The sequence below is a fragment of the Megalops cyprinoides genome, chromosome 2 (genome assembly GCF_013368585.1).
Source record: "Megalops cyprinoides isolate fMegCyp1 chromosome 2, fMegCyp1.pri, whole genome shotgun sequence".
Lineage (NCBI taxonomy): Eukaryota > Metazoa > Chordata > Actinopteri > Elopiformes > Megalopidae > Megalops > Megalops cyprinoides.
The window spans coordinates 18539472-18683650 of NC_050584.1; the positions used below are offsets into that span (position 1 = coordinate 18539472).

The 144179-nt window shown below is 38.1% G+C and overlaps 4 protein-coding genes across 6 annotated transcripts; 2 read left to right on the forward strand and 2 right to left on the reverse strand.

Moving 5' to 3' along the window:
- The first annotated feature begins 8495 nt into the window (after window positions 1-8495).
- Window positions 8496-82187, forward strand: tox (thymocyte selection-associated high mobility group box). Of its 3 annotated transcripts, none has more exons than XM_036521969.1 (10): window positions 8496-8952; window positions 48591-48656; window positions 51135-51242; window positions 61971-62222; window positions 70158-70412; window positions 71888-72118; window positions 74986-75066; window positions 76347-76721; window positions 81382-81533; window positions 81826-82187. In XM_036521969.1, exons 1-10 carry the CDS (start codon window positions 8851-8853, stop codon window positions 81860-81862), a joined length of 1659 nt encoding a protein of 552 aa, XP_036377862.1. In that variant the 5' UTR covers window positions 8496-8850; the 3' UTR covers window positions 81863-82187. The 3 variants fall into 3 exon arrangements, with proteins under 3 accessions (XP_036377862.1, XP_036377863.1, XP_036377864.1); XM_036521970.1 differs by having other exon boundaries at window positions 61977-62222; XM_036521971.1 differs by lacking the exon at window positions 51135-51242.
- Window positions 82188-100811: 18624 nt separating this feature from the next.
- nsmaf (neutral sphingomyelinase (N-SMase) activation associated factor) lies at window positions 100812-120741 on the forward strand. The gene is made up of 31 exons (XM_036522091.1): window positions 100812-101119; window positions 103073-103162; window positions 103759-103837; window positions 103934-103998; window positions 104100-104136; window positions 104648-104698; window positions 105898-105969; window positions 106310-106357; window positions 106485-106537; window positions 107045-107174; window positions 107417-107488; window positions 107670-107778; window positions 108465-108641; window positions 109185-109264; window positions 109752-109842; window positions 109959-110022; window positions 110298-110349; window positions 110767-110887; window positions 111319-111450; window positions 111992-112034; window positions 112293-112459; window positions 112582-112693; window positions 114077-114135; window positions 114331-114398; window positions 114662-114729; window positions 114920-115043; window positions 117515-117598; window positions 118149-118299; window positions 119979-120081; window positions 120172-120281; window positions 120442-120741. Exons 1-31 carry the CDS (start codon window positions 101082-101084, stop codon window positions 120534-120536), a joined length of 2745 nt encoding a protein of 914 aa, XP_036377984.1. The 5' UTR covers window positions 100812-101081; the 3' UTR covers window positions 120537-120741.
- A 1746-nt stretch (window positions 120742-122487) lies between these two features.
- LOC118772763 (syndecan binding protein (syntenin)) lies at window positions 122488-129353 on the reverse strand. Its single transcript, XM_036521354.1, has 9 exons — window positions 129116-129353; window positions 128141-128216; window positions 127816-127900; window positions 126773-126882; window positions 126011-126172; window positions 125465-125640; window positions 125192-125363; window positions 124670-124761; window positions 122488-123687 (listed from the first exon to the last, which is right to left on the reverse strand). The coding sequence occupies exons 2-9, from the start codon at window positions 128189-128191 to the stop codon at window positions 123633-123635; spliced, it is 903 nt and encodes a 300-aa protein (XP_036377247.1). The 5' UTR covers window positions 128192-128216; window positions 129116-129353; the 3' UTR covers window positions 122488-123632.
- Window positions 129354-130176: 823 nt separating this feature from the next.
- On the reverse strand, window positions 130177-135075 carry LOC118770442 (cytochrome P450 7A1). The gene is made up of 6 exons (XM_036518109.1): window positions 134996-135075; window positions 133901-134141; window positions 132671-133260; window positions 132154-132284; window positions 131271-131449; window positions 130177-131177 (listed from the first exon to the last, which is right to left on the reverse strand). Exons 1-6 carry the CDS (start codon window positions 135073-135075, stop codon window positions 130857-130859), a joined length of 1542 nt encoding a protein of 513 aa, XP_036374002.1. The 3' UTR covers window positions 130177-130856.
- Between the last annotated feature and the right edge of the window lie 9104 nt (window positions 135076-144179).

The window sequence follows — 144179 nt, forward strand, 5'->3', positions numbered from 1 at the left end:
GATGGGGACACAGCGCTGTAGGAAACGCAGTCTTTCATATAAAATGTTAAACCAAGGTTCTGCTATTAAAGATCCCATTACACTTCATCACACAGTGTTGATTTTCCCAAAATAATAGACCAAATCCCAGTCAGGCTGAATGCGTAAATGCTCTCTGAAGACAAATTAAAGCTAAAGCGAAAGACATATGCAAAATTCAGACTGATCAACTTTCACTGCAGTTGCATACCATTGTGACACTTAAAATATGCAAACGTGTGTGATAACATTCAAGCCTTTCTTAAATAGCTGATCAAAGCATTACAATCAAGAGCTTTATTATTTGATTGTATAGCATTCACTATTGAACAAATTCCACTAAATCTGTAAAGTCACATGTCATAACCTTATATTATCATTTTCATATTGGATTCATTATTATGTTGTTTCATGAACACAAGCGCAGCATTTTGTCAAACTTGATGCTCTTATTGTGTACACCCACATTTGAATAGTTACATTACTGTACCATTCAGTTCTTGCTGCTTGACTAGAAGGTCAGCTGGAATGCTGTTATGGAATGGGAGATGAAATAATATCTGAAACACATTTATCTGTATATTTACCAGAAAATATGTTTGTATCTGTTTATTGATTGACTGCATTTTGCAACATTACATGTTTTGTAGATGTAGACAGAATGTAGACAGAAAACTGGCAATTTAGAAAACATAAACATTTACTTAAAGGTAAATGCTTCAGCATTAAGATATCATTTATTCAATCCATGCTCATAACTATAGCAAATTTGAGCAAAAATTTCATTTTCTGTTTAAGAACAACAACATCAACAACAATAATAATAATAATAATAAGAGTGCTTATTTAAATTGGTTCACAAAATGTTACCCTATTTCAGATTACATTCTGACAGACATATATATAATATATAATATATATTATATATAATATATATAATATATAATCCTATGAACTATTCTGGAAAGGACTCAAAGAAGCATCTGAATTATACTCATTTCCTTTAAATTCTGATCCATCTCAGTTTCATGTCAAACATGACATGCTAGTGTTAAGGTTAATGTAACATTCAAAATCTAACTTTTTTATTCTCAGTACAAGGGATTCCAAACAACCAGTATATCTTAAGAATGCTGCGTGAATGTATCCTGTGCCATTCATGCCCCTAATGCAGGCCAGAGGCAGCTGAGGAGCGGTGGATATTGTTATCCTTGCTTTCCTGGTTTAAAGCACATTGAAGTCACAAAGCTCCTCCCCACCACTGCTGTTGTATGTTTGGGCTTGGTCTTATTATCTGTGAAGCTCTCACCATGTCAATATACACGGTATATTTTTACTATGTGTTCTGCTTTCCACAAATAACAGACAGGCCCAAATGTAGTTTTCCCTTGATGGGAAGTGACAGTATTTACAACAGGCAATTTAACAGCATGGATGGCTATTTGCCAGGAGAGTCATTTAAGTTTTCATTCTCTGAAAGCTACTGTATGACTGCCCCCAGTAATGAACCTCCACAACACTGCTGTGCTGAAACCTCACTTTCTGAATCTCCTTTTCCCCTCATTATTCATTAATACTGCTTCAAGCACTTTTGCACGATAGCCTGACTCACCTAAGAGCATAGCATATGAAACCCAGGCTTTGTAGTTTTATATTTACTTTTTGTGTTTTCTTTCTATACCAGAATGTACTCTTGTATCACTTTCACGGGCCACAGCCAAATGGAGCTTGGCTTGTTGAAGATGGTGGTTTTTCTTTTATTTAACTCTAATGCATACCTCACCCCAGACCCATTAAAACTAGAAATCAACTTCCCTAAGTCTCCCCATACATGCCAGTTGTTAACGAGGATAGAGAATATTTGCTGTTTTAAAACTGTCCATGTGGAGGCTAGCATGAACACCAAGAAAACATGGTAATGGAAGGTGATTGAATGTTTAGTATACTATTTGTCTTTGGAGTAATGTCTAAAAGCCAGATTGGTGTTTGATCTTCTATGTTTACTCCTAGGTGGGTAGTGCTAGCAAGCCATAGTCAAACTCTTCTTAATTCTAGTTTACTTTAACGTGAAGAAGTCAAATATAGCATAACAACAAGACACTTACCTGCACATATTTTAAAAAGTGCTTGTCTAAGAAAATGAAATGTTTAAGGCTAGGTAAGTAGCTACATCAACACAATGGTGGATTTATAAATAACAAATAAGAGTAATTGGTAATATTTATATTTCCTGTGGCTTTTGTCATATTTTGTTGTAATACAATAAAGTGTAAAAAATGTATTTATTTATTTATTTTTTTGCTGCACCACTTATTTATTTATGGTTGTTCTAGTGATCATGTGTGGCTACATATGTCTTGTACACACTGTGCAACAAAAAGTAAATGAAAACGTGAAATATTCCATAGCTCAACATACTGTATACTATCCAGTAATGCTAAAAAAGAGTCCCCACAATTCACGCAAAATCCATCTGCTCCTGTAGCTTATGGGATATATCCTTCCTATGACTGTGTTGTTTAAGCTTGAGGAAGATATTCACTTATTCACTTGTTTCCTCCTATTAGTAGGGTTTCTGTAAACAGAATAATTGATTAAATAAGCACTCCCAGTACCTGGCATCCTTATTTATGTGTGCAAAATTTTAATTAAAAGTAATTAATGTACTGGATTTCAGTCTTGAATACATCAAAAGGAAGCATGCTTTTTAAGTGCCAGAATGAATGTTTTAAAACTGCCAAAGTAAACATGCTGTCAGTCTTGCTTTTAATTTGCTGTATTTCATGTGCTGAGGTAATGGGGATACTGATTGTGTCAAGGCAGCTTAGTTCTTATTTGCCTCAAATGTGTGTGGTGAATCGTCACATCCTCTTAATGCAATTAGGAGATCATCAGTCATAATTATGTTAATTACCAAAGACAAGTATCAGTCCGTGTGAAAAGAGGATATGAAAGGTCATATGGGAGTAGGACTTGAACAAACTGTAAATGAATACATTTAAATACATAAAAATAAATATGGGTGAAACCTAGTGACACAAAGTGACATTCTATAAGATAACTTTGGACTGTGCTCAGTCATTATGCTATGTTAATAAGGCATTGAGTGTGAAAAAAGGTTTCTAGGAAGTGTTACATATGTATTCCTCTGCAAATTTTTATTTTTTTAGCTGGGGAAAAATCCAGCTGCGGTGACAGGTGCCATCGACTAAGCTACAGTTTAGTTGGGGGTAGACCCCATGCTCTACATTTCTGATATTAAGACCCTTTCAGGGATTCCTACAGAAATAACCATAATGACCATAACATCTGGGTCTCCATAAACATTTTAACATCTAACTTCATTTGAACAAACATAATTCAGACAGTTTCATACACCCACACATTAAATGACACTCTCCCTTATCTTCCTCTGTATTATCTTTTGTGTCTTTTGATTCCCCATCACTTAATTGCAACCTCTTTTGTGTCTTGTATATTCATCTAATAGCAAAAATCTGTTTATTATAGTCAACTGCATGTAAAAACAAAACACTCACACTATGCCACCAAATATCTCCAAGTGTACAATCAATAGGGATCATACCTGGTTCCAGATAATCAGACTCTTAAAAAATGGCCACTGTATTTATTTTGCATGCAAACTAGCTTGAACACTAACTAAACAAATAACCAAAAGAAAAGCAATATTGTAAATATGGCAATGTACACTGACTGTACATTACATTTCTTCAATGATTTTAATGTTATAAGTTTTAGCATCATGTTTTATATAAACATGCAACCATCTCAGATTTACGAGCCAGACAAACAGCTATCTACTAATGCAGCTAGCTGAAGGTTAAGGATAAATAGAGACTGAAATTGCTTGCTAACTAGCAACATTCTTTTTCAGATAACTAGCTAAATCATCAGCTCCTTTAGATAGCTATACTGCTGAGACATTAGTTGCTATGATCATGGCTAACTGCAATGCTAGATAGCTCAACAGTAAGTTTGCTAGTTTGCCAGCTATGTCACTAGCTAAACAGCTAATGCATTAGTTGTCCTAGTCTTAGTAAAAGCATTTTTGTTTTGTTTCATTTCTCAGTTTTATAATATACAGCTGTGCATGGAGTATGGGTGCATTTAGAAGCACCCACTTATACTTTTCTAATGTATGTTTTACATTTTGCAGTATGCACACATGGAAGAAGTGAACTCATACACACCCATGCGCCTACACAAAATAACTGATTGTAATTTTCCACACATTTTGATACTTGAGCTAAATGAATTCACTGAAGTGTGCATGATTTCTGTTTTTTTCTTGAGCCAAGAACACAGTTGCATATGGCTACAAGTTATGTTGTACCCCCTTAATCAAACTGATGTTTCAATGGGATTTACTGATAAATACACACAATGTGAGCCACTGATTTTAGGTTTTCAGATAAAAAACATTATCATCAATACATAGCTGTGCTCACCATGCTTGAAAAGGTAAAACATGATGTGTAGTAATGCTAAACATAACCCTGTTGTTATTGCTCATAAGAGCAATCCTGTAATGCTTATGGTGTAATAGAAGGACACATCAATTCGATTTGGGGTCATCTGTTGTGTGATGATTTTTGTCATTGAGTGGAACTAAACATGAAATTTCTGTTTCCTCATTGCTTTCCAAATGGTGGTGTGGAATGTAACTTCAACACATTTTTGTGATCATCAAGAAACAGAAAAAGGGAAAACAATAACATAAAAATGTTAATAAAGATAAGACAGTACTAAGATGAATTTTCTGCCAGGGTCATAGATCATGCTGGTTGTTGCACCCATTTGACTAGTTAATGATACAATATATGTGAAATACTGTGCCACTGCAAATGTGATATGCCAGGCTATAGATTTAATACTAAGTGAATCAAAGGGGATAGCTGCATTTTCCTAGTGAGTACAATGCAGACTCATATTAAAAGGTCACTTGGATCTAAGGAGAAATGTCAACCACAGTGACTGACCTATTCACAATGGAATACGCCAACAATAAAGCATCTGCATTTTGTGGGCCTCCGAAGCTTGCTATGTTATATGAAGTAAAGGTTTCCAATTTCAGTATAAATATGCAATCACCTTGAGGAAAAAAAGTTACATTATAGTGAAAGATTTAAAATTTAAAAGTTCCCAACTGAACCAAGTGAGTGGAGCATTTTGATGTTAATACACCAAATCATGCAAAGCTTTGGCTTTAGCTTCAAAATACAGCAGGCAGTATATGCATTGCGACCATTGTGCCTACATTCAGATATCCATTCACACTAATTTAAATGAATGTTTGTGTGGTAAATAAGGAGGACAGAAAACAATTTTCATTTGGGAGTTCATATCACAAAGCTCCCCAACAAGGTATTGAGTAATTAAGGAAATAATTGTCCATGAAATTCTGCTTTAACTTCCCACGGAGAGAAAGGCGGCAGGATGAGCAAGTGTTCAGAGCAGCATGTCACTGATTCCTCTTTCATTCAAGTTGCTTAATATGCGTGTTTACAGAAAAATTAGCATGCCGTTTCAGTTCTTGTAGCTTCTTGAAAACAGAATTTTTGGCCATTAGGGACACTGCCAAGCTCCTCTGCAAAATGAACTGCTGTCTTTTATTTTGAGAGGATCCAATTTAAAAAAAGTATGTAGATTGAAACCTGTTAAACACCACTTTTAACAAGAGCACATTGCTAATAACAAACGGCACACCACCTCAGACTGATTACCTGCAAGACATGATATAGAGGTGAAATCTATGAAACAAAAAGATATTGTTGTGACTCCATTTTTAATTTCAAATAAACCAATCAAATCAAACATGACATACCTTCGTGTTTGTTTTTCTTACCTCTTCCATCATCTCAATGTGTGCAACCTCTTTGGTGGTTAAAATGTATTTTTACCTTGACATTAATCTGCTGCAATCTGTTCTTGATGTGGTAGCAGAGAATGTTGCAGAGAATTACATATGAATAATATCAATTAAAGGAGCACAGGCACAAAAGCGGAAGAGGCATGAAAGGAACTGTTTTTTGGACATGGAGTGAAGGGGTTTCCAATGGATGGCTAATACATTTTAGCTGCTGTGAGACCAGATAATGCCTTATTTCTAATTGGCAGAGCCAGGCAGATAGACGGTCACTGACTCCAGGTCATTACGAGTAACAGTTCCTGGTTTTAATATATCAGACACATTGAGAGTCTTTGCATGCTGATATTACACTTGTTAACCTCACATGTGGGGAAGTAACTCCAGCTAGCTTGAAGCCATTGAGACCATTCAAGAGACCAGCATTATTTTTTTAATCATCAGAATGCTTAGCACCTCCGCTTCTGCCCTGCAGGAAGCGCTCTAACACCTTCCTCCTCCTGACCTAAGTTGTCCTTGCCAATCTTCACTACTTCATGGCAACACCTGGCCCTGTATCCTGTGTATCTATATGGGCCCAATGCACTGACTAATGACTTTGTGGGGCTGCTTACATGTGGCAAAGGCCTGTGTCAAAGGTCAACATCTTATGAGATTTCTCAGGTGCCAAGTTTAGTAAGCAGATGTGTATCATGTTCATTTGCTACATCTAAACTGCTGTAATGCACAGTGTTTACATATAGTAATTGACACATGTAAAAGGTCCACCAATAATCAGCTATTGTACCTTTGACGCCATATACAGATGCTGGTGTCAAAGACAGTATCTGATGGCTTTGGAAATATTTAGAGAGAAAATTTTGAAGCACAAGAGGGTAGAGTCAGTGAACAACTTTGTGAAAACATACATCAGACCCAGAAACATGATCTATATGTGAAATTCATGGAAGTCAGTTTTGGAGTGTTCAGAAAGAATACCGATTATCTGTGAGAATAATACAGGTTTCTACAGTTATCACTTAAAGCAGGAGTGAAAATGCTTAATGGCCACCACAACACAGTTGAGCTGTTTCATAAATGAAAGCTACTATCTAATATAACCCAATGTGTTGTTTAATAACAGTAAAAGTCATAGCCTGTCATACTTTAATTAAATAAATGATGTTACCATGGTGTACATGCCCAAATGCTACTTGTGACATGGACAGTGACATCTCACACCATATGACAACACACAGTATATGTGTGACAGCTTAGAGTCCTTAAGAAGGTGTTATGCAATTCTTATGGATTTATGTATTTCTCAAAGCATACAGTCCTTATGTAGAACCGTATTAAGTGTTGCCAAGATACCTGTATAAATTCAGATGTAACAGAGCTGAAACATAGATGGAAAAGATTTTTTTTTCTACAGTGTAACCTTAAATTTAGTTTTACGTTTTGAGACAAACCAACATAATTTGACTGTAAATCATTTAATATGTAATAGTCCTTCACTCTGCAACATGTCAATCTCCAAGCGTTCCAGCTGCTATGGTGGCCATTAAAACATAAATGTCAGGGAGAACAATTACTATAGCCAACTGATTGATAGGAGAGGCAAAGTAATTGGATAATTCAACCATCCAGGTAAAATATCTTCGATTTCGACATTTTCCATTACTCTTCTCTCAGTCATTATAGATGTGACACAGACAGCCAGAACACAATCTCCTCAACAGGAGCTGTGTTGGGCAACAACAAAAATGTGATCTCTGTAAATTTAGTCCAAATTAGCAAATAAATAAAATAAATCCTATTTACATACAGCCATCAAATATTTGTCAAGGAAGTTCAACATTTACCTGCCAGCAGCAGATTACACAGTTAAATATATCAGAATTAAATATACACCAGTGTTCTATGTAAATGCACTCTGCTTATAACACTTTCGCTAATAATAAAATAATTAACACCATAAAATTATACAAATCAACACAAAGGCATTTAAAGTTTTCTACTCATAAAAATCAGACACCTTTAACAGTGGATAGTGCAGTGGCACGAGGTAAAATGAGCTATTTTTATGATTTTGTTCCGTACATCAGCATAATTGGACAGTGGAAGGCATGTTTCATTTATTCTGCTGAACGTGAGAACGCTGCACTTTGCGGCTTAAGTCGTTCCCTGCATTTCTCAGCGAAGAAAGTGTTGTAATAACCTTTTATTTTATTAAAGAGCGTAACTCCAAAACTCCCCCCACGGTGTTATTAACTTAAACAGAACAGGTCCGGAAAAAAGAACCTGTTTTAATGATCGATTGCGGGGTTTCATTTCACACTCACATACAGCATCAATTTAGCTTCTCCTGTCTATTAAAATAACAGAAACATACATTGATGTAATTACCCGTCCTCAAATCAGCAAAAGTACTACTCAGAAAGCGTAAAAATCTGATTTTGCTGTAATGTGTATGTCGTCCCTGTAGCGCCCCCTGTACACAGCTCAGTAACACACACGCTGTAGCTCATGTTCTGTCGTGCGAGTCTTTTGTGTGAATTGTTAGAAGCTTATAAGCGGAGTACTGCTTCACCAAGTGCGCTGAGCGGATATTCGGACAAGGTTTTGGTGCGGTTTTACTCCCAAGGAAAAAAAATAACTCACGCAAACAAACAGTTGTTAAGAAGAACACAGAGATAAACGACAGTACTTGTCTTTCATTTATTGTCCTGAAAGCTTCTAACATTGGTCGAGTTTGAGTTTTTTTTCCTCCTCAAAACCGCAAACGGATGTGAGGCAAAGAGACGGTGGTTCTCCGCTGTATTTCAGCAGTACTAATACTCCAGTTTTTAACTTGCGCGCCGATTTTTCTAGTTACCTGCTACAACTTCGACTAGCTGTAGGATAACAGGAATCCGAGAGAGAGAGAGAGCGAGAGAAAACAGGTGATTGATGTTTCTTCTGAAATGGACGTAAGATTTTATCCTCCTCCACCTCAGCCTTCATCATCGACAGATCCTTCCTGCTTGGGACCCTCACATTGCCTGGACCCTTACTATTGCAATAAGGTGATGCACATTTCTTTTTCAGTTGCTCCTTTGCAGATCAGAAAAAGAATACGGTTGGAAATTAACTTGTTTCAGACCACCGTTGTATTAGAAATGGATAGCCACGTGAATTCGTTCTTGTAACTATTTTCTGTCGGTACCTAGGCAGTCTTCACTGAACCAAATTAATGACAGACAGCGAATTTGACGAAAGAAAGGGAAATAACGTAAACGTAAGCATATGAAATACGAAGTAATTTTCGCATATATGTAAATGATGTTGCGTATCATTAAAATTGCTAGCGGTGTGGTTCATAGACAATTGCTACAGTTTCAACCATACACTAGTGAAATTGGTTAGGAACGAAAGAACTCTTCATGCATTACCAAACATACCACATTTTTTGACTGCCTACATTTAGCGTTTTGGACTGTACGCTTAACGGCGAAAAGGGTTTCAGACTTTTTTTACCACCTCAAGAAGTCTTTTAATAACATCGTGGTACTGTTGGTTTGCTCCCGTAGCGGGCTGGAACGATAATTTTAGTTTAGCACATGCATTCTTTCGCTTTTTACAATCCATGTATTGATGTTAAATTGCGGGATATGCGAATATAAACATGATACAATAGGCTTCACACTGTTACACGGTGGCAGAGGAGTGTGATTTATGTTAGTCTAACATTCTGCGAGATAAATTGTAAAGTAAAGGGGCTGTCCTTTCTGTACACACTGTTTATAGCCCCAGAAAGCAAGGTTTTAACTCCGCAGCTTGCTACAGATGGAGCTGTGGTCTTGCACACTACACAGGGGTGTACTCATTTCCTCTCTTTCACTTGCTTTGAGCAAAATAAGGGAATAATGACACGGTGTATTCGCGTAGTTGTATGCTGTACACCTGCAATGCCTTGTTAGCAACGTTGAGACAAATTGTCTTCAGTCCTTCTGGTCACTCTTCAGGGGAACATAGCTAAGTTTTCTTGTACTTAGCTACATGGAAAGCATATTCCCCCTCTAAGATAATAATAAGAGACTTGTTCTGGAGGTTTGCGAGCGTGTATGTTTAAAGGGGGATGGGGATCGGGGGAGGGGGGAGATGGAATTGGGCGGGGGTTGGGGGGACCATAATGTTTCTCCAGATGCTTTCACAGTCCGTGCACAATATGCGTTACTTGTCACATTTTACTAAGATGTTGAGGCATGATTTTAGAGAAACAGAAAGTTACGTTTTGATCCATTGTATGTTTTAATAAACCCAGTTTCATGGTATGGCTTGCCTCTTTGCTGTTACTCACGTAGACATTCAGTATGTATAGCAATTTTGTTATGTGACTGTCCCCTTAATTGGATTGTCGTATGTGTTTACTGAAAGCGTCAGACCCAATACAATGGAGACTCTTTAATTTAGTCCTCCATCTCTCTCTACTCTTTCCAAACACTAACTTCTGTCTCCAAAGTAAGCACAGTTTTGACAAATATTTAATTATAAAGCTTTTATAAATCAAATCTCTCATTTTAGTTCCGTAATAGTAACAGGCTACTAAAATAAACAATCAACACACTAGTTTGCAAACAGCAAAGTCGCACTGTTAGCACTTTTAAAAACTGTAATCTGTTGACGCCTAATTTTTGGTATCTGAATTACTTGCGCACCCTGCGTTTCTTATTGTTTTTATGCAGCGAATGTCTTCTTTTAAAGCATGTATGGTTTTTTGTGGGGTTCATCTGCTGTGGCTGTCTGCTGAGTTTGCATGGTTTGTAGGTCATAACAGTGAGATTTCTGTTTGATAAGACTTCTCTGAAAACACAGAGAGAGAGAGAGAGAGAGAGAGAGCGAGAGCAGAGAGAGAGAAAGAGAGGGGGGGAGGCTGAAATGCAAACACTGGTGATTATGGCAACTGTGTGAGGCATCTCTTGAACAAATAGACATAAATTGATGGTATGCAGTACTGTATTTGGCATGGTATGAGGTAAGTCCATCTGGGTGGGATGCATATCTTTTAAACAGTAATGAAAAGAACCCAAGAAAGAAACTTGTATGTATAATGATGGCATTAACCATTGCTGTTTATTCCCCGCAAATAAATCCTAGGAGCAGGTAAACATAAGTTATAGTACTTACATCAGAGCTTCAGAACCCTGTTATGGAACAGAGATGGAGCGAGCTGCTGGGGTGGAGGTTTAGGTTGAAGGTTGTGAAATGCAGTAAGTAAGACCAACCTGTCAGTTTAAATAGTAATGCTCTTAGAGTTCATCCTAAAGTGTCCTTAACATTATTTTCTGTCACTTTCATTAATACTTTTCCCTCCTTTTTATTAATAATCCAACAGAAATAATTTAATTAGTAGTGTTTTTTAAATGTTGTGTCAACTAATATCAGTCCTAGAAATGAACATTTAACTTGTTTTTACAGGGAAATTTAGATTTTAGAAGCCTGCGCCTTCTAATAGTAAAGTATTTTCCACATGCCTCTGCAATTAGCAGCTGAAATTCTTGCATGAAATAACTTAATTGACAGCTTTATGATAAAGCCAAAAAATCCATGTCTCAGCATTATTCATGACAAGATATCAATGTCTGAGGTATGACTATCTTCTCTCAGCAATTATAAATCTGTGCGTCAATACAAGTAATGTCATACTGTAGTGATAATTTCAAAATCATGTTACATCAGAATTAGCATTTATCTCCAAGTAACATTTGGATATGGCTCAAAATAAATTTATTATTAATAAAAATAGGTCAATAGGTCACAGTATACCCTGGGTACATCGGGTTGATCCTTGGACTTGTGAACACTGACAACTCTTGTATGGTATGTAGTACAGTCACAGAACTTGGTACTCAGGTTCTTCTCCTGACGAGGAATATTTTGACCCCCCCCCCCCCCCCCCCCCCCCCCCCCCCCCCTTCTGGTGATGTATGAACTCCACCCTCCTAGTTTTTCTGACGTGGTGAATTCTGTGAAACTCTCTGGTCAGTTACATCAGTGAGGTAGGACTGTAGATGACTATAGGCAATAGCAATAGCAAACCATTTAACAGGCAGGACAGTGGGGTATGGTGCACTGGGAGAGCTAGCTTGCCCTGGGACAGAGACCAAATGACAGAAGGCGATGCCTTATTTCATTATCTGCAGACATCTCTGTGAATGTATTTGTGAATCATCCAGCCACATCTTGATTTGAGATGAGAGGGAGTATGTCATATGGCAATGCCATAGGCGGAAGGCAAGAGTATATGTCATCATGTTACAGTACAACCAATTCGTGGCACTGTACTCATGGTGGCAGATTGATACTGCAATTCTTAAAATATTCTGAGAGAGGTAGGAAAGCTAGCTGTCTGACAGATGCAGGAGTGCGGTCGCAAATTTATTATCAGTGACATTTTCCTGAAGGTCTTTTTGCAGAAACTGGAAATTGTCAATAAAGGCAGACCAAACGCCAAATCTCCCTTAAATTGGCCAGCAAGGGAAGAGGTTTGTTAGACATTTCCAGGCAACAAATTATGACAGATACCTACAGCTCACAGACAATATGTGTACAAAGAAATTGTACTGCTGGAGCAGTGTTTTCTGGAGACTGACAAGTCTTGTTCATACTTTAACACTCACGCATGCATTCATTATTCGAATTATCACCATCGGCATGTCATCAACAACAACATTCAGATGTAAATATATTGCAATTACTTTTGAGAGACCAGAGAATACCACATTTTACCATTGTTCATTATTATTTCTAATACTTCTGTTTTCTACAGATCAGTGACAATGCAACTCGTGCAACTTCATAGTATCTTTTAGATTGCTAACATTTTCTATGCAGCTGTTTGTCTAGTTATGTCTAGTTTTGTCAGCAGTATTACTTATTATCTTAGTTTTGACACACTTGACAGAAGTGACACAAAGATCTTTAAAAATATTTGGTACATGTAGACATTTATGGGAGACATAAAGCTAAGGCTAATGTGTTGGGTTTCTTGGGCTTGGGCAGATCTGAGAAAATACAGCTTGAGGGTGACGGTGTGCTATGAGCATTTGTGAAAACACACACACACATCTAACCACCCACCCGCCCACACACCAACCCACCCACCCACACACACACACACACACACACACACACACACACACACACACACACACACACACACACACACACACACACACACATTCAAATTTGCTGTGAGCAGTTTCACCTTTTTTGTACTTAGGTAATATTTTTACTTGTTACTGAGACAGTGTTACTGATGTGGCGCTTCATCTGCTGTGGTTTGATGTATCAGTGCTTGAAAACGGATACAAAAGAAACATTAAAGTGCAGTGAAAGAACTTATTTATATAATAAAGCACTTCACTGCTAAAAGAACTGGTGGTAGTGGTTTATCTATAATCTTAAACGAAACACAGATTTGAGCTTTTCATTTTCAAAATATATCAAAGAAGTTTTTCATCGTAGTATTGCAAAAAGCCAATAAATGTAACTGTACAAATTATGTTGTTGGATATCAAGGTCAGAAAAGGAAAAGGGATTTTAAAAAAGGATTTTTTAAACTTGTGCACTCTAAGCAACAAGTTCCAAAAAGTGAATAATTGGAAACAGAAACATGAATGGAAATTGAAGTACAGTAATAGACTCGCCACTGACAGATGTATTTTCCAGAACATTTGTTTTTAAGCAAATAGGCCACTGTGTACAGGGAGTCAGATTATGTAATCCATCTATTTGTTTATGATCCAGTGTGTGTGTGTGTGTGTGTGTTTAAAAGCTTATGTTTTTGAAAAAGGGAGAACGCAAACCAAAACTACTGTACAAATGCCCTCCGAATATAGAACAAATCTCATTTCTCCTGGGAGTGGTCCATTTTTTGTTTGGAACAGAAGAGCGGCAGGGCCGCCTTTGAGGAAAATGAAACACAGCACAGTGTTACATAGAAGCAGCGCAGGCCATTAATCTCCAACAAAACCTGTTTACTGTGGAGGGCCAATATCAAAGCTAATGATTTACCTCATGTTAATGACTTTCTTCTGGCACACAAGAAACACAGTCTTAATGGAGTTTCAAGGCTTTAAGTTATTAAAGCTAATGGGATAATACTCTGGTCACAGGAGCAAGCTGTTAAAACTAAGTATGCCTTTCAGTTTTGCAAGCTTGCCGTTTAAGTGGTTTTCAGGATCAGTAGGTTGAGGTCTGATACCAAGCGTCCCCAGGGTTCTCAGGTTCGAATTATGTCCTTGATTGATATTAGGAACTCACCTACACTTAGCAGCTGCAAGATAATTTCCCCTCTTAACTGACCATCTGCTTGCAGAGGTCTTTGACTTACTATGATGTCTTCAACATTTAATATTCATAATATCATGAAAATACATATATCAAGGTTGCATTACAGCTACATTCGTGTTCCATAGACTGTAGGTATTATTGTGATTTACAAGCAAAGAAAATGTATCTGCCAAAATAAAATTTTACAGGTAATGAAACAGATACCTTAAAGAGGTTTCAGTCTGTTAAATTACACTTGTGGATTGTTAATTCATGTTGATTGATAAGATCATCTGATAGCTCAGCCAGTTTCAATGTGTATTCATACAACAATTCTAGTGTTTAGTGTCTCTGACTGAATAGTCGATCCATTGATTGTATGGCCATAAGGAGACATCTGGTTTTCCATGATTATGATTGTTTAATTTGGCAGTCCAGATTTTGCATCTGCTATGGCCTTTTTAAGTACTACCAATTTTGGAAAAGGCCTATACTGAAATATGCTGGGAAAATCACCCTTGCAAATTGATTATCAAAACTTTTCTCATGCACATCCTGAATATCCACTGTGCTCCTGGCATACTGTCACCAAAAATATAAACTAAATAGGGCAAGACAGGAGTGACACAGAGTACATTACAGTGAGCTAATAGGTCCACAAATTACATGAAATCACCTGGGAAACCTTTATATCGAGGGGAAATTCTTGGCAAGCAGACACCACCCACAACATTCTGTTTAAAAAATTAGATGAAAAAGGTTTTCATATGTTTCAGAGGTTTCATACAGATTTATAGAAATTATTTGTACTGTTTTGATAACTTCAGGGATTTCCATGGGTCTTCAAAGGAGTGAAGTGGTATATGGCCAGGGGTAGGGGCCATTGTCAGGGAGGTCAAAGGTAGTATGTTGTGGGAGTTGTCAAACTAGACTTCTAACAAAGTTTAATTTAGTAATCATGATATGATTCATAAGTTATACTATTGTTGAATCTCTTTTCAGAGGTGATGGTTGTTTCTCAGGTATAAACATTAGTTGACCATAATTTGTGATATTTCAGAAAACATATTCAGGCTAGGATGTCTTTGGTAATTTTTTTAATCGTAATACTTAATTTTCTTAAATGTGTGCTACTATGTACGAGCTAGCTAAAGTAACCTACCTTAGCAGTGGTACTAGTAAGGGCTCCTCTTTGCCATCTTGCTTAAACTAAGGCGCAGTCCAGATATTTTGAGTGAAGTGTGTATGAAGAGGAGGTGCTAAGGTGCTCACAGACATGCTATGAAATACTGATGTGAACAGGTGATTATCAATCTCATATGTTAGAACATAGAACATTGAAAATATAAATTAGAATAGAAGAAAATGAGCAGAAGTGACATGTGTAAAATCTTCAATAGCTGTAAGCGTGTGTTCAGTTTCTGCAAATTTTGCTTATGCAAAAAAGATGTAGAAAGCATAAGAAATGCATTTACAGTAGAATTAAATTGGTTTGTCCTGTTACTTAATAACATACTGTTTCAGAATCAAATGTTTGTGTCTCAGACTCTGTTTAAAACAGCTAGCTAACTTGCGATGTAATAGCTTACAGAGGTTGTAGAATGTCGGTTAGCTAGTCTGCCAGCCAGGTAATTAAGGCATGTCAGTTCCCTAGAATGTATATCGTTTACTTTGCTGAGCATTCCTCTTTTGAAACACACAGTCAAGTCAAAGCCCATAAACACTGGCCTCAGATCAGCCATGTTGTTCTGTGGCTCATGTTAAGGTGAAGATTATGCAGAGAAATCTCATCCTAGTCCATTGGATGAGGACTGTGGTTAACATAGCGCCCATCTGGTCAGACATGCGTATTGCAGCAGAGATTTTTGTACAGCAATTATTTCATTAAGTTTAAAATAATTACTTAGAAATGGGATATAAGCAGCATGTTTGACAATGTCCCAACTAGGCAGTACGATACAACAGGCAGGTGGGCTGCCAAGTGTTAAGATAGGCAGGGAAAACCCTGTATTCTAATTTCTCTAGACACGTTTCTACCTCATGACTAAACAATAAAAAATGGTCATTACTGCCAAAACCTTCTATAGCTCATGCATGGCCATACAAAAGTATGGATGTAATGCAAAACACATGTTAAGCACTTCATATTGTTGACAGTGTGCTTTATATGCAATGGCTTTCAATGTATAACACTGTACACTTGGACTTGATACAGCATATAGGTTTATTGGTTTCTTTATGTTGACCTTTGCACACATATATTTTTGTTTCTATATTTTAAGATCTGCTTTACATATCCTGCCTCCTCACCAAATGTGGTAAGTGATCACTATGGTTATTCACCATGTTTTAGTGAATCAAATAATTGTCTGGAATCTGGGTGAGTTTCCTCACAGAGGATTAAAAATTATAATATTCATGAAGGGATTCTTTTCATAACAGAAAAAAAAAAAACATTTTCCCAGTGAAGTGGGTTGTCAGAGCCTTGGAGAATGATGGGTTTTGCAGCTGCTGATGACTACAAAGTGTTTATTTTTTTTTTTTTTAGAAAAGTAACCATGTAAATGTAAATTAATACATTGAAACTATATGTAAGAATGGCATAGACTTGACCTGACAAACTATCATTTTGTGGCATAGTGCAGATTTAATTCAATCCAAACAGATGATGCTTTATGTTTCTCAACACATGTAATTTAATTCTCTTGTTCTTTCATTGGAGTTAACATTGAACCATAGAGAGTAATGCCATCTGAATCCATTTAAATACTCTGTTCGTATAGGGTTCAATAAGTATGTGCAGGTATCAATGTTCTATGAACACAACCCTAAGAAGTTATCAAAATTATTACAATGAACATTATGATTAAGATATTATATAAAAATGGCAAAATTTTCAAATGACGGTTGTGTATTCTTAATTGCAACGGGTTATTTAAAAATAAAAATGGAAATCCATCTTTATTTTAATATGAGGGGTAATGTATTGTAGGGGTATTGTAATCTGTAATATATCATAGTGCACATCTTAGCCTGAGGCCTTTTCAATTAAACAGAAATTACTGAGGTCCTAGGTGGTCCTGAATGTCTGGGGAGTTCACAGATTTGGCCTTGTCATCGTATAGCTTAATGTCCATTTTGTTTATTATCCAAGTGAAAAGACTAATCCTGCCTCATGAGTGTTTATATAATACTAGATCGAACTCCCAGCTGTCTCATCACTGAGGTCTAGCAACATCAACAACAGCTAACGTCTCAGTGTTTTTGTGATTTACATTTTAATATTGTGTGAAAATTGTGGATGATCGAAGAAATGCGGGCAAATTTTGGAGCTCCTGCAAGGTTAGCGTACCCCAGACAAGATGTCAAGGATAAAAATATAAAGAGGTCAAAACTATGAATTATGAATCAGAAAAGAGACTAGATAAACAGCTTCACTTTATCAGGTCACAGTGTAACTCAGACTGACTGGAATAAGACAGCATTGCATATCCTCTGTGAATATAACTCCATAAGAAAATGAACATCTGACAGATACTTTTTTTTCTCATTACTTTCGCTGCCTGTAGATGTTGACTGATGTTTTGTCAAACTGTAGACTGAAGAGCAATAAGAGATGCATCAGGATGAAAGAGCACATTTTCTTCCCTTGTTGCAGATGACTGAGCACCACATTTTTTGGCTCTTATTTGTAATACACACAAATATCCACTGCCATTGTGATGTCCTTATGGTAAATTTGTGGGCCTCTGCTAGTCCTTCCTTCAGTCAGTTCATCAAGTTCATATTTTAGGCTGAATCGGTCGGGGTGGTTTGTCAAAGATGGAAATACTTGATCGTCCCATAATTTCTAGCAAGCTCTAATCACACTCATTTAAGTGTGGTAGAGTACAAGTAATCAATATACATGTGGTGCAAACCTTGGTGCCTGCATTTGAGGTAATTAATGCATCCAAATCTCTAAGAAATTGTTCATTGTGCATTGATTCAATGGCAAATCTGGTCTTTAATCCATGGTGAAAATGGTAAATAGTGGAAGTGCACACGGAGTAGACGCTGAAATATTTTTACACAAATGCTTGCCATAAAGGATGATCTACAGTGTTACTATATTTAGGAAAAAAAGATATCATTGATGTTTGTGCCAAAACTGTCAAGTGTTTGATAAAGCTTCTTAATATTTCAAAATCTTAATGAGTCTTGTATGATCGTCTGACATTCACATTGAAGTATTATTGATTAAAATGCATACAGTGAAGATTTCAGATGAAAAGATCATGCACAATTACGCTACAAATTGCACACCAAAGATTCTCAGCACACCAATTTCATATGAACCCAACCTAATTGCACCTAAATTCCCTCTTGCAGGCAACAAAAGCTGTTACTGTTTAGGTTCCTGTTCAGTGGTTAGTTGGTACGGTTCACTGGACACTGTCAAAAAGCCTTTTCTTCTGATTGACAACCCCGCAGGAATGTGAATGGTGATTTTAATTGCATATCATGTGTGCATATCAGAAGACATGGATTCAGTGCCTCTCCTAGCAATTCATGAATACTTTATTCCATTCCTCCACAGGTCAGCATGCAGGAACAACGCAGAATTTCACCCCACTTTTAGAGGGGTCTGAAGAATGTTGTTTAGAAAACCGTTTCTCTGTTTGAGGGACCCTGTAAAGAAATCTACAAGCATTCAAGATTTACAAATGCAGACAGAATATTTATGCATGATATGAAATTATATATACAGCTGCATTTTTAAACTGGAACTACTGTTAACCACATACATAGTGAACAAATTGGTCTTAAAACATTCTTCCAAGGAGATTTTACTATACGTATGTCACATCACACTGTGACACTGGAGTGCACCTTTACAATTGGCACATTGTTTGAAATGAAACATACTCTCTAGACTCCGATTACATATTACATACATCATGTGCACAGGGCCGATGATGGCTGTCAGCAAGCAGTTCACTGCACAATCCCTTATTCTTAGCAGCTTGTGTGACATATAATGTGGTGTAGAAAGTCTCCATTTTTAACACTAACACAAAATTACACATTTCCCTTGGAAAGCCACTGAAAAGCAAAAACTGAAGTTAGTTCAGTATATGTGTGTGTGTGTGTGTGTGTGTGTGTGTATATATATATATATATATATATATATATATATACATACACACACACACACATATATAGAGATAGCAAATAGCAAACAAGGTAAAATGTCTGATTCAAATGTGAATGATTTAAAAAGAAAATATAACAAATAAATGTTTAATGGGAAAATGTCCCTGTAATAAAAATGCTTTGAAGTTAGTTCAGTAGGAAAATGGGATTATTTGCTTTTTTGTCATTTGGACTTGTTCTAAACTCGCCGCATATGGTTTCACTTACAGATCCCACAAATGCAGGGATGGATTCTGGAGCATATTATTTTTATGCCTAATTTGTAGGCAGTTCATTTGATGTTTTGTAGCTCAGAGCACAACGTTGAGGTGTGGATTTCAAGTCACTGGTTTTTGCTTTTCAGTGGCTTCTGTGTATTAAAAAGGGAAAAAGGAATAAAAAGGCTCTTCTCTTAAGTGAAGGAAAATGGCACGCTGATAGGGTGAATTTACAAGAAATACCTTTACGTCTAAACAATTGGCCCGCTTTCAGAAATGTTTAAGTTTGATTGCAAGGAAATGTTTGGTGCTTCTTCAGCAAGCAAGAGTATGTTCACAAGGATCTTAAAATATACATCGGTAAAAACTGTATGAGCATACAGACATACATAATCTAGTAATATTCTTAGATTATACATTATTGGATGGATTCTGTTAACATCTGTCATTGTTAGTGTGGTGAATTAAAAATCTGGCATACAATTGCAGTCTGATTTGATCTAGAGCAAGATTGTCTCCACTACATAATTGGCGTTCTATCTGTGTCTCTGTGTCAGCTAATCTCGTCTTGTAGAAATGAAGCCAGAGATCAACTCATTAAGTATCTGAACATAATGATCATAAAATCTGTACATGTGTTTATGCCATTTTGGCTGAGGGAATGAGGCTATTTTCCCCCTGCAATAGTTTAGAAATGCTGGCACAGGTCTGTGATTGTGATTCATTCAAGGCATCTCATTCTGCTTTGCTTTCCCAGTGACAATCCAAACACGACTGTCTGATTAATCTTCTTTTTTGAAAAGAAAAAGAAAAAATTAGAAACATCCAAACAGATGGCAAAAGGAACATGAATTTAGAATTGCATAATTGTTTGGTTTAATCACAATACAAAACATATTGCAGTGATTTTCAGAAAAAAAGCCTTTTAAATGAGCAAGAAGGAAATTTTAGTGCAAGATGTCATGAGTTAGGCTTTTGTTTGGAGACGTACTAAACACCCACATACAGTATTCCTATTGTCAGTGGTATAACTATAGCACCTTTTTTTTTACAAGCAGGATTTTAAATTTGCGGGTCTGTTTGTCTATGCAAATTTGTATATAATTAAAACTGCATTTAAATGTTATTATATATTGTATGTATATAATATGGATACATTATATAATACACAAAATAGTTTTAGGATTTTTATAAATATATTTACTAAACAAGTGTAACACAGAACACATACGGTAGAAACATGAGGGTTAAAGTTACAATCTCATTGCAATGCATATGTATGTAAACCAGTGTAGGATTGTGAGCTTGGAAGAGAGGAGGCACAGATTTTACCTGTAAACAGGTCATTACTCTCATGTTGTTACCTTTGTTTTCTTCATATTACATATATATATATTCAATGTTATATGTAGCTGCAGAGTGATATGGACTATTCAGCTAATGAATCACTTGGTTGTTAATTAAATGAAAATGGGTTGAGAGAAATTATCAGTGTAAAGGTAAGAGTTGCACTTCTACTGCAAGTTCATGAGCTGCAATCCGCATCATCATCAAAAGACTTAGGCCTTAAAGTGCTTAACTGTCAAGCAGTTGAATCAGAGAGTACATCTTTATGATTTGAGGAGCAGCCTCACCTATTGACATCCAGACTCGCACAAAGAAGCAAACAGTGTATGCAGCGGTTGTGAACCATGGCAGAGCTCCCTTTTGTTGTCGTGTGTAGTTTCAATGCAAAAGGCCATCTGTAGGTGAATTAATAGCCCATTGCTTGTTCTTTTATTCCAAAGGCTCTTTGGTATTTAAGTGGCACCTGTCAGCCTATTGAAGCCTGCAGTCTCTTTATGGTGAGCGTGAAGTGAATTGTGTGGACTTGACCACTGTCCTGTGGTAATCGTGAGATTGGATTTCACCCTTATCTACCAGGTGGACCCCCACACCTTCTCTTGTGAAACACAATAATTTCTGATGTGGCAAAAATAAATGACCTAACTGATCATCAGTTGAAATCAAGAACCATAACCCTTGTTCCAATTTAACTGAAGACAGTGAAGGTTAGATTGTGGCGGCCAGTAATATACAACTCTCCCTTTCCCTTATTTAGTGTTTTGGAATATTGTGCATTATAAAGATAATAGTTTTAACATTTTGCAGTGTTAGAAAATACTGTTTTTCAGTGTTTTTTAATCTGACATACTGCATTTCCTGGTGCAAATTTACACATGTGAAGTCCCATCTTTATAATCACTTTAATTGTAACGAGTTGAGGGAAGGTGCCACATCTGCTTTTGCAGTTTATTGCTCAGATCTTGCATTTTCCTTTGAGTGTTTCTCTCAAACCTCTTTTTATTAGGTTAAAGATGAGGGTTTTGAACAGCTGTGCTTGAAATCAACCTAGAATAGCAGTCTTTTAAAAATGTAATTGCACACTTATATGTCTCCTGGAACTGCTCACAAGAAATCAAAAGCTCTCAATGCAATGACAACTTGCTTTGCTCTATACATGTTTAACTCTGATTATATAAATTCTGAAAATACTGCGAGTTCAACTCAATACTGCGAACTGAATTGTTTGCTTGATTCTACAAACTGTTTTTGGCGCAGCTCTGAGTACTGGTGAATGTGTAGCCAGAATGGACATGTGGACTTTTTAAAAGTCCATTTTCCCACAAAATAATTTCATTTTATTTTATTTCAATTTCAATTTAAACCTTGGCAAAGCATAGTACAAACATGTTGTTAAAACACAGCATGGTACAAATGTCTTTGTTCAAAGCAGGTAGGTGACAGATTTCATCTGATTGAAATATTCACTTTGCTGCATGCACAGGCGAGGTCCTATGAGGGACCGATTTACATAGCTGCGAACAGGTACTTATGTGAATTAAAGTTATGGTGAAAATGACAAAGTATTTAGCTTGTGTATTTTGTGGCTTAGCTACGTGACTGCATGACAAAATAAAAGGCGATTGTGGGTAGCTATATAGCAACACTGGAAGAATCTAGTTACCTCAGTTACCATCAACATCAGATATAATTGACCTTATAACTAGCTAGGCCTAACCAACTTCAGTGAATGCATGATTGGTAATACTTACAGATGTTTAGCTAGCTACCCAGCATGGTTCTGGTTTGCTTGTCAGCTAGTCATGTTTTAAAAGCATGTTTTTAAATCTCGATCAGCATGAGTCCAGTCTGGCAGGACTGTATTTACGCATCCATAACAATTACATCATGTAGGTTTGGAAACATTGAAAGGGTAAATTGGTATTTTTAATCTACTTCTACATTACTTTATATATTGTTGTCTTCCATTGATGAAACTTACTAGCTGCCAACATTTTATGTATTAGCTAGCTACTGGATGAGTTATCAACCAATATGAAAAACTAATAACCAGCTGTCAAACATAAGCAAGCTATTGAAAGTAAGCTCTTTGTTACACTGTGTTCAGCCAACACCTATTTTGCACTTTTTAGTCTCTCATTTAAGTTGTACATAGTTACCTGTAGGTGGCCTGCTAAACTCTCTAAAGTTGATCAAATTCTGAATTCACAGGATACACAAATCATAATATCATAAATCATAAATATTTATTGGCAGAAATATTTGTTGGCAGAAATATTTTTTTGCGGATTAAGTGTAAGGTCATACTTAAGTGACAAGTGTGTGATTTTTGGATATCAGGCTGAGAGTGGAACCTCCTTATAGCCCTGTACAAGTCACATGGCATCATGACTTCTCAATGGCTCCCTTTGTGTTTTCATATTGATTCTTGGGAGTCAGAATATTTAGATTTTTTTTTTTTTTTTCAAATGAATTGAATTGCTGTAGTTAAATTCAATAAGGCGCATACCTTCCTTCATAATGTACACAACCTTTTTCCTTTTATTCACAAAAAAGTCTGTATTATGCTGAAAAAAAGAAGCTCATGAAGCTTATTTGTAGCAAACCAGTTGAACAGGTCCCCTAACTGACTGAATTTAATTATTTTAAGGGGAGCCTATTTGCAATGTTCAGTGCAAAAGCTTTTCAAGCAAAAAATATTGTTTTAAATAGATGTACACATGAACATTTCATAGTTAGACGGCCTAGAGGTATGCAGTTTATTGAGTGAATATTTTCACCAATATTAAAGCAGACGTATCTCATGTGTTTATATTTCTAATTAGCATTAATGTTTGCTCAAGCTTGTAATAGTGACTTTTAGTACAATGACGATAATGATGTCTAACCAGGACTCTTATGTATTGAGCCCCTCCCTCAGAAACTGATAACCAGTGAATAATAAGCTGCCTGAGTGAGCTGCGAATCAATTGATGATAATGGTTCATGTCATGTTGGTACACTTTGCTCAGAGCAAACAGCAAACCAAGGAAGTAAAGAAGTTTAAATATATTACCCTTGTGCAAATGAGGAACAGCTGCACCACTGTCATTAACAGGGAAAAAAGCTTCACAAACAAATGAGGCTCACAGGCTTATAGCAAGTCCTGTGGCACAATACATGAATGATTGTTCACTAGCTTCAGTGTTGAGTAAAGGCTGTTTTTTAAAAGATGGCAGGGTTGTCAAACATGAAATTACATAATTGTAAATGTATAATAATAATAAAAATGTTTTTAATATTTTAAAGGTAGGATTTATATGTTCATTATGTTTCAGGTCTAGTGCTTTTACAAGCATCTATACTTTACCTTCGGGGGGTATTTTATTTGCTTTTCCCTTGTTTGTTGAAGATTTTATACCCTCAATCATTAGCTTTTAGCTTAATAAGCTCAACATTGTGCCATACGCTGAATTGAATATTCAGTTGTCATTGCTTCATTGCTGCCTGGAGGGCATGGGTGATTCAATCAGTTACATGCCAGCTTCATTATAAAACTATGGAACTGCTACCTTTTGTCTCAGCTTGCACAGCAAAATATTGTGTCAAGATGATATAAAAGACAAAATTTGTGTTTGTAACACTGTGCTAAATATGATATTGACAGACAAGGGTAACTATATTTTACCTAATCACTTCTCAGCCATTGTTATGTCCCCTCCCAGAAATGTACTTCCATAGCCTCATGCTTGCAGATTAAAAATAAGCAGGATGACAAGTGCTATACAGAACAAGAGGATCAGAGACCCATAAAAGGAAGGGCTGTATGTATTATTTACAACAAATATGACAATTAGCCCCTGTAATGTTTGGTATAGAAGTAAGCCACACTTTTATTTTGAACAATATAATGCAGCTTGTCTTTTAGCCCATTTTGCATTGCATAAATTTTATTCCTCAGAAATGTATAAGATATACTATACCTTTTTTAAAGTAATTATTACAAAGCAGCAACATTCTTCTTTTAGTTAGACAGACTGAAAGCCCCTCAAAGTGGGCCCCTTCTAGGAAGTTGGAATAGTATGCATGTTAGCTTGGTCCAAATTACCATTAGAATGGTCTTTTTATTCAACTTTATTTATACAGAGGCCTTTGTTTTTGTTAAAACTGGGACTACCGAGTAGAAAACATTTGGCAATAACTGCATGAGCAGAGTTGATTTTCATCTGTTCCCCCCAAAGTGTCTCAAGTGTATATTCAGGAATAATAATATACCATTAACATCAAATATAGTGAGACTGCTGGAATGTATTTGTATAAAGGGAAGGAATTAATGTCACTCACTCCTCTACCATTTATATTATGGCTCTTGTGCTGGTACCGCCACATTTATGTGGAGTTTATTTTATCTTGTTGCTTCTGTTATGAATACATCATGGTACATTTATCGTTGCTCCGTTAACTCGAGTTCCCCAACAACATATGAATATATCAAAGCTGCTGTTTGAAAACCCTCATTATTTTGATTATATTGAATTCTGGGTTTTGGGCATAATTTGAAATGATTGTCTGGTTTTAATGGCCATCTACATTTCTTGGAATGGTAACACATCCTGTGGGTTTAAATATGAGAAGCCAAGCCGCTGATGTTGGTGAGGCCTGTCCGTCTATAGTTACGCAGTAAATAGATTGCACAGAATAAAAGCGAATGGCTCCATACAGTTTCCCGCAATACCAAATAAACTACTACAAAAGAGTATAATTTTCCAATCGTTACCATGATAAAAATAGAGGGGGTAAAACGCAGTTTTAACCTAATCAGAAACCTGGGCTTTGATTTTCTTATGCTGTGTGTACTTAGATCCAGTGACCCAAATAAAGTCACACTGTAATCCCATTGCTTTCCTTTAAGAGGAATACTAAATATTTTAGAAGCTGAGCAGAAAAATGCATTCAGGTGAATTGCACTCTTCATAACACAAATTGCCTCTCTGTCATCACTGCAACAAAATGGAAAATGAGAGGTTATACTTTCTGTCTGAAAGTGTAACATAAACATAATGAATATAGACAGCTGGAGAGGGGCAGTAGTGAAATTTAGTACAGTCTAATGGAATTGATGATTTGTAATGGACTTTGTCATGATTCCAGCATTGTCCTTCTCAGCTGAAATCTTGAAAATGATCATTATTCACAGGGCTTTGTCAAACCCACAGAACACGTATTATTCTGGCTGCCATTTGTATTGAAAGGATTTTACATTCTGTGGCAGTTGTATGAATTTCTCCACGGTCATGAACAAGATTTTAGTTATTGCTAACCCTGCCGTGTGCAGGAAAGATTTCAAACTTCTCATTTATTTTTCATCCATTCATTTCTTTATATTTCTTCTTTGTGTATAAATTATTACATGGTACATGGGTTAAAAACACATTTGCAATAATATACAATCTAGCAGTAATTGATTTACTACACATAATCCAGAAGTGTTATCATTGTCAAAACAATTGCAATAGATCATTTTGGTTTTCTTATATGTATAACAAGAGTACTATTATTACTACTCCTACTGCAACAACTATTACCAGTAGTAGTGCTAATACTAATAGTATTTTTCTCAAGTGAAAGTCAAAGCACAGTTACCATTGAAGAGTCACTGAAATCCTTTACCACACTCCATCTTTCTTTAATGTTTCAAGTCAGACAACTCACAACTGCTTGCTTTTAGCACAAAAATTTTCATTTTGCAAAATGAATTTATTTCAGTCAAACCATGACTGTCAAACCAGTCAAACCATTGTCCCAAAAATTTGATATCTGTAATCCATTCTCTGTGCCCTGTTCTGTAACCTTGTAATCAAATTGCTTTTACTTTTATGCTTATGAGCGTGTTTGTTGGTTGTATGGCTATTTTGTATTAATTGGCTAACAAAGTATTACACTAGACTGCTCCATTTATATTTACAGTAATTTACAGCTGTTAAAAATCACATTTTCACTTAGGTGGAATATGTGGTTCTTCAGGGATCTTTCTGTAATGTGCCATCCTAGATAAGTTCTTTTTCTGAATGATTTTTTTGCTTTCACATTTGGAAACCGGGGCATAGTGTAAATGCAAGTTCCACTTGGTCTAAATGTCGTTTGCTTGCACATTTTCCATTTGACTGAAATTCAAACTGTCATTCTAAATGTATCTAACATGGTGGTATATTACCATCACCTTTCTGTATCATAGTTTCAATTATCACTTGATATTTTAATGGACCAAAAGTGAATTGAAAAGAACAATAGAGTGAAAAACATCTCTCTTGACAATGTCATTGTTAAAATATATGTATTATAAAATGTGCATTTCCTCTGGACATTTGTTTTATTAATGTTGACCAAGGACAAGAAAGTGAAAAAATGGCTTCCCTGTCAAGTGTAGTCATTTTAAATCCATTGTGAAGTTTTTTATGGCATTTCAAGAGCCATTCAAGTTACATATTCAGAAGTATTCAAACTTCATTTAATGTGTTCATTCAGAAGTAGATGGTATATTGATTATATAATGGAAATATTTTTTTTCCTGCACCCAAAGTGAATCAATCCAACTAAACAAAATTAAACACCCAAGTACTGTATGCCAACTGTTAAAGTAACAAATTTACCTTTGATTCATACTGTAGTCCATAAATTACCATAATGTATTCTAATCTTGATTGGCAGCTTTCATATAAATGAAACCAAGTTATAGTTGCCTAGCAACCCCCTTGGAAATTTCACATCAATTGGATATGTAGCTTTAATTATTATCCACTGCAAGAGTATGAATATGTAAAATAATAACATTCAACATTTTTTGTGACTAGTATGGTATATACATTAAGCTGGAGCTGGTTTGGACTAGAACAGGAGACATTTTTGAGTTCTTACGTTGAGACTCAAGTTCAAAGAATGTGGCTGTCCATATAAACACACCTATGAAATTACATGCATGAAACTATTTAGTGGCTTTCTAATGAAAACAAATACACTCAAATACATTTTCTTTGGATACGTTATGCAGCCAAGTTTGGATTTTACTGCAATAATGTTGGTCAAATCGTAGCTTTCTGGTGTTTCGGGAAGTATGAAGGAAAGGCACATTGACTTTTCAACTTTGAGAAAAACTCACATATTCTTTTCAATTTATGGTTAAGACACCCAGTTGTTTTATGTAACACTGATATACATTGCTATCTAGCATTATATTTTTGTGTTGCGCTCCCAGATATTGGGACACAGTGACATTAATTAATACACTATATGGCCAAAAGCATGTGGACACCTGACCATCACACACGAGCTTATTGGACATCCCATTCCAAAACCATGGGCATTAATATGGAGTTGCCCCCCCCCCCCCCCGAGGCTATAACAGCCTCCACTCTTCTGGGAAGGCTTTCCTCAAGATTTTGGAGTGTGTCAGTGGGAATATGTGCTTATTCAGCCAAAAGAACATTTGTGAGGTCAGGCACTGATGTTGGATGAGAAGGCCTGGCTCGCAGTCGGCGTTCTAATTCATCCCAAAGGTGTTCAGTGGGGTTGAGGTCAGGGCTCTGTGCAGGCCACTGGAGTTCCTCCACACCAAACTCATCAAACCATGTCTTTATGGACGTTGCTTTGTGCACGGGGGCACAGCCATGCTTGAACTGGAAAGGGCCTTCCCCAAACAGTTGCCACAAAGTTGGAAGCATACAATTGTCTAAAATGTCTTTGTATGCTGTAGCATTAATGTTCTCCTTCACTGGAACTAAAGGGCCTAGCCCCAACCCTGAAAAATAGCCTCAGACCATTATCCCTCCTCCACCAAACTTTACAGTAGGCACTGTGCATTCCAGTAGATAGCGCTCTCCTGGCATCTGCCAGCCCTAGATTCGTCCATCAGACTGCCAGATAGCGAAGCGTGATTCATCACTCCAGAGAACGCCTTTCCACTGCTCCAGAGTTCAGTGGTGGTGTGCTTTGCACCACTCCAGCTGTCGCTTGGCATTGCGCATAGTGATGTTGGGCTTGTGTGCAGCTGCTCAGCCATGGAAACCCATTTCATGAAGCTCCCGATGCACAGTTCTTGTGCTGATGTTGCAGCCAGAGACAGTTGGAACTCTGTAGTGAGTGATTCAACAAAGGATAGGCGAATTTTATGTGCTACGTGCTTCAGCACTCGGCGGCCCCGCTCTGCAAGTTTGTGTGGTCTACAGCTTCGTGGCTGTTGTTGTTCGTAGATGCTTCCACGTGACAATAGTAGCACTTACCGTTGATCGGGGCAGATCTAGCAGGGCAGAAATTTCATGAACTGACTTGTGGCAAAGATGGCATCCTATGATAGTGCCATGTTTAAAGTCACTGAGCTCTCCAGTATGACCCATTCTACTTCCAAGGTTTGTCTAGGGAGATTGCATGGCTATGTGCTTGATTTTATGCACCTGTTAACAATCGGTGTGGCTGAAACACCTGAACTCAATAATTAGGAGGGGTGTCCACATAGTTTTGGCCATATAGTGTATGTCCAGCATTCATATGATTAAATGCTGAATTATTTATAATATGATGAAAAAACAGATGTCAGTGATGTCAGTAAATTATTTGGATTTTATAGCAGCAAAGGTTTAGTGGCTCCTAGGAAACCAGTTTATGCAACTAAGCTGTCACAGGCATTGGATCCCATTAATCAGGGCAGATTTGTGTGTTTGTTCAGTATGTTGAAATCTCATGTGGAATGGAGTGCTAAAAAGCCTGCCATAGCAACAAGTTCAACATGTATCAATAAAGTCATCTCTTTTTCTTCCCAGCAGGGGACACCTGAATTCTAATGCTGTGGGTTATATTATGAGGCACTGAAGCTATGTTTGTTTTCCTTCATTTTTTTGACAGGAAGGGGGTTGAATAATGCACATTTATATCGGAGCATATTGCGCACTCTACCTAGAGGTTCATATTTTAATGAATAGTATTTCATTTGAAAACAGTGCCAGCAGTTTCATTGGTTCACTAAGCTGGCCAGGGGACAGGAGAGCATCAGTTTCAGATTCTTTGCATGGCACCTTAAGTCTGACATCAGATTATTAATGTTAGTCAGCTTTCTTCAAAGGAATGTAATCTGTGCTAAGGAGTTTTGTTGACTGAGGATTTGACTGCAGAAGAAGTACGTTAAAGGCATTTTCAGTGGTGGTTGCTATTTTGTGTCTTAAGAAATTTGCTAAATGTAGAATGTAAATTTATGCCTGAAAATGTGTAAATACACTACGGGTGTATTGTAACAGAGAAATGCTTTTGTAAATTATACTGTATGATTAAACTACAGAAAAGAAAATGAAAAAGAATAAATGAACAGACATAGCTCAATTTGTTTGTGGCTCCTCTGTAGATCGTTTTACCCCTGGGTGCCTCTAGTGGTTAACTGTGGGTACTGCGGTAGCTGTTCCCTGAGTGGATTAGTGAGTCAGTGAGTCAGTCAGTGAGGCATACTACTGTTTCTATGACTGCATTCTTCAGTCATAGGCAAACAAACCGACTGCAGTGAGGACTCATATGGTTTACATAGTAGAAATGTGTAAACAGTGTCAATATGGTTCACTTGCTTTAGGCTCTGCACTCATCTTATTCTAGTGAAAGAAAAAGGAAGAAAAATGCTAATTGGATACATTTTTTGTTTTTCTTCATAACTGTGCCAGTTTTACATACATTTCTGAAAGTAGTGATGTGGAAATTTCCATTCACCGGTAAATAGAATTTGTGTACTATTGATACAGTAGTCTTTCCATTAAGCGTCTTAGAAGATTCAGGAATCATAGAAGTGAAACATTCCAGTTTATATTACCCACTTAAGTAGGAAGTGCAGATAAATTGGCCAAGATAAGCAAATAATTTTGACGTGATATCTCAACACACAGCACATTGTGTGAACAGAGTTTACTGTAAGAAACTAGATGAGTCTGGTTTGGTCCAGGAACATCCAGGACCTTGCTAGGCAGATGTAGATGTGAGCATTGCCTTTTTCTCACAGATTACAGAAGTACTAATGAGCAAAATGTGTTCTCTCCCACTGAGATCATTTGTCAAACGAAGTAGTTTGCTCCGGGGTATCATTTTTTTTAAATACTGCTTTTGCTTTTGGAGTAACAGGGGGCTTTAATAATTAACACAGATCACATCATTTACATTCTTCATTTAATTAGATAGATGTAGACTGTGGATTATCATGTGTCAATATCACTTTGTACTAAATGATAGATTCAAGCTTTATTTTAAAAAAATGACTTAAGGAGACCCATGTGATAGTCAGTTTAGATACATAATAACTTTACATCATGCTATTTGGGGATTTTAACAGATGGCAACAGCTTCCCTTTTGATTATAACTCTGAGGCAGGCTTTACTAAATGGAAACAGCAGGGTTCATTAAGGCCCCATTTGATGTATCAGTATTATAAAAATACCATGTTAATTATGCTCAAACGCTGCAAGTTACCTCCATTTTTTGGCAATCAGATGTGGAGAGGAACCCTGTGAAGCAAATTAGTCCTAATTGAAAGAGGGCTGATTAATATTTAAATAAGGCATTGTGTTAGGGATTCTGCCATGAGAAAAATAAGCTGAACATCTGAATTAATTGCATTGCAGGTTAAATTAAATTTCCTATAATGGGTGCTGGCACAGGGCTTTTACAGTGGACACAATGGCTGAAATACCAGTCTTTTCTCCCCCGTTGGCTGGATTCCACTGAGATCCTTCTGGCTCTACCTCTTTGTTGTCTCCTTTTCACAGCAAACAAAGGTACTAACAGAAAACTGCATCCACATTTTCAAAAATGTTAATCATTTTAAGACATCACACCTGCTGACATTTCCAACACCCAAACTCCATCATCTGTTTTTTAGCTTGGTGAACATCAGTGGTGTTTTTTTTTTTCTGAGTGTTAAAAACATGAATGCAGTGGAAACGGTATTACTGCATAGCTATTGCACTCTTGTCAATTTCAATACACAGGAGCACACATGTAGAGTCTGTTTAAAGTGATTAGACGCCTTAAGAGCTCTTGTTTGAGAAATTCTTACCAACATAAATTACTTCGGCGCAATGAGACAGAATGTCGCATTGGAACTTGTTGGCAGGTTTCCAGTCAGGGGTAGGCAATTAAATTGTTGCTCTTGAAAATTGAAAACTGTACAAAATAATTATGAAGTAGCACAACAAAATATCATTAAATGTTTTGAAATAAGAAAAACAAATCTGTTCAACAAACCAAAAATACACCTTAAAGTGCAAGCAGATATGTAGCACTTTAAAAGGAATTGTCAGTAAATCTGCTTCTGTAAAAATGTAGACTTAATGTATGAATACTGAGTTGAAGTTAACTGTGAAAACAAGCCATCTGTTAGAACCTTCTGCAGTCAGTCCTTTTGATGTAATGATATAGCTGGAGAGATTAATAATTTCCCTTCACTGCTTTACCTGTGTGAGTGACAGGTCAGCAGTACATATTCTCATATTGCAATGCCTGGGACTTTTCTCAAACTATTGATGTGTCACAGTCTGGAAAAAAAGATGTTTTGATTGGAAAATTTTATGTAATAATTCAATTCATCTTGTATCAATTATAATACAAAAACCAATAAATCCTGCCTGCACATTTCATTTATGAAGACTTTATTTAATGCTGCCATTTTGATACATACTATAGATTTAACTAGCTAATAGACGGCTAGCATCTTGGAGCAACTTGCCATCACAACACTGTGTTGAACTCAATCAAGGAGAACTACTGATAGCTTGATAAGGAGGAAATTACATCAATCCAACTAGTTAACTGCAGAATGTAGCTGCAGATATTTAGCCTTCCTGCAATGGGTATAATATATTAACTCTTATTTTTTAAAACTTAGTGCCATGAATTTAACTAATGAACCTCATCTGAGTCATCTCTCGGTGCTTATGTTTGTTAGGCCTGGGACTTGGACAGTTGTCAAGCCACCAATGACTTCTGGTCTTTATTAGACCACAGAAAATCAACAATTATATGGGCACATTTTAATTAGCTAAACTATAATTAAACTAGCTTGCTGACTGTTAGATGCAGGGAATTCCATCAAGCTAGTTTGCTAGCTAGCTGGCAACTGAATTGACAAAACTACAGCTTTGAGCAGCTTTCACAGACAGGTTTGACTCATGAGATCGAGTTGCTAATCCAGAATTATTGTGGGTGGGGGAAGTGCCATTTCTTAAGCAGCCATTTGATTTCACATACAAAATGTTGCATGTACAAATTATACTCAAAAGGCTTTGCTGTACCACATTATGCACCGACATGAGGCTTGTTTTGATTTGGCAGAATTGTTGAGACCTGATGAACTGCTACAGAAGACAAAGTGATGCTGATAGCAAGTTGTCTGACACCAGCCAAAACAGGTGCTATCACTGAGTGTAGAAACCCTCACTTACCACTTAAAAGAAATAAATGAAGCACTCAGCTAAATCCTGTGATAAAAATAACTTGACCTATCTTTCACTTGCACACATGCTGTACCCTAGAAGCTGAATGTTGAAGTGGGTTGCACAATAAACCTCTCATGCTAAAAATAAAAGCTTTTTAAGTGTGCAAAAGAGATTACTGGACAGTTTTTGTGTGTGTATTCATCATTTCCAGGTGGAATTTTATGAAACAAATCTTAGCAACAAACCAACAAGTTATTTCAGGTCTTGTAGGTGAAGGGTATGTATTTATATTCCCGTTTGCTTAGCGTCATGTCACTCAGGGTTTGTATGACGGCTAAACGTTTCTTTTGGCATCAGGTTGATTACTTGATTGTTCATAACAGACCATGATACCCGTTCAATGGGTGACTTGAAGCCCTATATCACCTCATTAGTCAGAGAGGTGGTTGGGCACAAAGAGGCCATTTAACCTGTCGAACGTCATACCAGGTGAAAATCAAGAGAGAAAAACACAGAGGAACTGATTCGCTCTGCTTATCGAGAGAGCAGCACGTTGGTGTTATATGCTGAAAACTGGACTAAATCAGTGCAGGGTCGCTTGCCGCCAGGGGAGTTCTCAACCAGCGAATTGTAACCTGGCAAGACATAGCAGCCAAACAAAGTCCGTGAATGATGGACCATGATCTGGGAGACATCTTGCCAAGGTTTCAATGTAATCATGGTCTATTTTTGTGACTGTTTTTTTTAGCACTGCCTGTTCCACTGCATCAGAACAACCAAGTTCTTATGTCTGTAACACAATTGCCCTATGGTGATTTCTTCTGTGCATGTGGAATATTTGGCATTTCAGTACACTGTATTGTGTGGATCCATATTACAATTTAAAATACTAACAAATCATCCCTCAAAATCATCCCCCAAAATTTGAAATGAAGAGTCATGAACACAAGTACGTAGTTACTGCTGAACTACTGTATCTTTCTGCTAGTCCCTTCACTGTACAATGAAGAGATGAACTAAGTGATCGCATCACCAGCTATTGACTTAATTTAAAAAAGGCATTCTTAGTCATATACAATTATATTCTTATAACTGTTGGAACGCCCAAGGGAAGTAAAGTACCAGTATATATTGCATCTCACAGGAAAGCAACATAAAGCCAGTGTCCAGTGTCCATGTTAGCTACGTCTCTCTCTCTCTCTCTCTCTCTTTCCCTCTGTGATTCTGACTCTGTCTCACTCTCTTTTCAGGTCATTTGTGTTGTAGAGTGGAATGGGTTGTGTCCATTACAGTAGGAGGTTCATTCTGTATAAGGAACCGTAATGTATAGTCAGTGGGTTTGGCAAGAGTGAATCTATTCTTCGCTCGGGTAAAAGTATATGTTATGCCAAATACATGGGTTCTGTTCTAAATTGCTGTGCTGTGCTGTTATTGCACACAATTTTCCCTTTTTGCCTATCAGCCTGGTGGTAGCAGGTCCCTGCTTGGTTTAGAGGGAAGGGGGTTAGTTGATTTTGTTGTTATGCCTTTCCAGATCTGCTTGTAACACAGTAACCAACCTACATATGCATATTACATTACATTACTTCATTTAGCAGACACTCTTACCCAGAGCGACTTCCACACTAAAACTTGTGAAATTAAAGTAAGGTGTTAAAACTGCTGTTCTTCGCTTTGCTGGCTCGGTGTGATGTGACAGTTTGCTAGTTGTTTTGTTTTCATCATGTTTACAACAGAATAGATACCTGTATCTAAGGATGTGTGAGTGTGCGCACACTGTGTGTACATATCCTAGATATATCAAGTCATCATGTATAGTATCGTCAATATAATGAATCGGTACTTTACGACTGTACTGAGCACTAGAGCTTTCTGATTCTGATTTTCTGCTTTCTGTTTTTTAACCTCAACAGGTCTTATTATTGTGGCGTGTGTTGTGTGTTGGCAGATTTCAAATCACAGAAATGAGTGCTACTGCCCCCTGCTGACCTGGAGTGTGTTTTATTGCGCCCTCACGCTGGCAGAATGACAGAAACATTTCAGCCCGCAAAGCGTCAATTTAATGTGGCATAGCTTGTCGTGAAGAATTTTCTTAATTACATATTCTCATGATTTCCCCATGACTGACTAGCGTCATCGGATCTGCACAAGTACTCCTTGCTGCAAACTGGCCCTCTCTTTGGTCTGCATGGTACTTCAGTGCCTGGCAATAATTTTGTGACTAAGGTTTGTGGGAGAATAATGATGTGGAAAATAGTCAATGTGAAAAAGTAAGTATTTCATTAAGTGGGTTCATAGGCCTGGCGAGAATGTTTCTTGCCCTGGCAGCGTGCCAGGTTTGGAGACAGATAGGGGAAGTGCTGCTGCATCTATAGCAGGTGTTGGGCTATTGTGAAACAGGTGTTGAATCAGTTGAGAAAGTCCCTTCTGCAGCATTGTCAGGAGCAGAGGTGTTTGCCAGTGTGGTATCAAGGTGTGTCCATCCCAGGCGCAAAGACCTGCAAAACATTTTACTCCTCTGTGTGGGTGGCAGCGGAGCATAGTGGTAAGGAGCAGGGTTCATAACCAAAAGGTTTAATTCTCCACTGGGGCACTGCTGCTGTACCTTTGGACAAGGTACTTAGTCCAGAAGTACCTCAGTAAATATCCAGCTGTGTAAATGGATAAAATTACAACCTGTGTAAATCGCTCTGGGTAAGAGTGTCTGCTAAATGATAATAATGCGATGTAATGTTAACTTCAGCTGTGAAGAAAGTAAATATGGTACATTCATTTAGCATTGCAACACTTAAACCTTAATGCTTATTAATGATGCATTTGTATGCATAAACACGCAGTATATAAGAAATATGCATATTTTCCAATAATAGATCGACAACATGTAGATGTCTAGGCTCATAGGCTGACTTCTAAAACACTGTCACACAGTCCTGTTGACTGTTGAATGATTTTCCAGAGGAACAGCTGGTGTCTGAAAATGGATTTGTGTTTGAGGGCTTGCATTCGATATCAACACAGTCTGGGAGCTGTTTGAGCATATGAGAGCAGACCACCCTTTACCTCATTCTCAATACCACAGAGCTTTCATGCAGAATCCAGCATGAGATTATTAGTGTGTACAGAGGGATGGAAAAATGAAACTGTCATCTCTGATTGCAATTTCACAGTGATTATGAACCATATTCTTTGTATGCTTCACACTGCAGATAGGCTTACTGGTTCCACCCAGTCTTCTCATCTCTCACTGAAATACACATGGAGTATATTGTTCTTTTTTGTATTACAGTGTTTATGAGAAGGATTATGAATAGAAAGATGTCACAAGGATCTCCTATCCTGTAAAACACCTAGAATGCCATTGAAGTAGTGCAGTTACAATTAATGTTTCTTCTTTAGCTCTTTAAAGCTTATGCACTATGATCCTTTACCTTGCCATAGCAAGAGGGTTAGAGTCAGGCATTGTAAGCTACTCCTCTTGTTTTGTAACTGAGGCTTGAGTACGGGAAGGATATCCTACAGAATTTAATTCAAGGTTATTTTAAAGACCGCTAACTGATGGACATACTAATTTTAGATATTGTTCAAAGTGAAGAAAAGGTTGTTTAATCATTGGTGCATTGTGAATCTTACAGCACTGTCAAAAATATCGTTTGGAATTTCACTATCACTTCTTGGAGCCGATGCTGACTGCTGTGTAAAATAATACACAGAGCACAGTGATTCCACCTCAAAGGCAAATTATACAGATTTTTTTTTCTTATTTCCATTTGTCCCAATAATATCGGTGTGGTTTTGTTAGTAGACGTGAAAGTCATATTTCTGCCCAGTAATAAATTACTGTGATGGAACACCACTGAGTGCCGCTGGAGGCTTTCAGAAAATTGCAATTTAGAAATAAAATATCACTTTGCAGTAAATATCACAGTGTAGTTGTTCGTCAGAAGAATGATGTGGAGTCAAAAGATGACTGCCACTCTGATGTTGAATGTTATGGGTGGGGGGAGGGACACAGATCTATCCCTGACGACCCTGACCTACTTTTGTGGCTGCTTATTATTCAAGCTACAGTATACATTTAGAAAAAAAATGTGTGTAATACGGTTTGGCATCCACTCCTGCATGCTCAGCCCGGAGCAGTAGGTGCTCTGTAATATTAGTACTGTTCCCTGTTGAGTCATATGTAATATAAAAATGAGAATATACTCATAACTGGGGAAGAGGCTGTTAATTGTTATGAGCAAAGTGCTTGATTGTAGGCTACATGTCTCATCAAGAGCTGTGCCTGTTAGTAACCAATGCTGACATTTAGATTTCAGTTGAATGTAGTCCTAACGAAACCTCTTGGGGGGTGATCCTTGTAGATTTACAGGCTAATGAAATTAGTCAGAAATTGTTAAACACTGGGTTTTAAATACCTGAGCATGCTTGTGTTGGGGGATTTCAGGGAAAATTTTGAGGGGTGTATACGTGAAGCACGGAACTGTAACTTATTCTACCTTGTACAGTGTGTATTTTATATTTATATATATATATATATATATATATATATTTTTTTTTTTTTTTGCACATACATATATATATATATATATATTTCAGTTCAGGACTAATTGCAAGCGCATTACTTTACATTTTATTTTTCCACTCAAAACAACTCAAACAAAACACTCAAAACAAAGTATGATGACACCCCCCCCCCCCCCCCCCCCCCCACAAAAAAAAAAGAATAAATAAATAAATAAAAGTAAAACGGGGAAAAGATAGTGGTCGTTTTTCAAATCTGGTGTTGTCACCAGCACTTTCACATTAACAGGGGAAATAATGATGTAAAAATGTTTTCCTGTCTTTGTCAAGCATCATTTGCATGAATATTTTATTGGAACAATGTCATTGCTTTTTCATGTACCACGTGCCATAGGATGTATTTGATGTTTCATGCAACAAATAGGCTCCATGTGAAACAGCAGCCAGGACTCATAACATAAAAGTAAAAGAGAACAAGGTCTCTGGTGAGATGGAGAGGATATAAAAGCACCAGGTGTGGGAAGTTTTAAAGAAACACATTTTTTTCGTGATCTCACACGGGAACACATCGAGAAATGAAACCAGTTCCAGTCTCCTTATGATTGAGGACGTGCGAGTTAAAAACTTTGGAACAATTGTTGTTTGGTTCGAAAATGAGATTGCAGACACACATGTAACACGATGCGTGTGGAATGTGGAAAATATGCATCGGAGATGTGGTGCTTATGGTTCAACAAGCTTCTGCAACCTCTCCTCGTTCACATGAGAACATTGTTAATAAATAGAATCATGGCCTCCTTTTATAGCAAAGTAGGTAACACTATCCACATCAGTGTCATATAAAAGAATGAGTGTAATATGTCATGCATCAACAAACGAAGAGCTCAGGTGCACGGCAAGGAATAAGTATTATTGTGTTTGATGATGAATTGCTGTGCAGGGACAGTTTCTTTGACATATCACCTGAAGCCAGCAAAGCAAACACGGTTCAAGCCAATTTGACAGAAGTGCCATTATACAGTACAGTTTCTAATAAAAACAAAAGCCATAAACAAAATTTACTGAACACATGCGGTCAGGGTCCTGGTTTTTGCAGCTGTATGGGAGAGAGCACATCGAAAAATGAATTCTTTTCACCCCTTTCCACAGCATGACTATTGTTGCGTGGAGACACAGGATACATTGAGAAATAATTTATTTGTGTACGTGTCCTCAAGAAAGTCAGATCTACAAAATGAGTCAGGTGATTCAATAGTGGACTATATCATACCTGTACAATACAGCGTCTGTATTATAGATATGATGGTGTTTGTTCTCTAACCATAACAGGCTCTTGGCATCTCTCAGTGCAGAGAGATGTGCAGCCCTTGAAGATATGTTCTCGTCTGTTTTATTGTTAATCTAGCTAGGGAGTAAGGTAGGAAGCCAGCTGAATTGTACATTGGAAATATACATTCTTACTGGCTGTGTATTTTGAAATACTTGCAAGCAGTCGGGTGAATCAGTATTGTCTTTTTAATTAGCAGTTGTCCTCCCTGCAGTTAGATGTTGCTACTGGGTAATGCAGAAGAGAGCAAAAGTAAGTAAGATTGTTATTAGAGGTTGTTGGAGGTAATAGACAGTTTGTGATGATGTTAGATGACAGAAAATGTAATATGGAGGCATAAAAACAAAACAGAAGAAGAAAAAGATATGGAAGGGAATGCTAACTGGTCAAGGTCTGTCTGTATATGAAGTTGCATCTTAATTCTGGGTTTTCAAATGTGGTTAGATGGAACATAACTGAGACCTCAGGTTCATTGAGGTTATTGCTTTAGGAAACCTCAGATCCTAACTCTCAGTGCTGTGTATGTATGGCATATGCCCCCCCCAACAATAAATTTGTGGATGCCATGCCTGTCATCTCAATATCAACACAACAGACATGGACACTTACAAATTTAGATAACCATTTGCCATGTTGAAATTTACACATTTTATATCATTGTCAGATACAAAGGAATGATAAATGTTGCCTATAAGAGCACAGATTGCATTTCAGCAACAGAGGGACCCATGTGATTACTTCATGGTAAAAGTAGCAAAGCTTGCCAGTAGTTTTCCATGGGTGGAGAATCTCCTCCACAGCTTGTCTTTGATTTGCGTTAGAAAAATATTTGCATATTAATGCATACTGAGCTGCACTTTCCCAGTGTCAGTTGGTTGTTCTCATGTATCATGGTATGTGTGTATTCAGATTGTGATATTATCTATCTACATTACCAGCAATAGGATTACGTCTACCATCTTAACATTTCTTGATCTGTGATGTATCTAGTGTGACCATTTCATTAGTACAAAAGTTAAAATCTCACTGACATAATGCAAGTTTATACTGTCAGTGCATACTGACTGCTGTTTGCTGTCAGTATGCACTGACATACTGCAGCAAACAGCACATGTCATGACTCCAAGCTGATTATAAAGGGCTATGGACACAGGGTTTCAGGATGACACTGATTGGCTAATCAGCATTATAAGGGCAGCCAATGTAATGTTAATATATTGAAAAAGTACTCTTTGTGAAAACAATGTCCATCATCATTTTTTCTCAGTGAAAGCAATATTCAGTGAAAATCGTGACAGTCTTCCTGATTTGCATGTCATTGAAGTGATACATAAGCATGTGTGGTGATGACATTACCATTAATATGACACCTGGTCATGCCTGGTCTTAAACAGGTCAAGATTAAACTGATTGTCTGGTACATGTAGATATAATTTACTGTATGTGCCATATGGACTTGGTGTGCATTCAAGATAATGGTGGTCTCTGGAGAAATTTGGTATTGTGCCACAGTTTTGTGGTATCAGTTTGCCCTCAACTGACACTCGGCAGCTGATTACATAATATAGACATTTTGCTTTCAAAATGGACAGCAGGTTTATTCAAAAGCAGCATTTAGAGGCAGAAGCCACTACTGCTAGAGTACACTTAACTTCTGTTAAGATGAGACTTTTCACTATCGGTTTTGAGGCATGGGAATACACACTGTATGTTGATAATCAACTGAAATAATCTCACAATCTCCAAAATATGACACCACAGAATCATGCTGCCAGGCAAACCATAAAAAACACATCCTTTTAGTTTCCAACAGCTGCTGATGACTTGCTGATAAATTACCAGGCGTGGGTAGGAACTTGTGCAAAAACGTTACATTCCACAAAAATAGGTTGTTACACGTGAGTACTGAAATGCATTTATTGTTGCCCATCAGTTTCACCGGTTACTTTTATTTTTCATTCCTTTTAGAAAGTCGCTATTTCTAAAAATACATGTTATAACACATGAACGAATATATATAAATGTTACAGACTACAAAATACACACTTAGACTCCTCTGCCCTGACCCAGCCGTGTCACTGGGGCTCACGGCTTGCCTAAGCCAACGGTACACCACTACTCTGCTCTCACCCTTGTTGATGCGATAACCTTCAAGAGAAGAAATCTCATCTGTCAGGCTATTGGAGGCAATTGAAGAAATGTGTTTTTACAGTTGTGGTGGAAATCCTATTTCTCTGTTGTTGTGACCCACGGCTGCACCCTCTCTCTCATCTGGGATTAGCAATGTGATTCAGGGCAGTGCGTGTGCCAAAGTGGTGAAAACCTTATTGTTACAGTGCTCGCAATTTTGTTTCGTGGAAGCAGTTTGATATTGCCTGTGTTGCGTTGACGCTGGCGGGACCTAAATGACAGAATTAAATGCGTTACCGCAACTTGCACATCTCCAGAAATATGCGCAGGGTTGTTCTGTTTATAGTGTAATGTGAATAATTTCTACCTCAGTCAGCGATTCTTCATGGAAAAGAAAGCCCCTCCAAATCTATTGTTGGCTATTGGCCAGGGCAGAATGAAACAACCTCTGCCTGTACAAATCAGGGCATTATTTACCCCCCCCCACCCCCTCCCCCAACCAGAGCATTGCACTGTTCCCAGCACCTCCCACTGTGGCCCCTCACTCCCCACTTGCCAGTTCCAACCCCGGGCTTTATGTAACTTCCATTGCCGCGGAGAGGCAGCTCACTGCGCAGAGAGAGATAGCCCGAGGTGGTTGGTGAATTGTTTTCATTTTATCTGTGTACACAGCGCAGGGAGGGCTTGTCAGGGGCACAGTGTTTAACAGCAGCTCCCTTGCTTCTCCATCATGTAGCTAAACTCCTGCTGGCTTTTAAAGAGTCTATTCAGTGACGACGCGCTCATCGCCAGCGGAACGCAACTCATGTTTAGCATGCATTGCAACCCCACAGGCTCACGAGAACTATTGGGGGCATTTACAAACACCATTTAAAGACCCCCCAACTAAAACCGCCGATAGCTCCATTTAAAGGGTAACTAACATTTGTTTCTTTGTTCATGATGCTATGTTTTGCATACTGGTGTTGTCTTTCAGTTTCAAGTCCCTGATAATGTCTTACCATTCTTTAAAAATCTCATATTTGGGACAGAAAACATGACTCTTACTTTACTTTTGTAATGTTCATATGATCTAAGATGATTGGACTACTTTCATCAGAATGTGCTCTCTGCTGTTATTACTGATGTGTTCGTGGACAGAAGGAAACATATAAAACAAGGAAATGTACAGTATTCTTCAGCCAGTGTTGGTTTGGTTTTTAGTCTATGGCCTGTTTAAGTTTCCAGTGAGAGTGGGTGGTTTTCATCGTGCTGCTTGATTATGATTTAGACAGGCCTTTTGACATGCGTTCCCACTCCGTGTTAGCTTTGCATTGCCGTGACTGCTCGCTTCAGAATGTATATCAGTTATTAGTTAACAAGAAACCTGACAGGATGGACTCTTTGTTCCTAATTGTCAGTTGTTTATGCATTATTGATGTGCCGACAGAGCCTCGCTCAGCAGCAACGTTCAGCCTTTTCATGTTTGCTTTTGGTTTCACAGGCACTGCTGACTGCCATAAACTTTCCATCATCATTTTCATATGCAAATACTCAGCGCTGAAAAGAGGATGTGCGCAGGGGGAGTCATTTCATTGAGATGATTAGGAAAATAAGAGTAAATATATTTATTACATAAAAAAAAATCTACTGTTGTGTTCACCGGACTAATGCGAGCAGACGGTTAGCATACACTTCTTTGTTTGCATGGACAGCATGTTGGAAATAAACTACCGAAGAGCCTATATCCGACTCAAAGGAAAGCCATTGATCAGACGCATGATAATAAGAAGTGAAGCTCTCTCTGCCTCTCAGGTGCAAAGTCATGTGATCATGTGATTACCGCTGTCCCTGCAGAGAGGGTTGTAGTACTAGCACAAGGTCAAACTTCATGAAGCTAAGCTCCTTCTGCTCACTTCTGTGCACATTAGTCATGTGAGGTATCTTCTCTCCGTCATCACTACGAACGAACAAAGTGATGCAAAAAGCAAAAAAAAAAACAAGATACAGAAAACCAGCAATCACAGAGAGATCAGGGGCAGAGCTGTAGAGCTGAATGAAACTGAACTCAATTAAATTAAATGTGCTATTCCAGTTCTTAGAATCTTACCAGTCTCGCAACCAGTTCTTTAACAAGTACACTGTATGGGACTTTCATTTCAGCTTTTTAATTTGATTTACTCTTGAGTGAGTTCTCACCAATGAATATCACTAGTTTCCCTTTCTCTTGAACATATTAGGGCTGTCATGCATACCTCAGAACTCTCCTACTCACCTTTACATCCTCAAAATTTTAGGAGGTAAAGTGCTGCATATTTGCAAGTTCATTTCATTTCACATCCTCAGGCCAGGGATGAGTTGAGTAAAAATAAAAGAGTAAAAGTAAAAGACTGGAATTAGTAGTAAGAAAGTTTAGCTAAGGTCTATGTTAAAAAATTAGGTTTATGTACTTTTTAAACTAGTTGACATGGCAAGAGTGCAGGAAATCTAAATTTATTTAGCAATGTACATTAATGACTGTTTATTCTTATTGAACATGCTCCTGTAGTCATAGCCTTCCTGGAGTGTTGATCTTTCTGCTGTCAAAATGACAGTGTCTGAAAGCCTATTGTTTGGTTCTGTTTCCTGTTTTTCTTCCATGTAACAGTTGATGGTATCATCCAGTTTCGCAAAAAAAATTAATTTCACTTATTAGTCACAGTCCCCGGATGTTTGTTTAATACTTTGCGTTCCCCAGGTCCCAGGTCCCATTGTGGCTACCAAATGAACTTTTCACAGCATGCATTTCTTCTCACATTTAGCACATTTTTCTGACATGGGTTGTAAAACTATTGTCCTATATGGTCATGCCCTTTGCAGTTGCAGCCTGTAATTTATCAATACCTATGCATGTCTATGCATGCACATATACACAGTATTTGCATGCATTTCCATGCATGTTTAGGCACATAAGAGACCAAACATTATTCTCTATTTGGTACATTTGCATGTTTATATTGTTGAAATACCAGTTCCTTATGATGGTACAGAGAACAAAAAAATAAATAAATAAATAAAACTGTTGAGCTACAAGCAGCAATTTCTAGAGCCAAGCATAAATAGGAAGTGGCTTCTATACCATGTGACCTTCAGTGACCATATTCAGTCACACAGAACTGCCTACAGGTTTTATATAATATAGCTGATTCAAATTGCTTAGATAAAAACTATAGTATTAAAAGTTGTTTCAAAAGGCTAGATTTAAATTGACTGTTGACAGCCATTTCATTCAATGTAGAAACAATCTTGTCAGTACAGATCTTGGGTGAGGTGTCATTTATGCATTTTTTACATATTTTATATGTAAAATCAGTAATAATCACCAAAATAGGTGAAGTCCAGTGTCCTCTGAAAACCATGTTTTTAGCAAAAAACTTCAAACTTTAGAGACACGTTCAAATATGGAGTTAGGAGTAAAGTTTTTTTTAATATAAATCCAAAATAGCAGAAAATACAATATGGTGTATTACTCAAAATTACAAGAAATGTTTCATGTGATATATATTGCTGTGGAAGCATAAAGAAACAACGGCAGAATTAGAGCAAAAGCTCGAGTTGGATAGAAGCAGCAAACTGGGATCTTTTTGAGCTTTGAGAACACAGCAGTGTGTGACCCATCCACATGACCTAAACACCACAACAAATTAAAAAAGTGATAAGAGGAAAGAAGAAGACAAAGGCAGCTCGGTAGAAACAGTGTGCGATTTTTTTATCCCCTGGAGTAATGTTTTTACTTTAAGCCATCTAAGCAAGCTAAGCAAGAAAACAGCAAGATTGACAATACACATACAGGAGTAATGATCACAACTGCATTCCTGAGGTAGTGACATATAACCCAACTTCCAACACTCACAGAGTGAGCCATCTTGTAGACTCCACTGAATTCGCAGTAGGCCTATCTTACAATGTCAGGAGCGTCTCTGCACACTCGCAGTAGTGCTGGCCTCCGGACATAAGTCAAGGTTGCCGTCTCTATACAACCTTGGCTGAAACACTTGGAGCAAATGTTTTGTCTCTTGTGATATACATTATCGCTTCCTTGTTTTCCATTTTCGGAGATGCTGCCTCGAACTCAAATACAGAGGAATGTGCTCAGCTCTAGCAGAGGCTTGTCTGCTCTCTCTTTCATTTAAAATGGTTGGTGTGGTCAGGCCTGGCGAACATGTTAACACATTTGGTAAACAGTCATTCAGCAAATTTGCCATTTGCTTTTATTCAACCGTTTATAAACATGGATATGTCCCTCATTTGAAATAGAAATGAGATGTTGGTGCAGTGACAGATTTATGTCGACTGGTGTAGTAATCAAGTGAATGGATTTTTAAATCAATAAGGCACAGGGGATTAATAGACATTTCAATAAAACAAGGAGAAATTCCCTGTCCACTCTAATCAGAATTAAATGGAGCTATCCAATACCAGTGCAAAGTCACAGTAAACAGACCAAAGCACTTTGACACACAGTGGAATGAAAGGCAGTTTCAGAGCAGTCTGCGGTAGTAATGTAGGTCACTGTAGTTGTTAAATAAACCACAACAAATTGATCATATAATCAATAAGCTAGCATGAAATGAAATGTAGTATTTGTACAAAAACAAATCAGGCATCCAATGATAGAGTGGACACAAATGGCTAAAATGTGAAGGTATTTTTAGTCACAGAATTATCTGGTTTTATGATAAGATAATGTAATGTGAAGCTTCATTGAACCAAACACAAATATTTAGTGCGTGACAGCATTTTTTCCCACAGAGCTTCTTGCCTCCCTTTTCTTCGTAGCCTGTAAATTTGTACATTCCTCAGCTTCAGTCTGAGCTTTCTGTACAGATAATAGATCTGTAATCATCTGGGATTTTTAGAAGGGTCCAATCACACTCTGACAGGTTTCTAATGGAACTTTGATGGCGTGTCCCTCTTGTGGTGCTGAAATCATTACTGATTTCTTCTTTTGATATTAATCAGTCATCTTTCATTGCTTTTAATGGCAGGCCTTTGAAAATCCTGGTACAAAATGATTTGCCATCTGGTGAGATTGGATTTTTTTTCTTTATTGTCAGCTGAATTTTTCACCTTCTGAGACCAGTTTGAGTGATATGGCGAGCTGGTTAATTTCCCAGGTGTGTGACACAGCTGGATGCCCGCTGGCTCTCGGTCGTTACACATTTACCAGAACGGGACATTGCCCTAACTACAGCGTGATGATCAAACATACATTTTCATATTTAAAACTATGCAAATGTAACTAATTTAAATGATTAAATCTAAACCTTTAGAAAATTTCAACGTATTTCTTGCTGTACATTTGCATCAGAATATATTAATGGCAGCTTTAGTTAAAAAATCTAAAGCTGTGCAGACAGCTTATGAGAGGTTTTGTGCTGTATATATATAGTGATGGCACAGTGATGAAGGATTATAAGGTTGAATGAAGTCATGTTCAGGCTGAGGTAAGGATGAGCTGCTTGTCAAAGACTCCATACAACACCTCCACCAGAACAAAGACACTTACACTGTGTTCAGCAGAGGTGTCGGTGGTTGTTGACCATGTCAGCGACTGTCTTATGGACAGCATTTCAGAGCTGTCTGCTGTAACATCCCAACCCCCAGGGCAATACATTTTTCTTGTCATGTGTCCCAGCAACAACAATACACTAATGAGCCTAAACATTATGACCACCTGCCTAATATGCTGTTGGTCCTCCATGTGCCACCAAAACAGCGCCGACCCACTGAGGCATGGACTCTGCAAGACCCCTGAAGGTCTCCTGTGGTATCTGGCACCAAAACATTTGCAGCAGATCCTTCAAGTCCTGTAAGTTGCTAGGTGGAGTCGCCGTGGGTCGGACTTGTCGGTCCAGCACATCCCACATATGCTCAATCGGATTGAGATCTGGAGAATTTGGAGGCCAGCGCAACATCTTGAACACTTCATCATGTTCCTCAGACAATTCCCGAACAATGTGTTCAGTGTGGCAGGGCGCATTATCGTGCTGAAAGAGGCCACTGCCATCAGGGAATACCATTGCCATGAAGGGGTATACCTGGTCTGCAACGATGTTTAGGTAGGTGGCACGTGTCAAATTGACGTCCACATAAATGGCCGGACCCAGGGTTTCCCAGCAGAACATTGCCCAGAGCATCACGCTCCCTCCACCGGCTTGTTGTCTTCCCATAGTGCATCCCAATGCCATCAGTTCCCCTGGTAAACGGCGCTCATGTACACGGCCATCCACGTGATCTAAAAGAATACAGGACTCATCGGACCAGACGACCTTCTTCCACTGCTCCAAAGTCCAGTTCCAACGCTCGCGTGCCCATTGTAAGCACTTTCGATGGTGGACAGGGGTCATCATGAGCACTCTGACCGGTCTGCGGCTACGCAGCAGGGTGCGATGCACTGTGTGTTGTGACACATTCCTCCCGTAACCATCATTAAAATTTTCTGTGACCTGTGCCACAGTAGACCTTGTGTCAGTTCAGACCAGACGGGATAGCCTTCGTTGCCTTCGCGCATCGATGAGCCTTGGGCGCCCAACACCCTGTTGCCGGTTTGTGGTTTGTCCCTCCTCGGACCACTGTCGGTAGGTACTCACCACTGCTGACCAGGAGCATCCCACAAGCCTTGCCGTTTCAGAGATGCTCTGACTCATTCGTCTGGCCATAACAATTGGCCCTTGTCAAAGTCGCTCGGGTCTTTACTCCTGCCCATTTCTCCTGCATCCAACACGTTGACTACGAGAACTGATTGTTCACTTACCATCTACTCTACCCAGACCTTGACATGTGCCCTTGTTTGGAGATGATCAACTTTGTTCGGTTCACTTGTGAGTGGTCATAATGTTTTGGCTTGTCAGTGTATGTATGAGCACTGCCCAGACTGAGCCATTTTGTTTTGTACTACATTGCAGATGAAAGGAAACCATTATTTTCTTCTTTGCCTGCTGTAATTACGAGTGCACTAATTACCCCCAAATCACTGACATCCAGGGTCAATAAGAATGGAAACAGGCACATTAAGGACAATTCACACAAAACAAAGACAATCAACAATGCCCCCTGGAGAAAAAAAGAACAATGTTTGTTTGTTCCCCTCTCTCTCTCTCTCTGTCACTCTGTATACATGTATTAAAAAAGTGTCTGTGTGTATCTGTCTCCAGCTCTGTTTTTAGAAAGACTGCGCAGTAAACACTCTCTGAATTGTTTCTCGTTCTTCTGTTTACAGTTTGACAGTGAAAACATGTACATGAGCATGTCAGAGCCGAGCCAGGACTTTGTGCCAGCAAGCCAGGTGGGTTAATTAATCTTCACTGCCTCCTTTCAAGTCGTAATTAAACAAATTTAAAGGGATGCATTGCAAATTAGTGGCACTATCAGTAACTGCCATAATCAGGAGTAATTATAATTTACAAACAAAGCATTTAAGCCTTGCTTCAAGTTAATGAGATATAGCTGATAGCACCATGGTTTATGGGTTACTGAAGGAGGGTTTCTTTTTTCATCAATTCAAGTATAAGAACAGCTGCTAGACAATTCTGCTGCACCAGTATGGTTCTACTTACCTTTTGGAAAAGATAGTTTTCTAAACAAGTGCTGCTGAATAAATGGGTATTCTCCACTACCCAGCTCTACAGCTAGCTGGCTGTTTAGCAGGATAAGCCAGGTGTTGCATACAGTGTGTCTTTTTGTTCACACTATTGACACGATACTTTGCTATCAATCTGTGTTAATGCCGCTCAGATAAAGACAGATGTATTTAATGACAACGGGCCAGAGGCAGTGAATTCAATCAGTGCTTGAAAACATTATCAGTTGCCAGTGCAGTTGTTATGAATGCATTTCTGCATTTATTTTACTGATTATTATCATTGGGTAAAAAGAATTATAACAGCATTTACCACATTCCACTTGATACAGTGATAATGCTCTGTACATAAGTGGGCCGGGCCATTTTACTGAACAGCGCTGTAATTCAAAAGGGCGGGGGTAATGGTTTACAACTATAGTACGGTCATGTTCTGTCTGTGCACATTATATACAACTTAGTTTGTCACCGCTATTTTCCTACAGTGCAGAATGCTAACACAAGATAGGTAGCGTTGATGAGATATTTTCTTTATCCTTACTCTTGCACAAGTTATTACTCAGCTCTTCCTTCTAAAACAGCTTTGTATATTCTCTGCAATTTTCTGTGCTCCAGGTATTTAAAATAACACATTAGAGCATCAAGAATTTGGCCCAATGTTTTATTGCATTAGTGCAAATAAATCCAGGGATTTCCATCGCAATTAAACTGTGTAGTTCATTCCAGAGACTTTTAATGTGACCCAACATAAACTGTTTAGTCTGGTCTTTCCTGAATATTTTTCCTTACGTTGTTCTTCCGTTACAAGGTGTATGTCGACATTATGTGTTTAAACATGAGTTTCTGGCAAGAGTTGGTGAAAAGCAAATGCAATGAAATGAAAAAATAGGAAAATAAGATCAATAACCTTCAGATGAGTGTATAAAAATGTGAGTGGGTGGTATTTTTGTCGTAATGTTTCAGACAGCATCTCACTAGGGACAAATATGTGGCTGTACTTCTGAAAGGTGTGAAGCTGTAGGGCTTTGGCCATTCACACCTTTTGCATGCAAGTTCTTGAAGGAAATGCTACACACGCTAATTGTTAGCACATTCATGTGTGCACACAGTATACCTGAAACTGATGGTTTGCTTTGCTTTTGATATTTTCACTAAGATTGCGTCAAGGCCAAATATACATACAGTTGGCTTCAGATAAGCTAATCATGCATACTTTCTGAAGTTGTTACGAAATGTATTAGATTTTGATACACCTTAATGACTTACTGGTCAGTTGATTTTAAGTGATTTCCTATGTTTTGCATCTGTGTCTGTTTACTACAGGCACTTATTGTACCCATCAGGTTCACTCGTCATTTGCTTTAATTATAAACATAGCCAGAAAGTTAAGAACACATTCTGCATAATTTTCTTTAATGCAGCACAACACTGCATGATCTTGGCCAGGCTGATTAGCCTAATGTATCATACAGAGTCTTCACCCAGCCGAAACAGGACGCTTAATGAATTGGGTAAAAGAGAAATAAAAACATTGAATGTGAGTAATAAACTAGAATGTTTGGCAGGGTTTGTGTTTTAGAAATTGAAAATAACCCTGGTGTCTGAACAGAAAACAGGCATTAAAGCAGAAGCTTTTGCATTCTGAAAGGGGTAAGAGGTCCCCAAGCTCCTATCACCCACACAGTGATCTTAACACATTTAGCAGCTCAGCTAAGTTCTCTTTGAAACATGCAGTTGACGGATGAGTGCTGAGTGGTCCTGTGGTCTGTTCACCTCCTCTCCGCCACACAACTTCAGCTATTAGCCCAAGCCTAACATGAGATTTTGAATGCCTGTGCCAATGTGCTTGACTGCCAGAGACTCGAAGGCGTAAGGGAGGAAATGGTGTGGCCCTTGTTTTGTTTCACAAAGAAACAGGGGAGCAGGAGTCTGTTTGAAGTAACCTCTAGGCCAAACCATTTAACCACCTGACTCGAATGTTGCATTGGAGAACCAGGCATATCCATTACCCTGCCTGCTTTTTTTTTTTTTTTTCCTCCACATGGCTTTATCATGTTGAAGTATTGGCTGTGTGCTGCATGATGCTGCCTGTTCCACACTGACTCATGGTCAGATGTGAGACGGGGGGCAGCCTGCTAGATGTGACAGTCTCATTTGATCCATTCACCTTACATTTCACTTCAGTTCCGTGTGCCAGACAGCCCGAGCCAGCCGCAGCAAAACATGAAACAGACAGGACACCACTGGAAAAGAGAGGTGCCATCTCACATGGACTGTCCTCGACTACCCTGGGTAAATAACCTCCACACCAAAGAGCACACACGTGACCTCAGTAGGAGGGCCATTGCACTGTGCACAACACCTTGCAACACTAGTTCTGTGAATTTTCAGCAATGAAAAAAAAAACAAATGTGCCTTTTCCATTTTTTAAAAGTAACCTCTGGGATGGGATGCAACCAGCTTTGTTCACCGCTGTCAATGATATGTCCATATCCCTTATAATCATTTCCTGGTTTTCGATTTCTGAGAGTAAGAGCTGTAAGGAGTAGGACGTAAAATGTCAGCAAACTCAGTTTAAATGGAACAGTGAACAGAAATAGACCCAGCTGTGCAGCTCGTTATGTCTAGGTTTGAGGATATGTGCCTAGAGCATCTAGACAGACGTGAGATCTCAGTGATACACCATTAGCTCACAGGCTTTCAACAGGTCCTCTTAGGGTCGTAACTAGTGTGGACTAATTGCATTTATTTGATCCGGTGAACATGCAGATTGAATCAGTTATTTGTGCAGCTGGAATGCAGCTGCCAGAACTGCAGGAGAAGGAGCTACTGCCTGTGAGCTGTTACTGACAATTTTTAACAGATGATGATGCTGAATGAATCATAAGTACATACAATTACTATTAGATTTAATGTTCTGAGTGTTTTGGTTTTCACCTTGAAAGTGTGACACGTTTCCATTTTACTGTTTTGACACATGAAGTGAGGAAGAAAATCAATCTAGACTCTGGTGACAAAAATCGGTAAACATTTTACCATTTCTCATACCATACCAGTAACTTTAACAACATAATAAATTAATGAGTCAAAGAAATCAGCAAATAACTAGTTGTTCACATCCTTAAAATGTATTACCTGTTATAATTGTATTAAAATCCAAGCATGTCTCCTGTTAGAACATCTTTGTTTAATTTGTATGTCTGAAAAATGCAAATACTAAAAGATATCTTGGACAGGATTTATTTTTTTCCCCACAAATGACAGAAATAAACCACATTTCTCAAGTTTTACTAGTTTTTACCTCCTCTCTCCTCTTTTCATCATGCTTTCTCTCTCTTTGTGAGTCAATTAGTTTTATTGTTGGTTGAAATGTATGCACTGTGTAACCAGTGTTTAGATGAGAAGTAACAGTTTGTGGTACAAAAGTATCATGGAGTACATTCAGCCAGTGCAAAAAAAAAATGCTTTAGTTTTGTGAATGTTTTTTAGACTAAACCCACAGTATATGCAGTGAAATCATGTATTTTAGGGGGGATGAAAAATAAACATTAAGCAAACTCGAGTCTCATTTTTTGTAGGGCAGGAAGAAATTACATTTTGTAGCACCTGTTTCCTGCTTGCTCTTGTGCTGTTGCCTAATATAGTCACAGTTTCCAGCATCCTCTGGGTTCTTTTTGAGAAAAAGTGCATAGCCATTTGAGCTCAAACAAATGAGGCGTGCATGCGTAATCATACTGTAGGAAAAACATATCCTCCAATCTCCAGCCCCCACTGGTGTCCCTTATCCCCCAACCCCCCACCATCCCTGTTCCCTTAGGGAGATTCAGGTGATTGGGCATTAAGTGGAGTATGCTGGGTTGTACGTAAACCTGCATAGCCATATTGGGTCATCCCGTCTTAGAAAATCACAGGCTAACAGGTGTTCTCTCTGTTGGAGACTTGTGCTTAAATGGATGAGTGCACAGACTGAGAGCCCAGGTACAAATCAATGAGATAGAACACCTGCACCCCGGCAGAGCTGATGGTGAAGCGGATTCTGAAGCCACGGTCTTAGCCTGCCAGACTGGAGTCCGACTGGACGGGCGGAATTTGCTTTTGGGTTCACGCAGGTCTTGAAAGTTTGCAGAAATAAAAACAAATAATTTGTAGTGTTATTTTTTTAGCGCTGATGGCCGACAGGAGTGAACATGGTCTTAAAATCGAAGGAAGTACCAGCTCTCAGAAAGTCCCAAAAGCAGGCATTATTTATTGATGTACGTGCACACAAATATTATACACACTAATGCCCCCCTTCTTCCACTCCTAATAATCCAGTTGCATTTGTCCAAAAATATTAATTTTACCATGATATATCTGTCCTAATACTGTTTTAAAAAATTGAAAAAAACAAATCACAGCTGGACTGACTGTTCTCAGTCTAAAAAAAATAAATAAAAAATGTGCCCAGTGGGACCATTTGAAAATGATCTCTTTTTTCATATCAGTACATGCTTTAGGGCTTATAGACACAGCTAAGCAGTAACATATGGTGGGCTACTGCTCCTGAAATGGTGCTGTGAAGAAACAGTATAACTTGATTATGGTAATATGATCTGCAGTAATGATTTTTATATATGGCGTGTGCAGAGGGCCAGTTGTGCACTTCAGTAAGCTTAATGAGTGCCTTGACTCAATGATATTTTTGAATTGCATATTAATTTGTTTCCCCATTATATTTTCTCATTACTTGCACTCCACTGTCTACATACATGCATGTGCTACACTGAAAAAAAATGATCAAATGTTACCAAAAAAAAAAAAGGTCTGAGTCCATAGGCTGTGAAGTCTGAATTTCACATTGTAAACTGTAAAAGATATATACTCAAAACAAAAAAGATCCTATGGCCTCCTCTGGCTGAGCAGCCGTAATGTTAGAAATTGAAACAAAACATTACAGGAGGAATTGAAACATAAATGTCCCATTTGATAGTGGCAGAGATCTCAGCAGGCTTTGTTCCTAAGTGGAATAAAACAGTCATCCGTCAAGGGTGAAGGCATTACTTTATCTGTGTGATCCTTTTTTTCCCTCATCTTTCTCACCATGTGTCTCTTGGCTATTAAAGAAAGTGACCTTCTAAAGGGATATGTGGAGCACAATTTTTTTCCAGCAAGTGGTTCGGCTCAGTGCACAACTAGCATCTCAGTGATTTCTGGATAAGTCAAGATGGAGTCACATGTAGAATTCTAGCATGTACTCACTGTACTGCACACTATACCAATGGAATAACTTCACACAAAGTGATGATTTTTAGGGCCACGTCTACAGACCAGTTCCACATTGTTTTCAAGCTTGCGGAGTGGCAAAGGTGATGTTGCAGTCATACGTTAGCAAAGCTGCACTCACTGCTATTGAGTCTCCATGGCAGACTCCTGTGTTTGAATGATAAGGGCCCTCCCACATAATTTGTATCCTATTGAATGAATTCCCCTCCATTTGACAGTTTTTTTCTATATGACAGGTAATAAATGCCCCTTTTCCAATTTTTTTGGTTCAGTAGTTTTAGTAGTTCAGTAAAAAAAAATAACGTAAAATATAACATGAAAACACAAAATGTCTTCATTGTCTTTTAATGCTGAAAATGCCTAATGAGAAGCCTGCCAAGTTGAAAGGAATACTGGCTGTGGGGGGGAAATGTGAGAAAACTGTTGATAGTGAAAATCATTTTGTAGAAAGTGCTTTTCAGTGACACAGAATTCAAAGTATACTTTGGCAATGTATGTCTTTTTAAAAATCTAACTTCATAGATGATGGGGAAAAAATGACAGTGGTGATGAAACATGACAGCAAAATAATAAAGGCCCTTTGTTTTCAGTTTTATCTATGTACATGTCTCAAGGAAGCAACAACTAATATTGCGTAATAACTGGCATAAAAAATGCTATACGCTAAATGCTAAGCATTAGGTTTTGTTTTTGTTGGTGGAGAGACAGAAGACCTGAGGTAACTGAATAATCCTTTGTTGAAAGACATTCATCATGATTTGCTCTAGAGCTAAAAAAAAAATAAATAAAATACCTCATACAATAGTGGGCAGTGTACATGGAAAAATGAACAACCACGTGTTCTGAGTCTGATTTCATTTAAGAATGCAAACAGAATGTAATGTAAAGGGTACTGTAGGGTCCATACAGAGAAAAAAAAAACATAATAGGTTTACATTTTCTTCAGTATTTTTTATGTATGTCCTTTACATTTAAGAAACGTCATCACTAAATAACATGTTTAATTTAAGTTATATTTCCTGTTGCAGACAGTTTGCTTTCAGTTACCAAGAATATTATAATGTTTTCAAAAACACAGAAAGGCTATTCCTAAGTGTGAAAACCAAGACCTTTCTTAGAAACCAAGACATGGGGCATTACAGTAGTGTAATCTTATATCAGCAGAGGCCACACTTTTAAAATGCAGCTTACACAGCCTGATGTATGTCAACATTGGTGATAATGAAATGACTGGAAAAGGTTTTGTAATGAACAAGAACCAAATTACTTGCTTATTTATTTTAAAATTGAAAGATATGGACAAATTGCAGAGTGGGAGGATTAATGGATTGTGACATTTCTATAGCAAAACCTTCTAAAAGTCATGTTATATGATTTTGTTGGCTTGCTAGCCACTGTAAATCATGCATATTTTTAACAACGCTCAATAAATACATATTTTTCATATTACTTGCAGGAGAAACGTTCCGAAACATTGACAACGTCATGAGAGGTTGGTTATGGTGTCAGAATGATGCCGACACTTAAACAAATAGCTAGCTAGTAATTTAAGTTAATATGAGAGATAACATTTGGCACCTGGGCTATGGAAGTGGAGGTGAAGTGTCATGTATTACATCAGCGAAGGGTCTTTAAACAATATGGCGATAAGGAAAAAAATCACACTTGCACTTTGTTGCAAGAAAAAGACTTTTTCAGTACCTTTTCCTTTCCGTGGAATTTTAGAAAAATGACAAATGAAGATTAAAAAAACAACCCTGAAAGTTGAAAACTGCAACAACTGAATATGGTTCAAGTGACAGTTTATTGTTGTGGGTTTTGCTCAGTGGAGTGGAACCGGTGACTCATTGCACAGGGACTGCCCCTGATCTTGCTGCCAAGCCAGCAGAGCCAAGGCCCACCTGAATATCAAGCACCCTCAGCTAGAACTGACCAGCTCTGTGCTTCCTTCCGAAACCACTTCACCGCCAGCAGTCTTCCCCACCCACATCAGTACTATCACCGAAACCAAGGTTCTGGAATGAGATGCAAATAACATTATTTCTAAAAGGTTATTATTTTTTCACATTTATGTATTTTACACCTTTTTTTCCCCTGGTTTCCCCCTTTATATGAGAAGCAGGTTGATGTCTCTGAGTTCCATGGTGTTAACTTGCTTTACCTGGTTATTCATCTGTATTAGTTCTGCATCATACTACATTTCTGCTCTTTAGTACTTTACATCACAGGATGCAAAGTACTGCAGTGGTTTCTGATGGTTTTCATCTGAGGTAAGCTCTCAAGTTGATGTCAACCAAACTCACACCTGTATTTGGCGTTAAGTATACTACCGAAAAGTACCGTTCTTTGTTATTGGCATGAGTTAGAGTAAATGGGTAACAGAAGAATGCAAGTAAAGGTGTTTGTTTGTTATGTCTATTTGTTATAGGCCCCTGAACAAATTACTAACATAGACATATATTCAACTTTATTAAGAGTGATTAGCTGCTCAGTGGGGCCTAGAACAATTAATTGATCAACTAATTAAGCTTAATTGAGACAGCTGCACCAGACTGGTTTAAGGAGCCGGTATAAACAGAACTGTATTGAATATAAACTTCAGAAACACTTCCAGCACTACATGTCAGTCACAAAATTTACCACAGATTAAATGTCAATGTCAAGGAAAGCTCAGTGTCCTGTGGTTAACAGCTCTGGTTTTTGCATAACGAAACCCTGTCATGACTAATGACTTGATGAGTTATTGCTATGGAGTTGTTGTCATTGGAGTATTTTATTCTTCGCTATGAACGTTCCTTTTTTCAAAAGAAGTAAGTATATGGAATTAATGTGTAGGCCCATACATAGGAATAAGAACAGGAAAGGTAAAGGTATGTTACATCTGACAAAAAGTAAAGCTGCAGTCAGTTATTGGCTCAAATAAATCTAGGAAGCATCAGCCTAAAAGACAAAAAGGCTTTGCCTCTTGTGGCAGGCTCATAACATCCAAGTAAAAAAACACGTGCTTGACCCCAACGACCTGTGCTCAAGTAAATGCCATAGCCCCATTGTATTTGTTTTGTTGAGATTCTCTTAACAGATGCTGGCAGCTCAACAAGTCTAAACTAGCTACAGACCCTGACTCAGTGTGTAACATTCAAATGATTACTGCTCACAGTCCCCAAGGTATTCATTACAGACAAAATTGCTCTTGTGGCCTCCCATACAAGCTGAGTTGTGATGGGAAATGAAAAGCTGCCTGGAAAAATAGGCCACCTAATTAAGTTAAACTACTGTAGCATTTAGCCTGACATCTTCATTACTCAAAATTAAAAAAGCTGCTTCGTTTTAGTGTGCAGGTTACCCTTGTTTACATTTTTCCTTTAATTGGTTTTCTTTTGAATGAATCTCTTGCAAACCACACAAAGAGCAGCACAGTGTTACTGTTCTCACCTGTGAATTAGAAAATGTGGTTTGGAAAAATTACAAAACTAAACTTAGGTTTACAAGAAAATGAACTGGTGACTACCTCAAGGCGTCATTGCTAGTAGATATGAGACGTGTGCTTCCGTTGGCCTGCACTGGTCAGCAGGAGTGAAATTGGGTGGTCAAGACATTTCTAAGAAATAATTTTTGATGGATGAAGGTTTAAGTGACCTTGTCAATGTGGCCTCACTTTACTTTGAACTGGCAGAGAGCTATGAAGAACACCCCCCTTAATGATGAGCTAAATTAGAACATGCATCAAAAGGAACTCCGGAAGCCAGTGTATCATACACTGTTTGTGTTGAATGCAAAATACAGTTTGAATTTACAAGGTGTAAACCATTTAGTAATAATATTAGAAGTTAATAATTTAGTAATAATATTAGAAGCTTCTAATAAAATTAGAAGTTTACAAATAGGAATTCATAAAATGAACTGGGAAGAATAAGCACCAGTGTCTCCCTGTGTAAGTCTGTGTAACAGTTTTCATAAATGTGAGAAATTTAAAGAATATGATAAAGATTGTATATGGAATGGTGTTTATAGTTTGCTATCGACACATGAACTCAGGTTTTCATGTTTTTCCTTTGATTAAGCATCCAGATTTTACTTATGACACGCATTCAGGGTTTACCTGGCAGCAAGCAAACACAGCATAGTCTCAATGCGGTAGTCCTCTTTGTTATTTACTGAGAATGGCATATTGTGCTGCCTGATGGCAGAATATCTTTTCATATACATTTCCTACAAGACACAGAATGGTCTTGTTCTGGGACTCATTTTTGAAGAGTCACACAGGCCAGGATTGCTTTTCCATGTCATTAAATTTATATCGTGTTTTTATTTGTTAGGTTGTTTTTTTTTTTAATAATTTGAGGTTGTTTTAATTTGTTGATAAATCATATTGTAATGTCAAAACAGTGACATTCAACAACATATTTCTCTCATGTTTTTGTGAAATTCATATGATTTAACTTGTACACATTATTTCTGTTGTATTTCACTAAGTGGGAGCACATATTGTTGTGCATGTATAGTCAGTTGGATTTTGGCATACACATGTTCAGCATGCAATGCACATTTATTACCTTTTTCATTTCATAGAGGTGTTGTAAGTATTGTGCTGTCACATGCTGATTGCTATGTGTTTGCATGATTGCTGGTTGTTAGTGCAGAGCACATAGTCATTGTTTGTAATTATCAGTGGATTCAGGTGTCCTTTTCACACCTGTACCTTTACTGTCGCTTGTAAGATCTGAGAGGCAGCCATCTGCAGGAGAGTGTCCTTTGTCAGAATTGTCTGAGGGAGAAAGGAGCTGTGTAGCTACACTGTTTAGTAATGCACTTTTTCATGGGAATCTGCTATTGAGTTATGCTTAGAAAGGTCTGAGGCATACCCTTTGAAATGTCAGTTTTAAAAATTTGGTGAGTGGTGTTTGATATTAACCCAACTGTATTAAACACCAGACAATTTACATAAGTTAAATTGTCAGCGTAGGGTGTAGTTTAACTGTTTACCTTTGGCATAAATGCACTGTTGATGAATAAATCTATTGGACTTGAAAGTGCTATTTTAGTAGCATGATAGACATGACACCCTATGTAACTATGGTGTAACATAAAAGGTTAAGGAAACATGGAAGCTCAGAATGTGCTTTGGCGAGGTTTGAGCATGCATTCCTCATTGTAATCGAGGCTAAAATGCTCAACATTGTTCTCTGGTCTGAAACACACACACACACACACACACACACACACACACACACACACACACACACACACACACACACACACACACACACACACACACACACACACACACACACACACACACACACACACACACACACACAAAAGGACATAAGCAAAATAACTTGATGAGCAACATCCCATGGTGATCCTTTTTCAAAACACACCTTCCACCACTGACACCTGAGAACACAGCCAGGGCCATAATCTAACAATGTGTAAATGGAGGGCTCCATCCTTTAAGTGCAGTCTTGGAACCCCGGCAGCATTAGTTCCCCCCTGTGAACCTCTAAAGAGCTTTGAAAGAAGCCTTATTTTGGACTCTCAGGTGGGTGCATTTCAGGGTAAATAAAAGAGTTTTTATTGGATACAATATGTAGTTCACAACATTCTAAGATCCTGCAGGGGAGACAGGATTACAGTTATTGAACACTGATAGCCTGCCATGCACTCTGCTGGTTAAGGACTTCAGCAGTTTGCAAATGTGTGAAGCAGTCCATGGATTCAGGCTAAATACACTTCAGCTATTAGATGGGTATTTTTGCAGTGGTTTATGGATGACCTTTAGGTTCTAACTTGATGCTTTTTTTTAAGGTGGTGGAAAAACCTCAAAGTGAACCCCACCATGTGATTTTAAATCACCTTGGTAACACAATACAGGTTGTCTGTAAAATTATTTGCATTGATTCATTTGTTTTAAAGTCATATTCCAGTATAAGCTATAATATTTTCATGCACATCACACTGAAACTTTTTGTATATCTAATTTTTTATGTTCTCACAACACTGTCATGGTCATTTTTTATTACACCTTTTTCCTATTGATGATATATTGTCAGGGTGGTGATCTCCATTTAGTCAGTAATTTACAGTTCAGAAAAACAAATCCTTGTCCTTTGGCTCACACTTCAGTATTATGTATTTTTTTTTCCATGAAAGCAACATCAGGATGTACTTGTCATAGAAAAATAATACCAAGATGCAGCGCACAAATTGTACGGTACAATTTCCCAGTAAATAAACCCATAACCTTTCCCTTGCAAGGAGCAGGTGTCGTTAAATATGGTGCACTGTTGGGAAGTACTTGAACAGATTTTCTGTCTTAACACTTTCAATTGCGGTAATCAGCTCCACTCAGTCTTGATCTCTGAGAAGAATTATCTTTTAGGGAGCTCTTACAGCTCTGAGCAATCCAACTCGACCGTGTGTGGGAGCAGCCGTGACAGCCCCGCATTTGTATTCAGACAGCTACACTCATAAACTTTTCAAAAGTAAAACAAGAAACCTGAAATACCATCATAGATCAATTTAACATACAGCCATAGCCAGCTTTTTTGAGATTGCTTGGCAGCAAAACCTTTTTTTCCCCGCTCCCCTTGTGCTCTTGCTACAGAAATGATGCCAATATGTTGTCCCAAACTAATGCAGACATCTGTGAGGGGAAACGCAATCAAACATGCAAATTAATAATAAGATGAGTTTGCTGTTAGAAAAGGGAATTAATCTGAGGTTCATTAAACACATTATTGCGGCCTTTTGAGGAGACAGTTGGGCTTAGATTTTGGATGTAATTCTTCCGTTAATTGCCTTAACTGGCAGTTTTACAGGATGGATTATTTTTTTCCCCTGAATAAAAAACTTATGTAGGAGGTGGCAAAAAAGTAATTAATTTCTCCACAATGTACATCTGCAGGGTCTGGATCCTGCTAAAACCTGTTACAGACATTTTAATGAATACGGCTTTCAGTTGGATAATTTCGAGAAGTGTAAGAAGTTACAATTTGACCATCTTCCAAGTCAATTGTTGTTACCTTGAATTAAAACAAGTGGGATTTTTATTGAAAGGAAACGCTTTCATCTGTCGTGCTGTTAACTGTGAAATGTTCATTAGGAGACGAAGGCATGTTTGCCTCACAGATGGTGATGCAGACGTGATTTGCCGCACCTCTTTGAAACTAGAGCTCATCCCGGCATTGTGTCCAACTTGAAAACATATTTAAATCCGCGAGAAATTAAAACAAACTTAAACGATTCACTCTCTTCTCTTTCTTTCATCTAAATTGCTCCATTTCCATTCACTTTTATTTCTGCTCTGGCCTGGGGTGAAAATAGAAGTGTTTAATTAAATAAAATATTTTAAGACTTACTTGTTACTTGTGAGGCAATTCAAAATACGTTGTTTTAGCTCACTGACATTCTGAACAAAAACAAGGTATTTGTATCATTTGTTCTTTGGAATTATTGTATTTTTGTATGAAATTCACTACCTTCTTGCACATATAAGGTCATAAAGATATATTGCCTTGTTAGGCTTGATACCGAAGGTAATTCTGCTTTTACTGTGTGATCTCTAAGTATGAACACAGAATCTGAAGGTCTGAACTGTTTTACATTTTAAACTGGGATTTTTTTATGAGACCATTAAGCTACAAAGACTTAACATTTTTATTATTGTACAGTATACATATTCTGGCAGTGACAGTGGTGCAGTAGGTTTTCAGCTTCATCACCCAACAACGTAATGTCCTTTAATTCTCTGCCCAGGTACAGTCTTACCCAGTGCCCAGTCTTGGTGATGAAGACTTCAACATTCCACCCATCACCCCTCCCTCTCTGCCTGAACACGCGCTGGTCCACATGCCTGAGTCAGACTCTGCAGGGTACCATTCCCTCTGCCCCCCAATGCCTCAGAATGGATTACACCCCTTCCACCCACAGAACATGGACCTCCCTTCCATCACAGTCTCCAACATGTTGAGCCAAGATGGAACCCTGCTCTCAAATTCATTGTCCATGGTAAGTCCCCATTGAATCCTCCCTATGGATAAGGACGTTATTGTCTACAAGTCAGGAACACGATGTTCTAGATACAGGATGGATCTCTATTAAAAGCTGGCAATTATGTCAGTTTATTTATTTCTGCACTACTAATTTACAAACATCATAGCATTAAGACCCATGTTAATAGTCTTTTTTGCTTATTGACTGAAATTAATGGAAGGTATTGATGGACCTCCTAAAAATACAGTGTAATTGAACAAATGAGGTGTAGTGAGTAATTTTTGCAAATAACACTTGAACTACACTGACTTTTTAGTTATGTCAGAAATAAAAAGGGAGGTGATAATGTAGGTGGATTTTTCCCCCAGCTTAGTCCTTATGAAGTCAGAATGTGACACTGTATGTGCATACTACTAACTTGGAAGTGATGTCAATATTGAAGAAATGAAACTTAAGGTATGGGTTTTGCTTTACTCAAAGGAACCTCAGCATGCTGTAATGTCACACAGCAAAAAAAGAGACTTTGACTAATCGTGGTTAACCAGGATTCCTTCTTGAGCTTGGGAGACATTTCACATGGTACTATAACCTTTCGCTTGTGAAGGTAGTGACTAAGTCATTTTGACATCTTCGCTTTTGTTTCCTTTGCGGTAAGTTGATTGCAGTGAGTTACCATGCATTTGTTTCATGACTGTTACCATTTGAAACTATTGTTGAACTGAGCTGTACATCACTGCGTCTAGTGGTAAAGCCACATTGTATCTATTGTTCAGTAATGCTCATTCAAGCCTATTCCGTGGAACACTTTATTGATTTTACTCAGTCATTTACTTAAACCAATTCAGTTAGAATGCCAAGCATCATTTGATTATACTGTATTGTAAGTTATACATTAAATACTGATACTAAAATTGAGTTTCTTTTTTAAGAGGAATTTGAACAAAGATCAAGATCACTTGCATTGAGATGAATGCTGTTTCATGAAATGGTCTAGGCTGCAAGAAATTACTTAGTTTGTTAGTTTGATGATGATGTATATATATACACACACACACACAGACACACACACACACACACACATAAATAATATATATCTTGTGTGTTTGTGTGTGTGTATACTTGTGTGTATTTTTGGAGATTACAGTACATTCTTAACATTTTCACATCCCTTTGTTCCAATGTCTCCGACAAATAATAAAACTGTCCTACCATGTGTAGGCATACTTGAAACACATTGCATGCTTTAATTCACATACACTAACAAGCATTAAGTGACTGGCAGTATAATTTCAATCATATAAGTGAGCGCTTGCAAAATATGTTTGTGAAATACACAATTACAACAATTTAGATTGTTGGCATAAAAACAGTTCAACATAATGAGGAGACAGTAAATAAATAATACAAAAATATATATAGAATTACATGCATAATGAAAGATTTCAAGATTCACCCTAGGCGTTTATTCTTTTCACCTTAATGTTCTCAGTGCTGGAAGAATATCCATTAAGAGCTACTATGAATTATGGTTGCCAGGCAACAGGAGAGAGCTTGTAACCGCAGTAAAGAATGAAATAGCTGTTTGACAGAATGAATTTTCTCTGAGCATTAGCCTGTTGAAATGGTCTTTTCTGGTGGAACATAAAGTGCATTTATTTGCCTCATGCATTTTTTATTAGAAAATTATTTCAGTTCCAGGGGCTTGAATCGTTTTCCTACAGAAGATATTTGATTTTAATGTGTTTTACTAAAATAAGTATTAGAGGAGAAAGGATTTCACCTCTGAGTGTATGCATCAAACCGTGCTACGTGGACTCTTTTCAAAGGGATACAAAAATGTGTGCAGTGCATGTTACATTTTAAAATGTCAGGGCTTTCAAACCTCAAGATGACATAAAAGCAAACCATGCATGATGAGTGTTGATGTAAACAAAAATGTATAAAAAATGAGGAAAGATACTGTGTCTGACAAATTCTGGCATCAGACATGTATTGATTTAGTTCTGACCAGATGGATGCAGACTGTGTTGTCGAGATAATATGTGGGTATGAGTTTTATGTTGTTTACCATATGGAAGTGTGGTTTATATTAAATTTGTTTTATTTATTCACAAAATGGCTGATGTTTCACAGTAGGTTTGATGCAGGAAGTAGGGCAATTGAAAATGTTTAGTTAATCCATTTTTTAATATACAATACCATCTCAAACCATGTCATGTGCAACATGAACAAATAAAACAGAATATAGTCAAAAAGAGAAACAGAACAGAAATGTGCTCATTACATGCAAGCGCAAAGTGGAATTGGAAAATAGTTTTTATATTTTTTTCTCTCAGAGCCCCTTTTGAAAAAAATGCATTACAGTAAATCAGTCTCATGTATTTCATATAATCTCACCAAAATTTTGTGCCAGTGTTCATCTTCACAGATAATAATAAAATTAGGTTTATTTGGAGATCTGCTTATAATCAATGTAACATGAACTTTTCATAAAAGACAGAAAAAAACCTGTCTTTGATACCAGTCACATACTTAGTGGTAGTCTGTTAGTTTTTGGTTAATGACAACAAAGTACTGCACAGCAGTAGCAGATTACCTCTAAATGATCAACTGTGAGAGACTGGTTCAGTTTTTCAGTTCTTTACTTCTGAAAAGCAGGAATACTAACATGAGGTAAAGAAACAGAGGCAAACCTTTAAGCAAGGAAAAGAGAGTTTTACATGTTCATTATTTTTCAGCGAGTCTCCAGTCACTGGACTCACGTAAGACCCATTCAGTCCAGTGTTTTACTTACTATAGGCTTTGTTATAAAATGTCTATAACAGCATGTTTGATTTTTGTTAGTTACTGTAGAGAAACTGCCCTCTTTGAGGTGAAAACCTTTTTAACATGTTTTTAAAGAAAAACTCAATCATGGAATTCAATATGGAATGACAGCACAAAGTCTATACTGCTGAGATTAAATCATTATGTCTATGGATAATTCAGAGTCATTTTTTTAAAAATCACAAACACCTAGACAATGCTATACAGAGTGATCATCTTACAGACAGGATCATTGGGTTTGATCATGTAGGAAATACACACACCAAGGGGACATAGCCCTCCAGGGTGCATTGCAAGTTGATGAAGTTGATCAAAGTGTCTTCCTCATTTGTCATGCAAATCTTCAAAGTGCAGAACAGGCAACCTTTAGGGATTTCAGGACTGACCTTGTCAGATCGCCCCTGTTCATTACTCTCCACCTTTTGTTCTCTCTGAACATGAGATAAATGGTAGGCAGGGATGATTAATACATTCAGCTCCACTGAATGGCCAACATTATTCAGTATTATACAGCAAAAACAGAGACCATCAAGTATGACTGTCATTTTTATCATTTTTCTGCCTATTAAGATGGCAGTGTTTCACTTCAAATGTATATGTCTCTTATTGTAAACCTAACCATTATTGCAGCTCATGATATTATATATTAAACACCTGACCTCAGTCGTGTGCTAATAAAAGTTATGGGGAATATGAATTTTCTAGATCTGAAATTAGGTTGAAGAGCAGTAGGTTGCAGAAAAGAAAGCGACCATTGTATGAGTGTTTTTGCCATTGTGTGTGTCGCAGTTACAGTAACAATTTGAATAGTAACACAATTTAATACTTATAAATTTCTTAAAATTGATCCTGAACAGCTAGCAGTTGGGGCTATGAATTAATCCCATGATACCTGTGAGGTGTAAAGTATTACATTCCTGTTGTGGAATATGGTCAGTTATGAAAATTTTTTGTACAACGCTATTCAAATATTGTAATGTTACACAAGATTAAATCACACTTTTTGTCCCAGTTGTGCATATTTTTCAGCTACAGTGTATTGAACACCACAGAAGGGCATTCCTATCCATTCATACTGTGTATGGAACAAGGACTGTTGTTGTCAAAGTATTGTGGTCATGCATGTTTTATTACATGTTATGTGTATATAATTGAGAATTTCTGCTAGTGGAAATATGCTGCTAAATGTAACGTGCACATATTTGTCTGTTGACCATAGGTTGTCTTGTATTTTTTTAACAGAAACAGTTAGTGCTGAGTTTAGTTTTCTAGTGGTCTAACCCAACCCATCCCATCAGCTAGTTTGTTCGTTGGTTAGTAGGTAATTTATTTGCTACCAGTTGAAACTAAGAAAGATACTCTTTTTTGTTAGCTTGCAAACCTATCTAAATCATTTTCTTTTGGCTGTAGATTTTCTGTAGTTAATTCCATATATGCAGACTTCAGCACAGTATGGCAGTGTTGATATACAAGTGCAGTATATTTATGCAGTAATTTATTGCTCCGCACAGCAGTCAGGAGAGCAGAGTTGCTGGCTACCCAACTATAAGTCAGATCTTTCTCTCGTATTATTGCACAAAGACTACACAAGTAGTTGTAACAACACTGTGTGATGATCAACACTCTCAGATGTGGACATTTGGGTTATTTTGTGCGTAGCGTTGCTTCTACAACTTTTTTAGATGCATTTCTACTCACTTTGTAAGTCCCTCTGGATAAGACTGTCTGTTACATGACAAAATGTAAGTGTAAAAGTGTTGCTTACATAGTACAGTATGGGGGAATTTCCAAATTATCATCAGCTACTCATTGATTTCAGCAGCATCTGGGTACTGAACATTTTAAGGCTATACAATAAACCAAAACTCACCAACAGTATAGCATAGCAGGTGAACAAATTGCATGAGTCAATTCAGACTCCTTTTATTATGTGCCAGGGATAAATAAATGGAGAACTGGAGAGTGTCTTATTAGCATATCATTAAGCTGAAGATCACTGATCACCTACTTTTCAGTTCTAGGTCTCATAAAGATGTGTTGAAAAAGGGTATTGCCTTACAACAAAATAACTATGTGCCAGTCTGCCATTACTGACAAGAAGCCACAGCATTTTCCAGAGCTGTTCCTCTTACAATAATTTACTCATTTTAATGATGAAGACATAAAAATGGAATTAGCTACAGGCCTACACCAATGAAAATAATAAAACAGTGGCTTTAAGCTAATATTTAATCATGTAAATACACATTTCATTTGAAAAATTATTAAACTTATCAGTTATCACAATATTAATCTAACACAGCCTTTTTTAAAAGAGTGAGTCTAAATAATTAAAATATATGACAGGTGGGTTTCATAAACAGCATTTTGTAGATTTGTCACACTTTTTCAGAGCTTTCATATACAGTGTTAGACATCTGAAGAGGTTTCCATCTTGTAGTAACCTGGACAGTGTATACTGTGTTATAATGTGCTGGGACACACTGTATTATTTTAGGATGAGAAATCCATTACTTTAATTCAAACAGGAATGCAGCATTACATTTCACATTTATTGCAGGACTCAATAACTGCCACTTTTATGATTTCATGGTTGAAAGCACTCTATATGAAGATTTTAATAATTCAGATATGACAATGTAGAAATTTCATTTGATGCTAAATGCATTCCTTGGCTGCTAGAGAGTTGAACATTTGTGGAAATTCAACATGGCTTTCCAAAAACAAATTAATCACAACAAAAAATGACAAAAATATCAAGAGCAAGTCTGAATAGTTCTACTTTCAGGGAGCAGAGAATGAGTGGGTTTAAACATAGTTCACAGATGGGTTAAATTATCTTGAAGTTTTGCCGCTTATCTAATGATGTCCCAGTGATCAAAGCGTCAGGTACAATTGCCTCCAAACCCATAGGAGGTAACAGTAACTTATGGTCACAAGGTAACATCCTGTAATTGTCTTTGAATAAGCTGGCATTAATGAAGAGTCTCTGCCTCTGCACTGATTGTAGTATAACTTCAAGATGTCTTTCTTCTGATCTCTTGGCTTCTGAAGTCAACTGGTTATGAGAAAAATAATGATAAAAGTCTTGGGGACTACATACATGTCCTGTAAATGTTAACAAGTAAGTATGGGAAGATTATAATATTGATAAATGAAAATGCAGATATATCAAAACAAACTAGAAAACAAAAAAAAAAAAGTTCACATTTGTGACGTGAAATATATTTCGCTATGACTATGATTATTAATATAGTCATTCTGACTTGTAGTTTATAGTAATAATGCCAATGGTAGGAGATGAATAAACTGGAATGACAAAGGACAGGACATCTGTATGAACACCTGTGGGAGTCATTCTTGATCATGTATATTCATAGGGTCTTTATGCTAGCAGGAATTGGCTGATGCAGCAATGAACTAAAGATACTGGGGTTTACTGTTATGTAAGGAGATAAGGGATGTGGGTCTTTTAGAGGGAGGATTTGCAGGGTTGGGTCAGTCATAACCTCTGTGTGAGCATCCAGCAGATCCAAAACCCTGTGTGTCAGAATCATGACACAGGACACAGTAGTGGGTATAGGGTGTATTACAAATCACCCACTGAAATGAATGGTGATGGAACATCTAAAGAGACCTTTGCTCCCTGTACGTTCAGCATGACTCACACGAAAGGTTCCTCACTGTGAGGACTTTAAAGCAAGCAAAATGGCAGTGTCTGAAGTGTAAATGGGGAAAGGTCACGTGCTGTGTGTCGAAATCTTAAGATACGCACTCTGTGGAAATTTGTTATAGTTCACAAAGCCCAAAGCCCACCACTGTCTGAAATTAGTTTTCCATTGTGTGTCTGCAGTCTTGCACCATGAGCTGGGCAATCCCTCATTCTTCTCAGAAACACGCGTGGGCTAAAACATATGCTGGAAATCCTTACTATGCATATGTTTCTTTTTCCCCTCTTTTTGGTAATCTCGAGGCTAAAGAGGTGACAATGTTTTGTCATGCAAGCCCAGCCTTCTTTCCTCATCTCGAAGCAGACTTTCACACAGTGCTAAAAGTATGGTGACATGTTTCAAAGGCTTCAGGTTGTGGTCACATATTGGCCCCATGTGACTTACTTAGTAATCTTGAAACTTTGTTAACCTGTGCCCTGCCAAACAGTAACTTTCTCAGTTGAGATTCTCAGCTTTTGAGCTAAAGCAAAAAATATGAAAACATGCTTGAAAGGGATTTATGAAAATCAAGTAGGGGAATTCTTCTTTTTGGATTAATTCAGTAATATTAAGATCTAAGAGTGAGACAAATCATCATGCTGCATTTATGACGCATATTAATCTTGAAAGACAGAAACACACACGAGTTAAAAAAGTCATTTCTTATCTACCTCTTGTTTTTTTTACTTTATCAATGTCCTGGTCATACATATACATAAGCATATACATATACATATACTTATGCATTTGTGTTTATTTTTGTTTTCCTATTTTGTGGTGTATGGAGTTTTATTTTGGACAAAGTCAGTGAGTGCCTGACTCAGGCCTTGTAAGTGAAGGGCTGTGGAGCTCCACTGGCAGTGAGGCTCTTGTAGCCCCAGAGGGTAACGCACTCAGCGGAGCTCAGTGTCAAGTGATGACAGGCAGGGCTAAATGGGAAGGCTGAGGAGACGCCTCTCCCTCTTGTTCCCAAGGAAGGCTGGCACGCGTCCAGCTCTGGCTGCTAACACCAAATAGGCAGCAGCTGGTGAGTAACACTAACAAACAGGGCCTAGGGCAGCCTGCATTCCTCATTCCCATCCACCATCGGCTGTTTGCTGAAACAGCTGGATCAGTAAGGGGGGGGGGGGGGGGACCAGGCCCCCTAACCCTGACCATGCTGCACAAGGTTTTTTTTTTTTTTTTTTTTCGCTAGCCCCTTTAGTGATAATGATAGTTCTTGGTGCTGATGCTCTTGTGTAATTGCGTGTGGAGCTTGGAGAGGGTGAAATACCTTGGTGGTCACAGATTTAATTGATTTTTTTAAAGTTTAATTGCTTTTTAAATTAAAGTAAATGTATGTAATTACCAAACTAAATCTTTAGAGATACAATGAGGGCTCCCTAATTAAAAACTTGTCTATTCTATTGCACAGATGCAAGAGATGGCCAACTCTGAGACATCCCGATACAACAGTCATCCGCAGATGGAGGCTTTAAGGCCCAGGCTCCAGTCAGTCATGATGCCACACGGTCAGCTGACCACGATCAACCAATCCCAGCTCAGCGCTCAACTGGGATTGAGCGGAAACAATGTGCCCCATAGTTCCCCTTCGCCTCCAGGAAGCAAGTCCGCAACACCCTCTCCCTCCAGTTCTGTACATGAAGATGAAGGAGATGAGACCATTAAGGTAAACATGAAGAATGGCTTGACATTTTTAATTCAGAGCAAATGAAAATGTTCTGAACGGGGGCCATACCATTTTGTGATCTGAGAAAACACACCACTGTCATCATTCACACAAACATACGCTTGTCCATAGAATGAAGCTGACAAAGTTAAGGTATTGATTAGACTTTGGTAATAATGTTGGTAATTTTATTTTATTTTCATGCACCAACATAATATATTCATTTTATTAAAAGTACAAAAGAAAGTCCTATAGCGTTGGGGCATTGTCTGAGCAATTCCATAGTGAAAACATACTATTATTACTATGAGAAACAGAAGTAGACAGAAAAGTTGAACAGCGTGTACATATATAGTCAATATTAACAAAGTTTGTGTCAAGATGTAAATTTAAAAGGCAAACTTTTTACAAGCCTATGAAAAGTGTTTTACTGAAAATTTAAGAAAGGTTGGTGTCAAATATGAATTTCATTTATTGCATGATTATCATCTGTATTAGAAATCCAAGTTAGAATTTAAAAGCCATCATAACTGTGTGGCTTTAACATGATTCTATTATTTTTTCTTCCAGCCTTGTGTAAATATTTAATCATGTATTTTAAAATAGCCAAAGACATAAAGAGGATGCGTATGCATGTGTGCATGTGAGTGTGTGTGTGTGCGTGTATGTATGTGTGTGCATGTGGAGAGAACCGTAGAATGCTTCAGAGGGGAAACCCATTATTATCTCAGAGCAAGTTAATTTATTGGGAAAGAAAACCTTGTCAGGAAACTGTCAGGGGATTAACATCTGTTATTTACAGTACTGTGAGTGATGCATTTCCTGTTGAAAGTTTTCTTTGACCTTGAAAATGTGTGGAAAGGGTAATGACATTTATTACACTGTTTCAGATTTGTTCACTTAAATGTAATATCTTTTCATTTGCATCCAATTTTGTTTTGTGTAACTCATAATGGGAGATGTCTTTATGCGGCGGATATTGGAAGTTGGTAGGAATACAGTAGCAGCACCTACTGTATGTAACCAGATAAATTATATATTGATCATTTATTTGGAATGTGAAGTTTTTTTGGATGTACGGATTTTTTTGTTAAGTTCAATGCAACAGAATTGCTTTTGTATTCGTACTGTGTGGGTAACTTTGACAAGTAAGCAGAAAAACAGTGGTATTTGTTTTGTTACAGCAGGCTATGCTGAATCACAAAAGAGCTGCCATCTGAAACGAGAACGAGAATTTTTATGAAATATGTTTGATTTGTTTTCATTAATTTTGAAAGAGTACAGTCTGCCTTTAGATATGAAACCTTCGTACAGTCATATTTGTAAACACAACTACTAAAAAAAGTGGTACCATGTTATCTGAGCCAGTCTTTTTACTTGTCTTACCATTTATTGATAGGCTTGTGTCGTTTTCCCTTGCACGCCTCTTTTTTGTCGCATCACAGTTCCCTGAACAGAGCTATTGTGCATTACAGATGAACGGGGCAGAGAAAAGGCCAGCCGCAGACATGGGAAAGAAGCCTAAAACCCCAAAGAAGAAGAAGAAGAAGGACCCCAATGAGCCGCAGAAGCCCGTCTCCGCCTACGCGCTCTTCTTCCGCGACACGCAGGCAGCCATCAAGGGACAGAACCCCAACGCCACCTTTGGAGAAGTTTCTAAAATTGTAGCCTCCATGTGGGACGGCCTGGGCGAGGAACAGAAACAGGTACTTTCCACCGCTGATGGCGTCTGACTGCACGGCTGTTGCCGGTGGGAGAGGCATGTCGGAGAAAGCTCCTCAGTGCGCAGATGGACTTGAATGTTACAGCGCCGGTAAAAGCCTTGCTGGTGAGGGAGGGTTACAGTTGTGTAAAAAAAAAAAAAAAAAACGTAACTTCTTCAAAGGTGGATTGTATGGAAAAAAAAAGTCTAGATAGGTTTCGTTTATCTTCAACTCCATCCCCATACAGTATGTGGCGAGTGTGACAGATGTTTAATATGCTTAAGAAAAAATAGCTGACATTGCCCTGATAAGTCCTTAGCTTAGCAAGGCTTGACTGTGACACCGTTCGGTAGAGAGAAAGTTTATTGATATGGAAAGTCATGTATGCTGAAAATATAATTTTTGCAAAAAAAGAAATGTGACAGCCGAGGTCATAAGTAGGGAAAATCACCCACAAGAATACCCTGTCACCCACTGCTCCTAAAAATGTTCGTAAACTGGATCATGGTGCTGTTTAATGCACTTGTCAAAAGTCAGTTGATTGCACCTCCCCTTTTCTGATGAAAGATGGCTCTGTCATCTTTTCAATGAGCTTTTCCATGACCCTTCTTTTCACTGCCCACCAAAAGCCAGAGGAGAAATAAAATCCATAATGGACTGGGTGATGGAGGTTAAGAACTCTTTTCCAGGATTCTTTCAGGTCACTCCCAGCTTTGTCTGCGCTGCCATTACAGATATACTGTTTCCCTGAAAGTCAAAACCTAATCTCATATTTCCTATATTACATTTTATATATAACTGACATTTTCATGGCAGGGAGTTTCTCATCCACAAATTAGACAAATTTATTTTGGTTGTTTGTTTTGTTTCTCCCAAAGATCCATCAGCAAAGCATAATTTCTCCTCAAATAAAGTCAGTCAGCATCACTGGATTGTGAACCCATGATTATTAAATAGGAGCTCACTGAGTGACACCCAACCATATGTGACATTCTCAAGGAAAGAGAGGGAATGTGACCAGGCACACAAATAAGACATAGTGAAGTGTGCTTTCCACTATATTTGAGTACCTACATTTTTTTATATTCCTCATATTTCTCTCTCTGGATTAATGCCATATTTATTACTGTCATAGATTGCTGAAACAAACCAGCATGGACAGGCTGTCAAATGGCCTTAATCTTGATGCTCAGGAAATTAACTGTGTACTATCTGTGCATCATTATGATTCATTGTATGGAATGTTAGTTCATTTCCTTGATTGAGGGAACATAACAAAATAGCATTTGTTTCATGGAAGAGAGAGCCCAATTCTCTGTGATTTCTGTCCCCTGGCAGATGTCTCAGATGTAAACAGCTGAAGTCTGTGTGAAATAATTGACGTTCTTCCAGACTTGAGCTCGGACTTGTCGTACTCTTAAGTTCCGTCAACAGTGTCAGACTTGGAGGTGGCATTTAAAACTGTCTGATATAGTAATTTGTCCTATTGGGTAATTAGGCATGGGTATTGTAGGTCTGTGGCAACTTTAACACCTCTAGTGTGAGAATGATAGAGAATGGCATCTTGCTCTTAGCCTCTCACAGCCTCCTGTTCTACCGAATTTGTCAGGTAGGAAATCGAAAGTGACGTTATACGTCATTAGCATTTACAAGAAAAGGCATGTATTTGTTTACTGCCTGGTAATTATATTGGAAAATGGAATATTTTATTTTTGACAGCACGGAGACTTTAAGCTGCCTTGATTATGAGCCTAACCTGATTAAGAAGTAGGAGGTTGGTGATGATTCAGAATCACTCCAGTGAGGCGGCTTACAATCCCTCAGAGGCTGCTGGTCTCTGTCTTATCCGCGTCCACTGTAATTCCATTAATTATATGTCCGTTCAGTCAATCACATCACACACAGACCTCCGTGACACTGCTGGGGAGGCAGAGACAGCATTACAGCATGGGTTTTGTTTGTCCTTCTAAATGCTCAACTGGATATGATACAGTGAAAGTAAATTACAACAAAAACCAAGTGAATTCCCAGAAAGCACTAGATTGGGTTAGGCCTCCATTTTTGACCCAGTTGTATGTTCTGGCATCTTTGCAATTTGAAGCAATCTCATTGTAAAGTGAGTACAGTTTGAGATTGTTATCGTTTTCCCCCTTTGTCCATGTAACTGAGATTGAAAAGTGATCACACAGATGACACATGAACAGATACCAAAAGATCAGTGAATAATTGTGAAAATGTTTTGAATAAGGGAGTGTTTAAGGTTGAAACTGATTGAGCAGTGGTAGTCAGTATTATATTTTTAATAAGTCATAGTCTGGAATAATAAAATGCATCATAAAATGTGGTAACTGAGCTTTTCTCCATTACGGTTTCAAGTACCATATGCTAATACACTGCCAATGAACCAAGAATGTAAGACTAAAGTCTGCCAGCTGAACGTGGATATGAGTTTGGTGATTTAGCTAAATCACAAAGCTAAATCAATCCATTTGTTTATAACAGGTGCTGTTGTCCAAGTGTCCAAATTTTGTATTCGCTTGGGTGTTGATATCCAACTATGAACAATAAGCTCTGATGCTGTATAATGAAAATATTTTTGGACATATTCTAAAATATGGGGGCATTGGAGTGTCTCACAGCAAGATCTGTTGACAATAAATTGTTGTTGCAATATGTGTTCCTACTGTAATTAAGTCTTTAAAAAATAATAGTAATATCTGTAAGGAACATAATGTCATGTTAACAATGAGCCATAGTTGAGACTAGAAGATTTGACTGCTTGACACAGAAGGAAGACTTGAATAAGCCAAATGTCTTTCATTACAGTTGACATTGGGGAGGGCTAATTTTTTCCAATGATTGCCTTGCAGTTATACAAGAAGAAAACTGAAGCTGCTAAAAAGGAGTATCTCAAACAGTTGGCAGCCTATAGGGCAAGCTTGGTTTCTAAGGTAAGTGAGTTTTTTACATAGTACATTAACATAGATGCTAGCTGTGAAAGGTATGTTTATATGTCCACTATACTAGAGACAGAAATGTTTATATGTCCACTATACTAGAAACAGAACTCATTTGTGTACAGTATGTCGGTTTTAGTGATACAATCCCCAGGAGTTAGACCAGTGTATCTTATATTGGATACCTGGTTATTTTGGCATTGTTTGCTACATAATCCAGCTGGAGCTGTGTGGGAATTCACAAGTGGGCATTTAATCATAAACTGGAAATTGGGTTCAATAAATGATTACAGTAAATTTACCTCAGAATAGAAACAGCATTGGAAAGTAGGATGCTTACTTGTACATTGCCAGCTAAAATACATCGCTCCCCTGCCACAAAATTATGTTTTTTTTTTTAATATATATATCCATTTTAGTTCAGCATGAAATATACGCCTGTATACTGTCCTGGCCCATTGCAATTTGACCTTACATTTGAATAAAGAATTGAAGCACATGTTTGATATTTTTCAGTAAAAATAAACTGTTGTTCATTTCTGGGACAGCCAAATTCAGGATACGGTGATATTGTGTACAAATCGAAGCAACACTTGTTTGAATTCATTACTCAAAATGAATGACAGACCTCAGTGCAGCTAGGGTGAACATACCCCTCCACATTTACAGATACTGTGTGCATCATAACTTCAGTGTAGCTAAGTTGCTGGAAATGGATCCTTCTCTTTCCATTTTATATGCATTATCATTATTTTAGTTAAACAAAATTTTGCAAGGATATGTCTTTTTTATTATTATTTCCCTGGTGTGGAGAGGATGCTGTAAGCATTATCTCAGTGTTTGGTGTTCTCCGGGGAGGCTTTGTGTTTGGTGCTTTTTTTTCTCAATGACTGATTGCTCCATGATTGAAGGCCGTCTTTAGTGCACTCTCCTCCAGTGCTTGGCAAGACCTGCCTCTGCCATTACGCAGTCTTGTTCAAAAACTCAGCAGTTTCATAAAAGCAGCCATCCAGTAGGCGTAATCACTTGCAAACATTTTTTTTTCCATGATTGAAGATAGCAAAAATGTGAAACCGTGCATTGGAAGTATATTTTAAGAGCTCAGTAATCTTTTTTTTTTCACTGTTGTTTCAAAACAGAGTGGTGTTTTGTATCAGTGGCTGAAAGAGCAGTGGGGATGAAATGAGGCCTGTGTCTTTGGGCAGCAGTTGGTTGTGTTTGACTCAGTGCCTGGATGAAATTACACGCTGCCTCTTTTGTATGATCTTTTCTAGAGTTACAGCGAGCCTGTTGACGTGAAAACATCCCAGGCCTCGCAGATGCTGGGCTCAAAGCAGCAGGTTTTCCCCGGGGCGGCGCAGACGCACTCGGGCCTCTATATGGGACACCCTTATCACCAGCAGCCAGGCATGAACCCCCACCTGCCCGCCATGCACCCCGGCCTGCCCCGCAGCATCGCCCCCAAGCCCAACGCCCAAATGCCAGTGACTGTCTCCATCTCCAACATGGCGGCGTCACCCCCTCCCCCGCTCCAGATCAGCCCGCCCCTGCACCAGCACCTCAGTCTCCAGCAGCAGCACCAGTCCATCGCCATGCAACAGCAGCTCGGCAACCACCAGCTCTCGCTCCACTCCCCGTCCATGTCACAGGTCAGTACCCCCCCCCCCCCCCCCCCCCTCAAATGACACGGGTGTGAGGGAGAAAGAAAAAAAAGCAATCTATTGTCATACTTCATGTGTTTCTTTGATGATGTCTACATTATGTAGGTTTTACCACAACATGCGACAGGCCTCATTCGTAAAAACAGAACCTGTCTCTGTGCAGTAGCCTGTAGGTGTGAGAAGGGTTTAAGTCTAACAAGAGGAGGGTCACTGGATTGGAAAGGGTGGGATTGTGGTTAAAGTTCATGGGAAGCACCAAGGATTTGACCACACCCAACCTCAAATGCCTGTCAGTTTTTATCAGTTCAAAAGCTGGTTGTAAATCACTGATTGGCTGCACTGTAGAGCATTTTTTTCTGAGAAGTGAACAGCTACTGTAACCTATATGAATCTAATCATTAAAAATCAGACAATAATAGTGCTCACGTATGTATCCTTTATATTCAGGGATATAATTGCAGTCTGTTTCCAGGCATAAAACTCACATAAAATAAAAAGTTAAAGTACATGTGACTAATACAATTACATAAGGAAATATGAATTAGATACTACATGTGACTAATACAATTACATAAGAAAACATGAATTTGATACAAGTATTCAAATTAAGCATTTTTTTCGCCATGGTGGGTGGTCCTCAGGAATTATACAGTACTGTCATCATAGCAAGGTAGGGGAAAAACGTAGAAATCGCATATTCTTCGCTTGACCTATATATGTTTGTGTTTAAGAGAGTCTATAAATATTTATATGCATGTGTGAGTGTGGAGTGCATGCTACCATTTCATTTTTCAGCATCTCCAGCTCTCCGTTCTATTCCTTGCACTTTGAATGAGGTCAAGAAAGAAATCATTAATATCTGTCAGCTTCCTTTATAACCCTGTGGAAAAAATCTGTGTATATTGCACAGACAGATTTTCAATTTTCTCTTGTAATAAACAGATGCATTAGGATTTGGATGTAATTTAAAGTTGCGAAAAAAACAACATTGAGATTGATGAATACATCAGTTGAGAAGACAAAAATACCTTGGTATCTGATGAAAGCCCCTCTTCAGACAGACAGGAAATGAAATTAGTTCTCAGTAAAGTGTGGAGATGGGGATCACTGTTCGGTTCGGCTGCAGGCTTTTTAGGACTAGATGCTACAGCAGAGAGAAACTGCTAAGGCTACAGAAATCTAATTAAAGAGCAAATGACCCCTTTGACATCATATTAATCTCTATCAGTGCCTCTTCCTTTCATTTCTCTGTAACACTGGGACACAAGCTTTAAAATTCCAGCCATGTTTCAAAACATGCTGTAATTGTCTCCCAAGGATCACACAGAGAAATAATAAGTTATTATTAGAATCAGTTTTAATTAGACCTTCATGCACTCAATCCTCAAAGTCTAATGTCTCTGTTGCTATTTTTAATGAATGACTGCAAAAAACAGATACCATTAATTTATGGCAATTAGTGAGGACTCTATTTGACAATCACGCAGACGAGCACAGCAAAAGTGCATTCTTAAAAACACAGGCTTATGACAGATACCACAAGCAGGCCTGTGTGGTGAATAAAATGATGTATGTCAATCAACTAAAGAGCAATTAATTAATGTAAAGTCATGAGCGTCTTAACCAGATGAATTATATGTAGCCTGTTGCTATATGATCATTGATCAAAACAAGGCTATGTTTCATATGTATATACTTTCTTGGCTGCTTTTCCTCTTCTTACAATGAATTAATTTAGCATGGCTCCTAGTCCATCCAGACATCATTTGTCATTATTTTGTTCAAGTGTCACAATAAAGAAATGGAAGGAGATTATGGTTTCGCCTGTGTAATAGCGATAAATCGATGCACTAGTAGTTACAGGGTCCTACTCAAAAATTGTTTTTCATATCCTCACAACAATATATTACAACCCCACTAAGTTATGTCCAGTGTAACAGTTTGCTGCTATTTCATGTTACTTTGAAATTACAATCGCATTAATGAGAATGACTGAATTTAAATATTAGCCATAGCAATAATGATTATTAAAAATGGATACTGCATCCCTATCATACCATCTTGATGTGCCGTTAGCTCACAAAGGACCGGCGTCCTTGTCAACCCCTGCTCTCTCAGGCTCCGAAACCACAAGCAAACAGTGCAACTCTATCACATAGGCAGTTAAAAAAACTGCACCTGGTCATTTACCGGCAGCTACCTTGCTAACATTTATGATATCCTCCAGGACTGATTGGTCTGAAATGTTAGATATAATAATATTGCATATCATCTGGAGGAGGTTGGTGTCTGTCCCCAAGCTAGCTAGTAACCACACAGAGAGGACACAAGTGTGAATAATATAAAACTACTGTTTGCAGTAGATTGCATGGTTCATGCGACATTGTGCTGTACTTCCTCCTTGTTTGCTGGTTCATTCAACACACCTTTTTTCCTGCCAAAGGTAGCATACCCATGCACTGGCAACAACAAGGTGCTGGCAGACAACTGAAGCTACCCACCTCACCTCACCTACAGCTAGCTGCACCTATACATGGCCCTTTTCAGTGTGGTCCTGTACAAATCCACCTGAATATTTGTGAGTGGAAGCAAGCCAATAGTTATATTTACTGATTTCATTAGGTTTTTTTTATTATTAGTCTTACTTATTGTATTGCTCCCAATGACAGATTTGTGACTATAAAAACTCCTTAAATGTATTATAAATGTTTTGCTTGTTATTGCCTGAAACAATATGGGGTAGTTATATAGCATTAAATAGGTCAAGGATTCACTGTCAGAGTTTGAACCTACTCAAAGTAGATGGAAATTTCATTGTAGTGGCATCAGTTTTGATTGATGCCAAATGTCCTCTTAAAACATAAGGCGTATTGCAGATCTAGTGAGCAGTGGCAGAGTAGGTAAACTTCTGCCTGTTTGCAAGCTTTGGACCGATGTATCAGATTGGCTCCCGGAAAGTCTAGAGTTATGCTGTGGTGGTGAAGGATCAAGTATTTGTTGTAACAGGTGACTGGCAATCTTAATTTAATCTTTATTTTGCTGTTTTCTATGATGGCATTGTGACACAGACCTTCACGAACACTGGGAAATTATGTTAGATGCATATAAATGACTCACTGACTTTGCAGTGTATTTCTCCAGAATGGATTACCATTATTATTTTTTCTTCCTTTCAGCCATGTGTATGCAAGAAATAAATAATAATTAAACAAGAACAAATGAGCAGTCTGAAAACAAAATTATTTCATTACCCAATGACTGTCTGGTGGCTTTAGATATGCAACTATATTTTCAATAGAAAAAACAAATATTTATTTTAGTCACTGCGAGAACAATATTTATAGTCCTTATTTGATTGCACAGAGATCAGCTGTACTGTGTGTAGTGGGACAACTCAGAACTGTGCAAAGCACTGAGGCCTTACAGCAGCCACCTGAATGAATCCAATGTACTCATGTACTACCCTCGCACAGAAAAAAAAACTATATCTGTGGATGAGCTTCATTTTATAAGTTTTATACTTCTCCTGTGGATTATAGAACGCATTTGCCCAAAGTCCAATTTTAGATTACCATATTGCTCTTGGTACGGCTGTGTCAATCTTTAGAGAGGGGAAGAAATGCTTAAACTATGCCTCCCTTATCCCACTTGGAGTTTTAAGCTCTTTTCTTAGATCTTGCCTTTATAGCAGTCGTAAATCCAGCATAGTGTAATAATCCTCATTCATTTTGCATATTTGTGAAGAGCAAACAAAAAAAAACTGTGGTTCAACTTTGGTTAGCTAAGGCAGAGGGAGCGATACAAAAAGACAGATGGTGCCTTTGTGATAGAATGAAGGAGAAGAATTTGAGGAACAATGCATGAATAGGTAGAATCTCAAAAGGAGAAAAAAAAACCCGGCCACCTGCTGCCGCTCTGTCTCTCAGGCGGACTCTCTTGTGTTCCACTGGGATTAACTTCCCTTTCACATCTCTCTTCCAGATAAGTACAGGAAAACTCTTCAAATTAAAAGATCTGCCCCACTTTCTTTCCTCCTCTTTCACTAATGTTAATTTATCATATTTCTTCGTATGTATTCTATGTCACTAATGTTAATATAAGTGTGTAATAAGCTGTTATATTGTCGTGTTGTCCTGAAATGCTTTTCGGTATGGTAATGTATTGAAATGCCTTTCTGGTACGGGTATGTTGTGGGCGTCTGTTTCATATAAAATAGGCTTTGCTGATTTATTTTAGAGGAAGTCTCAGCAAACAGTGAATCAATGACTTTATGGAACCTGGTGCTTGACATTTTTTCCTTGCACTCATTTTTGTCTTATACACAGCAAAATTAATAAACCTTACTATAAATCATTGCAAATGCTCTTTGAGTAATTTCTGGTATTATTATTTGTGTAAGGTGTTTACCATATACACTCATGCAGTGAAATGTACCATCCAAATGCAAATTATACAAATTTACATAAACAGAGTGCAACTTGAAGCATAATGTGAGGTTAGCCTCACACACGTCAGCATATTTAGCTGACACTTTGTTTGAGTACATTTTAGTATTTTAGCTTGCTTTTTCCTGTCTAGATGAAGCGATTTTACTATACTTTACTATATGTCTGACTGAGTTTTTGTTCTTCTTGTTTTTTTTGCGCAGGGTTTTCCTCTTCAAGCAGAATTCCAGAACATCCTAAACTGCACATCCTCCACTGGCCAGGTGGTGTCACCATCAATGGATTATGTCCGTTCGGGCTGCAGGAATCCCTCTGCACAGAGTGTGGACTGGAGCAATGACTACTGCAGTAATGGGTCAGTACAGGCCTGTAACTCACTCCACTCACACTACATACAGCTCTTCCTTCTTCTTCTAATCCTGTGACACTGAAATTAAGGGCGGGGTTATTGACATACAAATACTGCACCGGTGCAGGACTGGATGTCTCTTAGGCAAAGCATATTGGAAGCACACTTACAGCACAGCACATATTACCTGGAGAAGTGCCAACATTACCACTTTTCACTTCTACCATGCAATTCACAAGAAGTATACTCTATGAGCATAGTCAGTGTTTAATAAGCAGGTGTTCTTTTTCCTTTTCAGAAACATGCAAAGAGACAAAGCTTTGTACCTCACCTGATCAGGACCGATGCTGTGCTGCAGAGCGCCTGAAAGTCTTTCAACCACCTTGACTGTGTTCGCAGGACTGAGGCAGTTTTTTTCATCTCAACACAAAGCTGCAAAGCACTTACAACTCTGTATTGTATATCTGAGCATTTGGGGGGGCGGGGGGTCACCCAAACAGAAAGCAAAGACAAATACAGTTATTGTTTTTTATTATTTAAAAAGATGGAAATTACAACTTAATGAAAATACGAATGGAAACAATTTTGGACAACATGGCTTTTATCTTGATTTTTGCTGTGGAGTTGCGCTAGTGAGCTGCCTTAGAAACTGTAGTCTACCCACAAATGAAATTCTAGACTTCTCTTCATAAAAAAAACAGCTGGTGTTTATAGGAACTACTAAAGACGTAATGGCTTGTTATAGCCCACATAGCAAGTTTGTAAATAGATTCTATGTTACACTCTCTTAGAGTATAAAAAATGAGCTTTTTTTCGTTTAGGTACGGCTTGATTTGGAGTTGGATGAGATGAGTTTATTTAAGTCTTGAAAATGGTCATTAAATTGGAAGATCTTATTTTTGCTTAATTTTTAAGGTAACAAAGTGGTAAATTGCTATATTTTACAAGATTTAGGCTGCACACCCAAAACTGGAATAGGATTTGTTGGCATCGACCCACGAAGTAGCATGGAATATTTGAGAAAAGGTTGAGAAAATACAGTTTAAAAAATGAACGGAGAGAGAGTTTATTTTGTACTACATAGAAATGCTTTTGTATCACTTCTTGTGTATTGATTAGTAAATGTCATTCAAACCCTCTGTGTATGAGACTGCCAAATGCTTATCTGGTGTTTATTAGATGCAGTGACAGATTGGAGACTGCTAAATTATAACCTTGACATATGGCTGTGTATTATTATTATCATTTCTTGATACTATGTCTATATTTAATCTTTTTTATGGAATCTGTTGCGCCTGTTTATGAAATAATAAATATAGGTGTTTGTAAGTAACAATGTTAGCATCAAAGGATGTTTTCTGTTTTATTTTCAGCAGAACTGTTCCAAGCAACCATGTGAATATTTTATTCTTATTTAGTTTTTATTGTGTTTAAAAATAAAGTCCAACCTGCATTTTTGTGCAGTAATCAAACATTGTGTATTGAGTCTTATTACAGTTTGGAATGTCTTGAATGTTGATGATAATGCTGATACTCGGCAGTGGGTATTGTCCTGTTTAATTTAAAATGTTTGCAGAGCGCTGATTTTTTCAACACACTGGCTTTTTCCATGGAATTGGCAAAACACATTTTTATCTTGTGTGCATTGGAACACCCTGTTCAAAAACCCAATTCATGTGGATGAACCGAACTGCACAACAAGATAAGGGGCATGGCCAAAATAGTGGGTGGACACAGAGCACTCACTGAAGACACTGGTTTTGTCTGTATATTAGGACTGTGGTATAACAGCTAAACATATGTATATGACAGATGCAAACTATAAAAAAGAGACATTGGATATTTTTACATGCATGTATAAACAGTAGCTGATGAGTAATATGGTTCAGGAAAATCTGTTTCTTAGCTGGAATTATATCCTCATACCCATATGACACTCATTGAAACATAATAGAAATTATAACTTGGACCACATTACTGCTTGGAAGTTAGCAGACTGTCACATTATTAAAATGTATGCAGCACGTATGTCCAAATGAATAAAAAAAATTTCTTTTTCTTAATCTATATACAGCATATATAGATTGATACACTCCTACCTCTTATGGCCCATGGTTAGAAGATGAATCTAGCCTTGAAAAACAAAACAAATCAGTGTTCATGTATGTGTCACAACAAATGTTAAAAAGTATAAATAACTGCCAAGCTGACTTCCTGGCTTTTCCTGTCTTCTTATTTTTGTGGCACTTTGAAGCAATCTGAAATGTCAAGATTATAGCAGATGGCTTAACTGATACGGTAGAAGGGATGTCAGTGAGTGGTTAGGTGGTGGAGGTGCTAGAACAATACGTTCCACAGTTTTGAAAATGCTGTCAGTCACCTCACACGTTTAAGTGTGGTTACACCTCAGCTCAAAATCATGAGAAGGTACTCCTGTACAAAAGCAAACAGATACATTTTGCGATATTTGAGTGTACGCAGTATATTCCATTGAGTAGAAACACCATTGTGGCAGTATGTTACCTTTATGCTGTGTCATAAATTTCACACGTAATTCTTATGTTAATGCAAATATCTACACTAATATACGAATATATCTAAACTATGACATCTAAGCTGATATGTCTCAGCCAATGTCTCAGTCTTTTGTGTACTGCCAATGAATAATATATATTATTAGATGAAAATATTAAGGACGTTTATTTAAAGCAACCATCCCCTGGGCAGGCATCAACTAGAATAGCATCACTATAGCAACCTCACCAAAACTGACCTTTGAATAAATGTTTTTGGGTTAATATCATTTAGATTAATAGTCGTCATGCAGTATAAATTGTATATTGCAAACAACACAGCATTAACCACAATGCTGAACATTAAATTGAACATCTGATAGAAAATGTTTTCTGAGGGAATACTGATTAATTGCATGTACTTTCATGCCTTTTTTCTGATCAAAGGACATTTCCTTTTTTATGGTTTTCGGGGAAACATGAATCTCTTTGCAGAAAGATATCCTCTATATATAGCCAAAGGGGAGCAGAAAATAATCAGGAAGCAGATTTGTGAGCTTGTCAACGATGCTGTCAAAAGCTGCAAACACAGACACTCCTGACTGATGTTGCTGAGGTTGAGAGTCCGTTTGTGCAGAAAGCCCTTATCATGATAAACCACATACTGTATACAGTTAAGGACTCCAGAAGTAAATTAATTGTCCATCCAAAAAGTTCTATTTGCACTATTCTCCTACATTTTTCTGTAGTCCACTTAATGGACCTACTATTTTTAATATATTGTTTTCCTTTTAAAACCACTGATTAATCTAACTTCTAATAGCAAATAGTTGATTTTTGACAATCCTTCAAGCTTAATTTATTTTAGGGTGTAATTATTATGTTTATCCTATTTTTAAAGGAGGTCTGAATTTTAATGTTTATTTGGCTGAGGGGGCCAGAAGTTATTCATTCAGCTAGATGTTTTCAGAGACAATGGTACCTTAATCCCAGTTCAAACTACCAAGATAACCTGCCCTTCACAAATGTGAGGGCTATACATTTTAGGCAGTGAACATGAAAATGATTACTGTAAGGCCCAGGGATCAGGCGTTGTTGAGTCAATGATAGTATTAATAGGTTGTAGATACAATGGAGCTTACCATTCTCAGAGATTTCTCAGTTTTCATACCTGTCATCTGAGCAGCACTTGCTAGCACAATGTATCTGGTATTTCTGGCCCACCTTCGGCACCCAGTGTATCCAGGTGCTGGTGAATAGATGACGTTCTTGAAGCCCAAAATGATAAAAGAACAATGTGTTTTAAATATGAGAGATTAACTGGCGGTGCAACTGTATCGATACATGGTTGCGCTAGTTGATAAATTACCCTGTACAACAACGACCTTATGACCCTTTCCGTGCAGTCCCATGTGACAGAGAGGTGTGAAGAAGTGGGCACATAACGTGTGTAACTGGTGTGGAGAATGCTTAGATGTGACCCACAGTGTACCAGGTGACAATCATACACTTGAACTCCAGGACTATTTTAAAAGGCATTTAAAAAGGAGAGAATGATGTCAAGGCTTAAAAATGACCCATTCTAGATTTCACATACCAAAACAAGACTTTGGCTGAGCATTTTAAAACAGAAATAGGAACGTTTACCAAAATGTAAGTGTGTGTTGACAGAATCTTGAGCCTGAGATAGGAGCTCCACTACACAGAAATGTAACCGTTGAAAAATATCACAAGCTTTGATTAATCTCAGAAACTGTTGGAGGGAAAAGCTTCTTAAAGACTTGTAATTAATTACTGCTTCCCCTCCATTCTTGAACTCTGCTTTATTAGCCATGAAATATAGAAGCAGCATTTTCTCCTCAATTGATGACATATCTGCAATTTGCAACCTACATTTCCTTGCTTCTTTTACAATAAACACATTAACTGATCACTGATTGTGAGATAAGTGTGTGTTTGAGGTAATTGCGGGTACATTCTAACATAAATCATGAGGGATGGGCATTTAAAATCATATTTCCATCTCTAAACCCATAAGAATAAAACTCTTTGCATATTTCAGAAACACAGAAACAAAATAAATTCCTTTACAGAACTCTCTTTTCCTCCATTTTCCTTGTTGAACTCCTGAGGCCTTATGTAATTAACAAATCCCCCTGAGAATCCTCTGTTTTCTTTCATTGTCAGTTTGTTCTAACGTTTATAAATGGATCTATTCATTGGGTTGACAGGCTAATTATTTAGTTGCAGATCTGGCTTGTAGTGCTCCAGGGACTCTTCATGGAGAGACTTTTTTTGCACTAATTAAAATATATTTTGATGGCCACCTCATGGAAAAACTGAACAGAAAACTGAACGTAAAATATAAACTGAAAACTGAATGTAGAAATAAATAAATTGGCACTGACTTTCAGTGTAAAATTTGCTTATATACATAGAGGTGAACAGTAACATAGTATATGAATTGTTTTAATGATTCAAACATTTTGTGACAACACACTGCCTGCTAAAAGTGATTGATATTATATCAAAAACATATTTTAAAATTTCTGGCCATCACAGGCACTGTAATCAACAAGGACAAATACAGAATTTTAAATGTATTTGACTTCTGCTTTTTTTAAGTCTGTGGTACACCAACCTTGAAATATTGAGAACCCATAAATAAACAATGCAGTGCAGATACGTACTGCCTTGGATTCAAACCAAAACCTCCAAGTCACTTTAAAGGAAGGTGATATTCAATCAACAACAACAACAACAACAGTGAATCACATTTGTAATACTGCCCTGGATTCATCTGGACTGTTTTTCTTTCCCCTCAAGAAGGCTTGGCAGTTTTGACTGAATCCAGTAGACAGTGCAGGTTTTACAGAAATACAGTTATAACCCATTATGAAACTAACAGCAGTGTGAGACTGACAAAGAAAGTAGGGGCAGCAGTGTGGCCAAGAGATTAGCAAACAGGTTATAAAAACCAGAGGGTTTCCAGTCTCAGATCATGGGTAGGGCATTGCTGTTGGACTCTTGAGCAAGCAACAAAGCTGTAATTACTTCAGTAAATATCCAACAGTATACTGCGTATTGATCTGTCAAACGCAGGGTGTAGTAGTAACCCTAGACTGCTAAGCAAAGTGTGTCATTGATGCAACAATAATAATAGTAATAATAATTGATGATAGCTGATTCCATTGGCAATGTTAGACTCTTTAGGGGTGCTCAAGCACATCTAAATTTCATTCCAACCCCCACTAAATTATAATAATAATAATTATTATTATTATTATTATTTTATTATTTTCAGCCCTCTAATGTTAGATTTTGCCTTAACTTGTCTGTTTGATATGGGACAAATAATTACAGGTTCAAATGGCTTTATTTAAACAGGTTTAATGTCCAGTATTCTTTACAAAGTCAAGATGTTACACACTCCGGTATAGTAGGTGGCGGCATGCACCTTTAACGTTGGTAGTCCGCCACGCCAGCGAAAGGAGAAGGAGAAGAAGTAGGTTAGTGAATTTCATGGCGCAGATTAAAAACACAAGTAAGTTGAAACGTTTGCAAATAAAATTGCTGAATCTTCTGAGAACGCTGGGTCAAACTTATACCACGGCTTGGTAAAATACTCGTTTCTGATTGGCTGGGGGAGTGTGCATTATTTCCCAGTAAATGCACGGTAATAATGCACGGCTATGAAGTAGTTCCAGTGAAAGTGACCTTATCACCATTAGAAATTAGTACGCAAGCACGTTCAACTTCACTGCAGATTCCATTTACAACCGAACATAACGACAACATTGTAATAACATTAGATAACGTTACAGTTAACAGCAACAACATAGCTAGAGCATCAACAAAGTGACATCACCAATACACCGTGACATTTGCCACTTAAAATGGAGAATTTCTCAGAAATAACATTTAACCTTTTTGGCAAGAATGGAGACTTTGAGACATGGATAAAAACCAACGTACTGGACAGTCCCAAAATGGGTCTGTCAAAAGAAAAAATATGGAACAAGTGGAAAAATACAACAAAAGGCATAAAACCATCAGTGGAGATGAAATTAAAAAAACGGAGGAAGGGAAACACGAGGACAACACAAAGAAATCAACAACATGGGCAATCGGGGTTCTACCAGACTGGGTGGTCGTAAACGACGAGAAACATGATTTTGAATCATTAAATGCTGAGAGTCTTAACAATATACTTTGGTCCTTTTATGCAACATTTCAAACGTCAACCAGACAAGAGTACACAGTCTCAAGTTTTTTGGCCTTGAGAAGAGGGCTACTGGGCACCATCTGTCGAAAAGAGGAAACGCTGGAGCCGGGCACTGTCATCGACAGAAACAAATGCTCACCCTTGAACCCACGTACCTCGTTTGACCTACCATTTTCAATGTCAAATTTTACAATAATTGGAAACTTTCAATTTAATTCCAATAAACGAGTACAATGTAGCATATAGTCACCGTTTCCACATACGCTCGTTTAAGATGACGGACAAGACTATAACGTTATCCACTTCAGCTAATCCACTGTCCAGCTAAACGGACACTGTGTAGCTGGCTATATTAGAATAGAATAATTTCTTTATTGTCACTGTAACATCTACAGCGAAAATTGAGTGCAAAGGATCAATAAAATAAAAATAAAATAAAAAAGCTAATAAATAATCTATAAAAATAAGGCTATATAAAAAGTAAGAAAGGTAGAGCACAAGTAAAAACACACAAGACATATCTACATTCTGCCAGAAAAATTGCACAGATCCCTTATTGCAGAGTGAGAACCCTTATTGCACAGTGAAGAACCATGAACATTAATTGCACAGATCCCTTATTGCACAGTGAACGTGAACATTATGTTTGTGGCATTTAAAGCTTGTACAGCTATGGGATAAAAACTGTTTTTGAGTCGGTTTGTCCTTGTTCTAATGGCTCTATTCGAACAGAGAGTGACCTGGGTGGGATGTGTCCTTTATGATGTTATGGGCTCTCCTGAGGCAGCGGGAACGTTCCAGTTAGTTGGCTAAGTTACTGTAGTTTCAGTTTTTTTTTTTTTTTGAAGTTTGGATGTGTCAAGATAGCGATATGAATGGACTATATTCTGCGGATGTGCACATATTGTAATGTATATTTTTGTTCAAAAATAATAAAATAGTAGCCTAATTTAATACGAGCGCTGAATTATTTCTTTGGTAAGTAGCCGTGGTGTAAGAAGAATAAACCACTCCTGGCGATGCAGTTCTATAGAAATAAACCACTTCAGGGTGGCTGTTTGGCTTTGCCGCGGGGCCGCATCACACCACCCTGTCGTGGTTTATTCTTTATAGTTCCATGGTGTGAACAGTGCGTTAGCTGACGTAGCTCGCTAGAGATTATCGGCCAGTGTTAGCTTTCGGAGCCAGTCTGCTTGCACAGTTGCTAGCTAAGGAGCTAACTGATGCATTTTATAATTTTAGTTAAGTAGTTACATTGTTTCTTATTCTGATAGAATTGGGCTTTATGGTATATTTACGGTACATTTATGGACAGTGAATTGAAGCATTGGAACAAACCCTGACTCATTGGAAATGTCTGTTTTTCCATAGATGGATATACGATTTTTAAAATTTATTTATTTATTTTTTTTTAAAGAAAACAGCCAGGTTCAGGTGAAAGAGTAAGGTCAAAATGACGTTACCTCATTGCATTGCCCACAGCAACCCAATATTCAATTAGAATAATGTTATAAATTGATATGGATCAATTTATACCTTGTATTAGATTATAAATTCTGTTCGGTTGTAACTTTTGCCTTTTGGTTGACAGCACAAAGAGGGAGAGAGGAGGATAGAGAGGGAGAGCAGGATGGAGTTGGCAGAAAGAGAGAGAGAGAGAGCAAGAAAAATATTTTGTGGTGTAAAACTCATGTTACTTACTAGTAATTAATTAAACGTATTGTTGTAAATTAAAATATCACATATAAAAAAATATTAATGTATTAATTGTTATCCAGTGAAATGAGTGATTTAGCAGGGGGGTTGAACACTTTTGCATGGCACTGTATGCATGTCACATTCTCATTAGGGGCTGAGCCCCCCTAAAGGTCTGATCCTAGAATCGCCCCTGGCTGATTCCTGATTACATAATTCCCGACAGGCAATGGCAAATTCAGTAGGTCTCCAGGCAGGATCTATGTTTCCCGAAACAGACGAAACAATTTGTTTTTGCTCATTTTCAAGATGGTGCGCAAGTGTTAACCAGCATTCCAAGACTGTAGTGCCTGATCACACCATAATTGCATACATGCAGTATTGCTCTTGCAAATCTGTTGTCAGGCACTATGAATATATTAGCATGGCTGAATGTTGTTACAATTTTACTTTTTGTTGGCATGGTTTGGGGGTGAATTCCACAATAAATTAAAATTGTTGTTACAGATCATTATTAGGCTCTCTGTGCATGTTAATGTTATGTTGGTATGTTGTTTTCTAAGATAATTGATAGGCATTGTGTGTATTCAACAATGTGTAAGCATACAATAATGTTGTATGCACATTTTCTAATTCATTTGTTCAGCTATGATGCTCAACTCTTCTATTTATGATTTTTCTGTACCTATGTTCCTGAGACATGCTTTTCATCTATTTTGCCATGTTGGCCCTGTAAGTCATTTTTTATATAAGTATGTCAAAAAAATTTAAGAATACAAATAATGACTAATAATATGCAGCAAATACATCACATTTCAGTACATCTTAACTGATTTTACATTGAGTATTCTAATAAAACAATAATGAGAAAAAGATTTTGTAAAACCAAAGTGAACTGTGAACAAAAGTAAACACTAAACATGCAACAATGAAGGCTGATTATGTACTATTTAACAGTTAACCTCAGATCACAGAGAAGCAGGAAAGCAAAGGACGTGCCATCAGCTTTACTACAATTCATTATCTTGTCATGATCTTGAGTGTCTCAGTTAAAATCGAAATTTCACAATTTCCTGTATATTGCATGGCCTTTCACACACCCTCAGCAGTAATTGTTATAATTAACCAACACTTAATGCCTTTGATTTGGACTGTCTAAATTGGGTTACATGTGGCAGAAGGATGCAGGTTCAAACTGGAACATTAGGGTCAAGCGAGGTCATGTGTGTGGGTTGTTTTTGAATAAAAATGTTCTCTCTCTTTTTTTTTCTTGCAGTGACACAGCACGTCTCTTGGCTGTGTCTGTTGAGGTCCTTTGTGATGGCTGATCATACTAATGTTTACCATTTCAAGTCAAAATAACTATTTTGAAAATGTTGACAGTTTTCAAAATGATTAGTGTACCTTACATTTTTCTCTTCATCTTCCTACTGTCAACGTAGTCCAAGTGTGTCAAAAATGTTTAGTATGGCCCATGCTGAATTTTTGATGTACACATAATGTATGTATACATTGTTCAATGGATAAAGTATTAGGTAATTCAAAACTACTCACAGCAAATTATTATTCTGTGTTAGCTATTCAGTATAACTTTGTTATCAGCATGTAACATTGTGATTGTAAGAGAAGTGTCACTTTGTAGAACATCTTGCTAATCTAAAAGATATTACCAATGGACACAAATGAGAGATATTCTAACAATGGCCTTGTAAATGAAGTTAGATGAGCAACCTTGTTGTTGCAGACAGCAACTGGTTTTGATTTTGTGTTTTATGAAATGAAAATAAAAATGAAAAGCAGTGTATCTTAATTTCAGCACAGGTAATAGCCACACACAAGCAAGTACCGAACACTTCAACTTTGCTGGTTTACCATGTGATAAAAAGTCCCCCTTCTTTGTAAAAGTAATCTTAACCATTAAGTCTGATTTCCCAATAAATTCTAGCTACAAGTAAAATGCTGTACTGCATCTGTTTTCTGAAAATTGTAATTATTTGTGATTATATATGTGATTATAATATAAAATTATTTATGCTATATATTCAGATATCGATCCAACCTCCCCTTTCTTTCGTCTTTACATAATCTGTAAATGTAGCCACAGATCATAGTTGTGTGCATGCATCATGTTGTCTATTAATTCTAATATGAGCACACTGAGCATTTCTGAAAATTGGATGCGATAACAGAAATACACCACATAAAATCCTACAAATTTCAAGAACCTATAAAAGCAGTTAGTCACACTTTGCTCATACTCTGAGCATACTAGGGTACAAACCAAAACTCCCCAAAAACCCCCTCATGCTAATATGTCACACCCCCGAGCACTGTTAGGAAATTCACCGAGAAGGAACTGTAGTTCCTAGTGTGATTTCGAGTGCAGTTCAGATCAGTTAAACTGATCAGGGGAGAAGGCAGGGCACGCCATAACCTCACACCTCTGGACCAGCAAATAAGCAAAATAAAGAAGTGGAATGGGCAAAAGTAATGCAAATAAACATGAACATAAAACCAGTCTTAGGAAACCATAACAGCATATTACATATTACACCCGACTGTCAGCTATCTTAGTTTTTCAATATGTTATGTAGCAAAAGATGTAATGGCTCACTCTTTATTGAGCTATTCAAGCTGTCCTCCAGTGGCCTGGTGGTTATAAAACATGAAAGAAAGGATCATAATATTGAACTGATTATAATAGCTTTCTCTGAAGAGGTTATTTATTTCATCTTATTTATTTTTTTTGAAGGGGTACAGGGGCGGCTTCAGTGGCAGTGGTGGTAAGGGGGTGGTGTTGGGTTAAAGGAATTAGAAAAATTGGTTATAGTACATTGTGGTTTTAATTTGTATCTCTTCCCTGTGTAGATTCTTAGGAACACAAAGAGAGGAGGTGCTTTAGGTCTCGTTCGAGGCCTTCGGCAGGCTGCAGGGAAAACGACATCATCTCTCTGCTCACTGATGCGGTGTGGAGGTTCAGATAGTTGGCAGATAACAGCTAAATGACTTGAGATGTGCTTGGATGATCTAACACAGATTTGGTGTTGGGGGATTGCACAGTGAGGGCTAACAATGAGGTCTGGTCTCTTCAGGATAGCTCTTTATCTTTTGTCTTAAGTTCTCGCTACCAACCTTTGTTAGGAGAAGTTCAAATGATTGCAGCATCAATTCTATTACCCCAGGATATAACCACGACATCATAAAGTAAGCTTGACATTCAGTACAGGAAGCCAAAAGATCTGAGTTCAGGAATTCAGGAATTTTTATTATATAACACGTTCTTGTTACTAGCAGGTAGGATATTAATCTTTTTTTACAAAATCAAAAGAGAGGATTTGTCTTGCTGAAGATATTCTATTTGCCATTCTTCTTACACCAGGGTCATCTGAAAGTAGATTGTTCAGATATGTTTCCTAATCATTGTGCCTGGCCATGGGATTTGAGGCAGAGCCAGTGACCTATATCTAAAGATACTGACGGTCTACTGCTGAAGATGGACTGTTTTCAGATGAACCCACATGTCTATCTTGATGGAATCAGCACTGTTTCGACAGCACAGCTTCTCAGTCTTTACCAAAAGCTACAGTATGAGAGGGTATACTAGCTCCTCATCCAGTCTTCCTAATGAGACTCTTTGAGGGAAGTATGAGCCGTGTCAAATTTGGAGGACAGGATTTTAAAAAAGCCACTTGAAAAACCCATCTGTCCTAGAGGTTTTTTTTAATGGAGCTGCTTTTATTTCTGGACTCCCAGAAGAGTCTGCAGCTTGCAGGAAATCTCCAAGATAAAATGCCCACGATTCCTGTACAAACCTTTCCTGGTTATTCAACTTTCACATTCTCAAAATAATAAAGGCAACTAGATTAAGAGATAAGCCCACAGACCATGACTTGTGTGAATCGCCCAGATTTTATTCGGACAGAGTTAGTTAGTTCCACCTTCGCCAGAACATTTGGTGTTCTAAATTCCTTATTCTGGTTGCATGAAAATGTGCTCTGTGGTAGCTAATATAAACCCAATGAGGGTAAAAGCAAGGCAATGTGAAAAAAAAACAGGATGAACTGATCACGTGTTTAAGAATATGATTGTCACTGTGGCATTTTTCCTTTTCCCAATGTCTAACTCTTTCACATGTAAAAATCTGTCTTCCATATGGAGGGTAGGAAATAAGTTTGTTGGATATTAAAATGACTAAACTGTATGCTGTTCTGGTCTTGTGGTCTTATTTATCAAAAATAAGTATAATTGAACTTTAGTTGTACTATATTAACATGTTGAATAAAATAGTCTTGGCTGCAATGTCTTTTCTATATTGGTAAATGGCACTGGATACAGCTATGCAATAGTATTGAATCATATATCATTTATAAATATCAGTATTGCTAAAAGTAAGAAAATGGTTGTAAAAAGTGTAATGTCTTTGACAGGCCCAACACAGATGATATATGTAGAAAGAAAGATAATTAGTTGGTACAGTATTGCAAACCTTGGTATTTATGGAGAATTTACGATCTCCTTTCAGCTGGTGAAATTGTTTAATCAAGTTGAGGTGAATTGAAAAGCATAAATTTTAAACAGCAATGTCTGCTGAGTGTGTCAACTCGCTTTATATATGAAGTCATTTCCTCACACCTAGCAAAATTCAGTTAGCTGGAATTGCTGTGCTGACCTTCCTGAAATATGATTCTAAAAAAAAAAACACCTTCATAAGACATTTCTCTGAGGTAATGCAGAGTTTGTTGCCAATTATCAAGGGGCAAAACAGAATTCAAATCTGTGTCTTTCAAAAAGCAGAGGAATGAAGATGGTGTGTATAAAACAGCCTGTCTTTGGGATTGCCTGTATCCATTTTACATGGGAAATGGAATTTGATTCTTTTGAGAGCTCTACTAAAAATCACAAAACAAATGGACTCTTCTAAGAAAAATAAGTTATGATAAACCACAAGTAGATGTATTGCCCAGTACATAAAGAAAGGACGGTGTTTTGTTCATGCCACAAATAATCTCAAGGAGAAAGGCACATGCATTCACTGGACTGATGCAGAGATTCCATCCAGTCAATATCAACATCCAGCACCAAAATTTAAAATACAAATAATTGCAATGCTGGAAAATACTATGAGAATGCTAATGTATACTATATGAGGATGCTTTGAGTGGCAGTGTAAAATTTGATGTGTATCTTCATCAATTTCCTATTGTATGCATGCACTCTGAATATACTCACTAATACATCTGTCATAAATATGCTAAATGTAAAACATCTGGGTTCAACAACTAAAGTGAATAAATCACATGATCATAGCAAACATAAAATTGCATGTATAATTCATGTTTTCTTCATGTCTGTATGAGATTGTTATACTATCACACTCATATTCTCTTTCTAAAAACCTTTTGAAAAAATTATTTAAAAAAAATGAACATGGGTGTGCATGCACACATTCATGAGGGTATGGGTGTATTTGTGTGTTATACTATTGTCAGTTTGTGTTTGTTGTGCTGGGTTGGTTCCCTCTGCTTTGATCCAATCAGCATGCTTGCTCTGAACTATTACATACTATTGCCATCTGGTGTTTAAAGACTCAAACAGCATCAGGGTTGAATTTTACATCGGCCTTTCACCCCCTTCTCCCTGAAACCAGCTGATCTCTGATCAGTGTTCAGCACGGAAGGCTCCATGCTCACTTCCTCAGCGCTGATGTGAAGTCAGTAAGGATCGAGGGAATGAGGAGCACTTTTGAGCGCAACCATTGTGCTCATCTTCCGTAAAAGCAGGAATTGCGGGTCGCTCACTATGTGGTGTGGCAATAATATTGAGCGGTTGGTGGTTCAGCAGCAGAATATTGCCTGAGAAGCACCAAGAGAAAACACTTCTGCTTAAACATGCTTCCCAAAAATAAATAAAATATATGAATAAATAAGTCCTAATTAATTCAGTTTGAACCTGATAGTTTTATCACTTTGTCATTAATTAATTTTATATGCTCTGTGAATCTGAGTTGCCAAAATGTATTCATTTTGGAGGTTACTTTTCAGCCTAGTGTTTTTTTTTTATTTCCTTCTCTCCTTTGTTTGATTGCATTAAATGGCAAATGGTAAAAAAGGTGCCATTCTCCATTTGTGAAGGTTGTAGAGTGATGTAAAAAAAAGAGCATTAATATGGCTCTAATGAACAAAGATGCACTGATACTCTCCCCCCACTGCAGCATCCATTAGTCTCCAGTTTACAGTTACTCCCCCTAGAGAAATCAATTTATAGAACCCGGTGTGTATGGATGGGTGGTTATCTGGAGCAGACCTCAATGTAACAAAGATGTTACTGATGCTTCTAGACAAAATGCTCATTATCAGAAACCACCGAAGCATTGCCATTGCTTATGAGCAAGACATACCAATGTTATAGACAGGCTTACATTTCACTGTACCAAATTTCACTTCAAAGTCCAAATGCCAATCAGCGCGTTTATTAAATATTTTAAAGAATGTTGTAATCCAGTTTGTTAGTAAAAAAAAAAATACTAGGTAGATTTATCATTTCTTTATTTTACTGTTCACAGCTGATGTTTGTCTCCTTATAAGATGGTATATATTACAGTGTATTCATGCTCTTTTGATAGGATCCATCTAAAGAGAAATATACTGTATAGTATACGATATAATATACACTTTCATTCATGGGTTAGTATATATAAGAATAACTGAGAAAATAAATAAATGGTTTTGCTTTACTGCTGTTGTTCTAACAATGTAACCAAACACTGCCTTTAACATGTTGCTTTGTTTACAAAGGTCTGTGCTTTAATCACTCAAAGTGTGACCCAACCCATTGTAGCAGGTGTCCAGGAAATGCTGTGAAACTGCCCCTCCTAACAGAGACCGACCTCCGGAAGGCAACTGAATGTGTCCTCTGAAAAAAACAGAAGCCTTTGAGGACTCCCATCGCACGACAGGGTTCTCACATTTCTCTACCTCGAGGGCGTGGTGCCTCTGCTCAGCAAAGCTTCAGCTGAACTTCTTGCCACCCGAGTCAGGCGGTATATGTGGGTTCTAACCACATCAAGAGGTCAAGACAAAATTATTGGTGAGCTCTAATCAGGAGCCGGTAAAACATGAAAAGAAGAAAGCGAGACACGCCCATTTTCATGTCACCCCTATTCACGACCTGAGGCTTCATGGCTAATTGAGGCCTATCATTTCCGGGATGTGCCCTTATTGAGCAGCAGTCTGTGGTCTCGATCTTTTGACCGCGTTTCAACAATGACCCATCAGCCTTGGATCAGTTGATGAATTGACAGCAACAAAAAACACAGATTATGGGATCATTTCTGCAATCCAATATCATCTGCATTAATTATGGAAAAAAATGGCAAGGTTATTTTATCTGAAATTTATAAAAATTATAAACACAATTACATTTGTGTTCACTAAAGGGGCAGAAAAATACAAATAGGTAATCAAATACCATTACACAGATGAAAAAACCACAATAAATACCACAAAATATGTCGTGAAAATATATTGATTAATCATCATTCATATGCAGTTATCTTTACTGAATAAATCAACATCACTTGCTATTAAAAACTAATGACAGTGGGGCTTCAGAAGTCTGACCACAAAAACACAGCCCAGCACCAAACAAAACTGGACTATGAATTCTTTTTGTCTGGTGAATGTTGTGGCCTGCAGTTAAATGGTTAATGTTGGACCCCAGTTATATAAGCATGATTGAATTACACATTGGAATGAAGCAGCTCTTGTAAATATTTTTATCGTGTAGATCACAGTTTCATTCACAATGTGACGTTTAAAGAAAAATTACAACAAAATGAGGGAGAAGAAAGGGTTATGAAGTACAGATAAGCAGCTAATATTAATTGTGTGCAAAAAGTAACAATGATGCGAGTGTCAAAAGCCTTCACTTTTTTGGTTTGTAGGGTTTGTAGTGATTTGTAGTGAAGTGCATTGTCTTCATTTTAAAGGACAAGACACTGTGCATAGTGAGTAAAAACAGTGTAGCAACAGTTTAACATGTTACTATTTTTTAAATCTAAAAAGCAGAGATCTCTCTAACTGCAAAATTTACTAGTAATACATTATTGGCGAAAGCTAGCTTTGGTTCAGAGGAAGAGAAACATACTCTAGATATTACTGGACTCTGCTAAATCTTATTACCTTAATATTATATTACCTTAATATCTTATGCTAAATATCTTGTTAGGCTACTGAAGCCATCTTGAGAGCTGGAGTGGGAATGAGTATGTAACATATTCATCTGCTGTCTGGAAGGTAAACATTTATACTGGCTTTTGTTTCACCCAGTGGTCTTTTAACCAACAGAAATTAGCTAAGAAAGTTAAGATCATGTGATCATGTGTCAGTTAAGAGCATTTTAAGTTGGAACCAAACACTGTTTCAATAGGTTGTTTAAATGAATTACCTTTACTTCGAGTTATCTGGGTTTAATTAGCCTGACTCACATTAGAATGGCTTTGTTTTGTGATGCCTGTCAGTTCAGATTAAAGACATCAAGTTAATTTAAACCTGGAACACTAAACTGAGCTATAGTGCATGTCTTGTGTAGCAGAGCTGAAGGGATTAGCTCGTGTGAGTCCTGCGTAAAGCCTTAGGTAGCGGGTAGCAGGTAGCCGAGTGGTTGCAGCGGGCACGTCACTCCCCCTGAGACCTGGTTAAGTAGCGTTGTCGCCGACAGGCTAACGGCAATTTGCCTTTAGCTCAACTGGCAACGACGCTGGCTTTAAGGGGTTGGCAGCGAGCAGTAAGAAACTCGCTCGCTCGCTCGCCGACCTACGTAACATCATATTAAAACACAACGCAAGATACCACCCGTTACACTTGCATAATAAAGATACTAGTTATGGATTAAAGGGAAAGTTGGCAGTCCTATTTCTAAGTGGGTGTAACAATAAATTTAAAGAGGTAGGAGAAACTCAATTGTGTCATCATAAAAACACTGCAGCATCTGTAGCCTGCTTGCTGCACATGACTTGTGATCAAAATGTAATCAATATACTGTAGACTTGTTATGGTAAATAATGACCGGACATTTTCTGAAGAAGTAGTATTATTACTCTTTCAGGGATTTAAATGCAGTCAGCATGTGCCTGCTCCCTCAAAATGTAACAATTGCAAAGTAAGGTAGCAGTAAGCTAGCTACTCATGCAACATGTACAACATAACATGTATTCCAATATTCCTCAAACCTCACAATGGACATTTTACAATGCTACGCTGTTTACAGATTACTATGGAAACAATGTTATTATAATCACAACTGAATTATCGCAGTTTTAATTTATCCAGGGTCCAGACTGTAACACTGTAGACATCCTGATTTTTTACTACAACTCCTCTATGTTTCAAACACAGCAAGAAAGATATGGTGCATGAATTTATTCATTTATCTTTTGACATGTCACACACTGTTGAGCAGAGCACATTGATTTGTTGGCTCATTCCATCAATGGGGTATGAAATAATCCAAACAATATCCATTGAATTTCAATTTTATTTACAGTCAGGGCATGAAATCTTTTTGACACACTTACTGTCCTCCAGCTCATTGCCAATGGGATTTCTGCCAAGGTGACTTCTGTTTTTCAGAGAAGAGAATATCTGATTGTATTGATACGGAAGACCAAGTTATACACACAGCACTGGCTAATACTGAGTTTGTCTGCTATGGAGCAGGTTTATGATCCCTTCATGAGTGGCCTCCCTAATGAGCCTGGCTGAATGCATGCTTGGTTTACTTACAGCAGAAAGTCAGGTTCCCCAAATGTTTACAAGATTTAGCTGACTGACTCATTTATTCTGCATTGTGAAAGGAGTGTATGATATATTGAAAAGGACACAGCAGCACAGATAAATAAATTAGAGAGAAAAAAATCCTTCAAATGTGTTATTACCTATTTACATTTGTATTCAAGCTTGTGGACTTCTGATAAATTCAAGGGAAATAAGGCGATAAATTACTTTAGTTTCACATTAGATTAAAAAAAAAAAAAAAAAACTATACCATTTCTGATCTAGAGATACATGGCATAATTTACAACTTCAGCTCCCCACATGCAAATAACCCACTCAGAATGATGTACGTCTTCTGACCAATCAGCTCACTGAAGGAATATGTATTATTTTGCTGAAAGACATGGGATGGTCTCTAAGCTGCACTTGGTTACACAGTCAGTGCTAAATGTTGAGAGCTTTGTATACTGTAATGGTTAGAGTAGCAGAGCATTTCTAACACGCATGGAGAACACAAAGTACAGCGAACTACTATCCACAGACAAATGATATTTATAGAAATTGTAGTTAAACATGCAGAAAGACGAGGGACATGTAATCTTGGGAGACACTCTTGGGTGGTTGCCTAACACTTTATTAATTTATTAGGATTTTATGGTATTAAAATCTTTTAAAAATTACAAGTGAAAAAATATCTAGCAAACGCTTTTCATCAGTACTGTTATATGTTGTTAGTTATCAATAGTTGCCTCTGTGAAACTGCAGCTGATGGGTTCACATCAGATAACAGAGTCTGGTAATACAGAATGAAGCACTTTTTTCACACTACGTTTTAGCGGTCACTGTCAGTGAGGTAAATACTGTAAAGCGTGGAGTAGGCCTTTCCTCTCTCGCTATTCGTGCAAAGTTTTCATTCCTTATAGCTTGACCTCCCTGTCTTCCGATAACTCCCTTTGCATCGTTTGAAACTGTGAACAACACTTCGAATAATTCCAGCCAGCAGTAATAATACCGTGGCAAAGTAATCGGCAAACAAACACAGCATAACCTAGTGTTGAATAACAGAAAAGCAGGACTGCATCACGCACTGCAACCAAGCAAGACTCAGCCTTTGCACAAAGCTGTTATTCGCGGATACGGCGTTATTTAGTGGTTAATGTGTAACCGTTCAGTTGAAAATCGGCACTATGCTACCCCACCACTAACGTTGACGCACTGTATGATCTCAGCTAGCGAATAACAAGATGTATTGCCTTGCCTGCCCTCGAGCCTCTAGGTTTCACTGACAATTTCCTTGTTTACACTGCACATCCTACTCTTACCTCACAAATGCTACGGGCTGTGTGCAATGGCTTTTATAAAGAAGAAAGAACGATCCAAAGAGAGGTTTGTAATCTATAACCCTACGTTTGTTTTAACAATGTGTTGGCTAGGTATGTTGGTGTACGCGACATAGTTAAGTATATTGCCTACTGTTTTCACGTACCGTTTTCGTGCAGACAGACCGGTTGCATTGTGTCAGTGTTTCCTGATCCGAGAGCTCTGACTTCAGGCGAATTTTAACTGAGGCTCCCTGGATTTTGAGCATTGTGTAGGCCAGACACATTTAGTCACGTTTGAGATTTGCTATCATCTTAGCGTACGTGTTTGTGAAAACCGTAAGTTATATTTTAACGAAGTTTATTGTGTATGATAATACTGCGTTTCCTGGGATCATGTTTCAGCGTGCCTGTGTGTTCAACGTTTTTCGGGTAGCATAGCCCCAACTTTCGGCGAGTAAGCTACATAGCTAGCTACTGTATCTCACACAGTAAACAACGGTATTATTATTATTGTTATGGCCCATTATTATTACAATTATTATTAGTATTAGTAGCAGTCATAGTATATTGACGATGGAGAATGCAGTGCATAACCTGCTATTGTAGTTGCTAATTAGTTGCAATGTAGGCTAACGCTAATGGCCAGTGTGCAAATGTCACATTGGATTTATTATTGTTATTGTTTGCAAGTTTACCAGTTAATTAGTGTCAGCATCTATCAGTGGTATTTTTAGCTTCATTATGTTGTGTGTACAGTTGTTACACAAAGTAGATTGCCTTACTAAGTTCTGTTTTGTCAGGTGAGATATTTAACATGATTTTCCTCTCGCTGAGTAAATACAGAAGTGAATAATAATCATGGATCTCACAAAGATGGGCTGCTTCCGGTGAATAGTGATGTCCGTTACAGTAATTTTTATTTATTTATTTGCTTTATTTAACTTCCCGAAATCGCTTCAAGACAACTCACGTAAACTACTTTGTGGTGGCCTCAAATTTTTCGAATTGGGGGGAGGGGATACTGGGAAAATTGCACAGAACTCTAACAAAGATCTTGACGAGCCGGTATTCTAAGCTCCAGATGTTGGTTCTGCCAAGTGCCCATGTGACAAGCTGCTCAGAAGTGACACGTAATGACATAGTCCAAACTAACATGAAGAAGTCTTGAATACCATAGTGAAACAGATCAACGCCAAATGTCTGTTTAAGGGTGCTAACAGTACGTTAGCTGTAAGTGATTATTAATGTATATACTATGTAATTATTGATGATAATGATGGTGACATTGCTGGTGAGCTTTTAGTCTGCACATGATTACTGCAGCGACGTCCTGTAGTTTTCCTATTTCTCTGTAATAGTAATGATTACCAGAATATGCTTCATTAGGTTTTCTTGTCCCTTCCGCTGCAACTCACTTGTCAGGCTAACAATTTAGGAGACTTAAAATTAGGTTACTAAGTAATGCATGCAGTTCTGTGTAGCTGAGTAACGTGTTGTACAGTGCCCTTGGCCATGTGTGTCTACATGGAAACGTTAAGTATGATGGGATTTTGGTGGGAAAATAACATGGGAAACATAATGCAAGAGATTTCGGTTTGTGTGCGTTCCTTTGAGAAATTGCTTCATTTCCACACCTGGCTGCCTATACCTGTAGCCATATCAGTTAGCCTAGTTACTGTCTAATGCACATGCTTGACAGTTGCAACTGATAATGCGTAGACACACTCATCGTCTGTATGGACTGTATGTGAGGCATTCTGTCAGTGTTGATTCAGTTAATCATCATATTTCTGTCAACTGGAAAAAAAAAACATTTGTCAGTGTTACTTGGAATTCATGATATGCATGCAGAATGTTTGAAATGAATAGCATGAATTGAGTAAGGTGTAGACTGGTTATCTTCTGCACAAAAATATAGTACTACCTGGAATTCATCTACATACGTTGTGTAGTGATTGCACCATGTTGAAAATATTTGTCTTGACTATCTTCTTTTTTGTTGTGTTTTTCTTCCCAGGTTTTCGCTGTTGTTACTTGACTTGGAGGAATACTATTTTGAGCAGTACACAGCGTATCAGTTGGTCAGCGCTAGCACAGCCCAGAAAAGGTACTGTAAACCAAACACGGTGACAGATTGATAATAGCCCCCCGCCAGCCGATATAATGACGCAATAACGAGGAATGTGATGGTTTTGTCTTTAAAATGAGTACAAGTTAGGCAAAATCACAGAGACTCAGAGACTGCATGCGACAGATGGGGAGCTCATTGTGAGAGTCAGTGTTCCACTATCTCACGTTTGTGGGATTGCTGATGGGGTTGAATGGGTGAGCAAAAGCGATCAGCCAACATTCCACTTTTGGGTGGCATAGCGTCCTGCATATGTAGTGAATGTTGTTTGTGGACTGCACCACTCGCTCTGTTACAGTGCAGCGGTAATGTGATCCGCATAACACAACAGGGTCTTTGGAAGATGGCCGAACTTCATTATGCATGCTATGACTGAACGTGCCCATCTGTGGCGAACAGAAATTTCCCCGATAACAAAATTGTTCTTGAGCACACATACACCAAATTGCTGATCTGAAGACACAGAGATTCTTTGACAGTGCATGTGTTTGTTCCTTTGTGTACAGCATGTATTATTTTCTGTTATACTTATATAATAAGTAAAATATATAATATTGTGTTTTTTTCTTTTGTAGAAAAACAAGAGGCTCTCTGAAGATCTGTTCTAAATCCGTCATTTTTGAGCCTGAAACACTTGCTGAACCTATTTTAAAGGTACACAGCTGAATCTTTTTCTGGATTCTGTGGAATTTAGATTGATGTCTTTTCAAAACCCTTTCAATAACTTGAACTTTGTAATGATTCATTCAGATACCACTTAGAGACTGCAAAGGAATTGAGGCGGTTGAGGAAAATGACCGTAATCCTTTCAATGAGTAAGTTCCCTGTAGAAATTGGTGTGCCATTTGATTGTATTGAAATACTGTTAAATTATTTTATTTGTATGTTTATCTTCTCTCTCTCTGTCTTATTACAGAGCTAAGCCCGCTGGGCTTTCCATTGCATGTCAACAGGTACATTAACTATTCCTCAAGTTGCCTGACTGGAAATTCTTCTCATATTTTGAGTATATAACTTGAGAGGATTGACATAAGCGACCAAGCAGAAATGTTGGATGTGATTACTGTTTTTTTTTTTCTTCACTTAGAGGACACCTTGATTTTATAGGTTTACACATATGGAAGTCAGTAATAAGGTGCTGCATGTGATGTGTCAATATCAAGTATAGAGGGAAGCCTTCCGTTATGGTTAAACAGTAAGAGCGTACCTCTTTTCTCACAGTGAACCATTTTGTTTGTCAAGTCATGTGACATACTGAATGCCACACAAATTATGAAGACACTAGTCTTCCTGTTTCGTTATGTCATACCTGAGTGCTGTAGGTAGTCATCTAGCACAGTGTATTTGCTGTAGGACTCTGCTTTTTAACATCGTACACCAGTGACCTCATTATATTTGTGATAGATACCATGCAATTACTGAGATTGTTTGTTCCATATTTGTTTGTAAATGTTCCAATTTCAGGTTTATCTTATCAAAGAGAGCAACATTGTTGGCCCTTATAGGATTGAGAGGGTAAGTTTTTTATTTCTTTCCTCAATTTCTTCTGGGTTACAGCTTTGATAATTCTGCTTCAGTTACATCATTTCTGTTCCTTGTTCTCCTTTGGCTTTACTTTTGATTGATTGAATAGTTAGAGCCCTATGGCGATGGCATAAAAAGACGCAATGGTCAAACACTAGAGCCAAATGGGTGTGATGGATGTGAGCATTTTTTTGGGATCTGGATTAACACAGAGCACATGGGTATTTTTAAATGGTCCTAAAATAAACCAGGTAAAAAAAAAAACTTCTAATGCAGAAGAAAGCATAAGTGTATGTAATATCAGAGCACTTGACCCGGGGCTATTAAGAGAAAAATAAAGAATAATTCAATGCATGGAAGAGGCATCCACACACAGATGCTACTGTAGTGACAGTATAATATCAATGTACATCCATTAGAAAATGTAAAGTAAATCATTAAAATATACTTTTCTGCAGTGCTATGCTTTTTGAAATGCCTTATTTGCTATGGATGAAACATACAGTATATTGGTGACCGTCCAGTTTCAAATGATTGCTAATCAAATGTCTTTCACGTCAAAACATCAATCAGAGGCTGAATTGAGTTTGAGTGGGGAAAAAAAGCTGTATCTTTCTTGACCAGTGATTTCAGAGATCATGTAGAGTGCTTACAGACAATCTGGAAACCCATTTTCCATAGAGTGCCTTATAGTATTGTGTGTCCCAGACAATTCAGACCAATGGTTAAGTCCATCAGCTAGGTAACTAGCCAGCCAATGGAATGGTCTGGTACACTTTCTAACTGGTCTGGGACAGTTTTGTTAGCTCTCACCATAAATGTAATAAAAGATAACTCCTTCACTTTTGTTGTCTTTTTGGCTTTGTTAGCACAATGCATCATGAATTTAATATTATGGTGTCACTACTTTCAGCTTTTTATATCCCCTGCCTTCTTGTGCTGCATGCACCATCTGCATTAAAATTAATTTGGATTCACCTTTGACAACACTGCTTGTGCCTGTCTTTGTGTTTGAAACCTGCTTATGCCTAAATTAGGCTCTTGTTGTCAGGTAATTGCTGTTATACATGACAAATCAGTGTATGGGTATGCATGAATTAGCCTGCACCAAGATTTTGGAATGCCCTGCTATAGAACTATAATATATGTCTCTACAGAGTATAAAGGAATTGTTTTCTTTCTTTGTTCAGGGGGACAGAAACTTTTTGTTCCAACTTGAAGTTTCAACGAAGACAGAAGATGTTGTTCAAACGTTGCTCCAGGTATGAAATTCTGCTTGCGTACCTCACAACATACAGCACATAGATACAGGGTTAAAGCTCTATCTCATCATACAATACTGTCCCTTTAATACCATCCCCCACGTCTTGTGGTTGATGACAATTCATGGCAAAGTTTTGCTGTGCTGGGAAAACTAAAGCTGTCTTACTCTGAATTGCCTACCTTCAATCCTCTTAATTGATTACTGTGACATGCTGTAATAGGCTTGTTTTTTTTTTGTTTCTGCGGATTTGTCTGCTTATAGTTGCTGAAAAACAATTTATTAATGTTTTCTGACGTTGTTTTACTTGTAATGTGATGGAAATTTTCATGCCATGGCAGCTTCACAGAGCATCCTGTCTTGACAAGCTGGGAGACCAGACTGCAATGGTGAGTCATTGTTTTGACAGTATACATTTTGTCTGCGGTGCACTGTAGTTTTGAAATGGTAACACCTGTGTTGAGAAAAAGTGTTTGTCTATAAATCATTGATTTCACATCATTTTGGTTTTTGCAGATTGCTGCCAATCTGCAGTCAAGGTTGGCTAGAACCACATTTGACAAGAACAGGTATTGTGTTAATCTGTGCGAACTGTAACGTTCATCTTTTTCCTCTTTGCACAACGTAGAACATACTGCAATCATAAGACCACAAATATGTTTCCATGGGTCATGTTTCTGCCTTGTTTATTTTTGTTTTAGTATCTGTGTCTAACACCAACTCTTGCTTGTCCTGTTATGGCAAGAACTTCTAGCAGTCTCCACTGTACTGTTGGTGTGCGTAATAAATCTGTCATCCACCCAAAATACGATCTCGAATCTCATGATGCACTGCCCTCACCCCGGCCTCACATTCCACACCCCTCTTAGAGGAGAACAAATGAGCAGAGTTCACTGAACTCTGTGAGCATCACTGCCGCTAAAACTTCATTCGGTGCCTAACATGAAAGACCCCTGACCCCACGTCGTCTGCTGACGAATAAAGCTGACAGCTACCCAGCTTTGACCATATTTAGATTTTACTTTCAGATCAGATTTGGTATACCTGATTTCCCTCTGTTCCCCCTCTGTTTTCAGTTTCCAGAGTGTTTCTGAAAAACCTCACATGGAATGTGAAGCTGAGATGGTGACACCCCTGGTGACCAATCCAGGTCATGTGTGCATAACTGACCAAAGCCTCTACTTTCAGCCTCTCAGTGGCTATCCTGTGAGTCCTCTCCCTGACATGATGTATAGCTGTATTCGTATCATTTGAAGGGTGGCACATTGCCATCTGTACAATACCTTTGTGTAAAACCTTTCCAAACACAAAATTGTGTTTGTAATGCCTAGGATTGAGGGCGCGATTATGATTATCGTGACACCTGCATTTTATCATCCAAAACAATGGTGTGGGATATTAATGTGAGTGTTGAATTGTCAATACAGTATTTCACATTTTAATTCCAGGAATCAGTGGTACAAATTGTGCTTCACAATGTGAGGCGAATCTATAAGAGAAGACACGGTCTGAGACCGCTGGTGAGTCCTGTGTTCCAGAGTGTTTTACAGAGTCATTGTAGTATGCCTACGGTACTAGTACAGTATAGTTCACTTGTATGCTGGGAGATATAGTGAAGCGAATATATCATTAAAATGACTGAAATAATGCCCTAGTATTTAAAAATTCTCCTTCTTTGTTGTTTAATTCTCTCATTTACAGGGACTTGAAGTCTTCTGCACTGAAAATGACCTCTGCTCGGATATATATTTGAAGTTCTACAACACCAAAGACAGAGATGAACTGTATTACTACATTGCTACCTTTCTGGGTCAGTTTTCAAATACAGTGTTCTCTGGCCTTTTCTAGCCTAGAAACAAAGATGTCCATACAAGCTTTTTGCCACAATTGATTTTTACAAAGTCTTCACCAATATATTAACATTTCAGGATGTCACATTTTTAAGAGGCTTCCCATCAAGGTCTTAATTAACCATAAATCAAATACCCAGTGTTAACCCAGCTAACCCGTTAGCTCTGAAACACAGCGTTTTAAGTTTATGTATCACTAATTTAGAATTAAGTACTACTATAGCTAATTCTAATACTCTAATACAACTGCTATGTTTAACACTACTACTAATAATAATATTTAGATTATTTATTACTTCAGTTGTTTGCGCTTCTGGTGTTCTTCCCAAACATAGACATAGATTGATGAATTGTTATTTTAATATTTGTTTATGGTTGAAAGTACAAAATGTCTTTATTGTCTTTAGACCATTTTCATAGTAGGAAATTGTAGTTATGAATAAGAACAATATCATTCCATTACAGTGGTTATACATGCCATAGAGCCGTTCATGTATGTCTAGCAGTATATCTAGGGTTTCCTCTGTGGGCACACTTGTTATACAAGTTAAGATCATGAAGTGATTAAGCCAGCCCTGTCTTGCCTGCTCAGTATGATGCTAAACGATCTGAGACATCCTCTCCGCATGGCCTCTGTCCCTCACAGAGAACCATGTGGCGGAGCACACGGCCGAGAGCTACATGCTCCAGTGGCAGCGCGGTCACATAAGCAACTATCAGTACCTGCTGCACCTCAACAACCTGGCGGACCGCAGCTGCAACGACCTGTCACAGTACCCGGTCTTCCCCTGGGTCATCGCTGACTACAGCAGCACAGAGCTGGGTGAGTGGGGGGCCCGTGTGTGTATTCAGCCATTTCTCTGGTTATTCACATCCCACCTGACTGCTGTGTGACTGTCAGGCCTTCTTCCTGAGGGGTGATGCATCAAAACGTAAACTAAAAGGAAAATGTGCTGTGATAGGAGTAATATGAATTAAGAAATAAAACAGTAAAAAAATCACAATGAGCACAAACTGAGTTCATAATGGAGACATAAAAACCTGCTTATGCCTGATGAGACTAGTTATGCCCCTGCCTAGGAGCATAAGTATGACAGAGAATAAGTATAAGAGATGAGAGTTCATTACTGATTAAGAGTGCTGAAATTAGTGAAGCTGATGATTTTAGGAAAGTGTCTAAAGCTGCCTCTGCTCTGAGCACAGGTATTATGAATTAGCCACACAAGACATGTGTGATACGTGATTAGACCAGGAAAAGCTATGGTCACTAGTAGTATGTCTGGATGGGAAGTCTGTGTTCTGCTGTTGGAGGCGCTGGGTGCAGTCACTGGAAGCACGGCTGATGTGTTATCATGTCTTCATTTAGACTTGATGAACGCTGCAAGTTTCCGGGACCTCGGCAAGCCGGTGGGGGCATTGAATAAAGAGCGGCTGGAGCGTCTGCTGGTGAGTGTGGTGACTCTGAACCAAGAGTAGCACATGAGTCCCAGGGACCACAGGGCACACACCTAACGGCACACTGGATAAGGACTCGTCTGAGAGAAATAGATCTTATTAATGAGAAACACTGTGGCCGTGCAGGTGAAGTATTCAGCACATTTGTGATTAGTCTTTACTATGGACATCACGCTACCACTGTTCAGGTATCAAAACCACACATACAGTTTATAGCATAAACGGTTACTGTTCCAATATACTGGTTAAATATATGATTCCAAAAAAAAATGAATTATGAGATGATCTGTAAATTACACCCTAACAGTGATGGGACAGAGTAAATATGTTCTGCTGTAAGTATTTATTTTCTTACTTACGTTTTTTTATTATATCTTGGTGATTTCAGTGACTTCTCTATGGTGGTTGTTCAAAGTGTCCACATACTGCGTAGTGCTTGCCGGAGTAAGAATTTTCTGTCTCCCATTTTTTTGTCTAGGCCCGTTACAGAGACATGCCTGACCCAAAGTTCATGTATGGGAGCCACTATTCTTCCCCGGGCTACGTGCTCTTCTACCTGGTTAGAGTGGGTAAGTGTTTCCTCCAGTGCCTGTTGCGTGTTCCGTGTTCCACACGTCTCGTTACATTCTGCACGTTTGAGGAGATTCCCTTTATGATGTGTTTCCTGTCACTTTGTCTGTCGTAGCCCCAGAGTACATGCTCTGCCTACAGAATGGACGCTACGACCATGCAGACAGAATGTTCAATAGGTTTGTTATCCAGTCTGTTTTTTTTTATTCACACACATCCAGAAGTTCTTTGTTCCTCTTGATTTTAAACTTTATTAAACAAATTGTTTTTTGTTAATTGGATTGTATGTATTGTACTCAAAAAATATTTAAAGATTTGCAGTGCGCATTTCATTTTATGAGCAGCATTGATACTGTTGATGTGCTCATTACACCTTTGTGCTGCTGTATCTTGTTACGCACACCAGTGTGCATAAAGTGTGCAGTGTGAACACATCATTACTTTTTGTCTACAGCATAGCTGAAACTTGGAAAAACTGCTTGGAAGGTGCAACTGACTTCAAGGAGGTAAGAAAAAAGTAGAAGTAAAGTAATACCATAAATATTTAATTGTGAAATATTCTACTGAATATGTGCAATCTGTATTATTCTATGCTGTCCAGCAGATGGCATTGTCTTCAAACAATATTGGATGCTTAAGAAAAAGTGTAATGTGGAACTAAGGATGTCACTATTCCACTCACTGGACCATTTTAACCAGAGATGAAATGTGAAATTGAATTGTCAGGAGATGTCAGAATAATGCCCTGCATTGAATAAGCGTTCAAGAGAACTGCCCATTTCTCATTATACTAATCAGAAAGCAGGATAAATTACTGTAGCTGCTGTCGCTGAGGAATGTAGTGTATACTTTAGCGTATACTTCAGTAGCACTTTCCACAAATGGCTTTGAATGCCTGCCTGATTAGCTCCTTTATGTTGCAGTTAATTCCAGAGTTTTACGGGTCTGACCCCACCTTTTTGGAGAACAGTCTGAATCTGAATCTGGGGAAGCGACAGGGTGGAAAAATGGTGGGAGATGTAGTCCTGCCTCCCTGGGCCTCAGGTAATTACATTACATTACATTATTTTCATTTAACATACGCTTTCATCCAGAGCGATTTATATAGGTTACACAGTTATTTACATAATATTCACTTAACCAGCTGGATATTTACTGAGCGGTAAGTACTTTCCCCAAGGGTATGACAGCAGTGCCCCAGCAGGTAATTGAACCAGCAACTTTTCAGTTACAAGCTGTGCTCCTTACAACTATGCTACACTGCGAATAATGCAGTGAGTAACATTGAAAAATGCTGTCAAAGATTCTACATTACGACCCGACATTCAACCCCTGCCTGTCTTCCTCATAGGAGGTTCCGGTTGATAAAAGGAGGCTATGGTCCTATCTGTGATGCTATGTTAGCTGTGGATGCTTTTTTGAGACCATGATCTGTATGTATACTGTTTGTGTATTGTGTTCAAATGTGTAAACAGATGCAAGTGAATTTCTTCAGAAGAGTCAGAAAGCTTTGGAGAGCCAGTACGTGTCTGAGCACTTACACGAGTGGATCGACCTGATCTTCGGGTACAAACAGAGGGGCAGCGAGGCAGTCGCGGCTCACAACGGTATGACACATTCATATTCAATTTTAAGTATAATGCATAGGTGATGTATGGCGTAACAAAAAAAAGAATTCCCGAATAACTGTCGGAAGATAGTCCCTTAATCTTAATACAATCACCATATTTTCCTTTGTAATTATTTATTATGTTTAAAAAAAATCTTTTTTCCGTTGGCAAGAAACAAGGCATTCATCTCGGTAATTGCACTCTTTAATATCATAAATTCTTTTGTTCACCACATAATACCATCTGCATCTGTCTGGTTTGCACAGCTTAGTGAGAGTTATCAGGAAGTGTGAGTAAATGCATGGATTGAAATCTCTGCTCTTTGAGCCAGTATAATATGAATACTGTAAAATGTTAGTCTTGAACCACAGTAGAATTTTGGATATACCATTGTACGGAGAGTCACTGATGGAAAAGGTGCAGGTAGTTCACATTTGAAAGGGAAAGTTCTTGAAACAAGATTGTCACACTAGATTATCTCATTTCTAAGTGGTTCCTGTCTGAAATAAACCCAATTACATTTTTTTCCCCCTTTTAGTATTTCATCCGCTGACATATGAAGGAGGCATCGACTGTGACAGGTAAATAAGGAAACATTTCTGTGCAGATTTTCCATATTTTTCAGAATATTCTGTGAATATACAGAGCTCAAAGCAATATGCATGAATACGTCTCACTTGTTATTCAACCAGCATGTATTTAATAACGGCATGTTTTTTTCAGTATTAGTGGAATTACAGTTTTTGCTTCGGTCTTCCTTAACAGAGAATAAATTATACACTGTCATTATCGCTGATGTAAAAAATTGGTTTCCGCATTGGTTTTGTTTCCCTCTGAAGTATCGAAGATCCGGATCAGAAAATCGCGATGCTCACCCAAATACTGGAATTTGGACAGACCCCAAAGCAGCTGTTCACCACGCCGCACCCGCAGAGAATCACGCCCAGATTCCAGAGCATGTCACGCACTCCCAGTCAGAACGCCTCTCTCAACGAGCTGTCCCCAGGTAGCGCTCAGCGGCCGTCTCGCGGATGGCCAGATGGCACCGCATACGGGTAATCCCAGATTTGGATGACATGAAATGCCTGCCTCCTCAGAATAGCGTGCTAACATGTTGTGATGTCTTAGCCTCGACCAGCGAGGACTCCTCTTTCGAAGACCTGACGGAAGAGAGCAAGAAGCTCGCCTGGAGCAACATGACCAAGCTGAAGCTGGTGTCCAGCCATAAAATCCATAAAGAGTGAGTGCACTGTTATACTTGCGAGAGCGGGGCTTCTTGTGAAGCTCTTACAAAAAAAAGTGCAATGTAGTCACAGGCCTCCATTTTACACCTTGCTCATTTTATTGATTTTATACAAGAAGCCCTTCCCAAACCATCTGGATCCTGTAAATTCTGTTTTCATGAAAAACATTATAAATTAGTAGTTTTTGAAGTGATCTAGTATTTTTTATGCTACTTCATACTTCTTTAGATTTCTTCAGTTCCTATTCTTGCCGGTGTCTACAGTTGGACAAATGTCTTCAAATCTGTACTTCATTGTCAATATGTAACAACACAAAAGCGTGGATTTTGTTAGTTATACAATGTTTGCCAAAGTGTTATCAGTGTAGGCTGAAAACGGTCTAGCTTCACTAGCATTTTTCTGTGGTTTTCAAATTTGATGGTCTTGATCAGCAGCATGATCATGTCTCACATGAAAGCAGATCTCACAGCTGACTGGTGTGTGTGTTCGTGCATTTTCACAATTAGCAATGACAGAAAAATTAGGTCAGACAGAGGAAACAAAGACCTGAAAAAACAAATGGTGGTTGAGTATGTGAGGAAAACCTTTTCCCCCACATCACGTGTTCTCCTGAAACAACAGCACAACATTTTTATCTCTTCCCTGAACTGAATTCTCTTTAGTGTGGCAGAGATTTATTTGTGAAAATGAAACTTTTGTTGCAGGTAAGGTGCATTTAGGGGAAAGAAACTTGCTACACTGTATAGCATTGTATTGCAGTACAGTTGATAAAATCAGAAAAGATTTTGTTGAAAGATTGTATGGGGGCGGTTATGGTTCTGCGGGCTGTGAATTACTTGATCTGTCCTCATATGTTTGGAAGGTAACTCGCATGTAATTCACAGGAAACAAAATACTTTTTAAAGGCCTGTGCAGTCTGTGACTGAGAGTTTCCTGTTTATGTGTGATAGATACTGTCTGTCAGACCTGACAAAACAGTATGTCTGCATAGCTCCATTACGGCCTATATAAATCATGGATTCCTGCTTTCAGTGCAGCTTCCTCACACTCCAGTGTGCTTATGCATTCTGTAATACACTTGAATGCCCTCAATACCTGTCACTACATGACTTAACTTTGTGAGTGTGTGGCTATTACACAATTTTAATGTGTGAGCTCATGGGTACATCATGTTCCACGTTCTGCTCTCAGATTGCTTAATTTTTATTCACATTTCAACAGACAATCTCCATTGTGCTGAATCAGCCGTGCTTTTTTTATGTGATCATAATTAAATATCACAGATGACACATGATATTCTCTTGACACGTGCATTGTGAGTGTTGTGTTTTATGTAAAGGTCTACTTCAATCACTGCTGTCTGTTTCCATTACTCACAGGGCTGTTACTGGGATAGCAGTGACCCGAAGTGGATCCTCCGTTTTCACAACATCACAAGGTTTGAGAGGCTTCCGTTTTGAGATTTGGGCCAAAAAGTTTACATCTGAACACTTCCAACAGCATCATTAGCACTGGCTACCCTACCCTAAGGACTGCTGCTTTGATTGTCTATGTTAATATTTAACAGCTGCTTATAGATGCAACCAAAGGCTTGTGCAGCTGTTTGTGAGAGAGTTTAATTTGTGTTCTTCAGATTCCACACTGAAGATGTTTTCCAAAGAGTCCTGCGCACTGCAGAGAAGCATGTCCTTCTCCAACATGGTAGGCCTCTGACTTTGCATTTAGAGCACTGATGTCAGGTAGAATCCCTCAATACCCTGGATGGATGCTGCTCTATATCATGTTACATTCCAATGTGTTTCTTTATTAAGTTATGATACGTTTTAACAAGGACCATGTTTGATCAGTGTCTCTTTAAGAAAATATGCTGGCGTCACTCACAACTCCATGAACATTTCATTTTGTTGATGTGAAAACATGAGCAGTTTGAAGTGAAGACCTTAAGGTGCTTTCTCTCTTTTTAGGCCCTGTCGTCCTGCGTAATGCTGCCGGAAGATGCCACTGTGGTGTGCTCCTCCTGGGACAACAACGTGTACGGATACAACTCGTAGAGCCTCTCTCGTTTTGGTTCTGACACTACCATAAAACGAGTCATTTAAGACATTTAGCATTTCTGAGGCTGAGCCTTCCTGAGCGCTCTGAAAGCCCTCCGCTCTTGGTGGACAGTGAGGATTCTTTCACAACTGATCGTTAGTGTTGTGTCCCACACGCTCTCTCCATAGGTATTTCTACTCGATAGCGTACGGAAGGCGGCAGGACACCCTCATGGGACATGACGATGCCATCAGTAAAATGTGCTGGCGAGACAATCGGCTCTACACAGCCTCCTGGGACTCTACAGTGAAGGTCAGTGTTTTGCTTTTCTGACCTATCAAAGGGTCCTGTTTGGCTCAAGGAGCAGAAGCCCTCTCATTCCATTGGCAGACATTGTTTTTTATCAGTGGCTCAGAAGACCACCTCATACCTTGCAGGGAGAAGTGAGGGAAAAGCTTTCCACTAAAGTGTGTTTAGTGCTCTGAAAGCTATAAGGACTGAGAAAAGTACCATTGCAAATATTGATTTTCAAGTCTTGATTATTGACGGTGTCTGGAATAAAATAAAATGTAGGTCATAACGATTGCCTCCCTGCTAGAAAAGTACAAACTTCCACAAACAAGTTATAAAAATGCTTGAGAGGATTAAATGAAAAGGAATTAATTTGCTTTTTCATAGCTGAAGTACGACATGAAGTTTTTCTATGTGGTTTAGCCTTTTGAAATGCATCACAGAAAACCTCTTTGCATTCCACTGAAGTGACTTTCAGTGATGGTGACCTTCACTGACTCATGTATTCAGCTGATTTCTATTTTTGTTTTTATCTCAAGTCTGCAGTTTATTGATTGTTCTCTTGAATTTAATGTTTTTGGCTCTTTTCACATGGTGCAGAGTTTCCGTTTCCATTAGAGAAATACCATGCACCCACACAAGCCAAAAGCATCTCTCTGTACTTTCAGAATTCAACATCAAAGTGTGTTTAACATTAGGTAAAAAACTGTTTGAAGTGAATGTGGGAGGTTGTGATTGGGACTTTTACACATTACAAATGAGAATCACATACTGTAAATGAAAATCTTTAACACTCACAAATTGCACCAACATATTCTTTAGTGGATGTGTTTGTCAGCAGTCATTTGATGCATTTGGACTGTATGCACTACATTTACCATAATTTAGCATAGCTGAAATAGTGAAAGTAGTTCTTAATTGAAAAAGAATAATAGAATTTAATAACAATTAGGGTTGGGCTGATGGACAGACATCACGATGTTGAGCCGGCATTGTGATTTAAACCCTCCCAGTCCACACAGACAGCGGGGGGCACCCTGCCACACACACACTATCATTCCAGTGTCTCTGCTATAACATAGAAAAATATATTTATTACTTATTTGCGGGGATTTCCCTGGGGATCAACTTGAGCCGTAGAACTGATGAATAGGGTATGTATTTCAAGCAGTGTCAGCCAGAGAGCTCAAAAATGAAGGATGGGTTTATTCTAATTATTATATTAGCTTCTTGCGCCTGATTTAAAGGAAAAACATCTTATTTAATCACACTGTACCGCCCAGTGAAAGCATGTTTTAATTTAGGCGCAAACATAAAAATTATTGTTTAAATCTACCTGGTTTGCACCTACCTCAGTAAATCAGGGGGCTTTATTTGTTTACAAAACTGAAGGTTTAAACTTACCAACAGAGTGAACTCTCCCATTCTCTGCTATACATGTCTTAAACAAATAATCTCTAATCGTTACATTGTTATTAACCCTTTTTCACCCATGTCCCGCCCTGCACATTTAACTATATTTCATGTTTAGGAAAAATATAATCAATGAATTGTTAATATTGTAATGACTAGAGGAAACTCTTGCTGATTTATTGTCACATCCTGGCTGTATAATCCTAATCCTAATTTTCCGCATTGCATTTGATGCAGCCCTGTTTTAGGCCAATTACCCGGTCGGACCTCAGTGACTTCAAATTATTAATGACTTTTCCTCTGATTAGGTAATAATAGCCATGAAAGACAAATCAAATGTTACTATAAATCGAAATAAAATAATTTTGTTCCCGATCACACTTTTATTTAGAAAAAAACAGAACAAGAGCACCCTTTATAGGCTAAAGCTCATTTTACATTCAAGAGTTCAATTAACAGTCAAGATTTTACTGTGCAAAAAATGCAAGACGAATTATGCAATTACCTTAAACAAATTATACTACATCTTACACAAACAAAACAAATTATACAAAAACAACAACAAAATACCGTATTAAAAGAAACCATTTCTTTTGCTAGTTACAGCATCAGTGCACTGCCTCCATCTTTCACTATCACACTTGTACTTTGTACTTTTTGCAAAAGCCAGATATGGATGGTTGGTCATAGCTAGCTGGTTTGCTAGGGCCAGTTGCGCGTGATGGCAATGTAGCGTATTCCGCGGGATGGCGTACACGCAAATGGTCATGAAGATTCACACACTCACACACACACACACACACACACACCTGATGTCATCGTCCATCACAATGTTTCACTGTAGACGACATCATATAACCAAATCGGTAGACATCGCCCAGTCTTCATAACAATACTAATGCTGACCTCATGTACCATCTTGAAACAATGTGCAAGCGTAAATATACTACAGGATAATCTTTCATATCATTCACTGGGTTCCAGTTTGACAATGACATTTTTTGTGGTGAAAATAATTTGGTAAGGTCTAAACCTCCAGTACCCACGTATATGTAATGCATAGTTTCTTTGTGACCCAGGTGTGGAAATGTGTTTCTGCTGACATCTCAAGTAACAAAAGGAGCCAGTTTGAGCTGCTGGCTGAGTTTGAGCACGATGCTGGGGTGAGTCTTTTTTTGAGTAGCTATCCCTGTTAGTATACAGTACATACCAAGTATAAATGAGACAATTCCCACATCGTAAATTGTAAACGAATAGTGTAAAAGAAGTATTTCAAACCAAAATGTGTTTGCAGAGTGACTGGGTAAATCATGTCTGTTTATTTAACAGGTGTCCTTATCCAAGGCAGTTTCCGTTGCTTAGAGTTGGCCTATTATCCATTTATGCAGATGGATATTACTGAGCATATACAGTCCATACGTTAAGTTTTCAGACCCTTTCAAGTTTTCCACATGTAAATTTATGTAAATTTGTAAATTTGTTAAAAATAAAAAACTTTCCGTATGCACTGTATAGGTTGAGTGGTTTCCCTAGAATACATTGGCAGTAGTCCTCTCGCTACCTTGTAGTCCCAAGCTCTGTTAACTGACCACGGCATCAAACAAATCTTTTCTCTGTCTTCTCATGTGGAGCTGATCTATTTTCCATTAGACGGTCTGTTAGAACCTGATGACTGCTGAATATCTAATCCTTTCCCATTTTTCCACCTTTCAGGTGAACACAATCAATCTCAACCAGGCAGGAACCCTTTTGGTATCTGGGTCAAAGGAAGGGACTGTCAGCATATGGGACACCACCAACTTTATGCTATTACATCAAGTGCAGTGCCATTCAGGGACAATCCATGACATTGCTTTCAGTCCTGGTACGTATGCTTTAAAAGCGTGTTCAGATAAGGCTCATTTGCAGGGAGCACTCGTACTTTCAGTGGCTCTTGCCTAGAAACGCGCCTCACGTCTTTTCTGCGCTTGGAGCAGTGTAACCATGAAGCGTTATCTGTGCAAGCACAGTCCAGCCCTCAGGCTTCAAGAGGCGTCTGATCTCTAGCACGCCGCTCTGAAAATCTGCTGCAGTATGTTGAAATATGTTATTATTTTTCTCTGTCCTTCATGGTGACTCAGTCCATTTCTGATAAAATGAAAATGCAATGTTATGCAAAATGTTAAGAAGCTAGCCAGTGCTTCTCATATAAAAACGTTCCTTAAAAACATGGGAATTGGGGCTCCCAAGTAGCTAAGTGGTTAAGGTGCTCACCTAGAGCACATGCTGTGCTCTGCAACCCAGGTTTGACCGCAGCCGTAACATCAGGGGGACAGTGCCCAAGTGGCAACAGCAGCAGAACAAATTAGTTTCATTCCGCTGAGGATAGGGGTGGATGTTCCGACAAGGGTTGCTTGTCTCACCACTCTCAGGCACCGTGCGGCTTGTCTGGCACTTGGTGCTGGGATGACACCAGCATATTAGTGCCTGTTCTCCAACGACCACCCACTCTGGTATAGTTCGCTGTGTGACTTGGGAGTGTGAAAAATAGCTTATAGGTGCCTGTGTGTATCAGACGATTGTGTGAGATGAATGAAATCCTCCAATACACTTGCATGCAACCGATGCCTAATTTTATCATGTTGCTCATTTGCGATTGCAGAGGTTGTCACAGTGAGATGAACCCAGTATACAATTAGCCATTTAAAAATAGGGTTGCCTAAAAGGAAACGGGAAGGAAGGAAAAGAAACATGCGAATGGAGATATATAAAAGTTTAATTTATTCTAAATAAATAAAAGCTAAAACAGGCAGGAGTAAAAGGGATAAAACTGTTTGAAACAGTGAAAACCTTCTTCTAAAAGCTCCTGTTCTGTGCTTGCATTTTTTGTCTACCTACAGTACAACCTCCATGCATTTATACCATCTGGTATCTTTAATTAGGAGGTGCGTCAGATTAAACAGTTAAGCAATTATCCAGTGCCCAGACGGCTACACACATACGTTCTCACGCACACAAACTAATGGAAAGAAAAAAAACTTTGTGATGGCAAGGGTGTAAAAATGGAAGTGAAACAGTTACACATACATGCTAAGCTGCAGCAGTTTGGGAAACATTTGTCAATGTTTTTGAAGATTATCATCTTCACACCAAGATTGCAATGAGTGATATGCCATTTCAGGCCAACTGGTCGCTTCTCTCAACTGTAATGACAGACTGTGCAATATATGTCCACAGCTTGGCTTGCACCATAGACACCATACACTTTTGATGAGTAACAACCATAATGCAATGACGTAAGACTGAGTGAGTGTTATCCAACACCAGTTTCAAATGTCGCTGAGGAAATAACGCACGATCAGCCTAGCCTATGACACATTATTGGATACATTAAGTGGAACACTGAATAATAAGCGAATGGATGAGGCGGGGAACACAATCCCCTTCGGGGGGGGGGGGGGTTGAGGCCTTTCTGTCAGCTTTCGGTCACTGTATTGTCAAGAGAGATGTTAGTGTTCTGGGTTCGTTGTGAGATCTCGTGGTTGTTCGGTTCACTGTTCACAGACAGCAGACACGTCCTGAGCGCAGGAGAGGACCGCACACTGAAAGTGGTGGATGTGCAGACGGGCATGCTCGCCTCGACCGTGACGGCCGAGGAGCAGCAGAGGTAAGGCGATCCCCCCCCGTCTCCCCGCGGTGTAAATACTGCATGAGCCGCCCGCTGACCTGCGCTCCCCCCCCCCACCTGTGCGAGCAGGTGTTTCTGCTGGGACGGCAACACCGTGCTGTCAGGCGACCAGTCCGGAAACCTGCTTGTCTGGGACCTCATGGCTGCGAAGGTCACGCAGAAAATCCCTGGCCATTCAGGTATGACGGTGACCTGGGCCACCGACTCCACTCTGCCATGCCTTGTGATACATCTAATCTCCTAGAGACTCAGCGGCCTTATTTGAGGAGCTTTGCTGTATACATCATAACCCACGGCCTAGAAAACCTGTTTGTGTCGTTTCCCCATGTCTCCCTGCAGGAGCTGTTACAGCCATGTGGATGAATGAGCAGTGCAGCAGTATTATTACAGGGGCGGAAGATAAGCAGATTATTTTCTGGAAACCTCAGTACTGATACACTCTGAAGTGCCTTTTCTCCCCTGCTCATCGTTCCGAAAGGATTTTCCACTGTTTCAAAATATATCACGGACTTACTTAATACTGTGTACTAACTGTTTGGTCCAAATTCAATATGGGACTGCTGTATATCCGTTGCAATCATATCATTTTGGAGATTTTTTTTTTTTTTTTTAATGTCGGCACAATAATAAATATGTCTCTCACAGGGTTCTCATCCGTTCATGAAAGAATAAAAGATAATTTATTTGCAATAATCTCTAAATGATTTGCACTAAATGTTTTGCCATTTTGTCAGTATACAATGCAGGTGGTTGTTGTTTCTATTGAAACTGCTCTTAATTGTCCAAACCTGTACAGTATATTTTTGTTCTCCATTGTTTGTGGTGCAATTTCAGGTTTTTTTCTTGCGTGCCTTAATGTCTATGAAAAGCAAACCCATGTTTAATAGACCCATGAAACTGTATTATCTAATGTAAACGCAAACTAATTCTCTGCTGAAATAGGGAAACATTTAATTTGCTGAACTGTCAGTGTAATATTGCCAGTATGCTGACAACAAATAGGAATGGAGCACACCAACGTCTACACATGTATAGCTGTTGTGCTGGACAGGCACCAAAATTGCTACTTTGTTATGGATTTAAGCACGGTGTGTTTGAATAACATCATTAAGGGTCACAGTTGTAATCCACCCTGTTCTCATTAATTTTTTGCTTTCTTTAGCATCTGGAATTTATTATGGTAATGCATGGAAAACTAAATGTGCAATTATATATAAATACGATAACAAATATAAATATTTATACAAAACATTACTTTATCATACATTAAGTACAGAAATATTATGCGCACAGTGGCTATTTGACTATATATCGAAAAACTGCTTTTAACATACTGAGAATAAAAATTTAATACATAAATTGTGTTCACCATATCAGATTAACTGCACATTGATGTGAAAGTTGTCATCATATGCCAGTTCAATATTAACTATATTTAGTTAGAAAATGTGGAAATGAGATTCATATCTTAGCAGAGTAGGTGTATATTACTGTAATCTAGGACTAACCTTTGACCAGCATGTGCATTTTAATAGTCTCATTTTATTGTATTTTATTGTTTTCATGCAAAACAAGATTGAAGTAGTAGTGTAGTCAGATTTTTTTTTACATTGGAAAGCATCTGAGTAAGAATGTTTGCGTGCTTGTATGATAATGAAATAAAAGGAAGCATAACCTCCTTCGTCAAGGTATAGGTGCAGATGTCGGAATCAAATTTATCTGCCACTTTAAGTGAGGTCACACTGTGTATTGCCTATTTTGCAAATCATACTTTACTGTGACAATAGACATGTTTTCTTTTGAATTTTCTATAACCTTTACTCAGAGAACAGTGTTTGGCTACACAAAGGTTCTTGGTTCATTGGTTACTGTTTGGCAAATGTCATGATTCAATAAAGTATTGCACTCCAGTAAAAAAGAACAGGATAACAGTTCATTTTGTAACTTTGGCAGATATTTCATTTTCCAAGTTATGTAGGGCCAGTGACGAACCTGTGCAGTCCAATTTCAAAAGTTTATCTTAGATTAGTGACCTTTATGAATGATCTCACAATAAAGGCTTCTGGGAAAACTGGTCACAGTTGTGCACAGATAACATGTCTGAGGTGAGAAGTATGCCTGGAATAAACCATGTTTCAGTACCTCTGAAAAATGGTTCTTCTTTCATTCATTACATCAATAAAGTCCTTTGTTCTCAGGACAGATAACTAAGTTAAAATGAGTTGTTGTTTTCTTACCTGTATCTGTTAAACCGGTACCACTCCTGTCCTTTAGAATGCCTCATGATCCTTTCCAGCAACATCATCAGGCAACCTCCTTTTTTGGAGGCATTTCAACAAAATGCAGTTAAGAGGTTTTAAAAGGTACAAGCATCAATATGTGGCTTTATTAATGTTCACACATTATACATTACACTGATTCAGTTTTGCTAATTGGATACATGCTTTGAAAATCATAATTGGGTGAAATGAATGAGACATATGGACTTCTGTTATTTTTTGTTGCATGCTCTATGATTTTTATATATGGAAAGTTGGTAGTGGTAAATACTCAATTACTACTGTAATTTCCAAATTACCCCCGGTCAAATATAGCACCAACTTTAAAACCATACTCCATGTGCGGTAAGTAGTCACTTTTAAATAGAATTTCAGCACAATAAAAGTGTTGGCAAACTGTGGAATGAGTGTGACATTCACAGATGATGCACACTTATAAGGCATTGCATAAGAGTGTGTGCTAAAATCATCATCGGAAGTATTCATCTATTTGAAACTACAAACCCTATTTTGCCAGGGGATCAATGCACTATCTCTTAGGTATAAAAGTACATCAACCACAAAACTTGTTTTTTTGTTGTTTGTTGTTGCTTTTATGGCTTTCAGAGAAAATTTGAAATTACTGTTGTGCATTTCTACACAAGCACTGAAATAACATAATTTACTAATTCAACATTTGAAAGCTATGGCATAAAGCTTGCTGTAAATTACTCAACCTAAAGCTATATGTAGCAAGGCATTTATTACCTCTTTACACGCATTAATGATGAAATAACAAAGCAGTTCCCTAGAATGGGTTTATTAAACAAAAGGCAAAAGTAGACAGATCATGAATAAAGGCATGAATAAATGAATGAATAAGTAATTAAATAAATGCAGACAAAGGTTAAAATTACCCTCTGTGTAAAACAACATCATTAAACCATCCTGTCCTAACGAGCAACTTGATTTATGCAGACAGCAACTGAAACGTATGTAATGAAATACTGGATATTTTTAACGGACAAGATCGATCTGTTGAAGAAAGGAGTAGTTGAACTTGTTTGTGCGCATCCATGTGCACAATGCACATTAAACAGATTTTCACTCAGTAGCTGTAGAACACTTCTTAAATGAGGCAAATACTCATGTACGGGATACAGACAGGATTTGTGGGCTGTCTCAGGGCAGAAAGCAGTGGAGAAGCAGGGACTAGTAAAATCCCAGCAAAAAGGTTCCTTATAGTATGGCTGCAACACATCACACTGAACTTTATACTTCTGGGATTGAGTGGTCCATCAGGCTCTTCACAATGCTGGAGGACATCCTGCAATTGAAAGACATCATTGTCAGTGGCCCTCTACTTGACCAGTTTGGAAAAGATGAAATTTGATCATTTTTAAAAATTGCTTTGAATGCTTTTTCAGGACTTGGGCTTTAATATAAAGCTTTTGCACATCTTGTTTCTTTCCAAGTGCTTTTAAGAATCAACGACATAGGACTGAAATATGTCTGCAAAAAAACGCCCATGTTCAAAGCCAGCCGTGAGGTTGTCGTGGTGAGATGAGCCTATGTCTGTGCAACTGGCAGTCACAAAAAATAGCTTGGTGAAAAAGGTTGAAAATGAAAAAAACATACCACTCTATAAAAAAAAACCAAACAAAATAAGCTCAAATATGTTATGAGAAAGTGTGTGGAAATGTAACTGTTCTGAGGATTTCCAGTAGCCTCTTTATAAATGTCCATTTAGAAATATCCATTATGTCCGATACTTCTCATTTTGAAAAGATATTCAGCTGTGACAGAACTGATGGGTGTCAATAAAGAATGAACATAAATAAACTGTATTCAATATTCCCTCATTTGTCCCTAAAGTATGTCAGAATTCCCTTTAAAGTGCTGTATACAGGTGACACGTGAAATATTAGTGCTCAAAAGGTGCACCAGTAGGTACAGATACAGTCACACAGACTCAAACCAAACCAATGTAAAGGTCAAGGGACATTTCCCACTGAATGAATGATGCAACCAGCTAGCAGCACAGAACAGGAACTATTTCATGGGTTTTCGCAGAGGTTTTTCACTAGAAATACATACAGTAGTTTCCATTGGTGCCACTGGACACATATGTCTACGTGTGTCTGTGTGTGTGTCTGTGTGTTTGTGTGTATACTGCACGTAACAAGGACCTCTACAGTCATGAAGACAAAAGCCAAAACATCAGATCTGGCCCTGTTTTTCCTTCATGCTTTTTGTAAAAAAAAAAAAAAAAAAAGGGGGGGGGGGGGGGGGGAAGCAATGGCTCTTACTTTTTCATCATGTGCTCAAAGATTACCGTAGGCATGACAGTTACTGTGATTACATTTCCAGCAGAATTCAGAATGTCAGAAATCTGGGGATCCTACAAAAGAAGAGACAGGCAAAGACTGACCTTTCATTGCAAAAAAAAAAGGCAATGCATGAAACACAAAAAGAAAACATGGGAGACTGACACTTCAGTGACTACAGTGTTCGTGAAATCACGGGTATTTCTGATGTGACTCACCTTCAGTCAGAGTCATAGGCAGTGGTGATGAATAGATCTGTATGTGAGCCACACTGTTAGGGGTTTTTTCATTTTGTACACTTGTCTGAGCAAAATGTGATGACTATAGAGCAACACCTTATACTGACTCCATATGGCTGAATAACAGAATGATCAAGTACTGGTTACTGAGGGGAAAGCTGTTGCCAGATAGTGCCAGATCACTGTACATATTAACCTTTGATAAAAGCACTGAATATGAGCGAAATTAGCCTAAGTTCAGTAAACTTCTAGTAAACTTTGTTACCTTGAGGCCAATAACATTCTGTCCATTCACTTCACAAATATGGTGATCAGTGAGCAGTCCATTTCGGGCAGCAGAGCTGTCCTTAACGATGAAGGTTATCTTTCCCTTCTTGAAAATGAAGCCCAGCTGTCCGTTGGCGTCTTTGTGCAGAGTGACTGTGCGCTCGAATGGCCTGTAAAAGAGGACGGTAAGCTGAAGCCGGGTCGGGTACCACGTTAATATTTTAGCTGTGCGACTGTCACCTGAGATGAATAATGCAGAGAGAAGCCCCACCTATCCCGCACCACAAATGCTATCCTCTCAGCAGGTGCGTTCTTCAGCACCTTATGGGCTTTGTCTGTGCTCCATCCTGCACAGTTTTCTCCATTGATCTGAAGCACCTGGTCCCCAAAGCGAAGGCCTCCGAGGGCAGCGGCTGTGTTTGCCTGCACCAGCTGGACAAACACACCCTGCAAAACATCGCCAACATCATGGCCTCTGCACCGGTGTCACTACACGCACAACCATGCAACTTCTCTTAACTTGTAATACTCTTGCCTATGTGAATGTGTGGAGTGCATTCATAAATGTATTTACAATATCTGCGTTTTCCTCTGGAATATGTATCTACATCTGCTTTATTAATCATTCTACTCAACAATATTTAATGAAACAACAAAATTGTGATGGTTCTGATATTCACTGAACACCCACGATTTGCCCATTATTCATCTACACCTGCCTATCATTTCAAGCTTGACATTTTTTTAAAGATAAACCTTAGCAATAATAAACAGGTTAAAGGTAGCCTTTTCTTTGATGTTGGGATTAGTGCCTTACATTATCCACAGATTTCAAGCGCAATCCAATCTTCCCCTCGTTGTCTTTGCACAAGATCACCTCTCTCACTCCCTGCTTGATTTCAGCTCTGCGGACTCCACAGTCATTCCCCGTAATTGGGGCAGTCATGTAACTCAGAGCAGATGACCTTGTAGCAACTTGCTGCAGGTAGGAAAAGAGCAGAACATTATTTGGTTTCTAAGAACAGCGTAGAAAATGGAAGCAGAAGACACATCAGGGAATGACAGATTAATATCAGACCTACTTATGGAGAATTATCTCACGTAGAAATAACTTCAGAAAGGGTCTATTTTTAAGATCACACTTAAAAACAAGATAACGGGAAGGGTGAACAACAGGATGTTAAACAGGGCAATGGAAGTAAAACAGTTCTAATACCAGGGACCACTGCTATGTTGTATTTAGTTACTTATTGCACTTTGAGACCATAACAGATAGAGAATATCTTGAAACATGCTTTTTGTGTTTATTTAAAAATGGCCACCAATGGCCTTTGATATAGATGTTACACACTAGAATTATAGCAGTGAAAAGTACAACCTGTTTCAAAGACTGATTGTGCTGTTTACATAGTATAGATATTACAATTGCTTACTTTTCATATTTCACCTCTGACTTACATTTAACTGGAGCAATTCAGGCTAGTATTATAGGGTAATTCAACAGTTTCCAATGAACCACCCATTACTCACATCCTACTGTCAGCCATACTAAATCTATTCTTATGAGGAAAAACTTTACCCCAGAGTAGTCCTCCACAGGCACCACTGAGAAAGCCTGGCGCACAGCTTCCTCAGTGAGGTTCAGACCCATAAACTCTGTCAGCTCTGGGTACAGTTTGGGGTAAAGGCCTGTGGAGCAATGACATAAAAAAAGTTCAATCATTCCTGATCAGTCCCTGGAAATGAGATGCAAATGTTTTATTTTTTTTAACTGTCATACACACACACACACACACACACTCCTTGTAAAGGAGTCTGTACTTCCTTTTTAATTAGTGTTTTGGTAACATCTGATATTTCATTATGCAGCATTGATAGCAACCTATTCTTATTTAAAACAGGAGTCCACACCACCACATAAAACATTAATCTGTAGTTAAATGTTGGGTTTAACAGTACACAAAGGGAAAAACAGTTTCATCTTTTACTGTTGTCACTTGTCTTACATCGCACAATTATCCAGCAATGCTACATTAATAATGCAGAATTCTGTACCATAGCCTCTAATACAGTGGTCTGTGCTTGCTACAAGATGCAAAAAGCATATTAATAAACACTGGACTCGAGGGACACAGTCTCAGCATCAATACCATGAATTACAATAACGAAACCCATGCCGACAAATCATAGACATATATTTCTATAGCAACGTCATTGCTTTAATTGACTTCCATATGCATGAGTGTTGAATTCAGTCTATCATATGATGTATCAGAAAAAGGGAGTGTGTTCAAGCAAACATAATCTACAACAAAACTGTTCCCCAAAGCAGAACCTTGAAGGATTCAGGTCAGCACTGTTCTTTTTTTTTCTCTAACACAACATTTATTTTTATTATGTCACAATACACAAAAGGTTATATAAGAACCAAAAATATGTATATTCTTGAGATTCCTTTTACATTACATTATATCACTTCATTTAGCAGACGCTCTTACCCAGAGCGACTTCCAAATAAGTGCTTTTTAAATTATCTCTACAGTGAAAAGATTTACAGCACACAGAATCACCTCAGAGTTGGTTTCTGAGGTCTTTATGACGCATTATAAAGTCATATCCTACCATTGCTCTCCTCAACAGAAGTGAGATTGGATGCCTCTGGCAGTGCAGCTGGCTTTGATGGGCTTGCCGCATAAGCACTCTGGGCCTGACAAAAAAATTATGTACAAATACAGAAAAAGTATAAATTAGTCCAAATTACTGTTTAAATACAAATAAAACAACATCTCCTGGAGTGTGCACATGCATGCACAATTTACCAATATTTCTGGCAATTCGAGAACTAAAATATATATGAATACATTTCAAATCATCTGTTTATCTTAACCAATTGCAAGACACTTTTATGTCTACCACTCATAGATACAGACCTAAACTTTAATCTTACCTGCATGAATTTATCCACCTTCATGTCCTCTAACGACGGGTAAAGTGACATTGTTCCGATGCACTTGATAAAATGTCTGGAAGATATAAAATTATAACGGGCACATATGTCAAACCCCCGTGGTGCTGTAGGGACGTGTTACAGTGCAATGGCTGTAAACCACCGCTGTGACGTCCGCGCTACGCCTTGTTTTGAGAGGGGTTGCAATAATTATTGATTTTTTTCAGGATTAATTCATGGACACATGGAACTATAATTTGCGCAAATGAAGCTAAGAATTTCATTTTAGCTAATATCTACACATATAGTCAATCAGTTTACAGCCACATATTAGTCAAAGGCATTGTCTCGTGGGGAGAGAGAGATAAACACCAGCCCTGACCACTTGAAAAAAAAACAAAAAAAAAAACAGGGTGGGTGATCATGTTTGCTACAATAGAACAAAAGAGGCTATTTTCAAGATCATGCGTTTACACACACACTATTCCCACAATTAATTGGCAGTGTTCAACAACAGCGAACAGAAATGTAGCTGCAATGGTGAGACATTTGTGATGAAATACCTAATTGAGTTTATTGAAAATATTGTGCTCTGAGGTATTTCCGTTTCATCTTTTCTGCTTCATGTAACAATTGTGTAAACATAACAAACCACGCATCTCATCATATATAAATGTTTGTATGAACAATCTGACCAATACAACAAAAAGCATTTGTATTTAAACATCGACGAAATCATCAAAGTATCCCAAAGCGTTTTAGAGAGGAAACATAATTCATTGACCGACAGGAATTGGGTGTGCATATATTAAAATGCATTACCATATACCTCAGTCTACTGTATCTACATCCGCTAATTTAACATCTAAACAGTACTATACGTAATAATATTTCATCTGGATGTTTATCTAGCTGTCAAGCAGTAACATCACGGCTACAAAACCAACGACCAGTATCAAACGTTCTGTCACTCACCTTGAAGACGCTAAATATGGCTGCAGTTCGTTTATGTCTTCCTGGGGCTGTTAGCTCCTAATAAACTGGCTATTTAGCTATGTTTCTGTTTTGGTTACTCTTAAGACACTTTCCACGATAAATGAAATATCCTAAAAAGCAATGGTGCAGTCCGCTGTTCAGTTCCGGATATTGCTCTATTTACAGCCAGGACCGCGACCCTCTACATTGCGTCTAAAGATGCATGCGGTAGCGTGTGCACAACAGTTACTTCACCTCTAGGAGCGCTCACTCCCTGTTCGTGCGATGAGAAGAATTGGTCCAGGGCCCTCTTGTTTTGATTATCACAGGGGACTATGGCCTAGGCGGCCTATGGCCTGGACATTGTAACATGATCGACCTATAAATTTGATTTTCGAAATTTAGATGACCGTTTGACTAACCCGATAACAACATGTTAAATCTATAGGGAATAGCATCCAGTCGTAGTGTATATTGCCAGCAGTATGATATCCTAGCTGATGATATACTAGCTAATTGCTCCTAATCGGGTCATTATAAGACAAACGGCAACTCTCCAGTGTCAAACCAGAGATCACTACCACATTCACCAATTCCAGCAAACAATTGCATAAATGTAAACTTCAACCACCATTTGTCAAAAATGTCAAAGATCCAAAATATTCTGCTACTGACTGTTACTTTTTCCACAAGGACATTCTTAAGTGCTGGGAATATGACTGTAATAGCACCATTGCCTAAGAAATGAGTGTTAATATTGGTAACACAGTTAAACATGAAATGATGAACTATGAAAGCAAATGTATCTCTATTTATTCTAAATGAAAGACCCACTCAATTTATTTGAAATTAATGTGTAATTTAACAATAGAGGGATGAATGCAGTTGGTAATAATTTACCCCAGGGCTTTAAAGCTCAATGTAAATGTGACAATGGAAATCAATATAAATTGACTGGGAGAGATCTGTGCAACAATTTGGAAAGGTCTATAAAGCACAACAGAAAATGAAACACTTCAACCAATGTACATTTTGTTTTAATTTTCTGCTTCTGGGTGCCTTAGACATGATTCATATTCACAGAAGACATAATGCAGATTACACCAATAACACATTGATAACGTTTAAAATATCGATATTTACTCTTATGACAACAACAATAGTGTTGTCACAACGACCATGTTACAGTATTGGTTAGCTTTATTTCACAGTTTCAAGTTATACAATATTTAATACTTGTATTGGTGTTATAATGTTGCCAAATACACGGGAATAGTCCTCAGTGTCCTGTCCAACCTTCAAAAGTATGTTTCTTTTCTGCTGTAGCTACCTCATGTGTGTCCAGTGGATATATTTGGGGAAATTCTGGGAAAATACCATCCCAGACATTGCCTGACAACTCCATATCAAGCTGAACTATGACAGCCCATCCACTAAAACATTTTTTGAATGCTTCACAGACACCTTTATCCACAGTGACTTAGATAGCTTACAATTCAGCTGGGTATTTCACAATGCAATTTTGAAAAAGTGCCATGCGTACAACAGCAGTGGCCCACTTGGGAATCACTTCAGCAACCTTTAGGTCACAAGACCTGTTTCCCACCACTACACCGCATTGGTGCCCTATGCAATATGAAAATATGAGCTGCAATAGAAAATATAATCATGGAAGGTGCTTTTGACAGAATAGCAGGCATCAGATGGGCTGAGTTTTAACACTGCAGCAGACAGGTTAAAGTTACATGCCCTCTCCTTCACTGATACACTCTCTTATCCTGTATCTGAGGGGCACATCCTGTTTAGGTGGTAGAATTCCAAGACCTGCTCGGGTACAGTCTGTTGTTAGGGGAGTGCTTGCCGTTTCCTGTAATTCCATTTCATAGTGGTAAATGACCAAAGTCAAAAACTGCTTTATTTCATTGATGGCGAAAAAGCGACCTGGACACTCACTGGCCCCAGAACCAAACGGTATCAGGAACTGCTTCAGTTTTCTCCCATTTTTGTAGAAGTCCATCTTCTTTTGCCCATTTTCATCCAAATACCTGTCAAACTTAAACTCCTAGAAAGAAGACATATAATTATTTTATTGTTACACTGAATATAGGATGTATTCATGAGAATGACTCTTTGGGTTTGAATAAATGAGACATACCGTGGGATTTTCATAGATTTCTGGATCCATGTGGATCATTTGGGGGTACATCGCTATGTAGTCTCCTTTGCGAATGTCTGCAGTCTTCCCTGAATCCAACGTCAAGGTGAAGTTTTCATTTGCTATACGGATCATTATTGATGCACTGGAAAGACGCAAGGCTTCCTCGATTATGCTTCCTAAAATTGGTAAAAAAAAAAAAAAATCTTGGGAAAAAAATGACTACAGAATTACTGAAATTGTGACTTGTAACTGCATGTTTCTTGCACAATTTGACTAACAAGAATTGGTTAGTTGGAATTAACATAATTTGAATTTTATCAAACTCAGAGTGACACAAGGAGGCTTGTATCAGAGGCTGTAGAATGTGATAACTGTGTGTCCTGTTTGGTAAGTGCAATAAGGTCAAAGTGCTGTTTGAGGGGTCTCTTAATATCATTCCCATGTGGTCAGCATTTGTGTGTGGAATGTGACCCTGTTACATTCTCTTGATATCTTGGGGGTGAAGATGCCATATGGTCAACATGTTGTTTGTGCACTCTGATGCATGCACATTGTCTGGAAATGTATCTGTGAGAGGTTTCTGTTCTGAAGGCAGATCCTTGTGCCTCCAGTCCCTGGGGTATTCCAAATTAAACTCCATTTGAATACCCAAGTCTACAGTAACTTCAAGAATAACTGCACTGCACTGCACACCGGACCTGGGCATGACAATGGCAACTTAAATTAAAGCCATGTGCACCCCATCCGACCACCCTCTAACTCTGCCTACAAGAACCTCTGGAGCACATGTGCAGATGAGCGACCAATCCAACATACGGATGTAACATAACACTTGCAATTGGTTCACCACATTTCAGTGTGTGCACAGATTACAACTTACCCAAAACAGACATGCTGTCTAGTTCGGCTTTAGAAAGGATGAGTGGCCTCCCAGGGTTGACTGGCTTGTGATCTGACTCCTTTATAACTCTGTTTATTTCAGTTTGAGCAGCTTTCAAGGCTTCAGGTGACCTGGAGTATAAAAAGACCCACAGGAATTTTGATACATCTATAACACTTTCTAAAGACACGAAAAATTCAATTACAGTCTAACTGGCTCTCCGGTTTGGCCCTAAAACATTTTCATTATTTACACACATTTATAATTTAGCATGGTAACATTTAAATATGGAATATTCCAAAATATGTTACTGAGGTAGCACTGACTTAAATAAGTCCAAATGACAGATTTAAAGGATTCATTCCACTCTAAATGTCAGAGCAAGTTCCACATCCTAGGCAGGCAGGCTGAGTATGAGACAGGGACGTGGATGTGTCACATTTTAATACTCCGCAAAGCCACAAAGCAAGCTATCAAAAATGCACCCAACACTGGGTCGCGTGGAAATAACCTTCACCTCATCATGTAATACAGGCTCCAGAAAGTTGCAGGTAAGGTATTAGCTTGAGATGCCCACAACATGCATACATGGGTTCTTGCTTTACCCAGTTCGTCAAGCTGTTCCATCTCATCGAAGGCATGCATCCTTCGCTCGATGAGCGCGGACAGAGATTGGTTATTTTTCAGGTATTTGTGATGGAACTTTTCAGCTAGGGCTTCTCTGGCTCTAAATGCTTTAATGCACAGGTGAATTGGCAATCCAGCTGCCAGCTCAGGGAAGGCCTTGTCAAAGGCATGGAAGTCTTCGATGGCTTTCCGCATCATACGTTGCTTTGTGGCACTGTTTTCCTCTGCCATGGCCTTTTCCTCTTTACCAAACAATGTCAGGTATCCAGCCTCAAACATGATTCGATTGGTAAAACTCTGGAGCCCCTCTGTGATCCATCCATGCCCTTTATCCCTCTGCATTATAATCTGTATGTTTTCCATCATGCTGGAGGTTAGCTGCTGCAGGACCGGTCCTTGAAGGGTCTGACGGAAAATGGAGTGGATATCCTTGTACCTGCCGCTGTACATAGGATCACTGAAATCTGCATGGCCAAATACCTAAGACATAAAGAAATCTGCAATCAGACAGTCTGTCAAAGCACACATCATTTGTCAAAATGAATACAAATGAAAATAAAATCCTAAATGAAGCACCTCTTAATGGAGTGGGTGGAAAAATTTAAACATGGACAGTGAAATAATCAGAATGCTTTCAGAAATTCACAACAGACAAGCTTGACAGATATAGCACCATAACTCAAATAAATAAAATGTTATGGTCAGTGTATTGGAGCCCTTTCGGTTCCAGCTTGTAATAATATCAAGATTTGATTTAGTGTTGATGATCCTAGATCACAATCATTAGTGCTTTAAAGATGACTTAAACACAACCGAAAGTTGCAGTACTTCCTTTCATTGTTTCTGTTTCCTACAAGTGAAGAATGTTGGGGTGATTAAAAGCCCCTGTTGTTGTCCCCTTTACCCTGTTGCCACGGCAAATAATTGGGTAAAAGTTGAAGAAAGTTACAGGAGACACCATGAAAGGAGATAATTAGTTTGCAAAGAATACCACCTACTGAACACTGGCTTAAATACTCGCTGGTGCTATTTAGTCCGTTAAAATCAATTTCCTTGTTTAGCGCGCATTTTTTTTTACACAGCCATTAGTCTTAGCGTGTCAGCTGCTGCTTTGAAATACCTTCTGGGAGAACGCAATGGCAAACTTTTGAAAATCAAGGTTCCTTCCCTGACGAAATACAGCACTGTATGAGAAAGGGTCGGCTATGAACGTAAAGTACTTCCCAGCAATTTTACAAGTGAAAATATCCCCATATTTCCTTTGAGCTGATGTGAGGAAAGCTAGTGGATTTCTCCCATATTCGAAGGCAACTCCAAGGAAAGGGATCCAGCCAGTCACCAGTGGGGGTTCACCTGGTCGCCTAGCAGAGGGAGAGAAGACCAGAGACAGATTTGCATTGCGCATTCACCTTCCAAGTGAAGAAAACAAAGCTATACAATATGTGTACACTTCAGGACAGGAGTTTTCCGGTCTGCCACAGCCGAACTGCATTTAATTTCCATCATTCTCATTTTGCAAAATAATGACAATTAACGGCGAGCTAAAACAGATTTTGGTGAAGTGAGACATATTTCTGTTGTAAGAGGGAATGAAAATGCATCACAGTTTTGTATATTGGCCAATGATATTTTGCTCACATCGCTTTGAAAAACCCACAACTATGAAACATCGTGTCATATTGAGCATTAAGTTATAGTTAAACTGAGTCAGCTGTACGTGTCGATATTCGGAAAATCGTCCTCTTTACCTTCCCACGGGCAGTTTCAATTGAATGGCATTACCATCTGCAATTCTAATAATTACTAAATGATTACTGTATACTGTGTAATTAATCAGCGTTATTAAGGGGGACAAGTGATCCCGCCATAAGTGCAAGTAAATCTGTATCCTGAAATGTATTAAAATGTTCAATAAAACTAACTATGCTGGTATTATGTCTTCCCCTTGTGCTGTGTTGTTCACAAATACGATCGACTTAATGTATCATCATTCTATGAATTACTTTTTAAATTTTTCGTTTAAATAATAATTTGATTTAGCCATTCTCTCCATCTCAATGATAGTTCAAATCGCGCACAGTGAGTGCATGCCCTGTGATGCTTTTACAGATTGTTGTACGCAAATCAGAAATACTTATGCAGAAACAGTAGATAGTGATAGATCATTTTCACGAATAACGCAACGTTAATGTGTATTGAGTCATTTCAGTCTTACCTTTTCCTTGAGTCCCAAAACAACCAAGTCACTAAAATGGACAAGAAAATTGTCAAAACGCAAATAGTGAACCCAGCCATGGCAAGAATGAACTTAGCTGAACAATGGGACAGTTAAATATACTATGAATCACTTGCTCCTCCCTCTTGCTCCGCGCTGAGGCAGTAACAAAGTACAGGAGTATCCTACCGAACAGAGTAAATCCCAGCGCCTTGCGATGCGCGATAGGCTACATCTGGACAAATAGCTCGTTATCGATTCAGTTATGTTTAAAGAAATGATTGGAATTCAGTAGTTGGATTGGAAGAAGCGAAGAAAGGTGAAATCTGTAAACTAGTCTTAAAACTGATTAGGGATAGAGGTTCAAAAGGAATTGGTCACCATCTGTTTCTTTTTAACAGATAAATACAGGGCCGTTCAATAAAGAACGTGTGTCACATAATGTGCATTCGGTGACTGCATGTCGATTTACTTTAACTCTAGCTTCGGGTTGGATTCTGATTGCAATCCTGATTGCATCGCACAGTCTATGTTGAGGCTGTAAGACTGCCTTAAGCAGTGAACGTGTAGTGTTACCTTGGTGATGGAAACTTTTACATTGTTGATATCGATACGACTGAATTGGGCCAAATGCACAACACCACAGACCTGCTTTCAAAGGTGTCAGACCGCACAGCACAACAAATTAAGGCGTTTTGGTTTTGGTTTAAAAACAATTTATTTCCACAGCATTACAGTAAAAAGCAGTCATGTTACAGTCGTGGTTGTTTTACCTGGCTGTTCATTCTGCAATGGCCATTTGGTTTTTATAAGGTGTGATTAGGTTGTAGTGTGTGTCTTAAGTTTCAATACCATTGACAGAGTTTTCGTGTTGGCCCCACGTGGGCTTTCCAAAAAAGAGCAACACCTCCATTGAAGCCCAGATGAGATCAGTTTGGACCCATACATTAAGGCCTAGAGTGCATAGAGGCTTGCAAGATGCAGAGCAAGATGTAGCCCACACTGCCTACAGCAGATGTGCAGAGGGTCAGTGTGAATGCATTTGCTTGATTTTTCTCTTATAGAGGGTTTACATAGATGTAGATATAGGAGGACTTTAAATTATCTCAGTTTTCCACAAATCTTAAATCAACTTGCTGTCGCATCAAGCAGAGTATAGTGCTTAAATTATAGTTGGTAGAAATACCAACATGTAGCCACTCTCATTTCATTGTGTTTCATTATGAGATACTGTGTTTATGGAAATGTTCCCCAAATTCTGCTTCCGTTTTTGAATTGGTGTAATAGTATGGCATGGTTTTGCAAAACAATGTGAACGTTTGAGGCTAAATTATGTTTTGTAACATTTCCTCTATGCTCTGTTGTACAGCATGCTGTAATGAAACGATTTCTGTTATCATTAATCAAAATGTTTCATTTGTTTCAGAATAACATTGTACAGCATAGATATGGCCAGCAAGCTCTATTGAGGGTATACAGCAGAAATGGCGATGCTTGGCAGTCATTTTGTGTCACATCATGCACCATTTATCAGCTGAGGTTGAGAAAGAAGTAATCATTTTAGCCAGTCAAACTGGGAGACAATTAGATGACCAGGTTTAGAAAGCCAGACTGGGAATGTTTCCTGGAGGCGAAGGACCCCCCCCCCCCCCCCCCCCCCCCCCCCCCCCCCCACTCGTTTGGATAATTGCAATTGGAATCTGACCACAGTGAGTGGGGATTATGGTTTAACAGCTTGTCCTCTGCAGTGTCCCCGTCAATGCAATGTATTGGTTTTCCACTTGGCTCCGAGGAAAGACTGATCCACCAACACCACCCACCTCTAGCAGCAACCTAGTCTTCCCAGAACTCCCACTATCCAATGACTAACTAAACCCAATGCCACTTCACTTCCACTTTGAGCCAGCAGAAGGCTATGGGGTTGTAAGGCCTCTGGTGGTCATAGCAGCCACTCATAGTACTAATGATACATGTCTGTACATTCATTCATTTGTCATCATTAGTACATTCATATTATATTATTTCAGGTGTAATAATTCCAATTTGTGAGATATCTCTGAATTCAGGCAGGTTACAGTTAAGTGTCCTGTGTTGAATAGAGTGAATAAAAAATAGAGCAGATGCCACAAAGTTTTACACAATGTGTCCACAGTTTAAGACCAGAGGCTGATAAACCTAATCACTCCCCTAACAGAAGAACAGCGGTCAATAACTTAGTAATGCATGGATCAAATAGTTACTTGTGGGTAGAACCTCCTGCAGAAATGAAAAGAGCCTTCTTGAGACACCAGCTTCCATTGTCTCTAAATCTGTTTAACGTAACAAGAACATTTAATGAGATTCACCATTCTTAGAAGATTAAGAATATGGACCAGGTGACAAACCACATGGTCAACATTCCATACACATATAGCCAGAATATAGAATATATAGCCATTTGGACTATGAAACGTGAAAGGTATTAAACTGTACTTTTCCCTGAAAAGGACTGCTTTGAGGACTGCTATGAGTTTAATGGGAAAAGTGTTTTACTTGGTATAGCATAGTGGTAAGGAGCAGAAATTATAACTGAAAGGTTGCTGGTTTGATTTCCTGCTGGGGCACTGCTGTTGTACCCTTGGGCAAGGTACTTAACCCACAATTGCCTCAATATCCAGCTTTATAAATGGATAGCATGTAAAAAAAACCATGTAAGTCGCTCTGGATAAGAGCATTCGGTTAAATGACAATAATGTAATGTATATTTTACTATGTACTGTGTAGATATTTATGTAAACATATGTATTTACAGCATGCTATGTCAACTTACTTTTCCAGTATTGCCAACAGCTGTTTAACTCCATCAGCATCGTTTCAAACTGGTTAATTGTCTGTCTGCGTAATTGTGTGAGGTCTGATAAGCCACAGCTGTTGAATTAGCCTCTGATTAAATAAAAATGTGTGGCTGAAAAGCTAAGGTGAGTAGTTGACTTCTTGTGGCTCTGTCAAGGAGGATTCTTGTTTCATATGAAGTTTTAAAATGAATTGTTTGTTTTAGATGTTTTCACCTTCCATGTTTTATGTGTGTGGCACATCTACCAGGACTGGTAAAAAAAAAAACACACCAATTTCACACTTATCACTACAGCCACCAGAGATCAGGTGCTTTTGTAAAGAAAGAAAGAAAGAAAAAAATACAACATGAAAATGATGGCTGGGGAGATGGGTTGTTTGTGATCCAGATATTGACCAGCAGGTGTCAGTAGTGAGACACATCCGTCAGCCCCATATAGATTTAATAATCGTACAGAATTCATTGCTGCTTGTGTGGTGATGGTACACTTAAATTTGCGCTCTGCTGTCCCACAAAGAAATCACATTGATGTTCCTTTGCATTAGAACTGCAGCTAGTAACCCACAACACACTGGACCTAAATGTATCTTAATATAGGCATCAGAACAATTCCCCCCTCACAATATTGAATGGAATCTCAAGAGTAAAGACAATGTGCTGCTTATATTTCTATATCAAAGTTTATTGCATATTGTGTAATGTGTTTACATTATATCTACATTATATCTAATCTGTTCAATATATTCTGTCTTCCAGTATCTACATAGTGGCAACTAGATGCAATACACATTGGATAGACATTATTTTTTGTAATGTGTAATGTAATGAGTTCATCACGAAAAAAAAAAATACATTCAAGTTTAATACTGGCAAAAGCCACAAAAAACAGGAAGTTCATACAATTGCCTCTGCATTGAACTCTGCTAAGGGTTTTCAGCACATTGACTTTAGATATACTGTGATACTTTAGCTATACTAGGTTTCTTAATACAACATGTAATCACCACAGGGTAGATTGTTGAAGACAAACTTTATCAGTGAAATATATAGTTCTCAGGGAAATAATGGAAATAATCATGCAAGTATTTGGTTATAAGCACCAATGAAGTCTCTGTGTTTCTTAGAGCTATAGGGAGCAGATGGATGTGTTTCAGTACTGCCACCTGCTGGTCAATACCCAGATCACAAACAGCCCATGTCCTGCTTAATTCCTCTTTGGATGAGATTCTCAGGACATTATCAGTCCTCATTTTGTCCAGACCTTTGAATTAGAGATCTAAGCTAAGGCATAATGTTCTTTTTTTTTCACAAAAGCACATGATAAATGTGGAATTAACTACATTGCTGCTAGAGGTGGGTGGTGTTGGTGGATCACTCAGGGGCTGTCTTTCCTCGGAGCCAAGTGGAAAACCAATACGCGGCACTAATGGGGACACTGCAGAGGACAAGCTGTTAAACCACAATCCTCCACTCACTGTGGTCAGATTCCATTGCAATTAACCCAAACAGTCAGGGGGTTCCTTTGCATCCAGAAAAAGTTCCAGTCTGGTTCTCTAAACCTGGCCATATAATCATCCTCTTGTTTGACTGGCTAAAACAATTACTTCCCTCTCAACTTCAGCTGATAAATGGTGGATGATCCCACAGAAAATGACTGTCATGCATCAATGTTTCTGAATTATACCAGAAACAGAGCTTGCTGGTCATAACTATGCTGTACAATGTTATTCTGAAACAAAGGAAACATTTCATTTAATGATAACAGAAATCTTTTTATTACAGCATGTTGTACAACAGAGTACAGAGGAGATGTTACAAAACACAACTTAGCCTCAAACGTTCACATTGTTTTGCAAAACCATACCATACTATTACACCACTTAAGAAAGGAAGCAGAAATTGGGGAACAATTTCCATAAACACAGTATCTTATAATGAACCTCTCTAGGTCTTAATATAAGGGCCCTGAATCCATCTGGGCTTCAGCTAAGGATTTTGAGGTGCTGCTCATTTTAGGCAAGCCCACATGGGGTCAACATAATAAGTTTGTCAATGGTATTGAAATTTAACGGATGCACTTCAACCTAATTACAATTATAAAAACAAAAAGGGCACTATTCAAGCAAAAAAATCTATACATTTTTGGAGGAACATGGACATTTTTCTTTTAAAATCGCCAAAAAATAGAGAAAATCTCCAAATGTCTGAAACTAAAAACAACCCCATTAATTTAATAAGTAGCAGATGGATGCTTATATGTAGACAGCCTCTCCATCTCAGCTCTTGGGGAAGCGAGATGAACAACTAGTATGTATACAACTCAGTCATGACCATAATATGAGTGTTTGTTGCCATGATGGCTGATGAGCTGTCAGTTGTTTTGGGGTTTTTAAACCAAGATCAAAACAGCTTTATTTGCTGTGCTATACGGTCTGTTTGAGAACTCAGCAGGCATCTTTCAAAGCAGCTCTGTGCCGTTTTGCATTCGGTTAAATTCAGTTGTGTTGATATCAACAATGTACTCTTCGTTACCAAGGCAATGCTACAAGTTCAGTATGTGCAAATGCCTGGCAGAGCAATCTTCCAGTGTTTTGTGTTGTGACTCAAGCAGTTACTGGCTCGAAAATAACACACACAACTGGTATGTTTTATAGCAACTAATGTCTTAGTACAACTAACCATATACTTACATTGTTATTTCCATTATTCCTCTGAGGACTATATATTTTGCTGTTTGAGATAAAGTTTGAGTCTTCATCAAGCTGTTCAGTGATTAGTACATACTGAGTGAAGTTACTCAATGTACCAAAAGCACCACAGCATGTATAATATCAATATGCTGAACAGACTTTGCATTACATAGGCCAAGTTTAATGCAGAGGACATTTCACAAATTCACTGTTTTTTGTGGCTTTTGCCAGTATTAAACTTGAGTGTAAGCGTTTTGCTTTTTGTTAATGAGTGGATTTCAGATATTTCTACCCAGATGATGATCTGACCTTAAAATAACAAAGCTAACAACAACAGTACTACAAGCTACATTATTTAGTACAAGTGGAGGTGACTAGTTTTTTCAAATTATAAATTAAAATACAAAAAATTTTCCAACCTATTGGCTTGAGCCAACCAACCCAGAGCAGATTGAAATAAAACTTGGTTTTCTCTGTATTCCGCATCTTTACTCTGCAAATAACTCAAAACAGGTGAAAAGCAAGACGGTGATTGGAAAGACTGAAGGTGACACGCCAGCTGGCCAATCCAAAACATGCGGCCTAAATGTTAGGCTTCTCTTAATTCTGTTTGATGTGATTGTTTCAAACAGAGGGAATGCAACTTATTTTTATGTGCAAATGCAGAGCAGTGAGTGTAATCAAGTGAGATGTTTTACATGGTCAACATGGATTTTCCCTTGCTTGGGCAATAGGACTAACATAATTGTCAACCAAGCTAGTGTACCTTATCTAGCTAGTTACCCTAGCCTATGAGACGTATTAGTCATTGTAATATGTGAATCTTGTTTCCACTATTTATGAATCACGAATGCTTACTCCTCATTAGCTAGACTGGTTGTTGGCTTGCTGGGGTGGCTGTGAGGTGGGGTACTGCGGCCCAGCAAGATGCTGGGAGGAGGTGGGGGTCAGCGTTTGACTGAGAAGGAAGGGCTACATCAAGTCATAAGGCTGATACTGCAGGTGAAAAGTGAAATGTTTACTTTCTACTGTACAAATGACATTAAACCCAATGGGGATTAAAGTCAATGTTTCATTCATTTTAATAAGATCTATAGCCCCTACAATTATTACAATTATTATTACAAATATTACAATTTTAAGAATAAGCTGTTGTTTAATATTTGACAGCAAAATTTGTACTGATGAAAATGCTCATATATTTGCTAACACGGTAGTGTTTTCTTTTTCTTCTTGTTTTCTTAGTGCATCTTTTTTTCCAAATAATTGCACAAATGTAATGAGACATTAAAGGGATGTTCTTGGAATTTAATGCTTGTTTCTGTGAATGTTTGTTGTTGCAATTCTGACACACATTTCAAAACACACATTGAAAGAAAGAGCAAAGGAAAAAGTCACTGCACTTACCAGAAGGATGTCCATTTTCAGACCCCCCCTACATACTTGACCAATAGATCAGTGTGAAGACCCTTCCCTGGGGTTCTGTGGGGTTACTTTGGTTGACACAAAACACCCTGATTTTGCAACTTTGTTTTAATCATTATTTGGTCAAAGGTAGAATTGTGAAATGGTTATGATTCCATTCGCAAAAAGGACCCATGTACCAAACTAAACTTAATGTTCCAACAATAAAGACGTCTTGTATCATTATCAGTGTTGTGCAAGTTCACACTTCACAAGAGCGAGCTCAAAGTTCAGTTCACACAGACTAAAATGAACAAGTTCACGTTCATAGTTCACAATTTTGAATTTTGAACAAGATCACAGTTCCAGTTAATTTCTTCCATTTTTAAAACGAGCTCTTGTGTACGTCTACATGCGCAGTTATTGTTACGCGGGACATGGGCATTTGGTTGCGAGCTGTCGAGCTGTCTATCTGATGAGTTGCATTAATAAAAACGTCTCAAGTATGGAATAACGCCGCCCGTTTTTATTCATCAAGCAGTAACTTTAACACACCCCAGGATTCCGAACCTCGTGCAAAACTGAACGAGCTCAAGTTCACGATCTTTAGTTGCAAACGGATACGTTCAGGTTCACCGTTCACCGAAAAAATGAGCACATTCAATGAACGCGCTCTTTTAACGCGTTCATGCAGAACACTGATCATTATTTTTATCTTTCATTTTAGTTGATGAGACACCACAGATGCCAAATATAAATCTGTTGTCCCTCAAAAGTCAGTTGATAATTCCTTTTAAATAACATATTTTAATGATCCCAAATATAAAGTATGCAAGAAAATGTACAGATTGAGAAACACACCTCAGTTTAAATAAACCACAGAATAATTTAATGTATGTATGTAATAATGAAAAATATAAAACTCATCCTCACTAAAGAAATACACCATCTACACTTGCTGTACTGTGTTATGGAGGTTACAAATCAGTAACAGGATAGCAATCTAAACTTGTTGTTCACTGGAAGCAAATTACAGTTCACTTAAAACTAAAGCTCCCCTGGATATATTTACATTTATCAGACCCTTTTATCCAAAGCGACTTACATAGGTTACAGTTCTTTACAATGTTATCCATTTATACAGCTGGATATTTACTGAGGCAATTGTGAGTTAAGTACCTTGCCCAAGGGTACAGCAGCAGTGCCCCAGCGGGGATCGAACTGGCAACCTTTCGGTTACGAGTCCAGCGCCTTAACCACTATGCTACACTGCTGCCCCATGTATGAATATATAACAACTAATCCCCTTTTAATATCATAAAAAGTATTTAAAAATTTTATTGATATGCCCCACAAATATTTTCTGAATTTTATGTTCAACTCAAGAGGCCAAACTGAGCTGATTGCACACATTATGTGTAAAGTGGGTTTGACCATCTAATATCAAACAGTAATTGAAACTTGACAATGAATAAGGATACATACATTGGATTAAACGTCTACAAGAGAGATTCAAGATATTCTAGAAAGGATAAATCATCTCTCAGTTTGGGGTGGACCATGACTTAATGCATAAATCAAAAATGGTGAGAGATATCACCTTTGGTAAACTTTAGCTTGCCCTGTGATTACCTTCTAAATTTCAGATGAAGTCACACAGGTATTATCTCCAAGTTTTTGTTTGCAATTGGATCTGCACCTGTCACAGTGACTACATCAATAAAGGTGGAGTCTCAAAGTCCACCTGTGACATGTGATGTCAATATTTTTAGTTCATCTGGGGTAGCAATGAGAGGAGACCCAAACGTGATTACAGTATTGTGTGGGGTTTCTGTGCTCAGTTCAGTGAGACTGAGGTACTGTAAAACATTGCATTTAGCAGATGCTTGTATCTAGAGTGAATGACAAAGAGCAAGTACAAAGATGATGAAAGATGGTGTGTAAATGATACAACTGATACAACTGACCATATTTAAAGATGCATCAGCTCAATGTACAGTGCTATGACAACTGGTGCGTACTCCAATACATAAGTGCTGTACCACAAACCCCACAGTAAGACTAAAAAATACCCTACAATAAAATTACACAGATAAGGGAAGGGGAATAGGGGAGCCAGGGTGTAATGTGAGGAACTGGATTTCAGTCTGCAAGTTTTCTTTAATTTTTTGTCCTGTTAATCACCTATCAAGCCCTACGTCATATGCCACGACTGACATATCACTTTTATGAAACAGATCTATAATTGGTTGACGTT

Excerpts from the sequence above, each read along its gene's own strand:
- tox (XM_036521969.1), top strand. The coding sequence starts at position 8,851 with ATGGACGTAAGATTTTATCCTCCTCCACCTCAGCCTTCATCATCGACA. Across the intron at positions 8,953-48,590 it reads ACCCTTACTATTGCAATAAG|TTTGACAGTGAAAACATGTA; the intron begins GTGATGCACATT and ends TTCTGTTTACAG. Across the intron at positions 72,119-74,985 it reads TGGGCGAGGAACAGAAACAG|TTATACAAGAAGAAAACTGA; the intron begins GTACTTTCCACC and ends ATTGCCTTGCAG.
- nsmaf (XM_036522091.1), top strand. The coding sequence starts at position 101,082 with ATGGCTTTTATAAAGAAGAAAGAACGATCCAAAGAGAG. Across the intron at positions 111,451-111,991 it reads GGCAGTCGCGGCTCACAACG|TATTTCATCCGCTGACATAT; the intron begins GTATGACACATT and ends TCCCCCTTTTAG. Across the intron at positions 114,399-114,661 it reads GCATGTCCTTCTCCAACATG|GCCCTGTCGTCCTGCGTAAT; the intron begins GTAGGCCTCTGA and ends CTCTCTTTTTAG.
- LOC118772763 (XM_036521354.1), bottom strand. The coding sequence starts at position 128,191 with ATGTCACTTTACCCGTCGTTAGAGGACATGAAGGTGGATAAATTCATG. Across the intron at positions 127,901-128,140 it reads AGGTGGATAAATTCATGCAG|GCCCAGAGTGCTTATGCGGC; the intron begins GTAAGATTAAAG and ends TTTTTTTGTCAG. Across the intron at positions 126,883-127,815 it reads TTCTGTTGAGGAGAGCAATG|GCCTTTACCCCAAACTGTAC; the intron begins GTAGGATATGAC and ends ATTGCTCCACAG.
- LOC118770442 (XM_036518109.1), bottom strand. The coding sequence starts at position 135,075 with ATGGCTGGGTTCACTATTTGCGTTTTGACAATTTTCTTGTCCATTTTA. Across the intron at positions 134,142-134,995 it reads TTTTGGGACTCAAGGAAAAG|GCGACCAGGTGAACCCCCAC; the intron begins GTAAGACTGAAA and ends TCCCTCTGCTAG. Across the intron at positions 131,178-131,270 it reads AAATCTATGAAAATCCCACG|GAGTTTAAGTTTGACAGGTA; the intron begins GTATGTCTCATT and ends TCTTCTTTCTAG.